Raw genomic sequence first — 144,179 nt, forward strand, 5'->3', positions numbered from 1 at the left:
TAACTGTATTACAACTCAAGCATTGATTAAAATGATGTGAATGTAAGTACCTATACTCTGAGCTCATTGCAAGCAGAGTGCAACAATGGGTTCGTCAGTGTCAGTGTTATTAATTAGTGCTTCATTTGTGAGAGAATGAATGCCGGTGCCCAAAGCTCTGCTTCGGAGTTTAAAAAAGAACGACGCGCCGAATACCACGCTGCGTAGTGTTGAATTCACCTCAGGCCTCTCTAGTCCACTGCCAGACACTGCTGCCCCTTTATCTCACTCTTGCCAGTCCCTGCTTCCTCCATTTGTCACCGGGTTTTGGGTCTGGCCTTAGACAGTGAACATGCGCTGCTTTCATGAATCGGCCCATTTGTAAATGAATAAAATTCTGAAAAGTGGGTGTTTATGAGGAAGTGCAAATGAAAAAAGGTGCAGGGTATGAAAACTATTCTTGAAAGGGGCTCTGCTAGGAGGGCTCATATAAAAGGTGGGCGTTTCCATTTGCAAAACAAATTGCAAATTCTTCAAAAAGTCCCCAGAACCATTTAGCGTAACAATGCAGTGCTCGTATGTGCAAATGACGAGACGGGTGTGTTTTACTGCACAAATCATGCCTCTTAACTACAGTCCACCAAAATGGAACAAAGTGCGGCTTTGAAGCACATTTGGTTCCCGCACAGCGCATCCTTTCCTTGCCTGCACCAGGGCCTGTGGAATCATTGCTGCACTAGTGACCCTACATTTTCAGATTTCGGACATTAGAAGGGATTTCTAGTGTTTTTGTCCAAACCGTGCATTAAATCTGGGCATTGCCTCAGCAAATGTAAAGAGGCCCAGAGTTCACCTTATGGTTTCAAGCTGCGTAGCCAGCAGGCTGCTGTATCTCATTTATTTTCTGTAGCTTTCAAATAATAAAATGTGCCCGATGTAGATCGGTATGTAATGCCAGTGCTCAATGATCCGTAATCAGTTATTTATTAATCTTTGTTATTCTTGGCGCTACGCAACAGTTTTGACGTAGTAAGTGGTGAATAGCATTCTTCGAAAGGCAGTATCGATGAAGCTCGTCATTAAATCAGCTAAAACAGTCTCCGAGGGCAAATATTCCTCTAAAGGGGTCTCGAGCTATGAATGTATTACATATTTTAAGTACAAAAGCTGTGTTTCGGCGCCCAAAGGAAGCCCGCATTCACTTTTTAAGGCATCTAACTCAATCAGCTAGACTCAGAAATGACATTAGCTAGATACATATCTCTGGCACGCGGCCATTTGCAAGCAGTACAAGATATCCAATCCCAGGAAGTGGATTTTACAGTCGTTAGTGAAAACATAAAAGGGATTATTTGGAGTAGCCCATTGTTGAGAATCAAATTTTTTTGCTAGGAATTGCTTTCACATACACACCATGACTCGGCCCCGAAACAAGGTTAGATTTTTTAGAGAGAGCTCGGAGACGAAGCAAAGCATCCGACGCCGCTGCTTGATGGTAAGGTGCTGTTCTCTTCTAGAGGCACAAAAGTCAACTAAAACTAAAGACAGCCCTCCTTCCACCGCCCCTGTTTTATATATATATTTATGTGGTATCACAACACAATGTAGTGGCCATCTTGAAAGTAGATAAAACAAGTTTGCATACTTTCTAGAAAGCTGTCACATTGTGTTAGTGTAGTATGGGACGGTAGAAGATAGGGGAAGCAGGGGAGAGGATTTGGCGTAAGGGCTGGAACTGCCAAATTTGAAGCAAGGGAATCGGGTCGAGTCTCCGCAGGAGGCTCAACATCCTGTGATTTTGGGCAAATCACTTAATAACTTCCATACCAGGGCACAAGTCCTAAAAAAAGAAGTGTGGGGGGGGGGGGGGGGAACTAACCAAGTTAAAAAGTATGCAAGTGACATCATGGTGTATTACATCACAGCGCGATATCAAGGTGAGACATCACAGGAAGTGACATCGCAGGGAGTGACCTTATCACAACACATGATCTCACAGGAAGTCACATTGCAAGAAGTGACATCAGTTCTTGAAACCTCACTCATATGTTTCCCAGGTCTATCATGAGTAGATTTGAGCACATTACAAGATTTAGCAAATTAGATTTTGCATAGGGGTTGAGTAAAAAAAGTGACGCATCTCTGACACAAAACGTGGGCCTCAACGTATACATTTATTTTGTAAAACACTCTGCCACAAAGAAATTGGCAACAAGGAGAAATGTGACAGTAAATCTAGTCTTCTTAATTGGTTCCAAAGTCTGCATTTTTAAATATCTTATGGGGTTGAGGCACCTGCTGCAGAGATCTCTGTATGCCCAGAAAATTAATGATGCTAAAATAACTTTGGAGGGTAACACATTTGTTGGAGAGATCTGTGCTTCCACTAGACTCAGTTTTGAATCAAATCATGGATTTTTCTTTTATGTAGTTAGGTAAATGGATTACTGCTTTTAACACAGTGATCATTTTGTTACCTGCAGTTCATGAATTATAATCCTTCTAATATAGCACAACAAGCTATGAAGCACGTGACTCCTACACCTTGTAACACATCCTGTACATTGATGCACACATTCGTATGATTTATTGTCAGTGTATAATGTGTATGTGTGATGTAAAGTGCTCTTCCACCCTGCATTGGGATGATTAGAGCAATAAAAAAAAAGGTATTTAAAATGCAATTTGTATAAATACTGGGACAGAGCAGCACATTGAACATTCTTACAGTGCATTTATATCTCTTTTATACAGAGATTTAACAACATAAAAATCATGCTTCGCTTAAGTATTTGTGAAGACATAACAAGCTGTGTGCGTTTGTTTTCCCTCACTTGCATCTAGGTGTGACGCTCAGATAGCTCCCAGCCAGGATAGTGGAACAAAAGGAGGCCTGATGGCCCCTTACATTTGGCCTTTGTTATGGGCCCAGCTGGAGTATGAAATAGGGAAGCCCACTGAAACCCCCAGTCCCCGCCGCCTGCACGTTGTTTCTCTGAAAGAAAGCATGCAAAGTGCAGGCTCGGCTGAATGTGTCCTGCTGTGTGAAAATGACACCGGTACAAGCTCAGCATATCTCAGTGGGGCCCATTCTTGCAGTGCGGATGGCATCCACCTTGTGAAAATAGTGGGTGGACGCCATGTACTCGTGTGTACCCCTGACTTGTGCCCTGCTCCGTGCCTAAAATAAAGCAGTGACTAAAAAAAAGCACTCCAATACCTTCGGGTCAAGTTTGCGCTATCTAAAACTGCAACAAATAAAAAGAATGCGAGCATGCTATCAAGCAGAGGAAGTAACAGAGCAGGACATGCACTCCCATGAAGTCCTGACAATTGAAACAAAAATAAACATAGGTCCTTGAGATAAGAAGTAGAAGGATACACCTTTTTCAATCAAAAGTAAGGGTGAAAAAAATGTGTCAGCTGCGAGACAAACACAACAATTGGAAGGAAAACCATCAAATAAAGAGCATGGAACTTAGATAGAAAAGAAAACCATCACATCATGAGCAAGCAGCTGACCCAAACCTATTCTACATAGTATAAGGCTGTCAGCAACAGACAACTGAAGCTGTCTGGAGCTGACTGAGTGAAAAAATCAATTCTAGCCAATGACCCCCATTTTGAGTTAGGTGTAGTTATTCCCGGTATTCCCCTTCTCTTTGAGTTACTGATGACTGGGGCATCGGTAAACCTACAGGGAAGGGGGTTAGAAATATGGGATGTTTGAGAATGACATTTGGAAATCAATATTTCCAAAATGATTACCACGCGCTTTTGCTGAAGTTTAAACCTGGAGATTGAAGTTTCTTTCTCCACTCAAACTCTATGGGTAAAATGCTCCATTTTGTATGGATGTATGACGTAACAACGCGTGTGTTTACAACGCGTGCAGTTACATCGCGGTTTTTACAACGAATGCGATGTAACCACGCAATGCCATTACAACGCAAGTCTTTACATCGACTTGCGCTAGATGGCATGCTAACATTAGAAAAGCGTAATTTACTATTCCAACTCCAGTCCACTTAACAGTAGGGAAGGTGTTGGGATAGTAAACTACACTATTTGTAATGTTAGCACGCCATCTAGCGCAAGTCGATGTAAAGACTTGCGTTGTAATGGCATCGCGTGGTTACATCGCGTTCGTTGTAAAATCCGCGATGTAACTGCACGCGTTGTCAAAGTTTCGTTGTAAAGGTTGTTTCCCTTTTGTATTCTTCATTTAAGGTGACTAGCTGGATCAACTTGGGCACTTGGAATGAGGACTTAGAGGCTGATTAGGCTGCTGATGAATTCCGTATACAACTTTTTCCACCAATGGAAACAGTAATATTATCTACTGGCGGTCACCAGTAGATAGTTCTAGTTAGGACCGTGTTTCCATAGGAAATCTGAAAATTCTATTTTGAATAACTTTGGCGCCGGTTGACGAATCTTCGCGAAATTTTCAAAACTAATGGGGCGCTCCGTTCAGCTCCTACCCTGAAAGTCTCGGGGGATTCGTCAAGCGGGGGCCGAGAAAAAAAGGGGGGTCCCAAAATGCGTTTACTTGAAATTTGGCAGAGAGGTAGTCCTCAGGTCAGGGATGTGCCTTTTGCATATATGGAGTCAATCTGTTCAGTAGTTCCTGAGAAAATTGCAGTTAAAAGCACATACATATCTATAGCCACGCACCGTGCGCGCACCGTGCGAGCACCCTAACGTGCGCGAGCGTAATTCTGATTGGTGGTTACATGTTAGTCAACGTTCGAATCGGTCGAAATCAGGAAGTGTCGGCCGCCATTTTGTTTGTTTTCAGTGCGAGAGTGAAAAAGGAAGGTGGCGAACGTGAAAAGGGGGCAGGGTAGAGAGTTCCTGACCCCCTAGCCTTTGTCAGGGGGTCCCTGAAGGACCCCGAAGGCAGAAAAAAACATTTTAATTAAAAAAAAAAAAGAAATCGCGGGGGTGCGCGCACCGTCCGCGCACGGTGAAAAACCCCCCAAAAAATAAATACATTTTAATACGTAGTTTATTGTAAGATAAATATATAAAAAAAAAATAATAAATACATAACTTAGCATTTAAAAAAACCTACAAATTCACTGAAAAAACCATAGGTTTCACACACGTTATAGTTAGGAATTAGCATTTAAAAAACCTTGCAAATTCACTTAAAAAACCATATGTATCACACATGTTATAGTTAGGTGGATATTTCACTCATAAAAAACCAATGAAATTCCCCCGTTATAGTTAGTTCAGATAACTATAACTCGCGCGACCGCCACTCTATCACAAGGATGATGTCAACAGTGATGTCATGAGTGATGCCACTGACCATGTCATGAGTGATGTAATATGTGACGTCATGAGCAGGATTGCGGGCGCGCGAGTTATAGTTATCTGAACTAACTATAACGGGGGAATTTCATTGTTTTTTTACGAGTGAAATATCCACCTAACTATAACATGTGTGAAACCTATGGTTTTTTAAGTGAATATATATATATATATATATATATTTCTTGGTTATTTGAACTTAATAAGAGTCAATGTAAATACCGTGCCAACTTCAAGTCGATTCAATAAACTTTGCCTGGTTAGAAGTGCCAATGGGTTGGCATGCTCTTTATTGCCATCCATATGATCTTTTTCACTTTTAAAAAATACGTTTATTTAAAACATAATGAGACATAGAGTTAAGGAACAATACATTATAGTAAAATAGTCATAAATTATCCTGTACCTAATAATACAATCATCGTATTACAAAAACAAAAGAATACGGTCAAATGAAAATTAGAGGACTTTGGTAATACAAGCTTGTGAAGGGAAACATATCATATATAAGTGGTATACAAAATTGGATTATCAATAATTAAAGTTGGTTATGTTAAATGAGAGGTAAATCAAGGGGGTTTAAGGACTTCCTGTTGGGGTGGGATGCGTGTCAATAGCTGTGTGCACTGTTATCTAAAAAGTCAGTAATGGCGGTCCACAAGATTTAACGTTTCAAAGCTAGAGACATAGGGGAGACGTAGTTAGTGTCCAGCCTGTTATTAAAGCAAACCACATTCCACCAGGCTTGAAATTATAGCTTAATGAAGTCCTTCCAATTTTTAGTGATTTGTTGAAAAGCTGCTGCTAACAGTAAGTCCAGAATACGAATATCACAAGATAATGGGGTCCAAGCTTTCAATATTCTACCCAAAAAGAGATTAAGAATAGAAAAAAGAAGTTCCGTATGAAAAATTTAATTAATTTGAGCCCATATCTGCACTCAAAAGCGAATCACAAAAGAACATGTAAAAAGAAAATGCTTTAAACCAGCTTGTGGTAAAGAGCAAGTCCAACAAGTGTCCGGTGTTTCTAGATGCAGTGCATGCAGAAGTGTAGGAGTCAATAATAGTCTTTTATATATGAAAAAAAGAGGTATTTGCTGTCCTAGAAGATTTTCTAATTTTAGTCTGGATTTTAGCCCAGAAAGTAATTGGCCACTCAACCTCAAAGTCAGACTCCCAGGCCAATTCCACCTTTGTTTTGGGTCTACTAGAGCCAGAAGCATACAAGTAGGAATACATAGTAGATGCTCTTGGAGAAGAGTGCAACAAAGTAGGCCAGAGTTTACCGTCAGATGACGCTGCAGATACGAAACATTGACTTTGTTCGTAAGCAACGCGATGGGCATTATACAACACTATGTGTTTATTCTCAAATGATGGGGTAGATGAAAATTGCAGAGAAGCTTGAGAAAATGACAAGAAGGTATTATGTTCAAAAAGTTGGTGCACCCAGATTAAACCTTTATTTCTCCAGGTTTTCCAATAGAAGGGTTTGTTGTTAACAAGTATAAATTTGTTGTGCCAAATGGTGGATTTAAGAAGTGTATCAATATCTTGGGAATTAATATATAGAGTAGAATCCAATTATGTACATGAATGCTTAAGAATAGGGGTAGAAAGAGAATGTGGCTTGTGAGTAAAAGATAAATATTCCTTGAAAGAGAAGGGAAGGAGAAAGGATTTCTCCACATCCATCCATAATGGACCAGGTAACGTGGGATCGGAGAGCCATCTAGATGACTGATGCAAAAGAAAGGCCTTATGGTAATTAGGAAAATCCGGGAACTTAACCCCACCCTATGACTTTGGATGAGTTAATTTGAGTAAGGACATACACGCTTTTTTCTGATTCCAAAGAAATGAGATGAGAATAGAATGAATCTTCTTAAAATGTTTAAGAGGTATGGATACCGGAAGATTAGATATAAAGAGCAATCTAATGGGACTTAACATAATTTTTATGGTGTCCAAGTGACCCCACCAAGAAAGGTGAAGAGGGTACCATCTATCAGTTAAAGTGGTTAGCTTGTGCACACATTTCTCTAGATTTAGCGAAACCGAAGAGGAAATAGAAGGGGTGAACCACAAACAGAGATATTTAATTTGTTGAGAGCTCCACTTGAGAAATTGGATATGGAGAACTCTTTTTTAAAGGTAAATTTAGTCAAGGGCAGTATTTTTCATTATTCAACTTATAACCTGAGACCTTGCTAAATGAGGGAAATGACAAGGTAGGTTGAGAGAGGAACAAAAGGACATCATCCGCAAATGCAGCAAATTTAATCTGTAGACCATTAAAGGGAATACCTTTAATATCCTGGTTCTGGCGCATATGGGAAAGAAAAGGTTTGAGTGCCAAATTAAAAAGAAATGGCAAAAGCAGACAACCTTGGCATACACCCCTCGCCAAAGGAAAATAAGTGGAGATAAGACCATTAGCACAAACAGCAGCCCCCGGGGCAGAATAAAGAAGAGAGATAAGGGAAATACTTTTTGGACCAAAGCCGAACCATTGAAGAGTATGAAAGAGAAAGGGCAAAAAAAACAGTCAAATGTTTTCTCAGCATCTAAGGCAATCACTGCAAACCACTCATTTTTAAAATGAGATTTGGAGAGTATGCCAAAGAAAAGATGTGTGTTATCTGAGAGATATCTTCCTTTGCCAAAACCAGATTGTTCCTTGCCAATCAAATCAGGAAGATAGGAATCAAGTCTGAGGGCTAGAGCTTTAGAAAAATGTTTATAATCAACATTGACCAATGATATTGACCTATAATTTTTGCAGAAATGAGGGTCTCTATCTTCCTTAGGGATAAGACAGATTATGGCATCTAAGGAGGAACCAGAAGAAGAGCCAGAAGAAAAGACAGAGGATACTAGAGTTAACAATTTGGGAAGAAGCAATTTAGCAAAGTGTGAGTAAAATTCAGTTGTGAAGCCATCAGTACCTGGGGCCTTATCCTTTTTTAATGTGTTTAGTGCAATGTGTAATTCTGAATGCAAACTATAATTTCCCAATAGTGAGAGGTCAATACATTTATCAGCAGGTCTGTGAATAGAGGAGAAAAATTGAGAAATATCCATATCGGAGGACTAATTTTCAGGTATATGGAAGGCCTTATGATATATAGCAAATTCATTCAAAATCATTTCGGTACTTGATCTACATCAACAATGGAATCAATATTAAATGTGTTATTTTTAACTTTAAGGTGATTCGCCAATAACTTACCCATCTTATTCTGACCACCATAAAACGTCTCATTAGATTTTAACAGGAACAATGAAGCATTTTCTGTGGACTCTATTAAACTGTAGTTTAGCATGAATACGTTCAGATAAGCATTCTTTTGATTTGGAGGTACAAAAGGAGTGTTCCAGTCTCTTTATCTGGGTTAAAAGATCGGATGTATGAGTGTGCGATGCTCTTTGCTTCTTAGCAACATATGAAATAATAAAGTCACATACTGTTGCTTTAAAAGCATCCCAAATAACATGGAAAGGCATGCCCTCGGTTTGGTTAAGAAGGAAATAATCATGAAAAAATACTTCAAATGAGGAAGTAAAATTATGGTCCAGGAGGAATGCCAACTGCAAGGAGGACGTGAATGTAGAGAGAGATCCAATTGAAGGGAAACAGGAGCATGATCTGAAATTAAAATTGATCCAATGTATGCAGATTGTAGAGATTGTGAAATATTATGGGAAACAAAGAACTAATCTTATACGTGGTTGGGTTTGATGGACAGGGGAAAAATAAGAATATTCTCTTAAGATTGGGTTGCAGATGGTCTCTTTTTTGTCTTTACAACAGCAATATGGTCTTCCCTATACAGAATTTTTCAAGTTTTTACAGATTCGTAGCTTTCTGGATAAAAAACGTATTGAGAACCAAATTGTGCTTCAAAAAATTAAAATCATCGAATTACTTCGGAAAAGGCCGAGAATTGGTACTATTTATCAATTAATGCTTGCTAATTATCAGGATGACTTACTAATAGTAGCTGACAAATGGCAAAAGAAACTTGATGTAGACGGAATTGACATGAACAGAGTCATTGAAATATCTAATAAAACGTTGCATAATGGATCATTAATAAGTCAACATTTTATGTCCATTTACGACCTATATTATACACCGGCTAAAATTGCTAGATGGTCACAGGTCAGAGTGAATAAATGTAATCGATGCGACTTAATCGCAGCAGATACTATACATATGTTTTTTTTGTGTCCAAAACTCAGTCATTTTATCCAAGACATCGAGAATTTTTTATCAACTTATTTAGGGGTTTCAACACAAATTACTGCTGAGTTAGTGATTTTGGGGATACAAACTAGCAGCAATAGTATAAGAACAGATGTGGAGGATAGATTTATATTCATTTGTATGTCAATTTTTCGATGGTGTATTACTACCCAATGGCTAGATATTGAACCACCGGTTTTTAATAATTGGCAAGCAAGATTAATCTCTGTTTATCACTTAGAAATGGCTGTTTATAAAACAAAGGGCAAGAAAAAGAGAGCTGTGGGTCTGAAACTCTGGTCTCCACTTATTAATTGGTTATGAAGTGATGTAGTATTCTTATGTATGTATTTTTTGGGACATGTCCTCCTATAACTAATGTCCTCTCTTTTTTGTTAATTTGTTGGTACATCTTGATGTTTGTCCTGACTGCCTGATGTTATAAAAAACTTAATAAAGATGATTAAAGAAGGTTAATTTGGAGTTACAATCAACAAAAGGATTAAGTACCTGATTGCAGTCACCAGCTAGGATAAAATTTTCGTCAGAATGATTAGCAAGAGTCTGATTCAGGTCAGCCCAATAATGGGAGTCACAAATCGTGGGGGCATATATATATTCAATAAAGTGACTGGAATTCCTCCAATCAACAATTAAGTGTATAGCCACCTTCCCTCCTCATCAGAAATTTGTGAAATCAACTTAACACACAATGATTTGTGACGTAGCGTGACAACACCATTTCTTTTGCCATCCCCAGGAGAAAAGAAAACATCACCTACCCACCCTCTTTAAGTTTTAAAGATTCATGGTCTGTGATGTGTGATTCCTAAATCAGAGCTATGTGAGCACCAAGATGCGCCAAAGGGGTTAAAACACCCTGCCTTTTAATTGGAGAGTTTAAACCCCTGACATTCCACAAAATTATTTTCAAAGACAAATACAACTTTAAAAAAATAAAAATAAAAAATTCAACTATTCATACCAAACAGGATAGAAGAGTGTTATATACCTTATCATGACATATGTGTACCAAAAACTCATGAGAGAGAGAGCAACACGAACTAAATATGAGAGAAAAAGAGCGATAGGAGATAAAAAAATAAAAAATTAGAGAGATAAAGGTAACAAGAGAGAAAGAAAGTTCCATAAAATAAAAGACAGTATAATGATGACAAGAAGGAAAATGAATGGGACATACTTATAAGAAGTATGATCCAAGGAAAGATTGGAGGGGAATGAGACCACATGGAAAGATAGTACATCGGGGATCCATGGGAAGAGCATGAGAGGAGCACAAACGTACAACATAATATGGGGAAGACCACAACACGAATGATGAACCTGCAAGGAAGCAAAGAAAGATTAGTAATCAATATTAAGTTACGATAATAACTATGAGAAGCGTGGGAGACAAAGCCCCTAAACCTTATATGGAAATAATAGAGAGTTTGAACATGTTATTTTCAAAAATCAAAGAAACTCCAATTTTCAAAGATAGAGATTAATGATAGTTAAAAGGTAACATGAAAAGAACACCACTCAAGGAGCAGAAGAGGGTTCTAAGGTATCCATGTTTTCGATTTTGCAAGCATTAATGAAGCTCTTCAGTTTAATCGGATCCTCTTATGTAGTAGTCTTATTCTTATAAGTGACCTTAAATTGGCAAGGATGCAGCAGTCCAAAACGAGCACCAAGTAGACGAAGATCAGGCCTTAAGTTGAGGAACTCTTTGTGTCTGTCAGAAGTTGACTTGGCATAGTCCTGGGAGAAAAAAAAGCATTACCTGACCAAGAAATACGCTTCAAAGATTAAACAGCTGCTAGAACGTTAAGCAGATCAGTCTATTCAAGAAAATACATAATGACTATTCGTGGCTTGTGTGCAAGAGAAACATATGCTGGCTGATGTCACAGTCTATGAGCCCTTTGAATGTTAAAATGGATGCCCTCAGACAAATGTAAAAGCTTACGAAAAAAAGGATACAGTATCCGAGCTTTCCGACCCCTTGCGCAAACCATAAAGGCGTAAGTTGTTCCTTCTGCTTCTATTTTCCAAATTTTCGACTTGTTGGTGGAGGAGACTTGGGTTTGAAGTGATTGAATCTTGCCTACTGCTACTGCTGAGCCAAGAAAGGTAATGCTCTTTTCTGCTGTATTCAGCCTTTCCTCCATTTGAGACCACTTATCAGTAAGAAATTGTAGTTTAGAATTATTTTCTTCCATAAAAGGCCTTAACAAACATATTTCCTCTAGCAAAAGTTCCATTTAAACAGGTGAAGCAGATTTTGTAGGAGAAGGAGGATCCTTTTTTAGGCGTGTAGTGGTAGCCTTCCCAGCAGTATATAAGGCAGGAGTACTGTTAGGCCCAGAGGAGGGGCTACCCTTATGCAGACCGACCAAAGAGTCCTCCATATTTGATATCTTTGAGAACAGTGTAGAATTCTTAATAAACTTATGAGTAGGTGTTGACAGTGGGTTATTTGGCCTTCTTAGGCGTCCCATATATATATATACAGAAACACAAATATAGGGTATTAACTTGTAAAACCAAAATGCCAACAGGGAACAGTACTTCAGCACCAGAGGGATAAATCCCACTTCCTAAGTATTTTTAAAAACAAGCATTGGCATAGCCAATAGGTCTCACTTTTGGGACCTTATAAGTATTTAGTTATGCAGCACAATATCCTTGGTGCAACAACATTATCTGTTGCATGGTTAAACACTTATAAGGCTCCAAAGGCGAGACCTATTGGCTATGCCAATGCTTGTCCTATTTTCCCCTATTTCCTGCGACAGGAAACTTCAGGGATTTAGGGATAATGCGGGTTCTCGGCCTGTCTGACCAGTTGGATCCTGACAAAGTGTTGCCACCCATATGTAGGTAATTTAAAAACTCCCCATTTCTTCTTAAGTATTATAGATTCAGATGGTGCTTATAGGAAGTATTAGTGTGAAATACCACCCTACCTGATGCTACCATGAAGGTTTTACCACTAAAAATGGGGATGACTCTGTGCGTATGTGACTAATTCCAATAGCCTGCGACCTGAAAGGAAAAATTGTGATTGAAACAATTATTTCTTAAACAATTCAATTACCTTACAATTATACTTAATGGTTGGTGTTATAACGAGAAGACAGAAGAGAGGCCATATTGTTCAATAAGCTCTACTGATTGTTGTCAGGAACGATGTCCTGTTTGGTTCTCAACTTATTGTGTGCACAGATGGGGAAATGTTTTTAAAATAAAAAGTTACTTTGGGGAGTGCGTGTGTGGAAGTCCATCCTGTTAGCGATCCCTTACAAGTCTGACGGACGAATGTTACTGCACCGCCCGATTACAGGTTTTAATGGGTGTAGGAACGCGCTTAGCAAAAGCAAATGTGTTTCCAAACACTAGAATGGAAACGGAAACGGAATCAGGGAAATCATGCAGAACCTGTAGTTACTGTGTCAAATTCTGCATGCGGTACCCAGTTTCCAGTCGATTACCAAGAGGAAGATACTGTCTACATATTTGTATTTCATCCATGTCAGTCGTAAACGTATGATTCAACATGCTTACCTAGTAGTTCTCTATGATAAGTAAGTCGGTGGTGTGGAAATGGGTTTTGTCTGAAGAGGGTGAGCTCTAATTGGCTGGTGTACTTGTGTTGAGATGACAAAGGAGCCAATGTGGAACGTTGAACTCCAGTCAGAAGGGGAAATCGAGCAGTTGACTTGTGGAGGTTTCTCTGAAAGCTGATGATGAAAGTAATATTTCAAGACGAGGTTTGCTTAAAAGAGCACTACCCTGGGAAGCCTCCTCTCGGTTCTTTACGGCTGCCATTAAGAGCCTCACAGTTATGCACAACACATCTAGACCTCAATTTATTTGACTTTTTTGCACAAAGTTTAGGCGATTGTTTCTGAGAGCAAGTAAAGTATTCTTTGGGGCAGCTATGACTGTTGGTATTGTCCTTGTGCAGGTTCTCACATGGCTGTCGCTCGGTTGTTACAATCTAAAGGTAAGCTTTTACAGAGAAATAGCCCTAAGAGCTCATAGTGCGCATAAGTACATTCAGTAAACAAGCGGCCGCGAAAGTGAAAGTAATCACGGTCAAGCTCGGTGCGCGCGCCCGCGCACATGCACTGTAGCTCTAGGCTGGCCTGGCAGCACTTTTTGGAGCCCTCTCAAAAAGTCTCGCCAGACCAGCGAATGCGCTGGGTCAAGGGAGACCTAAAGAGTCACAAAGAAGGAAAAAGTTCACCTCTGCAGCAAAAAAGCGAGGAAGATCTAATATGCAGCAGGCAAACAGCAGTATAAAATAGAGAATAGCCAATAAAACAGGAATTGCACACATAAAGAACTGTCACGAGCAAATGCATTGAAGAATAAATGGTGAAACTGTTGCTGCCAAAGAAAAACTCCCTCCCTCATGACTGGAAACATTGTTTGCGCATGACCACCAATTATGCAAAATGGCAGTTGGCTCTCTGAGGAAAACGGAGCCGTCAGCCAAAGTAGAGCTTCGTGTGTGGAGAAAGGGTAGGCAAACTTCAAAGGATGTTGTCGGGCTTCACCACAACATCATACACCTCTGCTGGGCATGAAGAACCAGCAAGGAGGGTCACATATGTGCCCACAGTCGTGCCGGGTCCCGGAGATCTACCCGGACGCCGCCATCCGCCGTGAGTCCCAAGCCACGCCCCGCCATCGATAAGATCTGATAATCAGGGCATCCGAGTTCACTGGGTGTGATAAACAGCACCAACCTGGACTCTTTCAAATGTTCTTTTTACATAAAAATTCATGCAATAGTTTATCTGGCCTTTTTCTCCTATAAAATGTTGGCAGGTTTAACAAGAGAAACTTCCAGCAGTGCACAGAGATATTTTAAGTCATGGGGCGAGTGGGCAGTTGTCCAGTCCCCCATCTTCCAAGGGGCAACCTGGGAAAGTAAACTTTCTCTCTACTTGACCTCTACCTATTTTATTTTGTTATTCAAACCTCTCTGGCTACCTTTCCTTTAGACTCAGGGCCTTATTTATGCAGCCTTGCAACACTTTTGCCCAGATGTTGCATCACTTTTTGTGACGCACTGGCAGCGTAAAAAATGTGCCTGTAGCGCCCTATTTACAAAGTGATGCATCTAGGCAGATGCGTTCCTTTGTAAACCCCTGTGATACATTATACCTGCACCAGGTATAATGTATGCACGGTGGGCATTACTCTGCAAAAAGCATCGTAGAAATGGCGCATTGAATCTATAAGATTTCAGTGTGCCACTTCTAGGACGCCATTGTGTCAATATCTTATGCCTGCCTCACAGCAGGTGTAAGACTGACGCAGGCCCTTTCACATGGGGCTTGCCCCATGTGAAGGGACACATTGCTGGAGTTGCATCTGTTTTCAGACACTCCTCAGCAATGCTCCACTTTTGCACCTACAGATAAGTCAGAAAAACTGACGTATCTGTAACTCCTTGCGACATAGAGTGCCGTACATTAAATACGGCACAGCCATTCTGTCGTTCGGATGGTGCCCTGAAAACTGTGGCATCGCTGTTCTCATGCAGCGATGCAACAATTTTCATAAATGAGGCCCTCTGTCTCTTTCTACCCAGTGTCATTTTAAGGATTTTTATAATTAAATGCTGTTGATATCATGTGGTCCAGAATTAGCAGAAATTGGTAGTAAAATGCAAAGTTTTTCCAAACAGGGGCCCCCAAGTATGTCTTGCCTTATGCCCCCAACTACTCCTCCTGTTACCTCCAGTAAGTCCCACACAGTGGATTTGCTAAGAGGTCTTCAGAAGCCACGCTCACATTTCTCCACCACTCTGCAAACGCACCTCCTGGCAGAGTAGTGGTTGGGGAATGATGACCACTTTACGCCTGAGGGACTTTGGGGGCCAAGTAACCCTCCTGGTACCTCCTGTAAGTCCTACGCTGTGGAGGTCCTGAGCGCAGGTCAAAGGCCCAGGCCCCTTTCTGCACCACTCTGCAAATGCGACTACTACGTTACAGTTAGAAATTAGCATTTAAAAACCTGAGAAATTCACTGAAAAAAACATAGGTTTCAGGGACGTTATAGTTAGAAATTAGCCTTTAAAAAACCTTAGAAATTCACTGAAAAAACCATGGGTTTCAGGGACGTTATAGTTAGAAATTAGCATTTAAAAAAACCTTAGAAATTTACTGAAAAGATAGTTAGTTGGACATTTCACTCGTATAAAACCAGAGAAATTTGGCCTTTATAGTTAGTTGAGCTAACTATAACTCGCGCCTCCGCAATGCACTGCTGATGACATCATTTATGACACGGTCAGTGACATCATTGATGACATCACAGATGACATCTCAAATGACATCACTGATGACATCATCCAAATGATAACCTGATGCACCTCCTCACAGCCTAAAATAACCTTTGCTACACCCACTCTAAAATACAGACTACCAGTCTCGAACCATAGACACACAATACCATTTACTACATACCCACTCACTGATTCCTAGGTCTACACACAGATCCACTCATTCACCCATACAGTCTCTCATACATGCAGTGACTCATCAATACAGCACTATCATATGCACTCCTACACCTATACAGACTCACAATCACTCACTCTCACATAGAGTCATTTATATACTCCAACACTCACATATACTGCCTTTCACATATGTAGTTACTCACACATGTACCACTGAGACATCCATTCGCTCACCAGCACACTCACCCACCCACACAGCCCTTCACAAATGCACTCTTAAACCCATTCACCCAGTTAATCACCCACTCACACATCTATGCACAGAGTCACCCACCCCCCACCCACCCATACAGATACTCAGGCACCCATACAGATACTCAGACAACCAATCAGTAACCCATATTGAACACTCATGTAGCTACTCACCAACCCATGCAGCCGCTTACATACCAACTGACAGACTGATACAGACATTCACACAGTTTAGTCACCAACCCATGCATTCATAAGACACTTTTAATCACTCACTTATACAGTCAGTCACACACCTACTAAATCATCCATTCAGACACTTACACACCCACTCATTCTTCAATACACCTTGGCATATATATATACAACATATTTAAACTTTGCGGAAACACACAGTCACTGGATGTTTTCATCAGTGATGTCATCAGTGATGTCACTGACCATGTCATGAATGGTGTAATATGTGACGTCATCAGCAGTGCATTGCGGGGGTGCGAGTTATAGTTAGCTCAACTAACTTACGGACGAATTTCTCTCCTATTACCTCCTGTAAGTCCCACACAGCAGAATTGCTAAATTCTCATAGCAGGCCACGCCCCCTTAGCCCACCACTCTGCAAACGAGCTCCCTGGTGCACTTTTGGATGGGGATTGAAGTCCCCATCGCTTCGGGGGGTCCTTTAGTGGCCAACTAGCCTAGTCTTACCTCAGTAAGCCCCACACAGTGGGATTGCTGAGAGGTGGACAAAGGCCACGCCACCTTTCTCCACCACTCTGCAAACGCGCCTCCTGGCACGTTCTAAGTTGGGGTATTAAGTCCCCTTCATTCCTGAGGGTCCCTGGGGACCAACTTCCTCACCAGATACCTCCAGTAAGTCCCACACAGTTGGATTGCTGAGAGTAGTCTGAGGCCATTCCTCCTTTTTACACCACTCTGCAAACGCTGCTCTTGGCGCACTACAGCTCAAGGGATGAAGTCCACTTGTGTCCTGAGGTCCTGAGGACACAAGTGGACCTCCTCGCCCCAACAGCAGTGTGCCAACAGGCTTGCAGAGTGGTGTAAAAAGGGGCATGGCCTCGGACCACTCTTAGCAATCCAGCTGTGTGGCGCTTACTGAAGGTACCTGGCTGGCTAGTTGGCCCCCCAGGGACCCTCAGTACACATGGGGACTTAATTCCCCAACTTAAAACGCACCAGAGGGTGCATTTGCAGAGTCATGTAGGGATGAGGCCGGGCCTCCGGAGAGTTGCTGGTTTCTATTTTCTTTTTCATTTTTTCCCTTTTTATGGGACCCTATCCCCCAGGGCCTGACAGACTTGTTTTTGTTTTTTTTTAATTGGGGAGGGGGGCTACGTGGCCCCCCTCCAGAGGCCAATTATGTCCCCGGAGACCCCATCCCCTGGGATTTGGCCAGCCTACTTTTTTTGATTTCTTTTTTTGGAGGCGGGCCACGTGGCCCCCCCTCCTGGGCTACTTCTGGCCCCGGGGACCCCATCCTACGGGGCCTGGCCTCTCCGTTGTGGACCGTGTTGGCAGCCCCAATGCCCCCACCGTCCCGCTGGCTCCCCACCTCGTGAGGGAGCCGGCATTGCTTTTGCACAAGGGGAGCTGCTGACATGCAGCTCCCCTTGTGCAAAGGCAATTCTGCTTTGGTTTTTGGAAGCGAGAGCAGGTTTCCTGCTCTCACTTCCAAAACCCAAAGCGGAGTTTGCTATGACAGGGTGGGAGCTGTGCTCCAGCCCTGCCATAGCAAACAGCAATGTTCCGGGGGTGGGGGATGTCGGTCCCCAGGGCCATCATGGGCTCCAGGAGGGGAGCCACACAGCCCCCCTTCCATAACTTTTAAAGCCCTGGGGAGGTGGTGGTCCCCGGGGCAGTGTGGGGGGGCTCGAGCCTTCCCATACTTTAATTTACAATATAGCCCCGGGGAGGTGGCAGTCCCCTGGGCTGCGGGGGGGACGCTTTGCCCCCTGCATTTAAATCAGGTAGCCCCGGGGAGGTGGTTGTCCCCAGGGCTTGGGGGGCCCACACGCCCCCCCCAAATATTTAAATGCCCCAGGGAGGTTGCGGTCGCTGGGAATTGGGGGGCCTGCAAGGCCCCCCACATAATTAGGATTGCCCCAGGGATGTGGCGGTCCCTGGGGCAGCATGGGGGCACAGGAGCCCCCCACGCATTTGTTTATGAAAAAGCCCCAGGGAGGTGGTGGTCCCCAGGGCTGCGGGGGGGCCGTGTGCCCCCGCATATGATAAACAAAGCCCCGGGGAGGTGGCGGTCCCCAGGGCTGTGGGCACCCCCTTGGGCCCCCACACCATAATTAACAATTGCAGGCCCAGGGGGTCAGGGTGTTTCTACCCTGCCCCCTTTTCTTGTTTTTCAGCTTTATTTTACTGTTTTCTTGTGACTCGGTTCTACCGAGTCACGAGATGGCTGCCAACGCTTCCTGATTTTGAGTGTTGGCAGTCAATCAGAACTCAGCTCTTGCTCGGGAGGAGTCGCGACTCCTCCTCGGTGCTCAGATATTGAAAGTTTTCTTTTTTAATTTCTCAGGAACTACTGAACGGATTGACACCATTTAAAAAGAGGGCCCTTTCTGAACCAAGAGCTACCTTGTTGCAAAATGTGGTGTAATTCTGTTCAGCAGTTCATGCTGTAGCTGTGTCTAAAGTTTCCTATGGAATTAACATTTATATATATATAATAATTTTTTTTTAAACATCACGCAGGCAAAAAACAGACATAAGTTGTGTAACGTCACAAAATGCAGAAGACGCGGTGAATGTGAGGTGCACACGTGATTATATACAGTTAAAAAGCGGTAGTTAAAGATTGATCCTCGTTCGTTGTATAGACAAGTAAAGTCCTGTTGCCAAACACACTTCTTCTAGACATTAATCTCATAAATGTATGATCTGGGGATCTAATGTAAAGGTTTTGACCCTTGGGCAATATGAAGGGTCTCATCAGGACAAGTCATCTTGGGAACTTGTAGCCTCGTAAAAAGGCTTTAGTCATAACTCATCGATTTAATCTAGAGTTCAACTATACAGAAATCAACGGAATCGCGATCGCGTCCGGACCAAACAAAGGTTACCTGTACCAAGGCCCGTAATCCTTTACAAAGCTGGAGCTCATCTCCATTCACCGCCATCACTTTGAGACAAACATACACTGTGGTCTCAAAAACCCAATATTGACAGACCTGTGTTTGAGGGGAAGGGCGCTGCCCCATGGAAAAGTGATGGATCACAAGAAAGGACTTTGGACCCCCATTGAATGACAACATAGTTGCAATACTGCAGGCTATAGAAAGCAAGAAGATGGTGTTGTAAACCTGCATCTGTGATATTGGATTGGACATTATGCTCATTAGACGACTTCTAAGAAACACCGTGGGGAGTGTTACAGAGAAAAAGGGTAGGATCTCTGAACTAGAAGACTCAATCCATGATTTGAAGACAGAGATGTGAGGGCTGTCGTCTGTATCTGGGTGCCAATTGAGCAGGGCAGAGGATGCGGAGGCCAGTGCCTGCCAGAACAACCTACTCCTAGTGGGCTTTCCAGAAGGCGTGAAGGAATCCAAACCTGAGCTTTTTCTGTATGACTGGTTACAGTCCTGAATCCTGGAATGAGAATTATCTATATTTTTTATTGTAGAACATGCCCATAGGGCTCTCTTGCAGAGGCCCCCGCGTGGTGCTCCACCGAGTCTTCTCCTTTCCCATATTTTTGTGGCTGGTCTGTATATTATACATCAGGCTGGTATCGTATTTCTTCAATTGCTCTCTAGAGTTTTTTCAGGATCATATGGAGCCATGAAGTAGAAGCTTCTGAAACACATAATGGATTTTGGGTAACATCACCATTTTCATTGCAGCAATCCTTCCGCACCACAACAAATTGAATGCCAGGCCTGTAGATCATGTCTTCTTAATTGTATAGTTTGAATTGTGTTTCAGTATTATTTACTTACTTGCAATATCCCTTGATATGGCACAGACTATGTTGCTTACTGGAAAGTCAAATTTGAGTAATTCTACCTGTTATTCAGGGGAAGCTGTATTCAGTATCTGGGATTTTTTCAAATTGATTTTAAATCCTGATACCTCCCTGTGTTTCTCCAGTGCCTCCATTAGTGCTGGAAGGGAGTATGATGGGTCTGTAAGCAGCACCAAGATGTGATTTGAATACATTGTAAAAGTGTGTATCTTCTCATTGCGATTAATCTTACTGCCATCACCTCCATTGCAAGAGTAGAGAGGAGAGGATAGAGGTGGAAATCTTGCCATGTGCTCTTCTGTAATGGGATTTGTGGGGGAACTCGACTGTAGATGCTTATTTTAGAAGTTGATCTTGCGTATCAGCACCTATGCCCTAAATCTGTCTCTCAGCCCAAAAGCTTCTTAGGGTGTTCATGAGGCACTTGCAGTGTACTCAGTCAAACACTCTCTCTGCATTCAGGGACGTGGAAAAATGTGTTTTGGGGTTTGCTTTACATTGTCTTTAATATGTAATATAATTTTCATGTTGTTCCCACTATTTTTGCTGGTATCCAACCCACACTGCTCTTGGCTATTCATGTCAGGCAGAACCACCTCTTATCAAGCTGCTGGAATCTCTGTAAACAGTTTTACGTCTGTATTTAGGAGTGATATCATCTTGTCTGAACTACACTTCATCGGATCTTAACACTTTATAAAATCTTGGAGCGAAAACATGTGGATGAGGCAACTTCCCAATCTTAAGCTTGGATATGCTTGAGATAACTTCTTCAGGTTTAAGGGACTGATAAATAACTCTGCCTGAGTTGCAGTGAGTCTTGGCAGCTTGACAGATCTTAAATAAGTGTCTATGTTGGTCAGGTAAATGTCTAAGAGAGATTACTGTAAAGTTGCATGAATTTTTGTGCTATGCCTGGTTCATCTTTCAGTGTTTTTATGTATTGCATTTATATGTCTTCTTGCTACCTGAGCATGACGTTTATAAGTTAGTAGTTTCCTAGCTTTGTTCCTCCATCATAATACTTCTGTCAGGTCCTGAATAAACTGCAAAAACTACAAGGTAATGGATGGAATGCTTGAATTAACCTTAGCCAATGGCAATCACTCAGGCTGCATCCCAATCCATCGGTTGTGTTCCGGTTCATGGAGGACCTGGCCTGGCAGTTCAGGCTGGAATGTTCCTACTGAAGTACAGTCAAGACTGATTTGCATGTAGCTGGGTCCACACTGAGGTGTTCAGAATAACAATGGATTGGGATGCACCTCGAGTGATACCAGTGGCTGAGATTAAATCAAGCTTTCTATCCATCACTTTTTTGTATACTTATTGTGTCATCCTAAGTGAATGGCTATATCCAGATGTAGGTCCTGTGCACACTGTGCCTCTGGAAACCAAGCCATAGCCAGCTGATGAGCCTATAATAAAGGAGAAACTGTGCCTAGTTTGCATGTGTTTCGGTCCAGGGAGGACTAGGTTTGGCAGTTCGGGTTTGACTGTTCTGTTTCTATTGGAGCAGGGTCTAGACTGATTTGCATATAGCTGGGTCCAAACTGAGGTGGCATTTTGTTCAGAATAACAATGGATTGGGATGCGGCCTGAGTGAGTACCAGTTGCTGGGATTAATTCAAGCATTCCATCCATCCCTGTTTTGTATGCTTATTGTGTCCCCTTAAGTGGGACGGCTATGCCCAGACATGGGTCCTGCGCACTATCTGTCACTGGAACCAAGCTGTACCCAGCTGATGAACACATAACTAGAGCAAAACCAGTCCTGGGTTGTTTGTGTTCCCTTCCCGGGAGGGCCTGACTTGGCAGTTCGAGCTGGGCTGTTCCTATTGGAGAAGGGTCAAGACTGATTTGCATATAGCTGGGTCCAAACTGAGGTGGCATGGTGTTCAGGATGGCAATGGATTGGGATGCACCCCTGAGTGATGCCAGAGATAAAATCAAGCTTTCTCTCCATCATGTTTTTGTATACTTATTGTGTCACCTTTGGTGGGATGGGTATATTCAGATGTGGGTCACGTGCACACTATGTCACTGGAACCAAGCTGTACCCAGGCTGATTAGCCCATAACTAGGGCAAAACTGGTCCTGGTTTGCTTGTGTTCCGGTTGAAGACGACCTGGCTTGGCAGTTCTGGCTGGACTGTTCCTTTTGGAGCAGGTTCGAGACTTATTTGCATATAGCTGACAATAGATTGGACATGCCTGAGTGATTACCAGTGACTGAAAATAAGCATTCCATCCATCACTGTTTTGAGTACTTACTAGGTCCTGAGTAAGGTATATTCAGCCTTATCGGGTGTTCAACAGCCTAGTGCTATCAGCGTCATCAATTTTTGCCATATCTTAGCCAATCCTGTCCATTTGTGTATAGATTCTAATTCACAAGCTGCAGCTCTAATTTCCTTCCATTTCTATTCCCTTATTTAATTTCACTTGGCAAATGTTGCTATGATATATCCCCTTTCAGGGCATCCCATAGACAATTGTCGCCCACGTCCCCAGTGTCGTTTTCCACTATTTATATTGTGTGATGCTTTACCTGATCCTATTTTTTACATCCTCTGCTTGTATCAGTTCCTCCCTTAGTCTCCACTGTCTTACCATTTTGGGATATGGGGTAGTCTTTATTGTAAAAGATACTGGAGTATACTCTGCGCCATTATTAGAAGTTTCCAAATGCGAGGAACAACAGCGTTTCCTTTGGTTAACTCTTCCAGTATTTTTCACAGTTTCATCAAACAACGCAAAATTGACAGTAAATGCAAATCAATATTTTGCACCATTGAAAAGATTATGATCATGCTTTATATTGACAGGGTGTATTCGCAGTGCTTTTACTGTGCTGCAACCATTGCTCAAAAAGTATTTATTTACATTCTGGTCCAAAATGCAATGCCCCCTTCTTTATTTGCTGCGTCTTCTAGCAGCTGGTTGGGACCTTTTCTCAGTTATAAACTCTCGTTCTAATCAAACCATAAACACAGCACAGATAGTTCATAGAACAGCACCTTTCCTAAACTCTTGAAAGGGAATTGCCTTAAGCAGGGCCCAATAAAAAGAAAACAACCCATTGTGTAAACCTGGACGGCTGAAAAGAAAGACAGAGGCAGAATTAACCAGATCAAAGAGAGAAGGTCTGAAAATCAAAGCAAGCCACTGGTGTGACATAGTGAAATGAACACAAAAGAGTTCACGTTAAGATGTAAGTATTAAAGTCTGGTGTTTGATCCAGAGTGACTCTGATATATAAAGAAAGGAAAATGCCCCTAAACCAGAGTATGGACCTCCAAGGAAGGATGAACTGCTTTTTTAATCAACTCCTGCTTGCCACGAGGTATGCGTGAAGGCAGTCGCACCGCATAGATCAATGCACAAACATACATCATCAGAGCACATAAGTAAATTAACTGAGGCAGAACAGGAGCATATAGATTAAAAGTCTCATATTCCTTAAAGTGCTTCCTGTTAGCGCCTTGCAGTCTAGGAGTACACTTACCAGCAGCGCCATTAAAGTCAAACTAAGTCAATGGGTCTAATCCAATTCGTTATACAGACATGAAAATTGGGGTAGATTTTGTCCAGATCCATAGGTCCCATTCAGATCTCGGAAGCAGTGGCTCAACCAACTGAGATAACAATACATTTCTGTAAGCCAGGGATTCACAGAAAAAGAGTATATAAGGAAACATTGTCACTCTTGGATATCCAAAATATTCTTGTCCCCTATGATTCTGGGGGCGAACAAGAATTTATAAAAGGAGGAGATATCACAAGGTCGCCCAGAACTGGACTGTTTGCTTGTGTGTTGACATACATGTATCCAGGGCCGGCTTTAGGGCAGTGCGACCGGTGTGGCCACGCTTGGTGCTGACCTTGTGGGGGGCGCTCTGTTTAGCTATATCTTATGATTGGAGAGATGAGGGTCTCTTTTGCCCAGTGTTAGTGAGAGAATCTGAAATTTGGTCATGGGGGCGCTAAAAGTGATTGTTGCACCGGGCACCACCAGCACTAAAGCCCGCCCTGCATGTATCTCCTTCTTTCTCAGGAGGGTGGCAATTATCTCTAAAGATTTTATACCGAAAGCTGAAAGCTCTCTTCAAATAATCGTCTCACAGTATAAAACAAAAGTGCAATTTATTAAGTAATGTATTTCAAAGAAAGCCTCATCTTTAGGATTACTGTGGCAGTAATACTCATCGTTACAGGTAGGTCTGGGCATAAATGCTGAGAATCATAGCCATTTAGCTCAGCGGTTCTTAATCTTTTGACTTCTGTGGACTGCCAATGAAACTCTATTGGAGGCTGGAGTCCCTGGCCTAAGCAATTTCTATAATTTGAACCTCAATACAATACACGGAAATACAGAAACACGTACTTATCAAATAGATACACAAATGATTAAATATTTATTTAACCCACAAACCCCAAAATTATAATAATCGAAATGTTTATTTTACTAATTTTATTAGGAAGGTTGCAGCTTTTCAAACTGTGATTTTTTTTCTAAATCACCAAACGATAGGTTAAACTCTACCATACCACTTTGTCTTTATTGCTCCTAAAGGATGCTCAGTTTTTTCTCTTGGCAGATAAGTACTTCAATTGAGGCCACAAAACGCCTAAACCAGCTTTTCCACAAATCAAGCTAAGGATACCAGCAACATTTGTAATTTCGTATTTCAAATTCCTTCACATTTACAGATAGTTTTGAATATTTTTTTTTATATAACAATATATTATTAATCTGCTCATGTGATTTAATGTTCTAGACAGCTGTAGACCCTTGAGTAGGCCTTGCGGAACATAGGTTAAGAACCGCTCAGCTCATTCCCATATTATATCACTAAGGAATTCACATTCTAGCAAATAACTCACAAACATAGCCTGTGAAAGTAGCCCTGCACTCCAATGAAGATGCAGTCCTTAGCCATAGGGTGCCTGAAGGTGCAGCCAGCATCCACCACAGCTCAGACTTTGAACACCCCCACCAATGGAATGATATAAGCAACAGTAGGTTACTCAGATCCCTAAGTGGGGTGTAGGTGAACGTTCAATGCAAGCTCTCTATTTCCCACATATACTCAGAGGGTTTCAGCAGCTGCAGCCCCGTAAACCTCCCCTTCCCCCCAAAAAACCAAAGAAACAAAGAAGTGATGGTAATAAAAAAATGTAATTTATCAGTAGCGGCTACTACCGAGGAGTAGTGGCGAGGAGGTGGTGAGGGGGGATGTTAAAAAAAGAAAAGGGGGGGTAAAGAAAAAATGCACTTACCTTCCCGGCGGCCGGCTCTCTTCCGTCCTCTTTGTCCACGACGCAGGAACAGGAAGCACCCAGGCTCCCCTAGCGAATCACAGTGCTGCCTTACAGCAGCTTTGTGATTGGTCTGAGCGCTGTGGTTTGGTGCTCACACGGGGACTGGGAGCCGGGCATGTTCCCCACCAGTCTGTGTAATGCAGTCTGGTGAGGAACATGCAAAGTGCGCATGACTGTTGGCCGGGCCATGACGGCCGGTCAAGCAGTCAAACACACTTTAGAGTGTGCTCTCCCCTCCTCTCCCTACTCTGCAGCCAGCACAGCCCCGCACCGCTCACTCGCACCTTTACAGAGCCAGAGAATAGTGAAAAATAAAATGGTAATAACATTGTTATTATCATTTTATTTTTCTTGTTGGGCGATGCTCCAACCCCTTAGCGGACGAGCCACCACTGCCCTTTGTGTAAAACAAAACCACAAACCCCTAGCTGTGCACACTGTGGAAGGTGCTTGGAGTACAGTTTCCCATGAAGCTAACCATCCCCTGTTTCAACACAAAATGGAAAAAGGTACCTTTTAGAGCAGGGTACTAAGGACATGGGACAGGTGCACAACTGTCCCCCATCACAGTACACCTAGATGAACCCCCGACTACGTGCTTGTGTGTGTCACTGTAAGCATGCCAAGGAAATGCCAATCCTGCTGGATGCTAACAAGTATAACTGAGGACATATTGATAAATAAAAAACAAAGGAAGCCAATTGGTTTCTGGATGTCAGCAAAAACACAAAAGAAGTAAAAACTCTCAACAGGACTTCTTGAGCAAAGCAGAAATATAAAGAAAGCATAGAAAGAACAAGAACTTGGCTAGATGCAGAGCAGCATTTAGCATCGGTTCTGCTTTAGGGAGAGAGACAAACTGGCCTTCTGGATAAAAGTCAGGGACTGATGTCACTATGGCAAAAGAAAGCAGATAGATTTCTTTTTATTATTATTAAAGGGCAGTCTCTGATGTCTGTTTCCTGTATATGGCTTCCCCGTATAATAAACAGGAGTTCATGGAGAATAGGGATAAAGTGGTAATATATACCTGCATAAAGGAGATCTCTGCAGTCTGGAGGCAAGGTTGGTGCTGTGGAAAATGCACCCCTGCTCTCTCTCAGCATGATGCGCCCCCAAATGAAGTGTGAAGAATGAGGCTCATTATAATGACCCATATAGGTAAAACATTCCCGTGCAATTTGTAGTAATGTCAAGATTGTTTTCTACATAAGATCTATTTTAACTTCAATTTTGATCTCCTGCAAATGTAAGCATCTGCATTACATTGGCTTCAGATTTGCAATTTATACCACAGTGCCAAACAACACAGAATAATATTTCAATTTTCTTAGCCCATTTTCCTCACACACGATCAGTCTGTTTATGCAGTTTAAACTATTGCTAAAGAAGATTCATAAAATACCGTCATTACGACTAATAACGGAAAATGGCCTCCACGCGCCATTTTCAGATAATATTTTCATTGAAACCTGATCTTTCCGCCTGCTTTGCGCCTTCAAATCTGAAACCTGCTTTGTAATCAGGCCTATTAACTCGAGGCATAGAAATGATTGACTGCGGCGTGATAATGGAGGGGACACAGACTGAGAGAAGGGATACATTGTCCTTTAGCAAAATGGCTCCTTTCTCTCACGAGGAGCCCTATCAGGCGAGCATGCGGGGACCATTGAGTGATTGTTTCCTGGGGTGAGTGATGGCAAAATTCGACAGAAAATCATCTCGCTGGCCACCACAGCCGAAGAGTGTCCCCAAATCTCACAGAGTTTGACAACCTGCAGACATATTTGATGAAGGGTATATTCTTCTGCTAGAGACAGCCTGTCTGGGAAGAGAAAAGAGGGCCTTTATCGCGAGATCTGCTGTTATTGTCCTGATCTTTTTATAAGTAATCTCTAATGCACGCGCGTATAATATCCTTTCACACGGGTGCCGGGCACAATGGAAACTTCGTTAGAGGGCCCTTTCCCCCACTTATAGAAATGTCCCAATAACATAATTAAAAAAAGATGTCTCGCGAATGATAGGACTCTTAAGAGGGTAATCGGAATGTGTAAGCACTATCTGTCTGCTCAGCAGGCTGAAACCCATGACAAATAGAGGCCTTGACAGACACGGGGCCAAGGGGCGGGGTGTGGGGGAGGGCAGGGAAGCCTTTGTCTAAAGGAAAACAGTTTGGAGTCTGATCTCGATTGGACTGGGTAATAGTGTTTGATTTTCATAAAACATGTAAAAGCCAGCTGGTACTAAGCCAGGAGTGATTAATGCACTGATACAACAGAACACAACACGGGCGGCTGACTCACAAAAATCCTTTAGGGCTGTAATGACATTACCAGCGAGGGGGGAATTGAATTGTCCGCTTGGACAATAGAGTCCTCCACTTGCGCTCTCCTTAAGTTCGAATAACATCTCCTGAAAAGCAATGTTCTATCCTGTTTACTGCTTTTGTGCACGTGGTGTGTTGTGTTCCGGTGACAGATGACTGCGGAAACCTGCTGCACACAATGGCGCATTGAGACGGGAGCAGTCAGGCACCTTTGTTGTGCACTGCGCGGCTCGCTCTACGTCAAGGTGTGCATTGTGCACATGGCGGTGGACGGCGCTACTCCAGTTTCAGGCCTGTTCCCTTTCCAAGAGCCTGTGGTAAACAGATAGCTTAAGTGGCAGCCATACGGCAGGCCTGCTCTGAACATGGGAAAGGACCGTGGGCACTGTCCTCGCCCGAATAATGCCTTTTCCATTTGCAAATTCAAAGTTTCAGACCGCGTGAACAGGCGCGCGTCTCTATTGGCCGGGACTGAACAGCTGCGCTACCCGACAATAAGGGGAAAGATGGGGAAACGTCTTAGCATGCCCAAAGCAATTGCTGAATAAAGGAAAAGTGCCCGTTGCCGAAATATTTCTGGACTTTGCAGGTATCAACAGGGGGTGTAGCTTGTTCATTTTGATTTCCCAACAATTACACTGGGACATCTTGTTAAAAAACATTATGTGAGAAGCAGGGTATGAAGGGAGCCTAAGTGGCAGTCTAAAAAGAGAGGAGGGCGGATTGCTAGGGGCACTTAAAACGCAATCTTTTTCACACTAAGCAACATTTTTTAAGGCCTTCAAAACATACATGAGAGAAAGTGTGTGTGTGTGTTTGTTTGTCACTGGGTTCATAAAAATCCCATGTGAAATGCGACAGACACTTCACATTACCCGATTGAAAGCACTTGTACCCAACTATATACCGCAGAATGCATTTTTTAGAGGGGTGCAACACCCCAACCCCCCACAGCTACGCCCCTGATGGCAACTGCCATTGGCAATTGCAGTTTCCACTTTGGGAGTCTTTGCGAATCACAAAGGTAAGAAAGTTTTGGGGGACCCTTGCTTTGAAATCTGTATCAATGCTGTAAGCATAAAACCCGTCCCCTGTGGTTGCCTGATGCCTGTCCCAGTGTGCACCGCTCATTGTGACATTCCGTCTCCTGTTCCTTTAAGTGACATGACACGTTGTGAAAGTACAGGCAGAGGTCTGCTGACCTTGCAGGCCTCCGTCCCAGCGTTCATTGTTATTATTTATGAGAATCTTCCTGAGTGCCTTGTTGTGTATATTTACTTTGGCCTGAACTTGATTAGTGCAGTGGATGCAGAGCAAAGGGCTCTCCCACTCTCAGCCATACATTGTGCAAAGAAAGGAGAGCGCTGCAAGAGACCTGGGCCCAGATTGAGCAACATTTCACGCAACAGAACGTAGCATCCGCATTTGTTTGCATGAGTTGTGTGAAGGGGAAACACATTTCTACACTACATCTACAAACATTGTCCCGCTGCTGGCACCATCACCATGCATGGTGCACTGGCTTGTGCCATGGTGCAGAGGAGAGTATGCACTATCTTGCATAGGAAACTGATAAAGCATGATAATACAATTGCTGCAACCAAGAGAAGGTGGATATATGTTATCAAATACACATATACACAACCATAGCTGTATGTGCCAGAGGACACATAAAGGAAATCTGACTTTCTGAGTTGTCACCCTGGATTTGTCACTTTTTGCTGGGCTGTATATTTTTTACTGTTATTAGAACTCTGTTTCTTTAGCCCTGGAAACCAGTAGCAAAATGTCAGTACACCCCCTTTAACCATGGTTACAGTGGCATATTCCTGATTGCCACATTTAACTTGTCTATAAGTCCCTAGTGTATGGTGTAAAAAGTGCACCCATGGCCTGGAAGTTAAATGCCACTTGTGGGCCACGCACCTGCTATTGTGCATTGCAACATAGTGGCAGTTCAAACTTGGCATTCAGGCATAACTTGTGTAATCTGACTGTTGCAATGTAAACCTGCGGTTAGAACTGTTAAAATAACCCCTTTTGACAGCTAAAAACCTCAGTTTTAAATGTTAGTAAGTCACACTTATTTAGGACATATAGACCAAAAAGCAGGGTAAATGTTACTTAAAACTGGGCAATGTAGAACATTTATTTTACCATGCCCTTAAAGTGACAAGGCCCTAAACGCTATTCTCAGTGTGCACAGCCTAGCTGTCCTATATAGCAACCCAGAATGCTGATATTAATGCTGATAACAGGGGAAAGGAAATAGCTAGAAAATTCAAAATCAATGATGAAGTTGGATTTTAATCCATTTTAAGGAAAAGTTACTTTTAGAAAGTTACCCTTTACCTGCCTGAACGGTCAGAAGGCTAATTAGCATAAGCCTCTGCCAGCTCTACGCCTATCCTCAGCCATAGGTGTGAAAAGTGTCAAATTCAACCAGGAGCAAACAATAGGTTGACCTAAATGGGCAGAGAACTACTCAGAGTTCAACAGAATATGCAGGATGGGAGATGCGGGCCTCCTTTTTCCAGTACTGTGTCACTGCATGGTAGGTCATGTAACACTTGGGGCACACTTGAAAGGGAAATAAGAGGCTGTCAAGACAATTCGTTTGGATCCCTTATCTGGTTAGTTAAGGACCCTGCTTTTGTCCTACCAGACTTCTGTCTCTGGGTTTGTTGTGTGTACAGTGACCACTTCAGAATTTAGTGTTATATGTGGGAGAACACTATAATAAACACAGTACACTCTCCACATACAGCCCCAGCCCTCAGAGTCCACGTTTGTTGTGATCGAAGAATTTTGTCATTATGAAAATGCCGTAGAACATGGCATTTTGGGCCTGTTTATAATAAGGCAAACAGGAACTCCTGAAAAAACGTAAGCAGGTCAGGGCCTGGGACCGTTTACCCCATTGGATAAGGAGAGACCAGGAGTTCCCCCACATACTATGTCGTGCCTGGCATAAATTGGCATCCCGAGGCAAACTCTTGAGAACACTTTCTTGACCTACCGAAGGTCATAGGAGGACTGTATCTGCTGTATGTGACCTGAGAGGAGCCCTGAAGGACTTAACCTACTCCCTCATTTACTTAGGACAAATAAGTATAGTTCAAGGGTGTTGGACCCGGCCTCGTGGCGTGGTCTTAAACCCCGTGGATTGTGCCCGTTCCCCGCACCAGCCTACCCGGGCCGCCCCTTCGGGCCGCCAGGTACCTCTCCCCTCTTCGAGGTCCCCCCTCGGATTGTACCTGTTTCACTACACCGGCCTACGCAGCCCCCTTGCCAGGCCGCACAGGGACCCCTCACCCCTTCGGGGTCCCCCCCCCTTTGGATCATGCGTGCTCCACACACCAGCCACGCGGCCCGGATCCCGGATCCCGCCGGCCTCGGCCCCAGCGAAGCCCCGACATCGAGGCACCAAGATCTGGCCAGGGGGCATCACCGGACCACTTCACCACTCCCGGAGGAGGGGAGTTTCGATGGGACCCCCAACGTCCCCCAACACCGAGGTGCGATCCCCCTCCGGCCTCCCGGGACCTGGCGCCTCTCCCGCTGGGCGTCTGGCCTCTCCCAGCCCGGCCTCTCCGCCCACCCCAGGCGCAAGGGTCCGGACATCAAAGGGCTCCAGACCTATATCTGGAGCAACCCCGCAATGGGACAGCAGTTGTATCCCGGAGTCGAGAGCCCTGCTGATTGAATCGCGGCCGACCCAACGGAGAAGAACTCTTGCTTGAGACTCTACCACGAGCCCTGCTGACTGCGTCGCGGCTCCACCTTATTGAGATCACGAAACCTCACGGAACATCGGGGCCCTGCTGACGCTGTCGCGGCCCAACCTCGCTGAAACCTCCCTCGGAGCCCTGCTGACGTCGTCGCGTCTCGAGCTGAACCAAGACACCGTAAGAGCCCAGCTGACCTGGTCGCGGCTCGAACTCCACTGACTGAACACCAGAGCCCTGCTGACGCCGTCGCGGCTCGACCCCTCCGAGATCCGGAGGCCCTCCAGCTTGGGGACAAGAACTGGGCCCCAGGTACCCTCGTACCAAGCTGCTGCTAAAGACTGTCCCGCTACCCCGTCCCTACCAAAGACTTTGAGACTCTTGTGGATCCCTCGATCCCCCCTTGTAAATATTGATAACCGTAACTTCATAAGTGCTGATTAAGAACTGCTCGTCTTGCTGAATCTCCTCGAGTCCTGTGTGGTGGTGTTACTGTGCTAGTACGTTATAGGAGAAGGACCTCTCCCGGAGGCTTCTCAGCAGCGCTCGGCTACTTCGTGTCGTGTGGGGGCCCCTCTGGGTGGTCTCTCCGACTCCCCCGAGGCCCGCCTTCCAACATTTGGTGGCCAGCGACGGGATCCGAGCCGAACGCAGTTCGTACAAGCAAGTAACCCACTCGCTATCCATCCAGACGAACAGAGACCATGAGCAACCAGGAAACCACCGCGACCATGGAGTTCCAACCAGAACGGTTGGAAGAGTATACTCACAAAGAGTTAAAACAGTTCTGCAAAGACAAGGGCATTGCAACCACCGGCCTAGGTACCAAGGAAGAGATGCAGAAAGCCCTGAGAACCTGGATAGAGTCCGAGGCGGGCCCCTCCCAGAACGAACAGCCTGGAAACCGGCCTCTCCGCGGAGGAAATACAAGAGCGGGAGAAGGTCCGGACCCACGAACTAGAGCTTGCACGACTTCGGCTGGACGGCGAACTCCGGCTGGCCGAAAAGAAAATGGCCATAGAACAGCTACGGCTGCAGGAAGAGATAGAGGAGAAAAAGCGGCATCGAGAATTAGAAGAAAAAAGGTTGACCCTTGAACACGAGCGGGGCCTCAAAGAACTCGAACTCAAGGCCCAGAAAGGGGAGACCGGCACCCCCAGTAATAGAGACGCTCCACCCCCCACCGAAGCCAAGGTGCATATTCCCAAAGATGTTGTCAAAGAATACTATAAAAACGACGACATCCAGCAGTGGTTCAAGGCGTACGAGGTGGCCATGACCTCCCATCGGGTGCCCCGGAAGGATTGGGGTGCTGGCCTGTGGAGTCGGTTCCTTAGCGAAGGCCGAGACACCCTGCTCCAGCTACCAGAAGATGTGGTGACCTCCTACGACCATATGAAGGAGGCCCTGCTCACCCGCTACGGACTAACCGCGGAAATGTACTGCCAGCGTTTCAGAGACTGCAAAAAAATCCCCGGTACCACGTGGGTAGAATATGTGGACTTCTTCAGCAGGGCCCTAGAAGGATGGATCAAGGGTAGCAAGGTCACCACCTACGGGCAGCTGGTCGACCTCATTATTTGGGAACACCTCTCCAACAACTGCTTCGTGGAGCTCAGACAACACCTCCTCGACAGCAAGCTGACCGAGCCGCGGAAGCTCGCCGCCGAGGCCGATCGATGGGTCAACACCCGAGTCCCCCGGAACTCGATGGGGGAGTACCAGAGAAACACCACCGGACCTCCCCGCCAGCGCGGCGGAGGAGGAGGGTCGAACCGGAATCGGGACATCCCTGCCGGGCCACCCCGAAGTCCGCCTCGAGGGCCGCCTCAGCAACACCTCTCCCCGAGCCTGGCCCGAAGAGGGACGGCGCCAGCCCGGACCGGACCCCGGCCCTCGATAACCTGCTACGGCTGCCAACAAACCAGACACTATGCCAGCGACCCGGCCTGCCCCATGAACCGAAGAAGTGGGGCCGGCGGGCCCCCGCCCTGAGAGCTGGCGGCTGCCGCCCTGGGGGAAGGGGAGGAAGAGGAAGAACCCCTCGACAGAGGAACCACTCAGTGGGAGCCGGCGGCCATGTCCCTGGTCTGCCTGGGCAGCCGAGAAACGGTGCCCCGAACACCCATCCCAAGCAACACCCAGAAGTACCAACAGTGAGTGGGTCACTATCAATGGACGACGGGCCGAGGCCCTCCGTGACACCGGAGCCGGTGTCACCGCTGTCCGCTGCCACCTGGTGACCCCCGAACAGATCCTGCCAAATGTGCTATGCCCCGTCCGGACGGCCGACAACAGCGAAAGCATGTGCCAGATGGCCCAGGTCCCCTTCGAATGGGGAGGGGTGACGGGCATACTAAAGGTGACTGTCCGCGACGACGCCCCGGTGGACTGCCTCCTGGGGAATGACCTAGAGAGTTCTCCCTGGGCTCAGGTGGAGCGGCGAGAGCCCCTCCGAATGTTGGGACTACCCGAATGGGCCTGCGCCACTACCCGGTCCATGGCCGCATAGGCCCCACGCTCGTCCATGGCATCCGACCCCACCAGGCCCGAGGGGCCCGCGCCACCACCCGCCTCCAGCGAGGGAGAAGCGGACACTGATCCCGGACCCACCGAACCCTCCCCAGACGCAATCGCCTCTCTCGACGCGCTCCCAGAGCTTTGCCCAATGGCGCCACGACGGGGGTCCCACCCGCGAACAGTTCCAGCAGGAACAGAAGACCTGCCCCTCCCTCGAAGGGGTCCGACAGCAGGCGTCCTCGCAGGCCAACGGTGACCAGACCGGAACGCACTGGGTCTATTGGGCCGAGGGCCTACTGTACAGCGAACAGAAGATTGCGGAACTGGGGGCCAGTCGAGTGCTGGTGGTCCCCCTCCGATTCCGGGAGTTCCTCCTTAACCTGGCACATGATGTGCCCCTCACCGGGCACCTGGGGCAGGACAAAACCTACAGCCGCCTGGTGACCCACTTCTACTGGCCCCGGATGCGGAGAGACGTGGACAACCACTGCCGGTCCTGCCAGACCTGCCAAGCCAGCGGGAAGGCGGGGGGACGGGTCAAAGCCCCCCTCCAGCCCTTCCCAACAGTCAACACCCCGTTCGAACGGGTCAGGATAGACATTGTAGGGCCCCTGGACCCCCGGACCGCCCTGGGTCACCGCTTCATCCTGGTCCTCGTGGACCACGCAACCACGTACCCTGAGGCTATCCCGCTTCGAACTGTGACGGCCCCCGTGGTGGGCCGGGCTTTAATGGGGATCTTCTCGAGAGTGGGATTCCCCCGAGAAGTTGTGAGCGACCGGGGTACGAACTTCATCTCTAAATACATGCGGTCCCTGTGGCAGCAGTGCGGGGTCACGTACAAATTCCATCCCATACCACCCTCAGGGGAACGGACTGGTTGAGCAGTTCAACAGAACCTTGAAGGGAATGATCCAGGGCCTGGAGGAGCCCCTAAGGCGGAGATGGGATGTCCTGCTGCCGTGCCTCCTGTTTGCCTATCGGGAGGTCCCGCAGAAGTCCCTGGGGTTCAGCCCTTTCGAACTGTTGTATGGGCATCCGGTCCGCGGACCCCTCAGCCTGGTCAAGGAGGGCTGGGAGACGAAGCCCCAAGATGCCCCTCCCGACGTCTACCGATACCTCCTGACCCTACGAAACCAGACCCGCAGGTTCCGAGCCCTGGCCGAAGCCAACCTCGAGGCCAGCCAGGAGGACATGAAGCGATGGTATGATCGGAACGCCTCTACCATGGAGTTTGAGCCTGGCCAGCAAGTCTGGGTCATGGCACCGGTTGACCCCTGCGCCCTCCAGGACAAATGGACCGGGCCCTTCAAGGTGGTGGAGAAGAAGAGCCCCGTCACCTACCTAATCGACCTAGAGTCCCCCCGGAACCCCCTCCGGGTCCTACATGCTAACCGGCTCAAACCCCACTTTGCCCGGACCGAACTGAGCCTGCTACTGGCAACCGACAATGGGGGCGAGGATGACTCCGAGCCCCTACCCGACCTCCTGCGGATCAGCGACCACGACGGGTCCATCAAAGGCGTTCAACTCGCCTCCTCCCTGACCCCGGAACAGAGCCACGACTGTCAGCAGCTGTTGCAGCCCTTTGCGGCCCTCATCTCCCTCACTCCGGGGGTGACCCCATGGTGCGTCCACGACGTCGACACTGGGGACAGTCCCCATCGTGCGACACCGAGCCTACAGAGTACCCGACCGGGTGCGGGCCTGCATCCAGGGCGAGGTGGCAAAGATGCTGGCCCTCGGGGTCATCGAGCCCTCCGACAGCCCGTGGGCCAGTCCCGTCGTCCTGGTGCCGAAGGCCGCCGCCCCAGGCAATCCCCCGGAGCTACGATTTTGTGTGGACTACCGGGGTCTGAATGCTGTTACCAAGACCGATGCCCATCCCCTTCCCCCGGCCGACGAGCTCATCGACCGTTTAGGAGCAGCCTGCTATCTGAGTACTTTTGACCTCACCGCCGGGTACTGGCAGATCCAGCTCACCCCCGGCGCCCGAGAGAGATCCGCTTTCTCCACCCCTGATGGGCACTACCACTTTCGGGTGATGCCCTTCGGCATGAAGAACGCCCCGGCCACCTTCCAGAGACTGGTGAACAAGGTTCTGGCCGGGCTAGAGGCCTTCAGCGCAGCTTATTTGGATGACATTGCCGTGTACAGCAACCACTGGGCGGAGCACCTGGGGCACCTCAAGGCGGTCCTGGCCGCCCTTCAAAGGGCCGGGCTCACGATCAAGGCCAGCAAGTGCCAGATAGGTCAAGGAACGGTGACCTATCTGGGCCATCAGGTGGGGAGCGGTCAGGTGGCTCCCCTCCAACCAAAAGTTGATGCCATCCAGGCCTGGGAACCCCCCACCACCCAGACAGCTGTCCGGGCCTTCCTGGGCCTCACCGGGTACTACCGGTAATTCATCAAAGACTATGGGAGCATTGTTGGCCCCCTCACAGAGCTCACGTCCAAGAAGCAGCCCAAGAAGGTGCACTGGACACCCCGCTGTCAGTCGGCCTTCGAGACTCTCAAGACGGCGATGTGCACTGCCCCTGTGCTACAGGCCCCTGACTACAGCAGGGAGTTCGTTGTGCAGACGGACGCCTCCGAATATGGAATTGGGGCCGTCCTGTCCCAGGCAGACGAGGAGGGACTCGACAGACCCGTGGCCTTCATCAGCCGACGGCTGTTGCCCCAGGAACAGTGGTGGAGCACCATCGAGCGAGAGGCCTTCGCTGTTGTGTGGGCCCTCAAGAAGCTCCGGCCCTATCTCTTCGGCACCCACTTCCGGGTTCAAACCGACCACAGGCCCTTGCGGTGGTTAATGCAAATGAGAGGCGAGAACCCCAAGCTGCTGCGGTGGTCCATCTCGCTGCAAGGGATGGACTTTTCCGTCGAACACCGGCCCGGCAATGACCACGCCAATGCCGACGGCCTATCCCGCTTCTTCCGCCTCACCGAGGAGAATCCCCAAGGAGATGGGTGACTCTCCCTGCCTTCGGCTGGGGGGGACGCCTGTTGGACCCGGCCTCGTGGCGTGGTCTTAAACCCCGTGGATTGTGCCCGTTCCCCGCACCAGCCTACCCCGGCCGCCCCTTCGGGCCGCCAGGTACCTCTCCCCTCTTTGAGGTCCCCCCTCGGATTGTACCCGTTTCACTACACCGGCCTACGCGGCCCCCTTGCCAGGCCGCACAGGGACCCCTCACCCCTTCGGGGTTCCCCCCCCTTAGGATCATGCGTGCTCCACACACCAGCCACGCGGCCCGGATCCCGCCGGCCTCGGCCCCAGCGAAGCCCCGACATCGAGGCACCAAGATCTGGCCAGGTGGCATCACCGGACCACTTCACCACTCCCGGAGGAGGGGAGTTTCGATGGGACCCCCACCATCCCCCAACACCGAGGTGCGATCCCCCTCCGGCCTCCTGGGACCTGGCGCCTCTCCCGCTGGGCGTCTGGCCTCTCCCAGCCCGGCCTCTCCGCCCCCCCCAGGCGCAAGGGTCCGGACATCAAAGGGCTCCAGACCTATATCTGGAGCAACCCCGCAATGGGACAGCAGTTGTATCCCGGAGTCGAGAGCCCTGCTGATTGAATCGCGGCCGACCCAACGGAGAAGAACTCTTGCTTGAGACTCTACCACGAGCCCTGCTGACTGCGTCGCGGCTCCACCTTATTGAGATCACGAAACCTCACGGAACATCGGGGCCCTGCTGACGCTGTCGCGGCCCAACCTCGCTGAAACCTCCCTCGGAGCCCTGTTGACGTCGTCGCGTCTCGAGCTGAACCAAGACACCGTAAGAGCCCAGCTGACCTGGTCGCGGCTCGAACTCCACGGACTGAACACCAGAGCCCTGCTGACGCCTTCGCGGCTCGACCCCTCCGAGATCCGGAGGCCCTCCAGCTTGGGGATAAGAACTGGGCCCCAGGTACCCTCGTACCAAGCTGCTGCTAAAGACTGTCCCGCTACCCCGTCCCTACCAAAGACTTTGAGACTCTTGTGGATCCCTCGATCCCCCCTTGTAAATATTGATAACCGTAACTTCATAAGTGCTGATAAAGAACTGCTCGTCTTGCTGAATCTCCTCGAGTCCTGTGTGGTGGTGTTACTGTGCTAGTACGTTATAGGAGAAGGACCTCTCCCGGAGGCTTCTCAGCAGCGCTCGGCTACTTCGTGTCATGTGCGGGCCTCTCTGGGTGGTCTCTCTGACTCCCTCGAGGCCCGCCTTCCAACAAAGGGTCAGTTGGCTGACCACCTGTGTGGCTACAGGGAGACAACAAGCTGCAAGAGGCCTTTTCCTGGAAGAACCCAGCTAACCTGTGGCCACTAGACCTGGACTGGACCCTACTGTTGGCCTCTGCCTTACACTCTGTGAGCCTCTAAGCGCCTCCCGTGAGGTCCTGTGGCTTTTTAATAGTTAACTCCTGTAGTTGATTGAGACATAAAAGACTAAGGGCCTGATTTAGATCTTGGTGAATGAGTTACTCTGTCACAACGGTTACTGATATCCTGTCTGTCAAAATATAAATCCCATAGGATATTTCAGTCGGCGGTATATCTTTCACCGTTGTGACAGAGTAACCGGTCCACCAAGATCTAAATCAGGCCCTAAGTCAGAAGGAAAAACTTGTGACCGTATCGAACTTGGTTGGTTTTTTACCATGACCAAAACTATGATTGACTATTTGAGCCTCTCGGTGCTATTTTCCCTTAAATCTCTAAAAACTCATTTCTCATGTTCTTCCTATTGCATTTTTGGCATTTTGGTGTCCTTTCATTAATTTAATTTCACTTTATTTTTGTATTCATTTTGGGATTTTAATTGTTTTGCATGTTGACTTTATTACTGTTTTGATACTGCAGAAATACAGAATACAGTGCTTTAAGTTAAGACTGTCTGTTGTGCGCCATAGCGATCAGAGGATTTAGCTCAGATTCATTTAGCGACTTTGATGGTTCACCCTGCTGAAGATTGTGAGTATTCCTTTAGATGGATAGTCACCCACCCCAAATAATAATCCAGTTTTTAGAACACAGAATCACAATTCCATTCCAAGGACTACAGGAATAACTAGAGAAATGTGTTGACTTGGAATACAGTAATTGGTACAATTAAAATCCTGTGTTTTCTGTATGCAACTCAGTAACTAATTCTGAACCCTGCAGTGCAATGGATGAAAGTGGCATTTTGTTCACATAAAATGAATTGAAAAACTCGAAATAGAAACACACAGCAAGCATAATTTACATGCAAAATAAAGATGACAATTTACTTGTTTCTGAGCTTCCAACTCTTCCACTTGAACTAAATTAATAAACAGTAATTAGAGAATGTTGTGTGAGCTCGCTGTTGATTTTGAGCAGACTCTAATCAACAATATCTTATTTTAAGGGCCAATTAGAGCTGAATGCATGAATGTATTCAACATAAACATCTCCTAGCTCTTAAACATGAACCACAGATACGTGAAAACACAGCCCCTGTCGGTTTCAAGTGTTCAAACTTGATTTTGTAAATTTATTTATACACTGTAAAAAGAGCTGACCTCATCAGAGGATTACGAGGTACTGTATGCAATCACTTGGAACACTTTCATATAAAAACAAATAAATATGATAACTATTTGAGAAATATGGAAAAAGCAGATTAACTATGCAATCTGGCCTTAGTATGAAGAACATGAAAGAAAGAAATGAAAAGAAATAGGGAGCGTATAATTCTCTTTTTCATACTTCTAATATGTTTACCCAGATGCCTAAGACTGGTTCCTCCATCAGCACATCTAGGGCTGACATCAGACTGAGAAAAACGTAGGTTTCGTGAATGTAACTCGTGATATTTAGGAAGCTCACGCTCCGTGAAATTTGTGCATTTTTTTTAAACATTTCGTATTATGCAATATTTCATGATTTTTGCTCGTGGTAGACGGATTCATACATCGAATGTTTCACCAAGAGGCATTTTCCTATAGGTATTATGTGTGACTGTTTTATGAGAGATATGCGTGTGCAAAAAAAAAGCCACACAAGATATCCGCAAACAACATTTTACACTATCTGCACACAAGTTTGCAAATTATTAAAGAGAAACGGAGCAATTTAGCATCACTAAGGCTTATCTCAGTGTAATGCATGCTTGACACACTCAGGTCTTCTGTGGCTGAGCAGCGACAGTCATGCATGAGGCATTGTCATGGCCGATCCACCAGGCCTGCAAACCTCTTTCAGGCTCATCCAGGCACAACATTGTTTAGAGTAGCTGAAAATGGAGCAGAGCAGTTCACAAAAACTATATAACACCACTACTGCTGCTAGACATATACTACTACTAGTAATAATAATAAGCCGGCACAACAGATGAGAACATTATGCTTTTAAGTGTGTGATCACTAAAGGCCTTCTTGAATTAAAGATGGGCAGGTAAAGGAAGGGTTTTCAAGTTTTTTTCTGAACAACAGGAAAACAGCAGTGGATCTGAATGAACTTCAAAGGGTATTCTTTAGGTGGGCACCAACATAGAGAAGGCGCAACACCCTTTTATGCAAAAGGAGCATACCGAAGTTTGAAGGGTCAACATAGATGGCCCTGTGAGTGACAGAGAGAAAGGTAAATTGTAGCCTCAAATTAATAAATCAAAAATGCGGCAAATCCACCTGGGGTGAGGGAGTTTTAAAATGATATGTACCATCCACGAATTGCACTTCAGTACAGTTGCTCGTATGCTGTGAACCAAAATACTTGGGTAGAGCGAGAGGAAGGTGTTGTTGTAATCCAGACCGGATTTTAATGTTGGGCCACAACCTGCAACTTCTCGACATGCGAGAAGGGAGGAGTTTGTTGATGAGTTTGATGTTGAAAAATAAGTCAGATGCGAGATCTTGGGTGTGGGGTTTTATGATGACCTTGGTATACATTTATGAACACTACATTTTCACCTCTGAAACAAAATGGGGAGAGCTTTGCATAGTCTTTGATTTAGTCATCGGAGCCCAGAGGTCGACTATGATGCCCTGGCCTACCACCATGCTCTTTTCTGAGTTTCATTGGAGCCAGTGGATATCTAACCGGTCCCCCATTTGAGCATTTTTCCATACATGCACAGAGGTGGAAATACCGACAAAGGACACATTCAAGCCAGGTTTGAAAAGGATCACCGGAGAGCTCAACGATAGACTGCAAAGAAACAGATGTTAAAGGGCTCATAAAAACAGCCTGCAAGAAAAGAATCAGACCAGCCCTATACTCCCCATGTGGTCCTGTCCATGGCCTAGACTTATTTTCCTTTCAAATCCCACAAAATTGCATCAGGGTGTACCAGCTGTTCTAAAGGCCATGTGTAGTACCCACAAAGTTGATAATACAAGTGCTTGCAACAGAAAATCTTTAGAAGGCATGTTGCTAGTGCGATACACTGTGTACCTGAACCAAATTATTTTCTTATAGATCGGAAGCTGCATTTCCACGGGATTTATCACTGCTTATTTAGCGGTATGGCAGTTCTCTATATGTGTGCTATTTTGCAAAAGGTTCCATTGCCAGCCAGAGATAAAACCTTCTGTGAAGTCTTCTTTGGAATATTTGAGGTGATGCTGGGGTGAAAGAGAATGTACGTGAGTCAGAAGTGAGAAGATGTGGAGGTCAGAATCTGGAGACTGATGCATGTACCCTGGAAATGCTGTTTTGGTAAAACTTAGATAGCTCATTATTTTAATAGTTATATGGGGCACCTCTCAGGTTTACCCTAAAAGAAGTGCCAGGTGTTTGAGAACACAGCCTTTGTTTCGGAGACCTGCCTTCCCTATTCCAATATGAAGACTGTAGGTTGTGAGGTGGACATTGTGGTATATAGAACCCAAGTGAAATGTCTTGTATTAATGTTCTGCATCACTCAAGTAGCAATGTTATTTCTCATTTTTTCCAATTACATATATAACAATCGGGTAGGGCTGAGGAAAGGAAACTGTAGAGTGCACTGTGAAACAGGTGGTTGAAAGAAATCATAGTGGTGAGAATTCCTTGCCATAAAGAGTAGGTAGGTGAGCTTCCACCCTTTGAGTCCATTCTCAGGCCCTCTGTATCACTTAGAGCCCAGGACGGGGTGCCACAAACCCTGGAGTCTCCCCTGCTTGGCCAGGTTAAGTAGCTCTGACTGGACCCCGGGTCAGAGCTCCAGCTGGCGTGGGGGTGGTAGCATCCGGCTCAGGGCTCCATGCTGTGGCTCACAGTGTTGTACAGAGTCTGGGATGGGGTCCTACAGGCACCGGGAGTGCTTCCCTGCTTGGCCAGCTTAATAAGCCTGACCGAGCCCAGAGCTCTGGTTACCCAGGGGTGGAAGGTCCACTTCTAGGGCTTCATTCCCCAGCCTGCATTGACACAAAGGGCCCAGGATGGGTTCCCCAACAGCCCAGGGAAGGCTCTCCTAGTGGGCTGGATCAAGAAGCTCTGACCTGGCCCCAGGTCAGAGGATCGGCTGCCACATGGGTGGAAGCCCCTGGCAGTGGGCTCCGTTCTCTGGCCCACCATGATGTAAAGTGTATGGGATAGGCTCCTGCAGGCACCAGGAGGGCTCCTCTGCTTGGCCAGGTTAAGAAGCTCTGACCTGGCCCGAGTCAAAGCTCTGGTTGACCCGAGGAGGAAGGGTCCCGCAGGCACCAGGGGAACTCCTCTGCTTCGCTGGGGTGAAAAGGTGTGTCTGCCGGGTATTTGTGCTCTGTGTGGCCCCCCTGATTCCCATGTCTGCGGCCCAGCCTGGGCTTTAATAATTCATTCTGCTTGGTCAATCCATTCCAAGCTGGCCCCTCCAATGGGAGTGGAATGTATTTTCAGAAGACACGGTGCAACCAGATGGCTATCCTTCAAGCCCGGCCATCTGTTTGCACGGCTTCTCTGCTTCGAAATCACGTTTTGTCAAAAATGTCACTAGTGACTATTTATTCTGAAGGCTGAACCAGCCAATTGATAAGTATGAGTATTTCAACTGAATTAACCATTTCACCATTCAAGCAGGCCTAATACAGATTTCGCACATCTCTAGAAACCATATGGACTCACTCTGTCACATTTCAGCGAAGTGAAGGCCCTATATATAAATAAGGATTACCCTCTGGTCATTTTATTCCATGATTTCCATTTATAGGTTATGGAGGGTGTCAGGAGTTCATGTCAACCTGGCCTCAAAGGGACAGAGTGTGATCTCTGCTCCTGTTCTTACCACAAAAAACTGATAAGAAAAATTAGAATAGCTCTTCATATCTGGAGTTGAAAGTAAGTTTAGAGGGCCAGTGATAGAGAACTAAGTGAGCTGGAAGTGCCCACAATGAGGCATTTATGAATGTACAGCAATTAAAATAGCTTTAGTCCCAGTGCACTAGAACAGTGAAATAAGTCACTGCATGTATACGATGAATTCACATCTAATAAGGTTGTCAAATCACTACCCGTATAGATTATTCCATATTATCTCTTCACAGTCATCATCCCTGATGACAGAAAGTCAAATCATCCTCGGAATGACACATCAAATGGGCATGTGAAGAGCTCTGACTATTGAAGCAAAATATTAGTTCCCTACAAAGGCACTCCTTAAAAGTGAGCCAGACAGCTACTAGAACAAAATGCTGAATCCATAATTAAGGGAACACAGCAGCCAGCCATACAAAGAGCTAAAATGTACTACTATCCATCCCAAATTTCTGTAGTCAATAATTCTTCCAAAGAACTCTTTCAGGTTTATCAAGAAATTGAGATTCATTACCCTGACAAACAAAGTGATGCTATGGTAGCATGCCAAAATATCTAGGACAGAAATATTGTTCTTCAAACATTTTGCCTTTGCCTCCTAAGTATCTAGAACCAAACTATTGCGGAGGAAAGGATGTATCACTAAGTATAGATTTACTATTGTTAGATCCAAAAATATTGAAGATTTATGTATCGCCAAGTACATTTATGTTGAGTTTAGTATTGGAAACTTGGACTTATGTACATAAGACCTTACCTTGACAGCGATTTGGTAGGTGATATTTTGCAGACAATATTTTTGTTAGACAATATTTCACCCACAATATTTCGGATGCCATCAGAAAATCTTTCCACCAATCTGGTGTCATTATTCAATGGCAGGTTCAGCGCAGAATTATCATCCACCTCACACTTTCACACTGTGACTAAGCATTCACCTTTATTCACTTTTGTTGAACACTTCTACTACTTCAGACTGATGACCAAATGTTAGAAATGGGGGTCTCTAGTTGGCAGAAGTAGGTACCTTTGTCCAAGTAGGGACCCTTGCTTCTAGTCAGGGTAAGACGGATACATGCATCAGATAATCCCTGCTCACCGCCTTGGTAGCTTGGCATGGGCAGACAGGCTTATCCCAAAGGCAATGTGTAAAGTATTTGTACTTCAAACACTCAGTAATACAGTGAAAACACGACAAATGAACACCACACCAGTTTAGAAAAATAAAGTAACTCAATGTAAAATCAACAAGACCAAAATGACATAAATCCAACATACATTTATCACATTACAGTATTAGAACAGTTATTGGAAAAATAGAACTTGTAGAAAACAAATAGCTCCACCTGGGGCTATTATGGAATCGTGACTTCAATAAATCCAAAGTACGGCTCCGACCGCGAGGTGCGTGGCGTCGGTCACGGAGTCATATGGACCGTCAAACAAACACTACCTCGGAAAATGGAGTCTATGATGATGTACGGCTTATGGAGGTGAGGCATTGGTGCCGAGGTCGAGGCTGGCTCCCTGGCTGCCACGGGTGTGGCGTTGCGTCCACAAGGAGGCAAAGTCTCGAATCCAGTACTGGGGAAGTCGGTTGATTCGGCAGTGAGGTGTCAGTTCCGGTGAGGTAATGCGAAGTTGGCGAGTTTGTGGAGTCACCCTCGGCGATTATAGGCACCACGATAATAAGATGCAGCCACTGGCGGAGACAGAGTCGGTGCGAGCACTGGCGTTGGGAGGACCGATCACTGCAGGCGTTGGCAGGCGTCGAAGGGCAACGGAGCTGTGGTGTAGGCAGGTACGTCATGCACTTCATGAGCTGTGCCCCTGCCTCGGTGCAGGTCGCGGCATCACTGACGGCATCGGAGATGGTTTTCTTTGCTCCGCAACCCCAACCACACAATTCTCAGGAAGTGGAATTGGCACACTTTTGAATGCAGGAGTTCACACAGGAGTCCCGGTGCTGGTCAGTGGATTGCAGGTGAAGTCTTTGTGTTCCTGAGACTTCAGAACAAGAGGCCAGCACACATAGGCCCTTTGAGATTCTTCTTCAAGCAGGTTTCTCAGCAAAGTTCCAGTCTTTGTCCTTTCTTTGGCAGAAGCAGCAACTACAGGCCAACCCTACACAGCACACAGCAAGGGAGCAGTGCTACTCCTCACAGCTCTCCAGCTCTTCTCCTTGGCTGTGGTTCCTCTTGAGTTCAGAAGTAATCTAAAGTTCGTGGGGTTTAAGGTCCACTACTTATACCCCATATTGTGTTTGTTTTCTTTGTGGCAAGGGTCTCTGAGCCCAGTCCAAACCAGTTCTGTCCTCTATGGTGCAGCATAACCACAGGAGGTGGAGACAGCATTGTTTAAGGGATACAGGCCCTATTCAGGTGCAAGGAAAACTCCTCCCACTACTCTAAATGCAGTCAAGGTCTATTAAGCTCTGCTCTGAGTCATCCAGGAAAGGCAGGGCACACCTCAATGCCCCCAGTGGAGCTCTACAGTGAATGCACATCCCCAGCTCCTGTCACTCCAAAGCAGTCAATCCACAAACAGGCAGAGGCACACAGAGTTTAAACAAGAAAATACCTACTTTCTAAGTAGGTATTTTCAAACACACAATTTAAAAACAATCTTCACTCAAAGATGTGTTAATAAATTCTGAGTTCAGAGAGCCTAAACTCTATTTCTCTATATTGTTCCAATGGGAATTTATATTTTTAGGATATTAGAAATTAACTCCCATGTCATCCTATCAAACATATACCTATAAACATATAATAAAATAAACATATACATAAACCTATAAAAAAGCCTTTCAATAGTGAAAAATGAAAAACACAGTGTTTTACTATCAGGGCATGTCACACACACACCAGTACATATCCTACCTTTCACATACACTGCACTCTGCCCAAGGTAGTACCTAGGGCTTACCTGAGGGGTGCCTTACATGTTAAAAAAGGGAAGGTTAGGGCCTGGCAAGTGGTTGCACTTGCCAGGTCTACATGGCAGTGTAAAACTGTGCGCAGGCGCTGCAGTGGCAGGTCTGAAATACACTTACAGGGCTACGTAGGTGGGTGGCACAATCAGTGCTGCAGGCCCACAAGTAGCATTTGATTTACAGGCCCTGGCATGCTCAGTGCAGTTTACTAGGGACTTACCAGTAAATCAAATATGCCAATCATGGATAACCAATTGCAATAACAATTTGTACAGGGAGCACTTGCATTTTGACACTGATTAGCAGTGGTAAAGTGCCCAAAGCATCTAAGCCAGCAAAAAACAAAATCCTGCACAGCATCAAAAATACAGGAGGTAGAGGCAAAAAGTCAGGGGAAACCGTGCCAAGGATGCCCAGCCTAACACCAAATCACTCTCATTCTTGTAGTGACCCGTTCACTCACTGACTACTTCAGGAGGGACTACAGTGGTCTTACAAGCAATATGGTATACCATGACATTAATTTGAATAAGTTACAAAGTGAAAGAAGTTAAAAGATGGTGATGAACAAATTAAAGGTATGGTTCAATGATACATCACATAGAACCTGCTCAGTCACCTCCCAGGTGAGTTCCTTGTATGATCTGTTAATCTTTAACAATATTTGAGCCTAGTTTAAGACCTTCCAAGTCACATGGTGCCAACATGTGTCACACGATACCACCTTCCTTCACACAGTTACCCAGTAAGGAGCCGTGTCATGTGGTATAACTCACAGTGAGTTGGAAACTCCTGCAGAAAGTGGGATTCCAGCTTGTGCTTGGACTCTAAATTAAGGGGTTTAAAACCTCTCCAGGACATCAGCAGTAGCCTTAGGAACGTTTGTTTTGGTGTAGGATATGGGTTAGGCAGAAGTGCCACAGGCTGTGTTCTGCGATCACCCATCTACTTTATTCATTTAGGAGTTTTTTAATATTTTACAAATAAACATTGGCTACTTCAGAGCTGGAATCAGGATAGAAACGCTATCAAATCAACATATGAAGTTGTGTAAGGGCAGAGTCTGTCCAATCAAATGCAGCAGATGCCTAGAGATCTTGTTCTGTGATCAAGGCCCATGAGAGGTTATAAGATCTGTTTAGAAAGCGTGTCTGAATAATTCCGTAGTCAGGAGTTTTCTGAAGTGTAGTTTATTGTGCTCAAATCTCAGTGATGGACTTAGTACATTCCACCAACTTGGACCTTGTACTCCCAGGATCTACCTTCATATTTCATCTGATTGGACGACCATTGTTGGATTATGTTAGCAGCCTATTTGCAGAGGGTTCTAGCTGTGTTGCAGGCAGTAGCTAAGTTTTGCAAGTATTTGGGGAGTTTATCCCAGTTGGCATTATGTACAGTGCATTGTACAATGAATTTGATCCTGGCTTTCACCATAACTCGTCAACACACTGCTTTAAAATAGACTTAATGTGGGTTATATAGGTTAAGGCACATTTTTTCAGCATGACAATGAACATTTTGGGAGGCCAAGCTAAATGATATTACTATAGTTCATGAATGGCATGACAAGGGATTTGGACATTTTCACATGATGGTCAGTTTGGACTAATGGAAGACTTTTGTGGAGTAGGGAAAGCTGGAGATTGATCACTGTGACTACTGCACTGTTTTGCCACATTAATGTAATCGATGGATGGTGAAAGGGGGTTCAAAACCTGAAGGCTAGGATTATAAGGGTCTGGTGGTTGGTGGAAAGTCAGGCGTTTTTGGATGTATGACAGCCCTTTGTTGTGAAGGGTCATGTACTCTTGGGTTAGCATCTTGAATTGGCATCTCTTCTGAACCGGAACCAGTGTATTTCCTTGAGATTGGGTGAGATGTGGGTTCTTCTGGGGAGGTTGAGGATGAGTTTTGTACTGTCTGGTGTGTCTTCAGGAGACGTGCAGTGATTCCTACTTAGAGTGTGTTTACATAGTCCAGTTTGCTGGTGATGAGGTCCTGCGTGACGGTCCTTCTAATCTTGACTGGGAGCCACCTGAAGATCTTGTGAAGCATGCAGAGGGTGTGGAAGCAAGCGGATGAGACTGTATTGACTTCTTTCTTCATGGATAAATTGCTATCCAGGATGATGACCAGGTTGCAGGCGTAGTCTGTTAGGGTAGGGTTGGTCCGAGGTCTGCGGCCCCCATGCATTGTTCCATGGCAAGGTGTTGTTCCCAAAGTTGAGGACTTCCATCTTGTTCTTGTTTAGTTTAAGGCAGTTGACCATCATCCATTATGAGACGTTTATTATGCATCTGTTGAACTTGGCTTTGGTGGTGGAGGGGTCTTCGGATAGTGAGAGGATGAGCTGGATGTCGTCAGACTAGCAGATGATGTTGAGTCCTTCCGATCTGACGATGTCATCCAGGGGGGTCATGTAGGTGTCGAAGAGGGTGAGGCTGAGTGATGAGCCATGGGTGACTCCGCAGATGATATCTTGGGCTCCGAAGTGAACAGTGCGAGATGGATCCTTTGAGTTCTGCCAGTGAGGTACAAGGAGATCCATCTAAGGGCGTCTCCCTGGATACCAATGTGGTGGAGTCTGTTGATCAGGATGTGGTGAGAAATGGTGTCAAATGCAGCTGACAGGTCCAGGTGGATAAGGGCTGCCATTTCTCTGCAGTCCACAAGGGATCTGATGTCATTTGAGGCTGCGATCTGTGTCAGGAATTCCATTTAGTTTATCCAGATATGTTTATAATAATTTTCCGGGCTATGAATACATCCCAGATTAGCAGGTTAAAGTTTTTGTATAATTTGGAAGATGGTGTTGCCAGTCACAGACTCACTACTATACTTCATTTGCTGTGTTTGTGCAGCATTTATTTGGCTCTAGCTGAGAGGTTGCTTTTAGCAAGTGCTGGTTGAACCTAAAGGAGGGGAACAGAGAGCAATAATGTTATTTATTTACATTTTAGAACCTCATTAAAAAAAAATCTACATTCAGGATAATGTTTTTTGTTAAATCTAGTATACACTCAGAAAGTCTAGGAGGCTTCCATTATAACATGCATATACACCGCTATGTAAAAACGCTGATCTCGTAGGACTGATTTCAACAGACTGAAGCCACTTGTGGAGTGGGATTGGCATAGTGTCTTTGGGGCAATCAATGCCGCAAAATTAATTTAAGTCTTTTTTCAACCTTGAGCAATAATAAAGGTTTGCAGCACAAATGTGTCTTTTTAAGGGCCTGATTACGTCTTTGGTGGTCCTACAGTGGACAGTGCAACGCGCTGTCCGCTGTAGGACCGCCAAAGCCATGGTGTGACCACCCGCCAGATTAGTAGTTAAATCCTGGTCTGGCAGACGGTCCTGTGGCGGTCGAACTGCAGCGATTTGCTAGGGTTATGGAAGAGATTATCATGCAGTCTGCCACAGTCAGAGCACTGATTGCACTGTCCTGCATGATGTGGCATATATGCCACACTGTCTCGGAAGTGGGAGTGCAAATCCAGGGGGGCACTACATGTGCCCCCCCATGCACCCCCAAGACCAAATCTGTCAGGGGACCCTGTAAGGGTTCCCTTTGTTGCCATTCGGCCACTCTTTTCATGGCGGGTTCACCGCCATAAAATGGATGGTGAAATGGCAACACGGAATATGCGTGGCAATGCTGGCTACGGCACTGCCAGCATATTCCTGCTGGTGAAAGACCACCTGCCCGTCGGGATCCTTGATCTCGGCGGTGCCAGTAGTCTTGTGGTGGTCTGACAGCCGCAGTCTTAATACTGCAGATGGTCTCACAATGTGGCGGTGGTCAGACCGGGATCGGTGGTCTCGTAATTGGGCCCTAAGTATTTACAACTTTGTGAGCACTGGGAAGAAGCAATGGCCCTCAAAGAAGTCGTCCCTTAGTCCAGCTCAGGCAGACTATATGAAAGATATACCGATGAATGATTGTGCTCCACTTACCAAGCTCTAACAACATTTTGATTATTTGACCATGCAAAGCAGCCTTAAATCTATCATTTGGATGATGGAAGCGTTCTTTATTAATTGATGCACAAAAAAGATAGTAATGCAATGCCCAATTTGGACCCTACCCTTGCAACAATCCAAAGATCTTTCCCCCAGTCTTGAGATAGGTGCCCTAGATGCCAAACCAATGACAAGATTAGCTAATGAAAGGAGGCAGCTGGGTCTCCTGTTTTCAGATTCCCACTCAAATCTCCAGCTCCTTCCTGTGCCATCATGCTTCTCCTTTCCCCCACCCTCTGGTCCTGTTATCACAGTCGCGGACCAGGAAGTGCCTTATCAAATTTTTGGGTGAGTGTTGTGGATGAATGGATGGGTGTGGGTGTGTGTGTGTGTGGATGGTGAAAGTGAGTGTATTAGTGTGTCCCCATCCCCCTACTCCACCAAGTTACCAGCAACCATGCCGAGGCTCAAACCAATTCTAAAGTAAATCAAAGCACACTAAGGGGCATATTATCAAGATACAGCGTTAAAATTATCGCCGCTTTAGCAGCAGAAAACTGCTGCTAAAGCGGCGCTAATGGGCTTGATAATATGCCCTTGAGAATTCCCATAGAAGCCCATGTTCTGGTGTCAACATGGGCTTCTATTGGAATTCTCTGCGGCATATTATCAAGCCCATTATCGCCGCTTTAGCGGCAGTTTTCTGCCGCCAAAGCGGCGATAATTTTAACGCCGTGCTTGATAATATGCCCCTAAAAAAGCTGTATGGGTACAAATGGACAGTAGAAAGCCTGCTGGTAAGCTGAGGGTATCCTTTATTCGACATACCTCTTCACAATGCCTTCTGTGCCCCCTGAAGTGCCACCTTTGAGCTACTGCACACGTATAGTCACACTTATGTGGAATTAGCTTCTGAGCTAACATCGCAGAGGCAGCTGCTCACCTTTATTACCAGAGCAATTCATTAACTGACAGACTCATGTCAAAAAGACATGTTTAAATTAGCAGCACTAATCAGACAAAATGAATCAGCATCACAATTTGCAATTCAACAAGCAGCAAGCAGAGAGAAATGCATTTTGAGGCTAACATTGCAAACACTGCGCATGGCATGCTGCACCCTCCCCGGCGCACAGCAGACAATAATATTGTACCTTTTTCAATAATTCTCAATTATGCTCCACGTATGATAAATAGCATAATTAAAGAGATCCCAGTTATGCAAGGACCACCACTTTATTCGATTAATACTGCATAGCTATACCTCAGATTGATTTCTGTACTTGAATCACTTAAATGCAATTTCAAGGAATACAGCAATATTACAGCAATATGCTAATATCAGGTTATGGTATCCTGCGGTAATATTATTATTAATCCTAGCACGAGGTCATTAAAGAACTGATAGTTTCCATAAACAGATGTCTGAAAAGAGTGGCTTTCCATACAACCAAATAAGGACTATAGAATGAATTCCAATAGACCAGAGTGAAGCCCGCTCCATTTCTCTATTTATATTTCATCTCTTGGGGACATGATCTAATTTTTTGACTTCTCTGATCACCTCTATACTGATGATATACAAATATTTTTTCAGTCCCGAAATTTTTCGGCCTGATCTGCAATTCAAGACATCTGATTGCCCCACATCTATCCAATCCTGCATGGCTACCTTTCTTGCTGTTCTTAACTCCATTAATAACAAAAGCCTCTGTCTAGTTTCCAGCATCTCCCAATTCTAATTCTATTTCTTCTAGACACTCCTTTCCAATCTTCCTGAAGGAAACCTTGGAATACTATTCAATACAGCCATGAGCTTTGAATCACTTATCACCTTCACAGTGACTGTGAGTATACACCAGATACTTAACATTTGTAAAATCTGTCTCAACATTCACTTCTACATAGTTTAAGCATTGCATCCAGGTTTTTTTTTTAGCAAATAATTCACAACAAAGTCTACTAATTGGTGCTCTGCAAAACTAATTTCTACTAATGGCAAAGTTCTAATTCTTGATACAGGAGATAATCTACAAACTTCCCAGGAGCACTCACGCATGTTTCCACCAGTGCTTAATGTGAGCCTGTGGTTGCACATGGGGCTTACTGGAACTCATTTTTGTGGGGTGTTAGACCTGGCACCTTGGCGTGAGTTTCCCTTCCACTTTTTGCTGATGTGCCTCATTGTGTTCTGTTGGTGTTAGCTGCTCAGGGCACTGTGCCACTGCTAATCAGTGCCACAGTACTCGTGCTCCCTTTGGAAAAGTGTATACATTGATTGGTGTCCATGTTTGGCCTTTTTGGTTTACTATCAGCCCCTAGTAAAGTGCACCAGGAGTGCCAGGGCTTGTAAATACAAATGCTGCTGGTGGGCTTCCAGCACTGGTTGTGCCACCCACAGAAGCGGCCTAATAAAATGTGTCTAGGGTCTGCCACTGCAGAACCTGCGCGCAGTCTGGTACTGTCGCGCTGATTGCGCAAGTGCACCTACGTGCCAGTCCCCAAACCTTCACTTAACTACATATTAGTCACCCCTCTGGTAGGCCCAAGGGCAGGGTGCATTGTAGGTATAAGGTAGGACAAGCCCTGATGTGTGTGGCATGTCCTAATAGTGAATTACAGCCATTTTCGTTTTTCACTATTGAAGGCTACCTGCTCTCCATAGGCCAGAATGGGCTGCTGGAATTACTACACGCTGTAATCCCAGTGGACTCAGAGAGCATGGTAGAAAGTCAAGTTTAGTATGCCTGAACTCAGAATAATAAAATACTTCTTTTAGTAAAGTTTATTTTAATATCCTGTGTTTGTAAATACTACTTTTAGAAAGTTAGTATTTAATGACCCGGCCATTTCAGTCCGCCTCTGCTGTGTGTGTGTGTTCTGCCTAGTAACAGTAAAGGAGCAGGGCTGGGGAATTCCAGGAGACAGGCTGGCTGCCAGGTGGTGGGTAGAGAGATTACACCAGGATGGGTGGGAGGAGTACACCTTTTACTCTGAATAGACCTGTGCTCTGTCACCACAATGCGGCTCCGCCCCCTGTGGAGCGGCTGATGTCTCTGCCCTGCTGCTGAAAGGAAAGAGCAGAGTCACCACAACAAAGTGCTCCAAAACTGGACTGAGCCAGGCCCAGGCCCCCTGGCGACAAAGAACAAAAGAATTGTGCTATAAAAGAAGGAGCCCTGCTCCTAAGAAATCAGATCCTGTTTGCGCCAAGAAGAAACTCTGCTTGAAGAGAAGGACCTGGGAAAGCTGCATGGAGGACTACTGTCTCTGACCTGTGAGACTGGCCTGTGGTGGGTGCCTTGCTGCAAGAAGGAGAGGAAGAAAAGACTTGAGAAGAAAAGACTTTTGATCAACTTGTGCTTCAAACAATCTCCAAGGGCTAGCTGGTGAACTTGCCCCCTGAACTGCGCCCCAGGAACAGTGGGCGCTACCTTTCCCCAAGAAGAAGAGAAGCTGCTGGAGGCGATCTTGTAACGCTGACCCCAGAGGACCTGTGTGCCCCTCATCTAAGCACCGCGACGTCTGCCACCGGGGCTACTGTAAGCACCGCAAGGGCCTGCCTGCCAGGCCCAAGCACCGCAAGCAACTGCCCCCGAGCCGTAGCTCGCACCGCAAAGAAGAGACTGATCAGGCTCCAAGCGCCGAGCCTCTGTGACCCTGCGCCTCCGAGGTCACCGCAAGGACCTGTGCACCGTTCGTCCCCTGAGTGAAGCCGACAGCGCGCCGCGCTGAAGAAATTGCCCCCGAGCTGCCCCCCCTGCTTCTGAAGTGGGTCGTGTGCCTGGGACCATCCGAAGCGCCCCACGAAGCATCGCCGCCCGCTGATCAGGAGGGACGACAACGCGACGTGGGACGCCCCTCTAAGGACCCCTGAGGCTGCTGTGACCCTCTTGCCCAAGACCAAAGGTATTGTGAACTGCCCGCCTTGGTGCGACACGTACTTAACTCCGTACGAGCCGTACCTGCACTGTTGTCCATGTACGGCGCGTCCCTGTCTCTGTGCGGCCCGTCGAGCATCAAATACATTGCCGGTGCTCACGCGGGAAGCGTGAGGTTTGGAGGGAGGTGTACCGAACGGGTACGACACGTACCTACGAGGGTACGGTCCGTACGGTTCACGTCCCGAGTACGCGTGCTCACGCGAGAAGCGTGAGGAAGGGCACGACACGACCAAACAGCGGTACGAAGCATACCGGAGGCGCTAGGAAGCGCACAATACCCCAAAGAAGCTTGTTTTGAGTAGAACATTGCCATTTTTACATCTGTGGACTGCCTAAAAGCATTGAAAGTAACTGGAACCTTATTTAAAGAGAGAAGACTGTATTTGAAGCCTGCATAAGAGAGTTCTATAAAGAACTTTATTTTCATAAATACAGCCTTGTGTCTCTGTGTTGGTGGGGTGGTGATTATTGTGTGGGATATCTTGAACGCTTAACCTAATGCCCTCTGGAATCTAGCCTGACTGCTCGCGCCACGTTACCTAGAGGGTGAGCAGGGGTTATTTTTAAAGAGGTAATCCTACGCCCTGACTTAGAGGAAAGGGTCCCTGCTTGTCGCAAGTGCATATCTGCGCCAACCAGAGACCCCGGATTCTAACATTGGTGGCAGCGGTGAGGATTTACGGATTTGCGTTCTTGGTGTCTGCGCAGTGATTACTAACCATTGCACAGTGAGGACAGTCCAGTAGCTTGAGCCACAGAACTTTTTATTTTCGCTAGCCAAGTAAAGAAGATCCCTTGTGTTGGAGTCATGCATGGCCCAAACAGCATTGAGAAGTCCGTCTCTGAAACCTCTGAGATAGCAGGATTGGAATGGGACGAAGCAAAACTGGGCGACTACACAAAAGAACAACTCAAGCATTTCTGCAAGAAGTTCAAGGTTCCACGCAAAGGATGCACAAACAAAGCACACTTCTACACGGCACTGAGAGCCTGGATGGAATCAAGGGGTGCAGCTGAGAATGTTGTACCTGAGGTTGACCTAGTGGAACCAGCGGAGAGCATCCGTAGTCTTGGCAGAGGCCTGTCACCAGAGGAGCTGGCAGACAGACAGGCCGCAAGAGATCATGAGATTACATTGGCAAAGTTGAAATTCAATGGCCAATTGGAGATAGAGAGCAAGAAAATGGCTCTTGAAGAAAGAAAGATTCAGATGGAGTACGACGCGAGAATGAGGGAGCTGGCGATAAAAGAGAAAAGTTTGGAAAACCCTATCTCTGGTGGCAGCGCAACGCCGGTGCAGGTAGAGTCAAGGGTGTACATGCCAAAAGATGTAGTTAAGGAATACTTTAAGAATGATGACATAGGGCAGTGGTTCAAGGCCTCTGAGGTAGCCATGTCTTCCCACCGGGTCCCTGAGAGAGATTGGGGAGCGGGGTTGTGGGGACGGTTCCTCAGTGAGGGGCGGGACACACTTTTAGATTTGCCCTCTGACATGTATAATTCTTACCCCCACATGAAGGAAGCTTTAATGACCAGATATGGGCTAACTCCTGAATTATATAGACAGAGGTTCAGGGGGTGTACCAAGATTGCGTGGAGTACGTATGTGGAGTATGTAACCTTTTTCTGCAGAGCACTGGATAGCTGGGTGAAGGGTAGCAAAGTTGATGATTACCAAGTTCTCTTTGATTTAATTGCATGGGAGCACTTGTCGCTTAATTGTTTTCCTGAGCTACGCCAACACCTGATAGATAGCAAGCTGACTAACCCTAGGAAGCTTGCTGAAGAGGCGGACCGCTGGGTCAGCACCAGGGTCCACAAGGGTCAAGTGGGAGACTCTGCCAAGGGTGGGCAGGGTCCCCAGCAGAAGAGTGGGGGGGACAAGGGAAAACAGAAAGGGTTCCAAAAAGGCCCCCAAAGTAATCCCCAAGGGAACTAGCAGAAAGGTTCTCAGCCTCCCCCACCCCCGAAGCCGACAGGGGCCCCGACAGGTAAACCTGTTCCCAAGGGGCCCCCTCAATGTTATAAATGTGGTGAACTAGGTCACTTTGCCAGTGATCCCAAGTGTCGCCAGTATGTGAAACCAGCACCCACTAGTGCTCTACCGAAGCAAGTGGCTACAGTAGCCTTTGGGGAGGAGGTAGAAGTCCCAGGTGGGTGGGACCCCGTCCAACTGACCTTAGTCTCACTAGGAGACAGTGAGATGGTCCCAAATGCTGACTTGCCCTCTAACACTAAGAAATATGGGCAAGTGGTGACCGTCAATGGGAAGAAGGTAGAGGCTCTTAGAGACACAGGAGGCAGCGTGACTGCAGTGCGGCAGCATCTGGTATCTCAAGAGCAGGTCGTACCCCATGCCTATTGTCGGGTTGTCAATGCTGACAATACAGAGAGTCATTGTCCAATGGCTCAAGTTCCCTTTGAGTGGGGGGGGGGGGTCTCTGGTACTCTGCAAGTCGCTGTGAGAACTGCCATGCCTGTAGACTGTCTCCTAGGGAATGATTTGGAGAGCTCCCCTTGGGAAAAGGTGGAGAAGACAGCTCACCTGCGGATGGTGGGTTTACCTGATTGGGCGTGCGTGACCACCTGGTCAATGGCAGCCAGTAGGGGTTTTGAAGGGACCCTGAAGCCTGAGGGAGAGGCCCAGGAACCGGCTTTAGGGAGAGGGCGCAGGAGGCACGGGAAACCGGCTCCTAAAGTTCCCACGGCCCAGGAGGAAGCAGACCTTGAGGGGGATGCCCTGGAGCCTACCGGGGAACAGATAGCCGAACTGGGGGCCCTGCCTGAGCTGACCCATTGGCAGCAAGAAGGAGGCCCCACCAGGGAGGAATTCTGCAGGGAGCAGAAAGAGTGCCCCTCTCTAGTGGGTATGCGGCAGCAGGCTGCAGCCCAAGCCCACCAACAAATTCACATCTGTTGGTGGAATTAGCACTAACAAACCCCCCCCCCAGGAACATCACTACCTTTGCCTACGCTCGCGCTAACTCCCAGAGGCTTCCAGCAGCCGACTAGGCGCTGCTCGAACAAAATTAAAGGCCGCCATTTTGGGTGAGTAAGAGGACGAGCAGAGCAATTGCTCGGCCCTCCCACCCTGACCAGTATAAAAGCGACTCTGTAACCCACAGCGCGTATTGCAGACTTACAGATCTAGTGTAAGGTCCTTGAGGCGAGTAGCCGGGGACATTTTTAACTTTTAAAACTTGTAAAAATTGTATTTCTTTGTGTTGAATTTTATTTTAAAATTCACATTTGTTCGTGGAATTAGCACTAACAAACCCCCCCAGGCACATCCCTACCTTTGCCTACGCTTGCGCTAACACCCAGAGGCTTCCAGCAGCCGACTAGGCGCTGCTCGAACAAAATTAAAGGCCGCCATTTTGGGTGAGTCAGAGGACGAGCAGAGCAATTGCTCGGCCCTCCCACCCTGACCAGTATAAAATGTGCTCCCAACCTCGGAAGCGCAGCGGACGAGCGCAGCGGGCGCGCCGGGAGCGCGCCGAAGGCGCGCCAAAGGTAAGCCCGTCTGCGCCCGTCCGCGCCACGACGGGCCAAGGGCCATGTCTCCCTGCTCAATCCATTCCTAATCCTATTGAATATTCAGGCAATGCACTTATGCAACTAAGGAGTTCCACAGCTGTCGCATGCCTGCACTCACTAACGCTTCAGGACCGCCAAACCGAATGCCGGACCTGTCATTTTAGTCTAACCCCACCACTACCTCCAAACACTTGCACTATTAAACTGGCCCTGCTCAACTGCAGATCACTTCCGAAACATAGTACGGAGATAAATCTTCTGCTACTAGAAACAAACACCGAGGTTCTGTTTCTGACCGAAACTTGGATCACCCCCTCATCAAACCCCGATATCGTTCAAACCCTACCCACAGGCTACCTTATCAAACATTATGACAGAACATCAGGAACAGGTGGAGGCATCACTGTCATCTTCAAGGCCCACCTGACCTGTCTATTCAAGGAAAGCCCAATTCAAGATTGCGAGAATATTCACTTCTCCATTTCCCTGTCCCCTGAAACAACCCTTTCTGGACTACTAATTTACCGACCCCCGGGCCCGTACGGACAATTCCCCAACTCACTGGTGGACTCAGTCACCTCGTTAGCTTGTCTCTCCCCCAACTTCACAGTACTGGGCGATTAGAATATCCACTTCGATGACCTCGAGAACAAACAAGTGGCAGATCTTATAGAAGACTTAGCAGCCATAAATCTAAAACTGATCAACAATTCCCCCACACACATTAAGGGCCACTTATTGGACCCAATTTTCTCAAACATCCCGGAACTCACAGTGGAAAGGCCCACCCCCATTCCCTGGTCAGACCATTATGTAATCACTATCAAGTATCTACTCACTGTCCAAGCCCGTCACCCCCCTGTACCCAAGGCTCCCACACGCCCTTGGTGCAAACTAGACACAACAGATTGGTCTAGCCGACTAGCGGCGTCTACCCCTACCATCGACCCGGACCCCTCCCTAGCGGACGCTCAAATCCGGTCCTGGATCGAAGCCTCTCTAGACGCTGTCCTCCCCGTCAAGCCACTTCCTAGCAAGAGAGGCCCACTCAATTCACCATGGTTTACCCCTGAACTACGCTCACTCCGGAAAACCTGCAAAAAACTAGAACGCCTCTGGAGGAAAGACTGGGGCACGACAAGTAGAGGAAGCTATAAAGCAGCATTAAAGCTCTACAAAAACTGCATAAAAAGCACTCAAGCCGCATATTATGAGGGAAAAATACTTGCGGCTGCCAACTCTTCTAAGGAGACATATCGGATAATCCGTTCATTAACTAAAATACCCGAACCAGAGCCCATCGCCGACCCTTCTGGCACCAGATGCTCCCAGCTAGCCGAGTTTTTCGCGTCCAAAATCCTGAAAATCGTGGAATTCTTCCCCACCCATCATCCCCTCTCTGGCACCCCCCCCCCTCCCCGCACGTCCGGATGTCCCTCTTCTTACCACTTTCTCCCCAGTACCCACTGAAAAGGTCACCAGCCTTTTGAATTTAATAAAAAGCGGGTCTCCCACTGATCCTGCTCCCATGAGCAAACTAAAATTGATCGCCTCCACCCTAACTCCCCTGCTTACCAGCTTGATCAATGCCTCACTCACGCAGGGGACGGTCCCCGCCACCTGGAAAAAAGCGGTGGTTCGAGCACTTCTAAAGAAACCACACCTCGACCCCACCGACCCCTCCAATTTCAGACCCATTTCACTACTCCCAGGATTCAGCAAAATGACCGAGAGAATCGTGAATGAACAGCTCTCCTGCTTCCTGGAGACCCATAACCTTCTCCGTCACTCCCAAACTGGGTTCAGACCAGGTCAGGGGACCGACACCGCACTCCTGGCCGTAGTCGAAGAGGCCAGATCAATTCTGGACGCAGGGGGATCAGTGGCAGTGATCCTCCTCGACCTAAGTGCTGCTTTCGACACGGTGGACCACACCATCCTCATCCACCATCTCCGACTAGCTGGCGTCACCGGCTCAGCCCTGGCATGGCTGAAATCCTTTCTGGACGATAGGTTCTTCAGGGTATCCGATGGCTACGGTCATTCCAAATCTTTCCCCCTGAAATGTGGGGTCCCTCAGGGTTCGTCCCTGAGCCCCACTCTATTCAATGTATACATGGCCCCTTTGGACGACATCGTCGAACCCTTCGGCAAAAAGTTGGTCATGTATGGAGACGACACACAGCTAGTCGTCTCCATTAACCAGTCGAACCACTGCATGGAGAACTTATCCTCATGCCTCCAAAAAAACTCAAAATGGATGGTCGACTCCCGTCTCAAGTTAAATGGGGAGAAGTCTGAGATCTTGCTGCTAGGCGACCCCCGGAAACTGCCTAGTGCACTCTCCTGGCCCCCCTGTATGGGCACCCCTCCCTCCCCAAAGAAAGAAATTAAGAGCCTGGGCATCTGGCTAGACCAAGACCTCAGCTTCAGAGCCCAGGCAAGAAAGACGGCTGGTACGTGCTTTGGCCTCCTGCGAGCCGCACGGAAGATCCTTCCCCTAATCCCCCCCAGTCCAGAAAAATCTTAATCCAAGGCCTCATCATTTCACGACTGGACTACGGCAACGTCCTATATCTAGGTGCCCCCATTGCCGTTTTGAACAAACTCCAGCACGTACAAAACGCCGCAGCAAGGCTACTCACAGGGACAAAACTCAGATGCTCAGCCAAACCCGCCCTTAAAGCTCTCCACTGGCTTCCAATAAAGGAGCAAATCGCCTTCAAAACCCTGTGTATCTCGCATAAGATCCTCCAGGGCAAAGGTCCTCCAATACTAAAATCATTCATTAAATGGCACAAACCTGCCAGACAGCTGAGATCAGTGGCCCTCTCCCTGGCTTCTGTCCCGAGAATTAAACGAGTACGCACAGGAGGTCGTCTCTTCGCTCACAACGCCCCCAAATTGTGGAACACCCTCCCCCTCGCCATCCGGGAGGAAACCAACTTGCTGCGATTCCGTAAGCAATTAAAAACCTGGCTTTTCCCTCAAGAAACCTCATCACGAACTCTGCAACAGTCCTCACAGCGCTGGGATGCCCACGGGTAGCTACGCGCTCTACAAATCCGATAATAAATAAATAAATAAATAAGCCAATGGTGATCAGTCCGGTACTCACTTAATCTACTGGGAGAACAACCTCCTGTACTCAGAGCCTAAGGTTACTGAACCTGGGTCAGCCCGTGCGCTGGTGGTACCCCAGAAGTTCAGAGCCTTCCTACTGGGCCTGGCTCACGACGTTCCGTTAGCAGGGCATTTGGGGCAGGACAAGACCTTCGAGAGGCTTGTCACTCACTTTTATTGGCCTCAAATGTGCAGGAGTTCTGACACTCACTGCAGGACATGCCAGACTTGCCAGGCAAGTGGCAAGAGTGGAACGAAGCTGAAGGCTCCACTCCAACCTTTCCCTGTGGTTAGTACCCCATTCCAGCGACAGCCATGGGCAACAGGTTTATCCTGGTCTTGGTGGACCTTGCCACCCGGTACCCTGAAGCCATCCCTCTGAGGACAGTGACGGCCCCCGTGGTGGGACGGGCACTGATGGGAATTTTCTCACGAGTAGGATTCCCTCTAGGGGTGGTGTCCGACAGGGGGACCAATATCATATCGAAATATATGAAATCCCTTTGGCAAGAGTGTGGTGTGACATACAAGTTCACCACGCCTTACCATCCCCAAGGAAACGGGTTGGTTGAGAGATTCAACCGAACCCTAAAGGGCATGATTATGGGTCTTGAGGAACCCATGAGGCGCAAGTGGGACGTCCTCTTACCATGCCTTCTCTTTGCGTACCGTGAGGTGCCACAGAAGTCTCTGGGGTTCAGTCCCTTTGAGCTTCTGTATGGCCACCCAGTACGAGGACCTCTTAGTCTGGTCAAGGAAGGCTGGGAGCAATCTCCCAGGAAACCTCCCCAGAATGTATATAGTTACATGCTGGCCTTTCGGAACCAGACTAGGCGTTTCAAGCAACTTGCTGAGGCAAATCTGGAAGCCAGCCAGGAGGAAATGAAGCGGTGGTACGACCAGAATGCCACTCTGGTTGAGCTTCAACCTGGTCAAAAGGTATGGGTCCTGGCCCCTGTGGAGCCTTGTGCACTCCAGGACAAGTGCACAGGACCCTTTGAGATTGTGGAGCGCAAGAGTTCTGTCACCTACTTGGTGGACTTGCAGTCTCCTAGGAACCCCTTGAGGGTCCTCCATGTCAATCGACTGAAGCCCCACTTGGAGAGGTCCGAAGTGGGCATGCTCTTGGCCACAGATGATGGGACGGAGGAGGACTCTGAGCCTCTTCCTGACCTCCTGGTAGCGTCATAGCAAGACGGGTCAGTGGATGGAGTTAACCTCTCACCCACCCTGACCCCTGAGCAACAGGATGACTGCCGCCAGCTGCTGGGCAGTTTGCTGACCTGTTCTCCCTGGTTCCTGGTATCACAGATTGGTGCGTCCATGATGTGGATACAGGAGACAGCTTACCTGTGAAGCACAAGGCTTACAGGGTAACTGACAGGGTCAGAGCCTGCATCAAAGAGGAGGTCTCAAAGATGCTTGCTCTTGGGGTGGTTGAGTCCTCCAGCAGTCCTTGGGCCAGCCCAGTGGTCTTGGTCCCAAAGGCTGCAGCGCCGGGTGCCACACCCGAACTCCGGTTCTATGTGGACTACAGAGGACTCAATTCAGTCACGAAGACTGACGCGCACCCCATCCCCAGAGCTGATGAGCTCATCGATCGGTTAGGGGCGGCACGGTACCTCAGCACGTTTGATTTAACGTCTGGGCACTGGCAGATCGCCTTGACTGATGGGGCCAAAGAGAGGTCCGCATTCTCCACACCAGATGGGCATTTCCAGTTCCGGGTTATGCCATTTGGGATGAAGAATGCCCCTGCCACCTTCCAGAGGTTGGTCAACCAGGTGTTGGCTGGGCTGACCGAGTTCAGCGCAGCATACCTGGATGATATCGCAGTGTTCAGTGGCACATGGAAAGAACACCTGCAACACCTCTGGGAAGTGTTGATGGCACTGCGCAAGGCAGGCCTCACGATCAAGGCAAGCAAGTGTCAGATCGGGCAGGGTTCCGTGGTGTACTTGGGACACCAAGTAGGGAGCGGCCAGGTGGCGCCCCTACAACCCAACATCGAAACCATCCTGGCTTGGGAGCCCCCAAAGACCCAGACGGAGGTGAGGGCCATTTTTAGGACTCACAGGGTACTACAGGAGGTTTGTCAAGGGATATGGCAGCATTGTTGCCCCCTTGACAGAGCTGACTTCGAAGAAGCAGCCCAGAAAAGTGATATGGACTGACACCTGTCAGAAGGCTTTTGACACCCTGAAAACTGCCATGTGCATGGCGCCCGTGCTCTTGGCTCCTGACTTCTCCAAAGAATTCCTAGTACAGACAGACGCATCAGAGCATGGTGTAGGGGCTGTTCTCTCACAGATGACTGAGGAGGGCTGGGACCAACCTGTAGCCTTTATTAGTAGTAGGTTACTTCCACGGGAACAAAGGTGGAGTGCGATAGAGCGAGAAGCATTTGCTGTGGTCTGGGCGCTGAAGAGGCTGAGGCCCTACTTGTTTGGGACTCACTTCCGGGTTCAGACCGACCACAGGCCCCTCAGATGGTTGGTGCAAATGAGGGGTGAGAACCCAAAACTGTTGAGGTGGTCCATCTCCGTACAGGGTATGGACTTTACGGTAGAGCATCGCCCTGGCACAGATCACGCCAATGCTGACGGTCTGTCCAGGTTTTTCCGCCTTAGTGAAGAGGAACTCCCTGGGGTAGGGTAGTTCCCCCCACATTTCAGCTGGAGGGGACACGTGTTAGACCTGGCACCTTGGCGTGAGTTTCCCTTCCACTTTTTGCTGATGTGCCTCATTGTGTTTTGTTGGTGTTAGCTGCTCAGGGCACTGTGCCACTGCTAATCAGTGCCACAGTGCAAGTGCTCCCTTTGGAAAAGTGTATACATTGATTGGTGTCCATGTTTGGCTTATTTGGTTTACTATCAGCCCCTAGTAAAGTGCACCAGGAGTGCCAGGGCTTGTAAATACAAATGCTGCTGGTGGGCTTGCAGCACTGGTTGTGCCACCCACAGAAGCGGCCTAATAAAATGTGTCTAGGGTCTGCCACTGCAGAACCTGCGCGCGGTCTGGTACTGTCGCGCTGATTGCGCAAGTGCACCTACTTGCCAGTCCCCAAACCTTCACTTAACTACATATTAGTCACCCCTCTGGTAGGCCCAAGGGCAGGGTGCATTGTAGGTATAAGGTAGGACAAGCCCTGATGTGTGTGGCATGTCCTAATAGTGAATTACAGCCATTTTCGTTTTTCACTATTGAAAGCTACCTGCTCTCCATAGGCCAGAATGGGCTGCTGGAATTACTACACGCTGTAATCCCAGTGGACTCAGAGAGCATGGTAGAAAGTCAAGTTTAGTATGCCTGAACTCAGAATAATAAAATACTTCTTTTAGTAAAGTTTATTTTAATATCCTGTGTTTGTAAATACTACTTTTAGAAAGTTAGTATTTAATGACCCGGCCATTTCAGTCCGCCTCTGCTGTGTGTGTGTTCTGCCTAGTAACAGTAAAGGAGCAGGGCTGGGGAATTCCAGGAGACAGGCTGGCTGCCAGGTGGTGGGTAGAGAGATTACACCAGGATGGGTGGGAAGAGTACACCTTTGACTCTGAATAGACCTGTGCTCTGCCACCACAATGCCGGCTCCACCCCCTGTGGAGCGGCTGATGTCTCTGCCCTGCTGCTGAAAGGAAAGAGCAGAGTCACCACAATAAAGTGCTCCAAAACTGGACTGAGCCAGGCCCAGGCCCCCTGGTGACAAAGAACAAAAGAATTGTGCTATAAAAGAAGGAGCCCTGCTCCTAAGAAATCAGATCCTGTTTGCGCCAAGAAGAAACTCTGCCCGAAGAGGACCTGGGAAAGCTGCATGGAGGACTACTGTCTCTGACCTGTGAGACTGGCCTGTGGTGGGTGCCTTGCTGCAAGAAGGAGAGGAAGAAAAGACTTGAGAAGAAAAGACTTTTGATCAACTTGTGCTTCAAACAATCTCCAAGGGCTAGCTGGTGAACTTGCCCCCTGAACTGTGCCCCAGGAACAGTGGGCGCTACCTTTCCCCAAGAAGAAGAGAAGCTGCTGGAGGCGATCTTGTAACTCTGACCCCAGAGGACCTGTGTGCCCCTCATCTGAGCACCGCGACGTCTGCCACTGGGGCTACTGTAAGCACCGCAAGGGCCTGCCTGCCTGGCCCAAGCACCGCAAGCAACTCCCCCCCGAGCCATAGCTCACACTGCAAAGAAGAGACTGATCAGGCTCCAAGCGCCGAGCCTCTGCGACCCTGCGCCGCCGAGATCACCGCAAGGACCTGTGCACCGTTCGTCACCTGAGTGAAGCCGACAGCGCGCCGTGCTCAAGAAATTGCCCCCGAGCTGCGCCTCCTGCTTCTGAAGTGGGTCGTGTGCCTGGGACCATCCGAAGCGCCCCACGAAGCATCGCTGCCCGCTGATCAGGAGGGACGACAACGCGACGTGGGACGCCCCTCTAAGGACCCCTGAGGCTGCTGTGACCCTCTTGCCCAAGACCAAAGGTATTGTGAACTGCCCGCCTTGGTGCGACACGTACTTAACTCCGTACGAGCCGTACCTGCACTGTCGTCCGTGTACGGCGCGTCCCTGTCTCTGTGTGGCCCGTCCAGCATCAAATACATTGCCGGTGCTCACGCGGGAAGCGTGAGGTTTGGAGAGAGGCGTACCGAACGTGTACGACACGTACCTACGAGGGTACGGTCTGCACGGTTCACGTCCCGAGTACGCGTGCTCACGCGAGAAGCGTGAGGACGGCATGACACGACCAAACAGTGGTATGAAGCGTACCGGAGGCGCTAGGAAGCGCACAATACCCCAAAGAAGCTTGTTTTGAGTAGAACATTGCCATTTTTACCTCTGTGGACTGCCTAAAAGCATTGAAAGTAACTGGAACCTTATTTAAAGAGAGAAGACTGTATTTGAAGCCTGCATAAGAGATTTCTATAAAGAACTTTATTTTCATAAATACAGCCTTGTGTCTCTGTGTTGGTGAGGTGGTGATTATTGTGTGGGATATCTTGAACGCTTAACCTAATGCCCTCTGGAATCTAGCCTGACTGCTCGCGCCACGTTACCTAGAGGGTGAGCAGGGGTTATTTTTAAAGAGGTAATCCTACGCCCTTACTTAGAGGAAAGGGTCCCTGCTTGTCGCAAGTGCATACCTGCACCAACCAGAGACCCCGGATTCTAACAGGGGGGCGGCCCTTCTTTTTCATCGATTGACTTTGATTCAGACAAAGAGGGAGGAGAACAGGAAAGGGGGAAAGAAGGAAGAAGAGACAAACAATGAAAAAGGTAGAAGGCAAAGATGAAAAATAACCTGCAAGAGTGAGATAAAATGTGCCTTGTGGTGGATTAAAGTGGCAGGAGGTAGAATCAAGGCAACATAGCCTTCGCGTCTGGCACACCACCCTTTGATAGCTCTGGTCACAGGCTTCTGAGCAAAATTGTGTTCCCTGGTGCGTATTCTTTCACTAATTAAAGAATGATTTCAAGCACCAACAAAGTTTCTGGTTATCGGCTGAAGATATAGCTACATATTGAATTCTTAATCTTGTTTACAATACTCTAAATAATCATCCCCCAGATACTTATGATAAATACCTATGTATGCTCCCTTACACAACCTTTGCTGAGCTAACCAGAGCCTCCTTGAAACTTGCCTGTGATGCCTCAAAACTCCATTCTTTCGAGTTTGTTACCCAAGCTTATGCTCTGCAGCAGACTCACGCCTGGATTACCCTTCATCTGCTTTTACCTTCCTCTTTCTCAGCAACAAAAAGTGGAAGGTGGGTGTAGTTAATCCAGGTTCATTCACCCATGCACACTCATATATCTCCTAAACATCCCGTAATGTAAAAATGTTTATACTCATTTTTATTATCAGTCTGTCTAGTAGTATTCCTTTGTTTGTCAACCATTTTATTGTTTATGACCTTATGTGCAGTGGTCCTATCCCTACTACAGCATTTTGTGTTGGAATACTTGAGGCCTGATATATATCTTGGCGGTAAGAATGCTCCGTTGCAACGTCAGAGTAAGAGCCAGCTGAGATCAGGCTAAACATGTGCCCACCTAAGTTAGATGGGCAGACATACAGCCATGTTTTACTGTACAACACTTGCATGCAAACCTTTGCATTAAGGGGCAACAAAAAACGAAAAATGTCCCTGTTGGACTTGCCCATTTTTGCAGGGTTCTCCGCCAAACCTTTTGCTTCTTCCTCCTATTTTTTCCTGACCTGTTGTTGTTGGTTTTAGGACTCTGGGCACTTTACCACTACTAATCAGTGCTAAAGTGCATATGCTCTCTGTGTAAATTGTTATTATTATTGGTTCTCCCTGATTGGCATATTTGATTTACTGGTCAGTCCCTAATAAGTGCACTGAGTGTGCCGGGGCTGGTAAATCAAATACTACTAGTGGGCCTGCAGCACTGATTGTGCCACCCACATAAGTAGGTCTGAAACTGCCACAGCAGTGTCTGTGCGCAGTTGTTAACTGCCATGTCGAAGTGGGTGCACTTGTCAGGCCTGAACCTTCCCTTTTCTTACATGTCAGTCACCGCTATGGTAGGCCCAAGCTACCCCATGGGCAGGGTGCAGTGTATGTGAAAGGTAGGACATGCCCTGATGTGTGTGGCATGTCCTGATAGTGAATTACTGCCAATTTTGTTTTTCACTATTGCAAGTCTACCTGTTCCTATAGGACATAATGGGGAGTTTGTTTGTAACAATTATAATCATAACTGCCCCTGGAACAAGGTAGGAAAATAAAGTTTAGTAGGCCTGAACTCAGAATGTTAAAATGCATGTTTTATTGAGGGTGATTTTTACATTATGTAATGAGTCTGGATGAGTCCGCGTTAGGCTACATAGGCCTGATCTGCATTTGGATTGGTGGAAGGAGTAACACCTGCGCCTGAATAGGGCTGTGTCTGCCTTCCACAATGTTGGCTCCGCCCCCTGTGGTGTGTCTGGAGCCAGGTCACACACTGACAATGGAGGTTGTTGTGCTCTTGCAAATTGCCCCCCAGAAATGGTTTTTGACTGGGCATAGGGCTTCTCTGCACAAAGAGAAAAAAATAAAATTTGGGGGTATAAGTATTCGACCTATAACCCCTGAACTTTAGACTATTTCTGGAATCAAGAGGAACCTTTGCTAAGGAGATGAGCTGGAGAAACTGAGGAGAAGTACTGTCCTTGCTGGGTGTCTGGGGTTGGCCTGCCGATGCTGTTTTTGCCAAGGAAAGGAGAAGGACTTTGTTGTGTGCTGTGTCCCCTGCTTGAGGAAAGTCTTTAAGGGCTTGACTAGAGCTTGCCTTCTGTTTTGAAGTCTCAGGAAAAGAAATACACCCCCACTTCCTTGCTGGGTGTTCTGACCTGTCAGGAATGCCTGTGACTGTGTGGGGCCTCTGGAGGTTGTTTCGGCTGCTGGGAGCTGAAAAGCAATGCAACAGACAAGGAAGTCGACGCATCTCTCTTCTGGTGACAGTTTTCCAATGCAACGCTGTGGTGCGAGAAGGATCTTCCCACACCGCCGCGCAGCTGCTGAAACCGATGCAGCACCTGTCATCACTGCAAGAATCGACGCATCGAGGGATCGCTGCTGACAAGTTTGACGCAGCACCGCTCGCCGCTGCATCGTTCTTAGACGCATCCCAGATTTCCACGCATCGTCCCTGTGCCGCAAGTTTTCCCTGCCGCATCACCCTCGGATCGGAGTCGTCTCAGAATCGATGCATCGATTCCCTCTACAGACCAGACCCGACACACCGATCCCATGTGTACAGAGGAACTGTCGCATCGCATCCATGAAGGTCTCAGGGATCGATGTATCACTTTATTTTTCGATGTTTCCCATCGCTGTGGCTGTTTGGCTTGGTGAATTTTGTCGCAACGACAGGTACTTTGCAAGAAATCACGCATCCATAGTTTTCTATGGACTCAGTTGCTAAAACATTTTGCAAGTCATTTTTCTTAATAATTGTATGTTGGATTTTTGTTGTCTTGGTCTTGTTAAGTTTAGATAAAGATGCTGTATTTTCTAAACCGGTGTGGTGGCTATTTGTGGTGTTATCACTATGTTACTGTGAGTGTTGGTACAAATACTTTACACATTGCCTTTGGGATAAGCCTGTCTGATCTTGCCAAGCTACAAAGGGGGTGAGTAGGGGGTTATCAAAAGTGTATAACCCCCTTACCCTGGCTAGAAGCATGGGTCCTGATTTGGACAAAGGTACCTACCTCTGCCATTTCTAACAGTCCCCCTCGCCATGAGAGATAACTCCGATGGCAAGGAGGGCATTTATTTGTTTTAACATAAACAAATATGTTTCACGGACAGCTCCACCATATTGATGGAGCCATGCATCAAACTTAAAAAAGCATTGACAGGAATCGCCGGCAGTTCCTGTCAATGATTTAAAAATGACCACTGGCTTGATGTCATTTCTAAACTTGGTGGGCTTGTACTCTGTCAGGGCAATGGAACAATATACTCAGTGCCCTGACGGAGTTGACCCCATCCACCAAATAATATAACGGGCCCTTAGTTTCTACTCAATAAATGGGTCTCATGCTCCTCATCCCACAAGATAATAAATGGGTTCAGAGATGGTGGTGTACTGAGTGACAAACAAGAAACACACTGAGTTGTGTAGTAAAAGAGGCACTGGAGGAACTACAAAAACATAAAACAAGAATATCATTTGCATTTTTATGATTGTTTTTATTCTACTTATCCTATGTGACTAGTGTTTTCTTCAAGTATGAAAAGCTTTCTTATAAATTGTACTTGTTTCTGACTTTGATAAAGTCTGAGGAAATAGAGCAAATCCAGTTTTGGACCATGTTTATGCATATTGTAAACCTCGCCTTATAAATTTTGTTACACACACTCACACACGCACATGCGCACATACACACACGCACACACTCCTTCCCCCCACATGAATACATTCAGTTGAATGAGCGTTATGGTATGTGTCCAAACTCTAAAATCTCAGACATTTACTAATAATTGCTAGCTGTGCAACTGTAGCATCCGTCTTTGCATGGACTGTCCTTTCACAAATGATGTCACAGAAGAAATCTCAAATTATATAATCCACAGCATCACCGGTCGGATCACATACAAAGTCAGCATTGACAACACTAATGGCATAATTTATGCAAGTACTCACCTATTCACAGCTGAGTTTAGAGGGTGCAACAGCTCGCACTGCCCAACAGGGTCTGCAATACCGAAAGTGGAACTTTGGTCAGGCCCAGCTTTTAATGCACCTTCTCTTAAATCGCACAGTGCTTGAACTAAGGGTTAGTTCAGTAAACTTTGCACACAGGGCCTACGCCTTGGCCAGGTCTGGCACATGGCACGATGTTCCTCTCAACTTGATTAGCCCAGCTTTCACCCAAGCCCTCCACACTCTTCATGCATGCTTCTCACTCACTACACCTGCCCCAAGGACTCCTAAGTATGTTGATTGGCTTAGGCCTTTCAACGTCTCGATGTCATTGTAAAAGATACAAAAATAAACAAGAATATCTCGCTCTAAAAGTCAACATGTCATGCTTTAACCAATGATGTGGAATCACTGAAAATTCCTGCCTTCCCTGATTCTCTCCAGAGGTATTGAACACTGGAATACCGTACAAGGGATAGAAAGAGGCACTGGAGAAAGGTATGAGAAAATGCAGAAGTCCTTGATTTGGTGTGATGCTGTTGGTAAGACCCAGTCTAGACTGGTGCCTGTTGATGAGCTTTTACTCTGGCTAACTCTCTGGCAGAAGCTGAAGCGACTTCTGAATGATGATGATAAGTGCCAGAAAGTCATTGAGCAAGCAAGTTCATCTATAATCATGTACAGCATAATGTCTGTCACTGTCAAGGTGAATATTGTACCCTGATTCAGGGCAGGAGCAATGGTGATGAACTCAGATATTACCCAGTATACCAGCGCTGATCCCCTGGTCACCAGTAAGAAGGGAACTTTCTGAACAGCAGCATCCTGATGGTAGATCAGCAACATATAAACGGGTAAAACTCCCCACTTATAGGGGCAGAATCTAACTTAAATAGAGGAACAAGGTAGGCGGAAAATAAGAAAGGGGCTAAGAAGCAAGGTAAGGTGGATAAACCAAGCAGGAGCTCAGAACCAATACATCTATATATCATTGCCAGGCAAGAAGCCATGAGTGCAGTGTGGTTAAATTTGCTCTACCACCAGTGACCCAGAATTGGAACTCTAAGCTAGGAAGTCCTCTCCCTCCGTGGATAGAAGCGTAACAGATCCCAGATGCCATTGCCCAATCTTCCACATTTTCAATTCCCTTCTCTGCCTAAATCGTGTGATTCTATGATCTACATGGTAGATGATGATGCACTAATATCGTTTTTGGCTAGTCCTAGCAAGTGAATACATGGCCCTTTTCCAAATTGCTTCTGTACTGATATCCTGACTCCGCATATATCTGAAAGAGCCTGTTCAGCATAGACAGTTCAGCGTAACTATATGCAGATGATTTAAAGATAAAACATCTGTGCTGCTCCTTCATGACCCATTTGGAGCAGGGGCATCTTAAGGATTTTTAGGGTCCTGGGCAAACGGATGTTGAGGGTCCCTCTTCGGATCATCTTTGAATTTATGATTCAGTTTCAGCTCTTTCATGCCCTCTTTGGCCAGGTCACTATCAGTGCACAGACACACTCATACAAATTATAAATATGTTTATATCTAATATTCAGGGATAGTGATGTGTTTTTTCAATATTGTGACACGGCAGCAGCTCAGTAATATTACTACAAACTCTGTGACACCTTTTCATTTCTCATATGTGAGATCCTGTTTGCATCTAAAATAAAAAAATGTATGGCTGTTGCATGAAACTTAAACACAACATTTGCAAAATGTCTGTAGTAGACTCTCACACATTAACTAGATTAAAAATAAATTATTGGAAAACGCTGTTTGCAACAATCTGTTTAAAAATGATTCAAGGCCATCAGGGCAAGACTCTGCAGGGGGGCCCTTGAAAGGCTGGGGCCCTGGGCCAGAGCCCACTTAGCCCCTGCCTTTAAACGTCTCTGATTTGGAGCATGATAGACAATATATGTCAATAGAATCAGAAATAGTGATCCAGATACCTACTACCATTGACCACCCCAGAAAATGATCAATGTATGCTGCTAGGAGGTGATGTGCCAGACAGCAGGTTTTGTCCTGAGGAGACCCTTGTAAATTGCATGTAGGGTCAAAAATTCAACAATTTTAGAAGGGATTGTTTGTTACTCGATTACATTGAAAACAGGAGCCTGTGAATACATTTCAGACTGTTTTGGGTCTATGAAATCTTGGAAATTTTAGACATCACACCTGTACATATGTATCATTGTAAATGTTGCACACCAATGCGCCTTTGAGCACTGTGCCTCCTGCACTTAATTTGACTTTTTCTATGTGATGAACTATACCTATCTTGGAGAATAAATGGAGTAACATGTTACTTGTATCAATAAAGAGAGTTATATTGATTACATAAGTAAAAAATCCCACAACCATTTTGTTTGTTCACACTTTGTTCCCTGGTTCCATTATTGGGCAAAGGGTTAGGTCCTATGAATTGTTATACAATGGTGTTCTGTGTATCGGTGCGGTTCCCAGTGTAGTAACACCCAAAACTTCAAGAACATCAAGTTCAAGGAACCATGCATACTCAGGGCAGCCAATGCAGCAGTGAAGGTATTTTCCCAATGACACTTATCAGCGCCATAGAGCCTTAATTACGTGACGTCAGACAACGTCCATAGAAAAGACGCCATGCAAGAATTACCAAACATAAACTACAGGAAACGCCATCTTGAACATGTACAAAAACATAAGAACTGAAAAGCACATCTAAGCATACCAACTTTTGAATTAAAATAAAGAAATACAAAGCCACATAATGATCAAAGCAATATGTATGTGTGTATAATAGTAGTTGTATTGGTTGGTTCAATTTATAATGTAGAATTAATGTTAGTTTTTTGTGTATGTAGTTTAATGTTACTTTCACATATAATTATATTTAGAAATATTGTATTTTGTGTTTATATTTTAAATAAACATGATCAAATAATTGAATGTGTTATTTGATATTTTACGCCATTTAAAGTGACTTGTTTAGTGCATTTAAATTATAGTATTTTATTTATTTATTGGTAATTATATTTTGTTTATTGATCATTTTATTTTTAATAAGTGGGTAATATTGTATATAATTAATGTGCTTAAAATATTGTGTATTTCGTTTGATATTTTTTGGCGATATTTCTGTATTTCGATATTGTAGTCCTCGATATTCTGTTGTATAACCAGCCACACATTAATTTTAATGAAAATCCCTATCTACTAAAAATTGAAAACAGGGATTTGCACCAAAACCTAATGCATCCTCGCGGCAAGGAGTAACTGCGGAGCAGGTTTTCAAACTCTGCCATGCTTCCAACCGTGCCTCTTTGTTGCACTCTACAGCCCATATACAAAGTAAGAAAGGTATTAAAGCATTTTTTTGTACTGGAAGAGTCCCCTTCGAGAATAAAACTTATGTTTGATAGAACAAACACACCCTTGCTCAATGGGGCAAGGGTGTATGCATTGTTGCGTAGAACTAAAAGTGCGCCAGCGCAGGGATAGGAGAATACAGTGCCATATCTAGTGGCGGCTCGCAGAGGGAGTGCTGCGGGGTGGTGTGACGGGGAGGGGCAGGATGTGGGGGTAGTGGAGTCGGATGTACTATGGCCAGGAGAACAGTAAGTAAATAAATTAATTAAACTATTTACCTTGCGCACGCTGCATCGCCAACTCGGAGATACAGTGAGAGCAAGGTAAATAGTTTTATTAATTTATTTACTTACTGTACTCCTGGCCGTCGTGAGTGTGACTCCCCTACCCCCCACCCTGCCACTCCCCTGCCCTGCCCTACCACCCCACAGCACTCCCTCTGCAAGCCGCCACTGGCCATATGTTAGTAGGTTTGGTGCTGTTCTGCTGTCTACCTTTTCATGCAGCGCAGCAACTTTGGTTGCTACACTTCATTGCTTGAAAAGTTAGTAATTCTGCCCATTGAGTCCTAGAACGAAGAGCAGCTTTTCATGTATATGTTAGACATGCTCCTTTTGCAGACTTCATTTTTGCTTAACTTTCAACTTTTTGATAAGCTTGGCTCATGTTAAATGCTAGCAAATTATGCACACCCGCAAGTTTCTGAACACTTTCCATACATCGACATAGCGAGTCTACCTTGCAGACTGATATCCTACACGTAGCCCAGCTGAAAGAAATAAAGCCTGGAAATGTATGCCTTTGAAATGCAACCAAGCCTGACCACAACAAGTGCTTGTTTAGTTAGTACCTATTGTTCTCTTAACAACCTGAAAGGATTCTGAAGCCTACATGTTCTACATTTTCTCTTCCTTTTATGTCTACCTTTTTGTCATGCTCCCTATGCCCCCAACTGTTTCTACTTGTTTGAATTTAAAAAAAGAAATATATCCTTCTGCCCTTTGATTTACAACACCTGCTAGGCTCCTACAAGGCTTCATCTATCCCACTTTACCACAGGGACACTTAAAAGCAATCAATCGCGCTCATGCAGCATTTAGAGATTCAACCCTTCTTTTCCATGATTGGCCATTGTTATTTCAAATATAGAATGAAACATAAGCGATCAAAGGTTGATTTTGGTTCTCTGCAGTCAACCAACCACAGACCTATTTGAACATGTAAGATACAATACCTTAGATAACATTTCTTTCCATTAGTTTGCAGTCCCTGGAAAGAGGTTGCATTTTGAATTGTGAAAGTTTTCAGTGGGTTCTGCTAGGTAGCTGGCATTGCACTAAAAAATCTGTGAAATGAGGCGATGTTGAGAAAAATGTCCTTCTCTTTAAAGGATCAGTTGTGGATGTCACATGATTTTTTTGTGTGAATTTAATGAAAGAGCTTCATGAAAAGTTTCCAGATTCCTCTGAAGTTTGGGTGCCCGAGGCATGCTCGAGGCATGCTGGCTGACTGGCATATTATATTGACAAGGGAACGGGTGTTCATTCCCTGCTTGGTAGTAATAAAGTAATTATAGACCAAAAACGAGTCCGACTGCAAGAGATAAACTCCTAGAGTTACGAAATGCAAAGTAGCAACACAGTAAACCGCTTGGTAAATATTTGTGGTTGGGATGTGTTATGCGCCTCACTCTGAAGCGCCACGTTATACTATAATGTGTTTTTTCTAAAGACGATAACTGAAAACTAGAACTGAGAAAGGAATGTATTTTCTGAAAATGTACCTAGTCCAAGATACTCTGGTCTATTTCAATCAATGTGGCTTCGTCCATTGTTGTGTAGAATACTTAAAACGCATAGTATTTGCTTTGTTGCAAATACTAGACTAGGGAACATTAACTGTAAAATAAATAACATTACAATTATTTAATTCTAGCAGGGGTATAACATTCATATCAGTTCCTTGAAAAACAAAGAGTTTGATGTACAAATTATTCTACGAGTCACAAACCCTGAATTACAAGTTATTATTTTTAGGTTGAGCGTTCAAGACCTCTTGTATATACTTAAGTATATACTTTAGTATATATACTTTAGTATATACTTTGGTATATACTTATATGTGTATGTACTTTGTGGGCTCTGGAGATCAGCCCTAGGACTTCTCTGCTCCACTTAGGGACTTTCTTTTCTATTCAACAACCTCTATTTAACAGTCTTGATAGAAAATGACCAGCAGAGGTCAGTAAAATAATAATAATCATAATAGACATTTATAAAGCGCACATCTACCCCGAATGGGGTGTCCCGGCGCTTACACAGACAGCAAAAAAGGTAGAGTTATGTATATATCTAGTCAGTCAGTCAGTCTAACTTTATTTCGCCGATAAGATGTCAGTATAAAAAGTATTCTACAAACATACATTCATCAATGATAAAAGCAACCAATAGAGATTTGGACTGACATGTAATTGAAACATAGTTTAAAATAACAACTATAGCATAAAAAGATAAGAATTTGTTTCGAACATTTGTAAGATAAAAACAATAATTCATATATGTGTGTACAAATTTCCAACGGAGCCGGTTTTTTAATTAAGTTTTGAAAACCGATTATATTCGACTTCTCTAGTTCAACTTCAACATATCTAGTCATTATACGTAAAGAGCCACGTCTTCAAGCCCTTTCTGAATTCCTGTTCGGAATGAATTGTGCGTAGTTGGCCAGGTAGGTTGTTCCAGCACTTGGTGGTACCCACCTCGAAAGTCCTACCCGCCATTCTTGCCTTCGCGAAACGGGAGGTGGTGAGGTATCGTTTGTGGTTGGACATTAGGGATCTATCCTGCTGGTAGGTACGAAGTCTCTTCCTCAGGTAGTTGGGCCCTTGATACGCTCGGAAGGAAAACTTAAGGGCCTTAAATTCGATGTGTTTGGCTATCGGGAGCCAATTAAGTTGTCTGAGATGAGGAGAGATGCGTCTGCGGAGCGGGACCTTGCAGACCAGTCAAGCTCTAGCTTTTTGAATTATCCAGAGTCTACGGATCAGGCCGATCAGTAGGCCCATGTAAAGACCATAAGCGTAATCGTGGTGGGAGGTGACTAAGCATAGACCACGGTTTTGCGAGCTGACTCTGGCAAGAAGTCAATACATTTTCTGATGGTTTTCATTTTGCCAAAGCAGGCCGCAGATACCAGTTGAGCATGGGTAGTGAGGGACAGGTCTTTGTCCCACCTGACTCCTAAGTTCTTGACTGAGTCCTTAGGTGTGGGGGCAAGAACTTGGGAGTCAGGTGGGACAAAGACCTGTCCTTCGCTACTCTGTCCCTCAGCAGAGTTGCTTTCTGCTGAGCGACTTTCTTTTTTACATTTTTCTGGCAACTGCCTCTATTTAACTTTACCAGCAGAGGTTAGTAAAATACCAGAATCACTTTAGCATACTATAGATTCCAGTCCATAGAAATTGTCTTCCACGAGCACCCGTAGACAATAATATTTTTTTCAAATCTTGTATTTTCAGTGATATGACTACTTCAGACCCTGCTTTTATATTAAAAAGAGAGCTTTGGACTATACCATTTCCCGCTGAGAGGCAATATTTCTCTCCAAGTGTTCCCATACCTGGAGTGTCACACAGTTTGGTGCTTACTTTCCCTCCATGTTAAAGAACAGTAGAGTTTTCAGCACCCAGGCTAATATGCTGCATAGCTAAATACATATAAGGTCCCAAAGGCGAGACCGAATGCATTGCAAATGCATGTTTTTTCCCCGCAGATTTATTTAGAGCAAAGTCGACCCGAAGGTATTGCAGCGCTTTACATGAGCACCAGTTACGTTACACAAGGACACATTAATTTCTTGGTTGGCACAGTGAGATTAAGTGATTTGCCCAGAAAAACAGGAAGTTAAGCCATCACCGAGGCTCGAACCTGGTTCCCCAGCTCCAAAGTCAGCAACTCTGGATGTAAGGCCACAACCTCTCCCCAAATGGTTCCTTTGGATGTCACGGTATATCTTTATCAGGGCAAATGTTTGTCCACTTATAGTCGATATGATCCAAGCCACATTTTTGATGAGAGTTCGGGGCAGGACTTGGTGGTGAAAGGCATAAAACGCTACATAGAGGACACTAGGTGGCAGGCATTTGTGAACTGGTGAGTGTCATCATCCCCCCGAATGTTTTCTTCCCCTGTTCTGCTCAGTGTCCCCAGTCTTACTGTAAGCTCTGGAGGGCACTGCTTCCCAAGAAATGCATAGTGGAGTTACGTATTTGCATGCCTATTTATTTTTAGAAAATATTTTTATGTGATGAAATATCTCCTACTACAGCACCTAAAATATACGGCAATAGGATTCTTTTGACATATAATTAGGTTTTTTATGTCAAAGGGTTTAGCCATAAACATGAGAATGAAACCTGGCTATCAACAACCAACGGAAAGGTTACAAAATTATGGGGCTGATTATAATGTTGGGCGGTTGGGCCATCGACGACTATTGCTGCGGTCAGGAGACCACCTGACAAGCAGTCGGTGGTCCGTTGGCCCAATTAGGATATGACTGCCATGGTGGCATTCAGAAAAGTACCCATTTACACTGCTGTTTATGTTGCAACCCAGGAAAAGGGTGCAGCACAAGCCGCAGTGTAAAGGGGCACTTTGTGCACATCCATGTACTGTTTGCCAGGCACCATGTGGTGCCTGTCACACAGTACATGATGTGTGTGGGGCACTACATGTGCCCCCAGGGCCCCTTTGCAGTGGCCCAGAGGGGACAGAGGCCCTGCTTGGGGCCCTCAACGTCTCTCTCAGGCTGCCTATTCATGGTGGTCAGACTGCCATGAAAAGGCAGTGGGAAAGGTACATCATACTCCCTACAACGGGGCCTATATATGCACCGCCTCCATGGTAGGGATAAGATTCTGCCCGCCGCCCGATGGGATCTTGGATCCTGTCAGAGGCAACAGTCTCCCCCCCCCCCCGGTCTCTGTGGTCTGACCACCTGCATTGTGCTGCGGCAGTCGGGCCAACAACATGTCTGTTAGGCAGACCGACACCGATGGCCTGACAGTGGCGGTCCCTCTGACATTGTAATCAGGCCCTAAGACTTAATGGATGTTCCCTATCTGACACCTTTTCCGGGAATAGCTATGATTCTACTTCTATGACCTTGAATGTGGAGAATCCCCAAAAAATGGATTTTCCAGAGTGTTTGTTTTTCACCTGTTAGTGGTAATGTCTGTGGATCCTGTTCTATCAGGATCTGTCATTTAGACTTACAAGTAACACTTTAAGCACCTACGTTTAAATTGGGTGCACATAACAAGTTGTCAGTCTGTCCCTGTATATCTTGATGTGGAATTTAAAATTAAAGGGCTGAATTTATACATTTACTAATTTACCCTCTATATTTTATGCAATAAATGTAGCGCTTTGAGTTCTAACATGCCACATTTTTCATACAATGGGCCTTTCCCATCAACTTCATGTCTGGATCCTTGTAATCCTTCAGATTGTAGCATCAAAATGGACCAAAGCTTAACTACTTTATCTATCAAACATGCATTGCTGTAAAATACATTTCTGTAGTGAGAGAACGCCTTTTGTATTTTTACTTAACACAAAGGGACTTGTCTTTCAGTGAATGTGCAACGAATTCACTAACTGGTGTAAACAGAGTGACTGGTGAGCATTATGAAGTGCCTAAAGCTATTACAAATTGCACTCCAATAGGCAATGAAAGCTATCTGAATTTAATATCCTACCCGAAAACAGAATTTCCCAATGAGCGTTGTGAATGCTTCCAGGGCAAAAAAGGCAAACAAGCATTTATCATGGCAGCAACACAGCATACCAGATGTTGTTATTAATTTGTGGACCACAGCACAGTAGACACAGTTCTTGTGCATTTTCAGTCTCAAATTACTCTCTTGTGTTCTTGAGTGTAGGAAGCTCACTCTCTATATAATATACCAAGATGAGGTATAGTGTGTAGAGTCTAGTGGATCCCCAGAGGCTTTACAGGGGCTAAAGTAGATAACACTAATGCTCTCTTTTGTGGTAGGGTGGGCGAGCAGTTAGGCTTATCTGAGGGTAGTGTTAAGCATGTGTTGTACACACAGTGGTAATAAATGATACACACTCAATGAATAAATCTGAAACCAATTTATAAAGATAATACTTCGTCATAGGTAAGTACGTTTTTCAGTTTCAATAATGGGCACACAGCAATTTTCTGACTTTGCAATGTTAACCTATTGGAGGAAAAAACATTCAGTATACATCGGAAGTTAGGAGCACAGGGGCGGACGGGTGTCGGTGCCAACACAACGTCGGGAACCCACAGCAAAGCAATGGAGACAGCCAAAATCGGAAACAGGCTGCAGGCTCAGGCCAGGAGGCCGGTCGAAAAACACCAAAAGCTGGGCAGGTAAGTTGCAATACTCTGGACGTAGGGACACCATTAATCCTCTTCACCAAGGCCCAGGGCGGATGGGTGAGGGGTGCCTTTTGGTTTCAGAAACGGCTCACCATAGCAGGTTTCAGTTGGGGGGCTCTGTGCACACCTTGCTGGAACCGGTGGGCCACTTGGAGTTAGGCCGGAGATGTCGGTTGCAGAGGTGGAACTGGGGGAAGGCTTCGTGATTCTTCAGATCACAAAGTCTTTACTTTGAAGATGGTTGCTTAGTGAACAGGTCCACTGTTTTCTGCAGTCTTTATGTTTGTTGAAGGCAGGCAGTCCTTCCAAGGCTTTGGAGGTTGCTAGGCTGCAGGGCGGGCCGTCTTTTGGCGCTGGATCATTGAGGGCTGCAGACAGGCCGGTAGGACTTGGACCAAGTTAGTTGGTGTCTGCAGTCTTCTCTGCTGGTGAGACTCTGTTGTGCCCGAATCCTTCTTAGGTCATCAGGAACTGTAGTTTAAGGCTCAAGGGGGACACCTAAATACTACATTTAGGGGCCTTTAAAGGGAGTGCCAGGTAGCAGCCAATAGGCTACTTACCTTAAGGGTGACTACACCCTCTAAATGCTCACCCCACGTGGGGGGTGGACATAGCCCTGATTAGAGGAGTCCCACCATCTTCAAGATAGAGGGCACTGAAAAGTGTACTTCACCTAACCTCCCGCACATGAGGGATGGAGTTGGCAGAGGAGGGCACACCTCCTATTCTTTCTATGTTTTCCAGCCTGTCCTCCCCCCAAAAAGGGGGCTGGCTCCCTCTAACAGGAGATGATGGGGTTGCATTACAAAGGCAGCAAGGCCTTTGAAGTGCCCAGCCACGGATGTTTTTTATGACTAGAGGGAGGTGTGAACACTTCTACCCAGGAAAGACATTTTTCTCAGACTCAGAATGTTCAGGCACTCTCCCCATGAGGTCAGAACACTGTCTAGTGATAGCAGGCTGGCTGAGGCCAGTCAGTGGCCACACTAAGGATTGGTAGGTTTCAGGGGACCTCTCTAAAGGGTCCTCTGTATGTATGTGTTAACAAATCTGACACTGGAATCACTGCAGGTTTATTGTGCTGAGATGTTTTGTACCAAACATCCCATATTTCAGTGAAGCCATCATGGAGTTGGAGAACTTGCAATGACAAGTGTCCAGCCCTTGTACTTACTATGGCTTCCCTTGTCACGTACAATATCGAGAAATCGACAAGGAAAGTGCAGGGGTGTATCTGCCAATGCATATATGCCCTCACAGGACATATAGTGCACCCTGCATTAGGGCTAAGGCCTGCCAGCGAGGTGTCTCACCCATATCTCATGCAGTGTCAATGGGCATGGCACACAGGGATCTGTGCCATGTGGACTCTTCAGTTTTGTCTGCACCAAGACATGCAGGCTGCAGTGCCAGGGTGCATGTGCTTATTGAGTGGACCCTTTTGGTGGCATAATTCATGCTGCAGCCCTTAGGAACCCTCCTTAACCACAAGTCCCTTGGTACAGGGGAACCTTTTGCTAGGGACATATATGTAAGCTTCAGGGGTGCCAATTGTGGTATAGTTTTAGGGAAAGATCACTGGTACTGGGAACCTGGTTAGCAGAGACCCAGCACTCTACAATCAACGTTGCATTTAAAGCCAGATAAAACATGGTGGTGGGAGGGGTACTGCAATAGAAACCCAATTTCCTATACTGAGCTACAGAACTCTCATTCTGTTTTAGGGAGGTGTGTAACGCCCTGAACGTCTCAGGATCGTTTAACAGACACGACAATGAGGACGCAACCACTTGTGAAGGGTTAGTTCTTTTAATGAAGGCAAATAAAATACAAAGAACAAACAAAAGTTATAGTCACTGGAATCCTCCAGGCTAAGTACGTTACCAGCCCACAGCACGGATGGTCCTAACCGTCCTCTGCATATACGCCGATCCCGGCGTATGCCAACAGAGGGCAGAAATGAAATGGCCGACAATGCCAATCGGTAGGCTGTGAGGGGCACGAAGAGTGTTGGGGAGAATCGAGGAGTCAGGGAAACACCCAGCCGGGGTCTCTACCTGAAGGGAGCAGCCGCTCAACCTCTTCCTCAGACTGCACCGGGACGCGGAGTCACCTCCTGGTGATGCGTCACCGATACCCCAATCACAAGCAAGAAGACTGAACCGAGAGCAGCCGCTCGATCGATCCTGTGGACTTCCGAGTCTGTAACGCGGCAAACACCTCCTGGTGTGCGTTACAGCTGGCAGTCCCTGTGTCTCTGGTCGGGCTGGGAGTTACGACTCCAACCAGCAAAAGCGCCACTGCGCTTGGACTCAGCCGAGTCAAAAAGCGAAGCTCAATGGTTGACCGGTAGAGCTTCCGGGTCCTTCACAGGTGACGATGGGGCAAGACACGGCCCAGGGAGTAACGACTCGACCTACCTCCGTTCTTGCCTTACTGGAGCACCACTCCGGAACACTGCTCTTCACGAAGCAGGTACGTCGGTGTAAACACAATATCCGACAGCCTTGTACCTCCCGGTTCCTCCCTTTATAGGGCGTGTTTTCCTTGAGTTATGTAACAGCTCTCCTGTTTACATAAGGGCGTGTTTCCCTTGAGTTATGTAACAGCTCTCCTGTTTACATAAGGGCGTGTTTCCCTTGAGTTATGTAACAGCTCTCCTGTTTACATAAGGGCGTGTTTCCCTTGTATGACAGGAATTCTTGACAGTACATCCTCCCTCTCAGCGGCTCCCCACGGGTCCAGCGCTGGCAGGAAAACGCCGATGGAACAAGGAGACCAAGCGCGGAGCATGAACCCCTTCAGCCGGTTCCCATGAATGCTCCTCCGGGCCATAGCCTTTCCACGCAACCAGGTACCACAGCTTCCCCCTGCGCCATTTGGACGCCCGTATGCCCGACACTTCATACTCCACCTCCGACTCCACGCATACCGGCCTAGGTGTCCCAGACGGCTTGGAGGGTGCTGGTTTGAGCAATGATACATGAAAGACAGGGTGTATCCGCAATGACTGGGGCAAGTACACCTTCACGTTCATGGGACCCATACACTTGGTAATTCGATAGGGGCCCATGTACTTGGGATGGAACACACTGTTCTTTCGAAACCTCATGTTTCTTGTGGATATCCAGACGTAGTCTCCAGTGCGGTACAGTGGCCCGGGCCTTCTCTTCCTATCTGCCGCAGCCTTGTATCTTCTCTTGGCCTCTATTAGGACAGCCCTTGAGCGCATCAACGTGTCTTTTATGTGTGCCACCCTGTCCGCTGTGGCGGGAATCCTGTCCTCTCTGAACGGATGTAGAAATGGCAAGAACCTGGGATGTTGGCCATAGTTGCTATAGAACGGAGATGACTGTGTGGAGCTGTGAGTGGCGTTGTTATAGGCTATCTCTGCAACCCATAGCAAGTCGACCCATTCTTCCCTGCCCTGGTCCACAAAACATCGCAGATACTGTTTGAGCGTTTGGTTCAGGCGCTCGGTTTGGCCGTCCGTTTGAGGGTGGTAGCTGGTGGACAGGGCGGTCTTAACATGCAGCGCAGTGCACCAAGTCTTCCAGAATTGCGCAGTAAACTGCGACCCCCGGTCCGACACGATCACCCCAGGTAATCCATGCAGTCGTACCACATTCTTTAGGAGTAGTGACGCCAATTCCCCGGCCGTAGGGACTCTCTTGCAGGGGATGAAGTGCCCCATTTTCGTCAAGTAATCCACCACCACCAGTATTGCCGTCATCCCCTGGTCTACCGGTAGGCCCACCACGAAGTCCAGTGATATGCTATCCCATGGTCTATCCGGGGTCGGAAGTGGATGTAAGAGCCCTTGGGTTCGGCCATGGTCGGCCTTCATGGTAGCACACGTAGGACACTCCTGTCCCCACCTCCTGACATCCACTCTCATGGTTGGCCACCAGAAATGCCGTCCCATGCTAGCCACCGTTTTTTCAAAGCCCAAATGACCTGCGCATGGAGAGTCATGGCACCAGATGAATGCTTGTTTCCTTAGCCTAGGCGTGGGTATCAATAGGCACCTGCTCTTCAGGGGTATCCCGTCCTTCAGCTGCCATTCTCTGTGACTGAGGAGCCACCTCCGCCATGCGAATGACCTGATCCCTCTCTTTATTCCCCTCAGGAAAGTATCCGGTTGGATAACCCCCAATACCATCCTCGGGGAAATGATGGAACGCTCGGTTGCAGGCAATGGTTCCTTAACTGCAGATTGACGGGACAGGGCGTCCGCCTTCCGGTTTTCCGTCCCCGGCCGATATGTGATGCGGAAGTTGAACCCCGCAAAGAAGATCATCCACCGCAGCTGCCTGGGAGAAAGGTGTCTAGTGGCCGTCATGAACTGTAGGTTCCGATGGTCCGTGTACACCGATACCACATGTCTTGCCCCCATCAACCAATGCCTCCATTCGGTGAAGGCGTCCTTGATTGCGAGAAGCTCCTTCTCCGCAATATGGTAGTTGCGTTCGGCGTCGTTGAGTTTGCGGGACATGTACGCAACGGGATGAAGCACCCCTGTGTCGTGGTTGCGTTGGGACAAGATAGCCCCCAGCGCCACATCCGACGCGTCCGCTTCCACCACGTAGGGGAGATCCGGATTGGGGTGAGCCAACACCGGCGCCTTACCAAAGGCGCTTTTCAGGGCCTCAAAGGCTTTGTTCGCTTCAGGGGACCAGACAAACTCCTTGGACTTCCTCAGTAGCTGTGTGATTGGGGCCACCACTCCTGAAAATCCATCTATAAACCGCCTGTAAAAGTTGGCGAAGCCAATGAAACTTTGGACGTCCTTCACGCTTTGGGGCACCGGCCATTCTTTCACCGCCTTGATCTTTCGTTCTGCCATCTCCTGTCCCTCTGGACTCAGCATCACTCCGAGGAATTCCACGGATGTGACGTGGAAGTCACACTTGCTGAGTTTACAAAACAGCATGTTTTCCCTCAGCTTTTGGAGCACAGCTTTGACGTGGTGTACGTGCTCCTCCACACTGGACGAATAGATGAGGATGTCGTCGATATATACGACCACGTAGATATCCAACTCCTCTCTGAATACCTCATTCAAAAAGTACTGAAAGGCTGCCGGGGCGTTGCACAGACCGAACGGCATGACGAGGTACTCAAAAAGGCCGAACCTGGTCTTAAAGGCGGTCTTCCACTCGTCTCCGTCCCTCATGCGCACCAGATGGTATGCCCCTTTCAAATCCAACTTGGTGTAGATACGAGCTTTCTTGACCTGTTCCAGAAGTACACTGATGAGAGGCAAGGGGTACCGATTTTTTATGGTTATCGCATTCAATGCCCTAAAGTCCACACAGGCTCTCAGCTCCCCATTAGCCTTCGGGATGAAGAAGAGTGGCGAGGCGGCCGGAGACTTGGACGCGCGGATGAATCCTAGCTTGAGGAGTTTATCCAGGTACCCCCGGAGATGCACGTTTTCAGGCTCCGTCAGGGCATACAGCCTGCCGCTGGGAACGCTGGCCCCTGGCACCAGGTCGATCTGGCAGTCAAACTGTCTATGTGGTGGTAGCACTTCCGCCTTCACCTCATCAAATACATCCTCAAAACTGTGATAAGCCTGGGGGAGAGCCACATCTTTTTCTGCCGCTGTAGCCACCGTCTGACTCCCGCTCTCATCTGCGTCAAGGGATTCCGTTCTTATTCCACAATGCAGGATGCAATACGGTGACGTCATTTCGATGCGATGTGTTGGCCAATCCACAAAGGGGTTGTGTTTCTGTAGCCACGGCAATCCCAATATGACGCCATATTGGGGCGCTCGGATGATGTTAAAATCGATTTGTTCCAAATGGTTCCTCCCATATCTCATCGGAAGGACCCCCGTGTGCTGTCCGATGGGCCCCGTCACCAATCGCCTTCCGTCTACCGCATAGACGTCTTCGGGTACTGCTTTGGGAAGAAGCACTAGCCCTAGCCTGCATGCCTCGTTGTGGTCCATAAACATGCCAGTGGCCCCTGAATCCACCATGGCCACAACGGGTATCCACTGGTCATGCACTCCCACGTGCACCGTGATAAACAGGTGTCGTTGTCCCTTAGTGACCGAGTTGGAAAGTGAAGGGATGGATGAGTGACTCCGAGATGCCCCTTCTCTGGTCTTGGAGTCCTCTAGTTTTCCGCCGGTATGTCCACCACGGCTGTTACCGACCGGTTGGCCCGATAACGTGACGTCTTCGGTTTGGCAGGGCATTCACGTACGTAGTGGCCTTTTTTGCCACAATATAGGCACAATCCTTGTTTACGGCGTGACTCTTTCTCCGTGGCTGTGAGGCTCGCTCGTATTGCGCTGATGTCCATGGGTTCTCCCTTGGATGCGGTGGAAGTTTCAGGACTTCCCACCGTCACATAGGATGGAAGGGATTTTCCTTTTCTCCCATGATCCCCCTTTCTTTCACTTAGCCTATGTTCCAGCCGTAATACCAGGTTGATAAGGCCCTCACATGTCTTGGGTTGAGGGTCAATATGAGCCACGGCGTCCTTGAGCTCATCGCACAGCCCTTGATGGAAGAGCGCCGTCTGTTTAGCAACAGGCCACTTGGTTTCCGCAACCAGCCTTCGGAACGCGTTGAGATACTGCACCAGGTCGTTGGATCCCTGTCTCAACTCAAGCATTTCACGGTCCGCCGTGTACGAGTCAGCCCTTCTGTCGAATACCTTCAGGAATTCCTCGCGAAAAGCACCCCAATCACATAAGAGGGGATCGTCCCTTCTCACCAGAGGTACGGCCCATTGTGCCGCGTTTCCAGCCAAATAGGATATAAGGAAAGCCACACGAGCCTGACTCGTGGGGAACGCCTTTGGTTTGCACGATAAATGTAGCGCCACTTGTGTGAGGAATACCTGCACTGTGTTAGGATCCCCACTGTACCTCTCTGGTGTTGCCAAGGGGATGGCTACCGGCATTTCCACTACTACCGCAGGGGTCTGGTTCGTGAGGGAGGTGCTGGGCGTGAGCGGGTCCAATTGGATAGCATCCAGTCTGGCTTTTACATCAGCTGTTTCTTGCCTAGAGGCAGCCACTTCAACTTGCATGGCCGCTAAAGCAGCCAGCACATCATCAAGTGTTGCCATGTCTGTTATCGACCGGGAGACAGTTAGTGTTATTAAGGTCGGATATTTTGTAACGCCCTGAACGTCTCAGGATCGTTTAACAGACACGACAATGAGGACGCAACCACTTGTGAAGGGTTAGTTCTTTTAATGAAGGCAAATAAAATACAAAGAACAAACAAAAGTTATAGTCACTGGAATCCTCCAGGCTAAGTACGTTACCAGCCCACAGCACGGATGGTCCTAACCGTCCTCTGCATATACGCCGATCCCGGCGTATGCCAACAGAGGGCAGAAATGAAATGGCCGACAATGCCAATCGGTAGGCTGTGAGGGGCACGAAGAGTGTTGGGGAGAATCGAGGAGTCAGGAAAACACCCAGCCGGGGTCTCTACCTGAAGGGAGCAGCCGCTCAACCTCTTCCTCAGACTGCACCGGGACGCGGAGTCACCTCCTGGTGATGCGTCACCGATACCCCAATCACAAGCAAGAAGACTGAACCGAGAGCAGCCGCTCGATCGATCCTGTGGACTTCCGAGTCTGTAACGCGGCAAACACCTCCTGGTGTGCGTTACAGCTGGCAGTCCCTGTGTCTCTGGTCGGGCTGGGAGTTACGACTCCAACCAGCAAAAGCGCCACTGCGCTTGGACTCAGCCGAGTCAAAAAGCGAAGCTCAATGGTTGACCGGTAGAGCTTCCGGGTCCTTCACAGGTGACGATGGGGCAAGACACGGCCCAGGGAGTAACGACTCGACCTACCTCCGTTCTTGCCTTACTGGAGCACCACTCCGGAACACTGCTCTTCACGAAGCAGGTACGTCAGTGTAAACACAATATCCGACAGCCTTGTACCTCCCGGTTCCTCCCTTTATAGGGCGTGTTTTCCTTGAGTTATGTAACAGCTCTCCTGTTTACATAAGGGCGTGTTTCCCTTGAGTTATGTAACAGCTCTCCTGTTTACATAAGGGCGTGTTTCCCTTGAGTTATGTAACAGCTCTCCTGTTTACAGAAGGGCGTGTTTCCCTTGTATGACAGGAATTCTTGACAAGGTGTATGTACTCTGCTCTTGTCCTGTATTTCCTATGCACAAACACAGTGGTGTAACGCAAGATGATGGGCCCCCTGCAAAATGTAGAGTGGCCCCCAGTACCCCATATTTAACAGATAATCATTGGCCCTTGTCTGACTGGGGGTTCCATTTGAGGGTTGGGAGCACCCTGGAGGGTTGAGGCCCTCCCGCGCCTCAACCACTGTAAGGGCCTATATTACGCCCCTGCACAAATGCACACAAGTGGCAAACGCCTTTGTGCTAAAACCACTTTTGAAGTTCACCAAAGTAGTTTTACATACGTAAATAATTTACAAACACGATGCATTTTGGGTGAGTAAATCAAAACCCAAAGTAGGAGAGTGGTTGTTCGAGGGACCCTGAAATGCCCCAAACGTTTCTGCACTTCCACAAACATACTTATTTGTGACCCATTTCCTGACCAAATCCCATCCTCGAGTCAGTCAGAGATGTATTCCTGTCAAAGCCAACCGTATGCAGACTACTTTTTTTACATCAACCCCAGAGTCTTGAAAAGGCGATTAATTCCAAATGTTGAGTGTTGAAACCACCTCAATCGCTCCATCTCGTCCCCCATGCCCTGTGAGTTAAAGGGCTTCTTGTATTTACATCTGCTGTAATTGTGTGCATAGTAAAGTGGGAAGTTCCCGTGGAAAGGTACCGGAATGCCACTCTGCTTTGATGGGTATAATGTGGTGGCCACACTCCTTTGTCCTGTATGTTGATAGACATGCTGAATATGAAACATCAATTGCCCCAAATTTCGAGACTATCTAGCACATTATTTATGCATATTTTGAATTTGTATAATATGTGCTTTGTGCAACAAGAACTGCCACAATAAATAAAATATAATAATAAAGATAAGTAATAAAGATACAGAATTTTCAGGAGCAGTCGCCAAGGAAAATGACTGTAAAAAACACAATTTGAGTACACAAGTTATTAATTTTCATTTCTTTGTCACAATGCTGATGCAGCAACTTTAGTCTTGCCCCACCCTTTCTTTAGGCATGTAGTTTAAGAACTAGTATGACTCCCAGCTTAGGTCGGTAAGAGATTTGCTAATTTGAGAATCCATGGATTTCATTCAAGTTAATTAAACATTTAAACAGCAATATGATGTTGTCTGATGTTGTGTGTATGAAGTTAGCTGATTTATGGTAAATACAGTTTCATTTTTATACGTTTCGCATGTAGGCTGCTTTAAGTATTTCACAAACCTGTTGTAATCATAAAACGTTATAATTTAAATTCTATAACATATTCCTATTAATAATACATATGGAAAGGCGATTACGGCAGTGGCAGCTGGCCCGTCTCGCGGGGGCAGGACGGGGCGGGGGGGGGGGGAGCGGCACGGGTTGCAATGGAAAACAACATTTGCAATGCAATAGGTCTCGCATTTGGGAGAGTTACAGCTATTGGCATTGTAAATGATAATGCATTTTATCTATGTGTTTACCTTTGGAACCTTATAAGTGTTTAGATATGCAGCATATTATACATTACTTCTGCACATATACACTGATCGGGGGGTGCACTGCAGAATGAGTATTTCTTAATATAATGGATTAGACTAAGCGTGCTTAGTATACAAAGAAGTCCTTTTAAAGAGGCTGCAATGGCACCAATCCACCGATAGATGTCCCTTGTGAAAGCTGCAAAGGAGACACTTTGCCGCTAGGTGTCCTTTCTTGATGAAGTAAAACACACTGGAATACCAATTCACAAAAGAACTGAAAACAAAATAAAACAAAATACCATATTGATGTCTTTTCATGACATAGTCCGTAGGTATTAAATCATATTAAATCACAAAAATTGCATGTAAAGTAATACTGTGTTTTCTAATGCAAAAATGCCCCAAAATATTGTCTTGCAAAAGACCTTGATGTATTTAGCTGTTTAAATGAAAGGACACGTAAGTAAAAGGAATGCTGCGGCAAACAGGCGTGTGTATTTTATTCTGAAGATGGTGACACCCGGCTGAGGGTCACTGCCACTTAAGCTCTTATGTATTGGCATGCTGCTTACACCTTAACCAAGAGCCAATCTAGTGTATACAAAACATACCAAAGTGGGTTCATTCTTTCCCCAGACAGCAATGTACCTCCAGACTGCTGAGTGTCGGACGGCAAACGGATGAATTCTGACCTGCGACCTGTACAGCCCGGTTAGTGCTTTGACTGCAGTGCATTCTTTCTTGTGAGGGCTTAAGAGGAGGATTCTATTGATCTTGCACAAAGTTCCCGTTCATGTGTCAAGCAAGACACCCATGTTGGAAGTGCAACATTTGCACCTCAGTGGGAGCGAGTTACAAGACGTCATTTGAGTTGGACGCCAGCATTGCCTATTGTCACCAATCCACCGATAGATGCCCCTTGTGAAAGCTGCAAAGGAGACACTTTGCCGCTAGGTGTCCCTTCTTGATTAAGTAAAACACACTGAAATACCAATTCACAAAAGAACTGAAAACAAAATAAAACAAAATACCCTACTGATGTCTTTATATGGCAGTACAGAACACATGCGTGCAACTTCAAAATATAGAAAGAACATGGGAAAAAGCAAAAACAGGCAGAGGGAACAAGAGCTTGTAATCGATGCAACATGCTAGCTAGTGACAGGCACTAGTAGCACTGACTCTGCTCTAGCTATTAATTTGCCGGCTTGCCCACCTCTAGTCTCTGGAGCCAGACGCCAGCACTGACTGCACTGAGTTGCAGTGCCACACGCAATCACTAGAGGTCCACAGCACCATACACTATCACTGACTGCACTACAGCAGGTCATCACTAAAGGTCCACTGCCTGAAGCCAGCATTGGCTGCAATAGATTGTAAGACAACTGACCGCTCCTAGAGGTCCCTGAAGCCAATCGCCAGCACTGCATGGGCAGCACCCAAGCTTTAAACATCCTAAGCTAAAGCGCGGATGCTGCAATTGCTTCAAAAGTGAAGAAATAGAAAAAAATGCTTTTCTATTTCTTTACTTTTGCAGTAATTGTGGTGCCCGTGGTTTAGCTTAAAATGTTTCAAGCTACTAGCCTGTGTGCTGCCATTGTTATCAAAGGACGTAAGCAGAAATAAACAGCGATGTCGGACGGGGCGTGGGGAGAGACAAATAAAAAAAGTGGGAGGGATACAGCGCTGTTTTCCATCAACAGCCGGTTTCAATATTAATAGCGGCTCTCAGGCAGCAGCAGGAAAAACAAGGAGCGATGGGCGGGTGGTGGTGGAGGGTGAAAACACAGAGGAAAGCGACTGTGCATATTAAACATATGCGCGGACCAGGCACCATTGCAAAAAACAACGAAGTAGTTCCTACATTAAAAGATACCGCCCTGCAGTGTAAGTTAACTGTAGTTGGTCGATGCTGCTTCCTCCAGACACGGAAGAAAACGGAAGTGACGTATGGGACCACTAGCCAACAATCAGTGAAATAAGAAGAGCAATGCCAGATTTCACCAATGGCAAGCAACAAAACAAAGAGAAACGCAATGGGTGGAGTCTCGCTTGTAATACTGATTACTTGATGCCTCGAAGAGGCAGCACATTGCGCTGCCTATGCGAGACCTAAAAACAATTAAAACCTACCTCGCCGCTGGGTCCCATGTCTCTATCCCTGCTCTCATGCGACCGACTCCAGGAACAGGAAGCACAGCCAGACTCCCCTAACCAAGGAGTAGCAGCAGGAGCACTGAAGCCTCACCCAGCACTGAAAGACTGGTGGTTGGGATAGATGGGGAGCCAACATGACTGTGCGGCTCAGGAGCAACTGCCTGATCACTGTAGCCTATTTGCAGGGGTACCAGCTGGAGGGTCATTGAGTGGATCTAACAGTTTGGAATTATAACAGAAAAGAGATGCTTTGAAGGAACAGTTGTGTGAGTAAAGTAGCGTCCCATATGCATCTGCACGGTCTGAGAAAATCTGCATATTTGTTCTGGTGATGTCCCCAGAAAGGCTGGGGCACTGAAGGAAGTTTAAAGGTGTAGTCTAGGGACTAGCATGAGTGTGAGATACCCTTATAAGAGCCCTACCACATTTTCAGATGTTGGCCCTTAAGTGTCTCTCGTCAAAACATTAGTGACCGCTGGATACTTTTTTCCCCCGAGTTTAAAGTGTTTCTGTGCTTACCATTTAGGTCTACCCAAGTGTGCATTGACCCATGAAGTTTGTGGGTTATAAGTTACTGATAGGTAACCGGATTCAATATTAGAAAAAAAGGCCATGATTGAAATGTTCACTGTTTTTTCTCCTTTACAATTGAAGGATAAGCAAAGGTTTAAAGTAAGATTTTCAATATTGCAAGTCAAAATATGTGCATGTTTATGGTAAAACGCTGAGCAGATAATAGGTCACTCGTTCCTGTTGGCACTTTGAAGTTTTATGCAGTTCCTTGTAGGCTGTGTGAATTTAATACATTTAATGTTTGTCCAATTCAAAGATTTTAGTTTAATATTTGCATGTTTTAGTCTCAAATGATGTATTTAATTGAATTCTTATGATTATGAATTTGTATGGATATATATTTTTTTGTAGTTTGTACATGTGAATTTAATGTATTGTGAAGTGCTTTTTTGTGATCATTTCTATTAATCAGACAATCAATTACTTACTGAGCTCTTTAGTAAACCGAAAATGCTTATATTTGAATTTTCAATGTATGTTGACACTCTCTGCCAAAGCCAGTAGGCCTTACTTATTAGGTTATTCGGATATTACCACTGCCACCACGATTCCCATCACACTACTGTGACCACTACCACTATTACCACCCCATCTTTACCAGCACCCCCACAGTTACCACTAACCACCATTATCTTCACTACCATTACCACCTTCACTATTGTCACTGCTGCCACACCACCATTACCATCACCACCAGTTACACCAACACCATTATCACCACTATTAACACCATCAATACCACCATAACCAAGAACACCATTACAACTTCTATAATGGTTGTTATTAGCACCAACACCACTGTTACCTCCACATCATTATGACTATCACCATTATCACCACTACATCTCCACTGCCACTGATACCACCATCATCACAGACACTAGCATTACCAGCACCAGCACACCACCACTAATACCACCAACACCTTCACCACGACCACCACCATTACCACTGCAAGCAGCACCATTAATATGACCATTACCGCAACCATTGTGACTGCTAGAAGCACCACCACAGCTAACAAGTTTAACAATACCTCCACTTCCACAACCACTACATCACCACCAATTCAAACATGCCACCATTAGCATCACAACCTTTAGCTTCATAAACATTACCACCACCACAATTACCCCACCCATCACCACTACTACCATCTTTACCATCCCCATTGCCAGAACCACAAATGCCAACCCCACCACAATTGTTGCCACCCCACCACCACCATAATTGCCGTAACCATTACTTTATTATCACCACCACAACAGCATTTACCAATCCCACCAACTCTATTTCCACTACCACCATTCTAGCCACCACAATTATCAGCACCACCATTATTACAACCACCACTGGTAAAACTAGCACTACTAACACCACCATTACAACCATTGTCACCACCACCACTTTTACCACTAATACCTCCACTACCATCACCACCACCACCATCTCCACAATCACCATCAACATCACAACTATGACCACGATTATCACGCTACTGCAGCCACCTTTACAACTACCATCACCTATCATAAGCACTATTTATGCAACCAATACTATCACTGCATTGCCACCATCACTATAATTACCACTGGCATCAACATCACTGCTTTAACCACCATAACTACCATTGCCATTATCTCCATCACATCACCACTGCTACCACTATCCTCACCACTATTACCACCATCAACACTGTTACCACCACTATCACCATTACTGCCACCATCACCACACTCACTAGTATTACCACTACAAACACTACTATCCTCATTTCTACAATTATCACAATGATCTAGTGTGTAGGAAAATTGTATCTGGCTAGACTCCTCTCTCCTGCTACATGCTATGCATTCTATCAATATGCTCATGCCCGCCCCTGTGCTTCGCTTTGCTTTCCTCCTCACTCCCTCAAGCCTCCGGCTCTGACCTGTTATGAAGCCAAATTTGTTAGATTGGTGCAGGGACCGATGATGGAGGCACTTGTTGGAGGGAGCATTGGATCAGCAGAGGGGAGTGTGCTCGGCTTGCTATGCTTCCGGACTTTGTTCCTGCAGACCTCATTGTTTTTTCCTGGTGCTCTTTGGCATGGTGCCTTAGTCACCAGACTGATGTCCCCATTGTGAGGGGTCAAAATGTGGGCCCCTCTACTCTACCAGTCTCATCCTCTCCTCAGCCCCTACTGAGTGTCGGCTGGTCATTTTAAGAGGGAGGGGTGGACGCATGGGACACAAATGCACACGCACACATTCACACTCAAAGCCATGTATTCATACATGCGCACACACAAACACATGCATTCACAACACTCATTACTAAACATTCATACATACTTGCACGCAAGCACCAAACTTTAATTAAAAAAAACATACACTTACCTGCAGCTCTGCCTCAGAGGTCCCAGGAGGCTTGGGACTGCTGCCTTCCCTCATTGGTTGACCTATGGTCAGCCAATGAGGAAAGGCAGCAGTTCCAACGTCATCACAGAGTGGGAAGGGGTCAGTGAGATTGCTGACTCCACCCCACTCTGTGATGAAGTGTCACAGACTGACACTTGACTCTGGACGCTTCAGGGTTTAAAAATGAAGCGCCCAGGTGCAAGGCAATCAGTGACACTGTATGCACGCTGCATGCTTGCAGACATAGTTCTCCAGGATTGCTAACTGTAAGTCTGGGCAGGACTCATCATTCATCCAAGTGTCTGTCAGAGATAGCACATCCAATTTATTCTCATCAAGCAAACTGAAAATATCTAATGTATGCTTATGTAGAGAAAGAGTATTAATCAGGGCAGCCTCAAAACCTGGTAAATTCAATGTCTGTGCAGCTGTGCGCAAAATGTTCCCCCTGATAGGGAAGAGACTATGCATACAATGTGTACAAGAGATGGGTCCCATACAATCCAGAAGAAATGGGGAACAAACCTTGGGCCCCTTCACCCTGGGGAACAAACCTATGGCCCCTCCACCCTCATACCTTTCAGAGTGCCAGCCAAGTAGACAATTCTATCATGTCCATTTATGGCTGAACCAGCATCGTGGCTGGCGCTGGCCACAGTCCCGACTGTGCTGCAGCCATACTGAAAAAGGAGTATCAAGCTCCCCCTCCTCAATTTCTCACAGACTAACGAGCTACCTTGGCAATCGCTAAAGGTACTGTTTCTCCCCTTACGTCTTCCCAAGTTAAAACTAATGCAGCACAAAGTTAACCCCTTCGATGCGCATGACGGAGCTGTTCCTTCATGCGCGTCGGTTGCACAGTGCGCATGACGGAACCGCTCCGTCATGGCCCCGCCCGCGCACAGAACCTTCAGCACAGTGCGGAAATCTGCGCCGCGCTGAAGGGGTTAAAAGAAATGCTAAAAATAATAAAAATGCTGCATGCAACAATATTACTCGGACAAAGATGGACACCAAACTAAAGGTGGTGTGTGGAATGCAAACTCTTCATACTAGACAAGAGCGACAAAACAGCTAATGTGGAAATGCATGCCTACTGGTGCTGAGAGGATTGATATGTGTAAAAACAAGTTCCTTCACAGTATAACTTATTAATACAGGCAATTAAACAACTCAAAGATAGTGGAAATCTTATACAATTAGGGCACACATTTTGACACACAATTCTTGAAAGAGATCTTGCTTTATACAATTTTTTGTTTTTAAATATATCAACATACAATTATATAAAGCATACTTAGTCCAACAATTAATTACATACAAACAGGTCTACAATTTTCAGTGCTCTATGTGATGAGTGATCACGCAGCGCAAGTGAGTGCGAAACCAAAGTAAAAAAGGCCCTGATTGTGATCAGTGAGAATGGCAATAGACCCACAGTTGTAAATGCAAAATAATTCAATTATGGAATAACCGGAGCAGAACAATAGCAATCCATAAATGACTAAAACAATTCACCAAGATCCTCACTGGTCATCATCATTCCATAAATAGTCTTTTTGCCAGTAATTGTCAACGGCGTTTCAACCCAAAAGTGGCAGTTCCATGGTCATTATTAGGACAAATTTACTTAAAAGGAACATAGTCGTTCCTATGAGGTAGAAACATATATGCTAGTAAAATAAAGGAAACATGGCCAGCTAGAAAGAGATGTATAGGTCTCCATAGGTCAAAAATGTATTGCTTGCGATTCCAATGTAGCGATATCACTGTAAAATAATCTTATAAAATAACAGTAGACACGAAGGGACAAAAAAAAAAACCAAGGTGCTTTGGATGTGAAATTATACATTCATGCAACTTATGGAGCAACTGTTCACTGGTATACTCAAAGGAATCAAACTAAGATATAATAATACACATTGAGAACCCAAAACTCCTGAATTAGTGTATCAAGACACTCTTGAACTGACTAAAAAGATGACTTTTAAGCTTCATAAAAACTTGCTTTGCTTCTCTAGGAGTATTAGATTACACATCTTTTTTGCCAATAAATCAGAGCACAATATCATGAGAAATGTGAGTGGATTGCACCCTCCCTCTACTTTTAAGCATCTGAGTACAGCCATGCCTAGCAAAGTACTAACCTTTGAAAAACTTGTTCTCAATGAGGTGTCCGAACGTAGGATTCATTCAATTATGCCCCTTGTAATATCACCAAAACAGAAAGAATGGCCCTTAACTCCTTTAAACACTGACATAATCATTAATCTGGTGGACAAAGGTGAAGGTACTGTGATTATGGACTACTCTGACTACAGAAATTAGATCCTCTACCAGTTGACCAATGTAGTGCATTATCTACCTCTTAAATGTGATCCTATTAGGAATAGTGAAAAAAAGCATCTTAGAAAATAATAAGTCTGGGGATGAAGCTGGGTTACTTAGTCACAATGAACTTTTTTTCGGAAATAGCAAAACTCCGAAGACTCGTGTGATATATGTATTACCAAAAGTCCACAAAAATATTACACACCCAGCAGGCAGATTCATTATTTCAAAGTGTGCTTCTACATTGGAACCCATAGGGAAATACCTTTATCTATTCATCAAGGACTTTGTCCCTTGGACCAAAATATACATACATGACAGTATCAATTTCATTAATCAAATTGAGGACTTACAGGCACATGCATCAACCATTTTTGCGAGCGCAAACGGTGCGATTCGCAAAAATTGGCAGTTTGTGCCCACAAAAAGGGCATTTGCGATGCATCAAGGTTCAAGGCACTCGCAATTTGAGAATTCGCAATTATTTGCAATTTCTCAAATTGCGATTGCATTTAAGGAATTGCAATTTGCGATTCCTTAAATGCAAAAATGCAATGCACGAACCACTTTAGAATAGTGATTTCGCTAATAGGGGGCGCAAATTACCATGAAGTTGAACTTTTTTTATTTTATATATTTTTTATTGAGCATAGGGAACAGACATAGTACAGACAAATTTGCAGACTCACCAATCAAATATAATAAATAGACATTAAGTTTAACAAATGTCATAAATATGATCCACAATGAATACTAAGAGGCAGAAAAGATAAAACCTACTGCATATTAAGTCTAATATTTAAAATACATGGTAAAAGAAAACATAAATTCATGCTCCATTTTACAAGATGTATAAAACCAGAATTCTAGACGTCAAATCTATGATGACGTGTGACCCCTAACTTAAAAACCTTTATAATTACACTCTACACCTAAAAATACCACAGTACTAAATCACATAGTATCATTTATTTGTGTAATTGTGACATAGCCCTTCCATATGTTCCCGAATTTCCGCACTGCCCCTATCCTCTTTGCGTAGGCCTCCTCGAATTGTTAAGTCCTCTCCATCTTTTGTAGCCACAGAGTCAGTATAGGTAGTTTCTGAGATCTCCAATTTTGTAAAATTAAAGATCTGGCTACTATGAAGTTGAACTTGATGGTAATTTGCAAAAACTTTGAAAAATGCACTTTAGTGCATTTTTCAAGGTTTCATGTTGCGCATACACATGCCCTTGGGGCATGTGTGTGCGCAACATGGGTGCATATCACTATTTTAGGGGTGCAACAGGGTGTCATTTTGACACCCTCGCACCCTTGAAATTGCATGCACAATTTGCAAGTACCTATTGGTACTCGCAAATTGCGCATACAATCTCCCATTCATTCCTATCGGCCTCTAGGCCCATAGGAATGAATGTGGAGCCATTGCTTAATTGTGACTCGCAATTTGCGAGTCGCAATTAAGGAATTTGTAGGAATCGCAGTTTTCTCAGCGTTTCCTACATGCATAGGCATTTGCGCTTCCTTATTAGCGAATCCTTATTTTTCGCTAATTAGGAATCGCAAATGGCATGTTTGATGCATGTGCCTGTTAGATTTTGACACCCACAGGATCTTTTGGTAAGCCTGGACATTAGGTCTCTCTATAGTTATATCCCCCAGATTGAAGGACTCACTTTGTGAATCTAGACCAACCCTTCACCGAGTAACTCAATTTTTGCGGTGTCACTTTAGGGAATTGCTTTTAGAAATATTTTTTTCTTTTTTGATGATACTTTTTATTTCCAACAGAAAGGAGTATCCACGGAAGTATTCTTTTCTCCCAACTTTTCTATAGTTTTGAGCAACAAACAGTGCTCAACGATGTTAATCCTCCCTTGCAGAGAATTTGCCTATGAAAATGTTACATAGATGATATTCTCATACTTTGGAGAGGAAAAGTACCTTTTCATAACCACTTCATGAGGTGGTTTAATAACGGCCACACATATTTGCATTTTACCCATACATATGAAACCTCATTACCATTTTTAGACCTTACGCTCAAAGTCTATGATAGGAAACTTGCCACCATTTTGTACAGGAAGCCTATGGAGCATAACACTCTTTAAGCCTACATAGGCCACCACCCTTGTGGTTTGCAAGATAGCCTCCCATATGGCCAGTTCCTGCATATTCACAGAAACTGCTAATGGAGATCTGTCCAAAAGAAACTCTCCTGACCCTGAGACCACATAAGGAGTTTCAAGCATTATAAAGGAACACATGCATATTCTTACTACCAAGGGTCTGATCAATGAATCCACTTTCTCCTCATTTCGTTATTGAAAATATTTAGATGACCATCTGGTGAAGGCCATGTTTCGGACTTCCACCTACTTCCTCACTCGTGGGTCTACCTCTACCCATAGATCATTTCAAATTCAGTGAATTGTACTGTATGCACACAAACTACGGATACTAATCCTTCCAAATTGGTAATGTGGCAGACACATTTACAGTATTTACAAACTGTAATTCAACAGATGTACTTTATGCAATCCTTTGCCCTTATATCCTATTATATGTAGATTAAACCACACAAAGGGCAACGTTTTATGTTATTAAGGACAAAAGTCGTATTAGACGACAAGTTGGGAATGCACCTTTGGTGACTCATTTCATGTGTATGCCCCATTCTGAAAATTCCTTCACATGGCAAGTGATTGATAAGGTCAGACTACCATCTAAGGGAGGAAACATACAGACACTATTAAAACATTGTGAGACCCAATTGATCATAAAGTGTTCTGCTACCACTTTTGGACTGGATTCACTTGATGAATGGTACTGGTTGATTTGATCATGCTTTATATCTGTTTTTTTCATTCAATATTAGTTGTATTGTGTTATGTTTCTCTGTATGAGTCATGTTTGTTATACTTGTTGCACTGTACTTCCTACCCATCCATTCATCTGTGGTCACCCAGGCCCTCGTCACCAGCCGCCTGGACTAAGGGAACACCCTCTACGCCGGAACCACTGCCAAACTCCAGAAAAGACTCCAGCGCATTCAGAACGCCTCAGCATGACTCATCCTAGACATCCCGCGCTGAAGCCAAATCTCCGGCAACCTGAAAGACCTGCACTGGCTCCCCGTCAACAAAAGGATCACGTTCAGACTCCTCACCCACGCACACAAGGCTCTCCACGACACGGGCCCGAAGTACCTCAACAGCCGCCTCACATTGTACACACCCAACCGCCAGCTCCGTTCCGCCAGCCTCGCCCTCGCCTCCGTCCCACGATTTCGGAAATCCACCATCGGAGGAAGATCCTTCTTCTACCTGGCAGCCAAGACATGGAACTCCCTTCCCACCCACCTTCGGCAGACCCAGGACCATCTCTCCTTCAGGAAACAACTCAAGACCTAGCTATTCGAGCTGTAGCTTACCCCCCCCCCCCTCCCCCTCAGCGCCTTGAGACCCTTACGGGTGAGTAGCGTGCTATACAAATTTCTCACTGTATCATACTTTGGGATCTAGTGGGTATGGTTGTTTTTGTATATTCTTTCTGCACTGTAATTCATTTTGCTGATTGCCCCTTTTGATTTTACGCATATAAATGATGTTATATTACCTTTATGATGTTTAATATTTATCCTCTTTTCTGAAAACAGCACTTATATATTGTAAAAAAACACATTGGTTTATATGGTTGTGTCAAACATAAGATCAGTTTTTGTTGTAATTGATCTTCCAATTCATTCATAACAAACCTTTTATCTTGTTACTATGCGTTGCCTGTACTCACATCTCCAGTATGTTACTGTTTTTCTTGAATTCTACCTGCTAGTCCAAGATGGCTGCCTTTTCTAATTTCTAGCAGTACACTTTCCCTTTCCATGGGTGAGCTGTGCTTCATGCCTAACCTTTTAACTTCTGCTTTGCTCAGACAGTGTTGCCAGATTGGGCTAGATCACACACAATTCGGCTAACATTTTCCTGGTTGTGGGCCAAAATATTGGTTTATGCAAGTTGCCAAATATTGGGCTCTTTTATAAATGACTTTGTGCTATTTTTAGTGCACTGGGCTATGGATTTGTGTTGAAAAAAGGCTCAGTCTTTTTGCTGTTCCTACCAATATGGCTTATGTCGGAGCCGCCCTTTAGGAAGTGTAACAGAAGCACTTTAAAAAGTGATTTACAAATGGGTAGTTCTCAAAAACAGAAGAATAATCCAGAATTACCCATTTTTGATACTCAGACACACCAGTATATTTGCGAGTATTACATTCTGGTCATTCTTTCTTGATACACCAATTCAAGGTTTGGATTCTCATGTGTATTATCATATCTTAAGTTTTAAAAACGATATCATATCTTAGGTAATAGATGCCCCTATGGTATTGTTAGGTGATTCATCCTTGGACTGCTCCAAACATTTGGTTGACTTTATCACTGCCAGTAGTCAATCAGCACCGGAGGGGCGAAACCCTAGCACAACTTCACTGCAGTGACAAAAGGTTTGAAGAATTAGTGGACATCTCATTTATTACACTCTTGTCATAATCTTCTTTCTTTTGTACCCTGGTAAATGAAAAGGAAAACAATACTGTTAGTTTTGCCTTAAATAACACTGATGTAATACTCCTAGACAACATTGCACATACACAACCAGAGGGGCATAGTACAGCCACTATTATTAAACTTGTTCACTCTACTCACCAGCATTAATTCAACTCTACCACTGACAGACACAAATGCACTGATTTGGCAAACACATAAATTATAATAATAATAATAATGATGATAATAATCTTTATTCAGCATATAAATATATGGACCATAAAAGAGACAATATGAAATGCACATGCATCCAATGTAAATATTTTCATAAAAACTACCAAGTGTGCCAATTAAAAAGAAAAAGAAGCGCGAGATATGTGATATATTGTAATTTCCATTGGTCTATTAAATTCATAATACTTCCAATAACCCTAATTTCAATTAAAAGTATGATCAAGTAAAATCCAAATTTGATATTAATTGAGCATTTAAAAAACTGTACATTGGACTGAATAGTGACCCACATTTCCAGACTTTTCGTCAACGATATTTTTATTGAATTTTTCAGCAAACAATCTGAAACAGTACCAGGACAGTATCCCTTGCAGGGGAGTAGCATAATTCAACAGGATTACACATGCTTGACAAGGTGCGTTGCCCAGCAAGGGTCTAACTTCTTTCTCAAAGAGTAGCTGCAATGAAGGATACAGTTTCTGATGATAACGGAGCTTGAAGTGGATTTTTTCAAGCGTAAAGTGCGGGCAACAGATCTACATGTATTGCATCTTTTTTCTGCGATGGTAACTGCCTACGCCTTACAGCCGGAAGGTGCTACATGAAGTGAACCACAAATCATATACAAACATTTCCCAAACGAGGGATAATGTAAATAGAAACAACAACAACAAAAAAGGAACCGCACGCTATTCCCACCCACCACCCCTACCATGGTGGTGGCAGTATTCATACAGTTGAATTATTTTATGATACTGGAGCTCAACTCAAAGTAGAAAGAGATGAAGGGCTCTAATGGTGGAAGGGCAAACAACCGATGGAAGTCCCTGTGAAAGAAAAGTGACTAGTGGGCCCCACCTGAATTCAAAGTTCTTATAGTTATCTCTGAAAATGTCTGCCATGTGTTCCATGCTAATCAGTTTCCATAAACGAGAGTGCCAAAGGGAGCTAGCTGGCGCTTCTTTCCTCTTCCAGGCAGCTGCCAGGGTAATCTTAGCTGCTCCTATACAAAGCCACGTAATCATTTTATCAGCTCGGGTCTGGTGTTCTAGGGCGGGGTCACGAAGCCCCAAAAGGACAGCTGCCATGGTAGAGGGGATGGGGTATCCCAACATGTCCTTTATATGTGCCAGAATTTCTTCCCAGAAAGGGCGGATAGTTGGGCAATTCCACCATATATGTTGAAAGTCCCTGAGTAGTCCGCACCCTCTCTAGCATCTATCGGAGGTGTTGGGGAAGATCTGCCTATGCTTGGACGGATGTAGGTACCAGTCCATCATAGTCTTCAGGTGAGCTTCACGAAGCTCTGTGGAATGATTGAATCTTATGACGTCGGACCATAAATGCGTCCATTCGTCATCAGAAATAGCATGCTGTAGTATATCTTCCCACATGGACATATACAGTGTAAAAATTTATATATGAAAGAAATCACCCCTTTCATAGAAGTAGTCTTGGTGAGGAAGGCCTCAGATTTTGTGAGGGGACGAGTGGCTGCCTCTCGAACTTGAGGTGTAAGGGCCCAGTGCATTAATTGTGCATAGTGGTACCTTTCTGTGTTCCCTATTCCATAGTCCCACTTACAATTATCAAAAGTTAGAGGTTCAAAATTATGAAACAGATGTGTCAAGGCAAGGCATCCTCCCTCCCTCCATGTGTCAAAGGGCCGGGGGAAATACCGGGTTAAAGTGGAGTGGTGTAAATGGAGAGGGGAACGAAGTCCACCTGTCGTCACCTGTGACTGAGTCCCATACTCCTAAAGTGGTGCGCGTGGGAGTGCTGATATACGTATTATTAGGCCTGTCTTTTTTGGGGCACCAAACCAGGACCCATATGGTCCTCCCCGTCACACTGCGGTCCATATGTAACCATTGTTTATCGGATTCCTTCTTCGACCACTCAACCAAGACTCTCAACTGTGCCGCTTTGTAGTATAAGTGAATGTCTGGGAGAGCGACGCAATAGAGAGAAAGAGAATCGAGCGCGCCCCCCTGCCAGATGAAGCGTAGGATCATAGCCTTCACTCATCGAAAGAAGTCCCCCTCCAGTTCTATGGGCAAGGCCTGAAATAGATAAAGACGTTTAGGAAGAAGTGTCATTTTCACAGTGTGGATTCGGCCTAACCAGGACAGGAAAACAGGTTTCCACTTTGTGAGTTTGGCTTGGATTCGAGTAAGGATTGAGGGAAAATTGGCAGCATATAACTTCTCTACTGTTGGTGTTAGCTGGACTCCCAAATATTGAATAGAGGAAGTAGCCCACAGCAGAGGTGTAAGCGACTGGAGTCTGCGGACTTCCGCTTGCAGGAGGGTAAGGTTGAGAATGTACGATTTGTTTAAATTAATTTTAAAGCCTGTTACTGCTTCAAAGCGTTCAAGCTCCGACTGCAAGTGTGGAAGGGACGTGGCAGGTTCAGAAAGGGGCAAGAGGACATCGTCCGCGAATAGGGAAATTTTATGTGACTCCCCCGTGAATGGTAACCCCTGGATTCCAGGATTAGCCCTAACAGCTAGCGCTAATGGCTCGATACTGAGAGCAAAGAGTAAGGGTGAGAGGGGGCACCCCTGCCTAGTGCCTCTAGAGTGGATAAAGGAGGCTGATTGTACCCCGTTGACCACCACTTTAGAGCAGGGGTGAAGATTATTAGCTCAAATCATATTTAGGAACTGAGGCGAAAATCTGAATGCTGTAAGTGTGTGGAATAGAAACATCCAATCAACCCTGTTGAATGCCTTCTCGGCGTCCAATCCTACTAAAACCGCAGGGATTTGGCGTCTGTTGGCTTTCTCTATCAAGTGTATAATTCGACGGGTGTTATCGTGTGTTTGGAGGCCCTTAATAAATCCCGACTGGTCAGGGTGTATGAGGTCAGGCATGAGGTCATTTAGTCGTTTGGCTATAATAGAGGAGTACAATTTCGCGTTAAGATTTAATAAGGCAATAGGCCTATAAGAGGCGCAGTGATGAGGGTCCTTCCCTGATTTGGGTATCACTGAGATTATAGCCTCGAAAATGGTGCCAGAGGTCTCGCCCTCCTCTGCCATCTTTTTAAAAAGGCGTGCAAGGTGGGAGCTGATGTCGGGGAAAATGTCTTATAGAAGAGAGCGGTATATCCGTCCGGTCCAGGAGCTTTGTGGGGCTTTAGGGCTTTAATAGCAGTGGCAACATCATCTATGGTAATAGGAGCGGTGAGTAATTCATTCCATTCATTAGACACCTGGGGCAGGGGCAATGTCTGTAGATACTCCCGTTGGGTATCCGAATCTAGGGCCTCCCCAGTGTATAGGTTTTCGTAAAAGGAGCCAAAGATCTCAGCTTTGTCGTTGTCTGTATGAGTAATGTCCCCAGAGGGCCTCTGGATGCCACCAATGTACTTTCTCTCCCATTTATCTTTTAGCTGTCTAGCAAGGTGTTTACCAAATTTGTTGCCCTGGGTATAAGATAAATGCCGTAGTTTGAGAAGTGTGAACTCCGCCCTATTGTTATAAATAGCCCATAGTTTACCTCGGAGTGCTGCTAGATTGCACAGAGTTTGCCTTGTGGGATTCAATTTCTGAGTGTGTTCAAGAGAAGACAGCTCAGTCTCCAGTTGCTCCCTTTCTCTAGTGCGCTGCTTGTTTAGTGCTGCATTAAGAGCGATACATTTCCCTCTGAAGACAGCCTTAAACGTGTCCCAGGTGGTATACTCCGACGTATCCTCCGGCTTATTGACAGCAAAGAAATCAGTAATAGTTTCTCCTAATTTGGTACAGGATTCCTTGTCCTGAGCAAGCGACGATGGGAAGTACCACCTGGGAGTAGTCGAGGCGTTCCCACACCAAGTGAGACAGATAGAAAGTAGGCTATGATCTGATACTGAAAGGGGGAATATCTTGGCCTCTTGCAGGGCACCCTGCAGGGATTGACTAATAAAAATGTAATCAAGTCGAGAGTATGTACGATGAACATGTGAATAAAATGTGTAGTCTCTGGTCTGCAGGTAGAGAGTGCGCCAAGCATCTAGGAGGCCCATGTCATGCATGCGCTGTTGTGTGTCAATGGAAAAGGAGCCTATGTCCGAGCATTGTGTGTGCGTACTGTCCAGCTGTTTCTGCCATATCAGATTGAAGTCACCCATAAGAAACATTGGACCCTCTATAAAGTCCGTTAGCTTCCCCAATAGAGTGTGTAAGAAAACCGTCTGACCAGTATTGGGGGCATACACTGCTACGAAAGTGCATATTTTCCCTCTCAAACGTCCCTTGACCATAACCCAGCAGCCATCTTTATCACTATGGACTCCCAATGGTTGGAATTGTATGCAAGAACGAAACATAATTGCCACTCCCCTGTGTTTCGTGTGAGCCGAGGACCTATAAACTAGCGGAAAGTGTTTGTGTCTAAGGCGCGTGTCCTCGGCCCTAGCTAAGTGAGTCTCTTGCAAGGCTACTATGTCCAGGTGGTGGTCGATAATGTATTTCCATACATTTTGGCGCTTTTGGGGAGAATTAAGACCCTTAACGTTCTAAGTTCCAATAGTGATCGGCATTGTGTTATAGGAAAAAACGACATCTCTCTAAGAGCTCCAGCAGCCCCATCATCTCCCTGATCTTAGCCTGTCCCCAAGGGGGTGTATAGTGCCATTCCGCACCATCAGTGCATTTACAGATATCAGATTCAAGCGTTAAAAAGCCGCCACCATGTCCCTCCCGCTCCCTCCCCAAAACCCCCAAAAGGATGGAAACAAACATGAACATATGAATAGTACAAAAACTACTTCTAGGTCCCCTAGGTGGGGCTAAAACACCCCTTCAAGGACCAGGGGGGACAACAGGTCGGAGGACCCCGTCTACGCCCATCCCGGTAAATTCCTCAGATGAAAATCATCTTTGTGCTGCTGGAAAGCGGGCCGTACTACAGACCCATGTCCAGGAAAGCAACAAAGGTAAGTCGACTGCAATGGAGAGTAGAACATTTAGCCGGGACCCAGATACCAATAGAGGACTAAAAGCATACATAGTGCTAGGCCCCAAACCCTCCTTATTTTAGAAAAAAGGAGACAGCACTTTTCTTACGTCTAGAGCCGTCTTAGTTCGCGAAGTCTCCACACCGTGCACAGAAGATTGGAGCCCCAGAGGCAGAGCCCGGAGAGGAGTCCGAAGGCAGAGGTTCGTGGTCAAGGCAGGTCTGTAGCTCTGTAGCTGCTGTCACCGGAGGTGTCCAGAGACATTGGCCTCAATGCCGACTGTTCGTTGGTCCGTGAAGCTCAGGCCTGGTTTAGGCGATAGGTCGCATAACTGCCACGGTACAGTCTGTCATTGTTCATCGGCGTCCTCTGTGCGAACCCATCATCCAAGTGGAAGCTGAATGTGAGCCCTGGGAGGGATCTCCAGTTTTGCCTAGAGTGGAGCCATCTTCCTCGGAGGGGAGGCCCAGAAGATCCAAACCTTCCTTTAATTCAGTAATGTGGCGTCGTTTGTTCTGGAAATCAAAACTGAGTCCAAATGGGTAAGTCCACCGGTACCCAATTTTGTCATTTCGCAGTTTAGCGGTGATAGGTCTGAACCATTGTCTCCGTGCTACTGTAGATGGCGCGACATCCTGATAGATGGCGCAAGAGTGACCCTGGAATGAGACGGAGTCTTTCGCCCTGGCCGCCTGGAGTACCGCATCCTTGACTTTGTATGAGTGGAACTTCGCCAAAATTTCACGGGGTCTCTTCTCACCATTCTGTACGGTGCCAACCCGATGAACTCTGTCCAGTTTTATCTTGAGGGTCTGGGGGCTCAGAATCTCAGCAAAGAGTCCCTCCATGAAGGCATCTAAGTCCGTCCCCTCCGCTCCCTCCTCCAGGTCTCTGACACGTATGTTCTCCCTCCGTGCTCTATTTTCAAGATCCTCTGCCTTAAGCTGCATCTGCTGCAACTGCTACTTAAGCTCACGGACATCTTCGCTGAATGCGGTAGAGAGTTGTTCTTGCCCCTGGTGCTGCGCTTCCAGATCCAGCACTCTAGTACCCACAGAGTCCACATCGTGTTTGAGGGAGGTCAGATGGTCTGTTAGGTCTGTTCGCAGCTGGTCCATTGAGGATTTGATGTCTTGACTAAGTTTGTTACGTAGTTCAGTTTTAAAGTCCTTAAACATATTTAATAGGTCTGCTTTCATGAGGGCCATGGCCACCCCTCCTGTATCTCCTCGCAGCGTCGGGCGTTTGTCTATAGTCGAGGAGAAGTCCGACAGTTTACTGGACGTCTTGCTCGTCCCCTTCTTTGGCAGCATAAGGATGAGACCTCACGAGTCCCCAAAGCTCTGTCAAGGGTGTTAGAGGCACTCCAGGTCCGGCCTCAAGTGGACCGCAAAGGGTGGAGTGAGAGAAGGCCACATAGCACCAAGGAGCAACTCCATCAGGGCAGTGGTGGTGCCACCTCAGGTCACCAGCGAGGTGTGTTGTTCAGTATCCCAATGGTGTTGGCAGCGCAGTGTAGGAAGGAGGGTGCCATGCCAGAAATTCGTAGACTGGGTATGATGAAAATCGTGTGCTCTATCCAGCCCATTCAAGGGGAGCAGGGAAGGAGAAGCCTCCAGGAGGAGAGGAGTAGGTGCACATCAATGCAGAGTAGTTAGCCGCTAACGACGGTGGCAGGCGAAGGAGCAGCTGTCGTGAGTTGTCATTATACCGATGACCCCTTTACCATGTAAGTTGGGCGTCCACGCAGGAGGATAGGTGTTCAATGGAGTGGGGTACTATTCACATGCCCCCAGGTAATGCTGTTGTCGGTCCTGCGGCAATCGTAAACGGGGAGCCACAACTCGCCTTCCCAGACGTGCCCTCTGTTACAAGAAATGCAGGGGTCTGCATGTCCAGGGTTTCAGATGTCTGCGCTCGCCGCCATTTTGCGGAGTGCGGCCACCATCTTACAGTCAGGCAGCCGAGGCTGATAGAGTCGCGCTCTCTCCCGCTCCCATAAACATGCCTCCGCAAGCGTCTCCAGGCCTACCGCTGTGAAGGTCAAGTCGTCGATACGCCCGGTGGGAGCCCGCTGTCAGGACGTCTAGCAGACGGACTGGGACGCCTCCCACCTCAGCAGGGCTCCGCCACCATCTTTGCTCCCGCAGATCTTCCCTCACAGAGCAGACCGAGGCAGAATAGAGCCGGTATAGGCACTCCGGGGGCAGTAGCACGAATCTCGCTGGTGCCTCACATCTTCCGCCGCAGATAGGGTCCGTGTGCAGCGATCTTAGCCTTAGGTAGCCACCAGAATCTGCACCGGGATAGCGCGTGGACCGGGAGCCGAGATGGTTCACGTCCGATCGGCCATCTTGCCCGGTCACGCCCCCATTTCCAGACTTTTATAGCAACCTCACACAGTGCAAAATTGACAGATACTGTTATGGCCTTTATACACCTCTAGTGGTTCTTAACTTTAAAGCTGATCTTAAAAAGTTAGAAACACAAAAAAGTGTAAAAACATCAGACAAAAGTTGGTGAAACAATAGGGCAACTCGTGCTTGCCTAAATCTAAGCTTTCTTAAAAGCCCCTGAAGGAACACTAGTCTCAGGTGTGAATGATAAGGAGAAAGGAGGACAAAATGTAAGGTATCCTGTGTAGACCTATTGTCGCAGCCACAGAGTCCTCTATGTTCTGCGTGTACCGTGAAGCCGGAGGTTAAGGCCAGTAAGTGATGAAACAAGTTCAATCTAAAACGTGTGATGAAAAATCTCTCATTTGCACTTGTTTTGAGGGATAAATAGGGTTCCATGCCCTGCACTGACTTCATTAAAACATGTTCTCTAACCGTGGATATCCTGAGCTCCCTGTCCTCACGGTGTGCAGTGACATGTTCAAAATACTAATCTTTAATAATCGCTTTTTCCTGAGATCCCACCTTGTCATAATTGTGAACAGATCTTCACGTCCTAGTGAGGTGAGAGTGTCCTTTACATATTTAAGCCACAGAATCTTTGATGCATAATCAAGAGAAAGGCAGTCCTGGATTACCAGCCTGTTAAAACCTGCATCCTCGTTGGACCAAACTTTTACCCAACACAGGAGGGTTTTCACAGCTACCATATCAGATATATACTTAGACCCCAATTCCTCATGTACCGAGTATGCAGGTGTACTTTGAGGGACTTTCAACATCCACCTAAAACATCTGTTTTCTTCAGTTTGTAATTTATTAACCAACCTATATCCCCATACCTCACTACCATATAAAACTTTAGAAATACCGAAGGAGTTATATAACTTTAAAATTGTCCCAGGTGACCAGTTCCCTAATCGATGAGTATAGTTTGCTATTGCTCCAGTGGACCTTGTCATTCCTAGACACTTCTTCTCTAGTAAGTATTTAAAACTCAACCTCTCGTCAAATAAAATACCCAAATATGAAAAGGCTGGTACTTTCCCTAGACTATATGTGCCTACTACGTATGTATTAAGCTTCCTGCTCTGCTTCCCAATTTCCATTATATAGGATTTAGTTAGATTAGGTGACAAGACTATCGTATCCATAAAAGACACAAACCCATCTAATAAAAGCTGCAGGCCCTTTGGGGTACATGCAAGGAGCACCGCATTGTCCGCATATAACAAAACAGAGACCGGTCTTGTGCCTATCCTAGGGGTGTCAGCATGTAAGGCCATCAGGGCAGAGTCAAGGCCATTAATATAGTGTAAATAAGAACGGCACTAAAATACAACCCTGTCTGACCCCGCTAGAGCTGTTAAAATGATCCATGGTTTTCCCCTCCTGTGTGTATCTAACTGCTGAGGTAGTGTTAAAATGAAGGGCCATTAAGGTGTTAGTTATTGCCGGATCCACCCCTAGCTCTCCAAGGAGTTTCCAGAGTTTGCAGCAGTTCACTCGATCAAAAGCCACAGTAAGATCCATAAAAGCTAGATACAACCCCCTGATTTATCTATTGTGTATTTTGCAATTATGTGATAAAGGTTGAGGCATTGGTCTGTGGTGGATTTAATGGTTCGGAACCCATATTGTACATCCAATATTATTTAGTTGGACTCTGCTCAGTCAGACAACCTATTCAGTAGCACCCGACGCCGAATCTACACTGTCACATCAATAAGGGATATGGGGCGATAACAATGTGGGCTATCCCTATCTCCCTTCTTAAAAATCGGTACAATGGTGGCAGTAGACCATGAAACTGGCATTGCTGATAACACTGCCGCATTTAAAACCCTCACTAGGAGAGGGGCTCATATCTCTGTATTACTTTGGAAAAGGTCTGGTGGGATCCCATCTGGTCCCGGTGCCTTATTCCGCGAAAGTCCCTCAATGCCTAATCTCACCTCATCCAAAGTAAAGGAAATGGGAACAGATCTCTGGTCAGGGTTTAGTACCTGTAGTTGCTCCTCTCTGTGTGGGTTGTTATACAGTCTCTCAAAGTGAGCCTGCCATTGCTCTGGTAAAATGTTATGGCTTAGCCCTGGTTTATTCAACTCTTTGAAGCATGGGTTATTAAGAACCTTCCAGAAACTAGTGGAGTACTTTAGTACAGATGCCTTTGTTAGGTCCTCCCAAGCTTTCTTTTGCAGTTGGTGCTTCCGTCCCTTGACAGCTTGCTTATATATTGTATGGCAGACCGCCACCTGACCCCTGTCTCTCGGTGTCTGTTTAAGGGCCATCTTCAGATCTCTGAGGGCGTGAGAGCACTGCCCATCAAACCATTTTGGGACATTGATGCTAGGGTACTTTACCGACACTGTTAATAAACCGTCTACAAATTGTGTAATAGCAATAAGTGCCTGGACTAGTTCTTCCCCTGCACTTGTGGGTCAAAACATTTCGAAATCTCCTGTTTACCTATGCTAAGAAGTGAGTTATTAAAAGCAACACTGTCGACCTGTGCCCAACCTAACCATCTACCTTAGTCAGTTACAGAGATCGTTACCCCAGTTATCTTATGGGGGGAGATCAACAATTGACATGGTCACAGGATTATGGTCACTGAATATAATATGATTAATATTAAAACAGGATAGAAACCTCCTCAGTGTAAGAGACACAAATATGAAATCAATAAATGATGAGCAGCCTTTGCCTTTACACGTTGGGAGCACAGGTGAATCATCGTGGGTAGCGATCAGGTCCAGAGTGTGAGTTAGACCATAAGTGTTTAGGAGGACACTCAAATCCTGCCCTTCTGGGGTATGTTCCATGTGTGGCCCCTCACTTACTGTGCAGGTCAACCAGTCTCGATGAGTCACACTTAAATTAGGACACAGATGACAATTAAAGTCTCCGGCTAGAATTATTTGAGACTGTCACAGGCCTTCCCCCTGTGTCTGCTCCATCCGTCTACTTAATTTGTCAAGGCTAACCGATCCCTGTAAGTGTGATCTCATGTTATAAAAATTAATTAAAACCAAACTATATGTATTACTCAAAAATGTGAGCCCTTGTACTACGTCAGAGTTCCACAGCAGGGTCTTCCACCTTCTGTGAATCCTTAGATCTTTAAACACAATTAAACCCCCCATGCTCTCCCTGCACTCGATCTTATTGCGGGGCAAAAAAAGAGTTTTGTAATCCTATATAAAAAAATTATTAACAGGTTCCCACATTTCCTGAATACATATTATATGAAAATCTCTGATGTATTGGAGCCACTGCCCATCCAGAAACTTGCTGGCTAAACCTGCCACATTCCACGAAACTATTTTTAGTCACCCACAATGCACCTGTCCTGAATGAGGGAGGGGGCGGTGGTAGCCATATCTGCACTACATAGTCCCAACTGACTGGTCTCTGATCACGGGGGAGATTCTTGTTATTTCCCCAGGAATGATCTCCTCCATCACACACAATTCACTAGGGGGTTCGACCCAAATGTCAGTATCTCTACCCTCCTCCTCATGTAGTCAGTGCATAGATCCCTCAGAGGGGCAAATGCATTACGTAATGTCGAGAGTTCCTTGGCCAGAGTAGGATCCTCTTCATGGGCTACAAAGCAATGGGGTGGTGTAGGTCTGAAAGGTGGCCTATAAAAAAAGCCCAAAAGTAGTGATTTAATCCCTGAATCTATGGAAAATGATTGCAGAGAGTGAGACAGGATCTTGTGGGCCAATTCTGGATGCCTAAGCGTGACAATCACACTGTCTCCTGAAAATGTTTTCTTGGTCCTGCTAATCGAAGCTACCCTCCTGGCCATCAAAATGTGCTTGTGCTCAGCTGTGTTAAACCTTGCATGTTTGCTTAACCAATGTGTTACTTTATTAAGCAGCTGGTCGGTGGACTCGTCTTTAGCACTATTTAGACCTGGTACCCCTACCAGGACCACAGTGTAATGTCAGCTTGCTGGTGGGAGATCTATGTTTGGTAAATCTGGTATATTAGGGGGAATCAGACTATCCCTCCTGGGAGACCAGTGTAGTGCCAGGTGACCCCTTTGATTCGGCCCACTGTTATGGGTTACCAGCGGTCCGGGTAGGCTTACCCCCAGTTTCGGGGCCTGGGTCACAAGCCCTGTTACACTAGGGATTACTTGGGGGATCTGGGTCTCAGTGTGTGTCATTACAGGGGGAGTTACTTGTTGGGCGTCCTTATTATTTGAGACTGCGCTCTTGGTGACCTGGGTAAGGGAAGGCAATGCTTCATCGATTTTGCCCAGTTTGGCTCTAGTGTCATCCAAAACGTTTGAGAATTAATTATAAATGTATTGAGTAAACCAGTCACTGCTTTCACAGTTATTTGTTTCAAGGGCACCCATAAATCTTCAAAGTGCTTAATGACCTTAATGTCCAAGCCCGTAGTGCCTTCCATTTTCTTTGCAGGAAATGTTTTCTTATTATCTTTCTGTTGTTTCTTCGGAGCGGGGGACACTTAAATCCACACCCTGGGTAATAGTCAACATAGCCCTATTCCGTGTATTTTGCCCAACAGCAGTGTTAGTTAGGCTAGTACCAGTTTTAGGAGCCCCTGGGACCTCTTCTTCCTGACCTTGTCCAAGGGCACCCTCTATAGACTTTTCAGCCGCCTGGCCGATGGCTCCCCCATGAGCAATGCTACTGCCCCTACCTTTTTCAGCGAGAGTCGCCTCTCTGCCTTATCTACTTCTTTGGTAATTGCCCCCACGGCTTCTAACAAGAATGAGTCAATGGTTCCCTATTTGAGTCATGTGGGGAGCACGGGGGACCGCCTTTCCTCTTCATCATGGTGCTCGGGGGACAATATTTAGGGCCATCCAGAGGAATAAAAGGGGAGGGGACGAGTACTTACACGGGCTGAGTCTATGATCAATATCCTGCGGTAAGCAGTCAGAAGTCAGCATTCAGCCGCTTGTCATTTTCTTGCCGATGTTCAAAAATACAAAGCCACTCCAACCGTTGATATCAGCTACTGTCCCGCTGCCATCCCGCTAGCATAAAGCCAAGAGAATAAGCCTGGCCCGCACCCAGTCAGCTGCGGACGGGGGTAGACGGGCCCACTCTTGGCCTGGGCGCGCCCACGCGCTTCCTGCAGCCTGGGAGTCCCGAGCAGCCTTTATGCACTTCCTGGCACGTGTAGCAAACTTTGGTGGGTGTCTGCTGCTAAGCCCGGTGGGGTATGAAGTCCCCAGGAAGTTCAGAGTGTGATGACGGGCTTGCGCACTGCGGGAGCCCCGAGCAGCATCTATGCGGTTCCTGGTGCATGTAGCAAAGGTTGTTGGCGCATCTGCGGTTAAGCCCGGTGGGGGATGGAGTTCCCAGGAAGTGCCGAGTGCGATGACGAGCTCCACATAAATTAGAGTTACAGGTGGACTTGATGCAATCACTTGCGAATACTATTGCTTACATGGACAATAAAATCAACAAGTTTGAATCTAATTTATATTCCCTCACTGAAATAAACATGTCTAAGGGCTGTGCGTGTGACCCAATCATAGATAAACTGTACACTCTGCGAGATCTTCTTATACTTTTTATAAACAATTTAGAGACAACCTCCACCTTAAAACAACCAACACCTCTCTCCAGGCTCACCAAGGCTCAACAAGTCTCCGCTTTACAAGTTTGCATCAGAGTCGAACCTCTACTATAAAAAAAACTTACAGAGGAAAAGGCTGAGAAATCCGAGAACAAAATAGCCCTAATTACGTCCCTCAACACAGATATTATTACAAACACCAATACAGACCCTCTGGAGACACCAGAACCCACCCCACCACACTACCAGACAATTGCTTTCCATCAGAAGGTATCTTTTGTACTGGCTCCTGGCTGAGTAGAAGAGAAAAAAGAAGATTGGAGAAAAACAGGAATAAACTTACAAGAACAATGAATAGTTGGCCAGTGCCCAGAGAGGCCCCTTCAGTGGTGGAGGGTGACTCAAATCAGCCTGGTCCATACCCTATAATTACTAGCAGGGGCATAAACCACTCACAGATAAAGTCCACTTTTCATTTTTATTTTACAGAGGTTTTATATAGCGCAAACTTGACTCGAATCGGGTATCAGAGGCTTTACATAGCACCAGTTGCATCACATAAGGACACATTCATTTTTTTGTTAGGGACAGGGAGATTAAGTGATTTGCCCAGAATCACAGGATGTTCAGTGTCATTGCAGAGACTCAAACCCAGTTCCCCAGATTCGAGGTCGACTGCTCTAGCCGTTAGGCCAACTCCTCTCCCTACTAACACAATTCTGCCAGTGCAAAACACTAAACTTCTCCGTCCATGAATTATCATCAATGAAAGAGATTAATCTTAACATCTCAATACACTCACTAGATTTACAAGGCAATACCTCGCGTGAGCAGCATAACTCATTGGTCCATCAATGTATGACAATACCCAATAAGGATCAAGCCACCCAAATAGATGAGGTACAGGTCACTGGTTGCTCTAGAGGTGCAACAACTCCGACAGATACCTCAAACAATACAAGACATTACATGTGAGTATAAGGTCATCACTAGAAGTGACCACATTTTGCGTGGCAACAATACAGACTCAACCACTGATTTATTGAATTCATATCACTCTGCAGTGTCCCAGAGTCAAGCAGGACAAAGCAAAACAAGCTCTTGGTGTCTCCTGGCTCACCACAGCCAGGTCTCCATCCACATAGCTCCATAGGATCGTGTGCCAAAGTATGAAAATGGTAATACACACTCGGAAGCATCTGGGGAATCCAAAGAGCTATACACCTCACACAACCCATATACTCACATAGCAGATACTCACATAGCAGAGGAGACACTCTAAACAGATCTAATATCTTATGACTGTTGCAGCACATGTCTTCACTTAGGCACCTGCGTTTGGGGGACTTTATCAGAGTGCAGTTTAGTGCCTCTCCACTTGCCTCAGGAAAAGAGTCAACCATTGTATCATGCAACCTTCCATGTTTGTGCAGTGGGGCATGCCAGCTCAGTGAGCAAAATAAATGCTCTTTTGTTCTATTTACCTTAGAGATAGTCATCACAGCAGACTGAGTACAAATAGCAAACTCAGAGCTCCAAACCATATGACAGAACAACCAATTCACATGGATACACTGATCCGTGCAGAAGTAAACTCGGTGAATCATAGAAACTGTACCGTAATCACTCCTGCTAGCTCAGCGGCAGGTCAGGACTGGAAATGGTTGCCCGCCACACTAATTGTCAGGCCCACCATCAATCCCTAACATTATCAAGGACATGAAGACAGTGGCCCTAACCAGGTGTACGGAGCTTATTATTTTATAGAATATGGCAATTCTGAGCCAATTCTTGATCAGCTGGCCGCTTTATTATTTTTAAAGACAGGAGATATTATTTGCTCTCAAGAGACATGGGTGACCAACCACCTCTAGATCGAAGGGTACTACGGGTCTCACAAATTGGCCATTAAAACTAATAACTATCAGCCTCATGCATCAACCCAAAATCCAGTCGGTAAAATACCGATTCGCTAATAGCTCCCGGTATTAAGTTAAAAATACCCAATCCCAATGCATCAACCCAAAAGCAGAAATCGCTATTTAAGGAATCCTTAAATAGCGATTCTTTAAATAGGGATTCCTTAAATAGCGATTCTTTAAATAGGGATTCCTTAAATACCGATTCCTTAAATAGGGATTCCTTAAATACCGATTCCTTAAATAGCGATTGCATTTAAGGAATCCCAAAGTGAGATTCCTTAAATGCAATGCATCAAAGTTAAAAAAATTAGCGATTTCGCTAATAGGGGGAGCAAATTACCATGAAGATGAACTGCATGGTAATTTGCAAAAACTTTGAAAAATGCACTTTTGTGCATTTTTCAAAGTTTCATGTTGCGCACACACATGCCCTTAGAGCATGTGTGTGTGCAACATTTGTGCACATATCATTTTCAGGGGTGCTATAGGGTGTCATTTTGACACCCTTGCACCCTTGAAATTGCATGAGCAATTAGCGAGAACCTACTGGTACTCGCTATTTGCTCATGCAATCTCCGATTCATTCCTATGGGCCTGGAGGCCCATAGGAATGATTGGGACGGCATTCCTTAATTGCTACTCGCTATTTGCTAGTAGCAATTAAGGAAAGTTAAGGAATCGCTATTTGAATAGCGATTCCTACATGCATAGCCTTTTGCTATTCCTTATTAGCGAATCCTTATTTTTCGCTAATAAGGAATCGCAAATGCTAATGTTGATGCATATGCCCCTAAGGTAGGACACTGGGGGAGTATCAATTTACGTCTCTATTGTATTCAATGTAAAATAAGTGGTTCCTGATACTCAAAACCCCTTAATACAAGCCATAACAATCCAGCATTTAATGATAGGGGTGTCATCAAATTCTATAATAATTATCAATGTGTATTTGAAATTACAATGGGAAAACAGGAAGCAAATAATATTGGATGTGAAACTCTAGATAACCTAATTTGCAAACATGCTACTCATGACATCATATTGACAGGAGATTTCACTTTAAATGATAAGTAGATACTAAAGATGACACCATTTTCCAGAAAACTCAATGATCTATTATTAGATTCCAACTTTAAGCCTCTGCAAATGTCTTATAAAACCCGGGGCTCTTTTCAAACATTTCCAAGCTCTTTCAGGGGCATCTCAACTCTAGACTACACCTTCACAACAGAACTTCCAATTTATGTCTGTGAGTATTTTAACATTACTCAACACAGTGATAGCAATCATTTCCCCCTAATCTCATGCTTTCAGTTAGCACTTCAAATTGTGCCAGCCTTACACATTGTGGGGACATCTGAAGGTAGTGAATCCACCTCACTTGTAAAGAGGTTGAAATGGAATAGGATGTTGTGAGTGTTATTTCTTAAAGGGCAAAACTATGCAACAGAAAGTAATTTACTAGGCAATCTATTAGGTGGCAACCAGCCACTGTTAAAATGGCCAAAGGTAAGAGACTCACTACATACATATTTAAAAACCGCAGGTAAAATCCCCATGGACGTCAGAAGAGGTAACAAATCAAAGCCAAACTGCTGGTATAACTGCGCAGTGCAGAAATGTAAAAAGTTACTTAGATAAGTAGAGAAAGAAAAAAAAAAGGATAGGTGAAACAAAGAGGCAGTGCTCTACTTACAGCAAGCCAGGACGGTGTACCGTAAAATGCTGTGGGCGGAAAGGACAATGGCTTCTAGTACACACTTTATTTGGTCATAACAATGAGGCAACACTTTCGGCCTATATTAACTGTCTAAATAAATCCAATAACCAAGGGAATGGTCACTGAATTTCAGTGGATAGTTCAAGTGCAGGGCCTCTATGTGTATGGAACAATCCAGGATACAATAACTAAATAATCTGAAGACATCCACCAAGAGCAAAACAAGGAGGTAACTGTGATTACGAAAGCTTCTGTCAGGAGGGTCATACAATCAGTCAGGGAAAATGGTGCCCCTGGCCCTTAAGGCTTACCCGTCTCTCTGTTTAAAGCTGATATAGAGACGCACTGATTAACTCTTCTCTAGCAATCAGCCTTTCATAATGTGCAAGTGCCCCAATCATGGCAAGGTTCAATCCTCTTCCAATTCACAAGAAAGGCAATAACACAGATCCAGCAAATTAGAGGCTAATTGCATTGCTGGGTGTTGATGCAAAAGCATATGCCAAGATTCTGTTAAAAGAAGTAGACGACTGGACAGACGCTGCAAAATATATTCCCTTCTATCAGCCAGGGTACAGACAGAAATGATCAACAACAGATAACATTGTAGCACTGTTTTAGCTGGCACACCCCAAATTTCACAATTCGTACTCACCTCTGTGTTTATGCTTTGTTGATAACTCAGCTGCCTTTGAGAGAGAAGATCGCAAAAAGAACAGTTGTGGACAGAATGCTGGCAATGTCATCCATTCACCCCAGTACAGAGATCTGGGCCTAAATCCAATGTTTTTTTGCTCCCCATGCCATTCCAGATTAGACACAGCCCTATGCAAATCAGTCTTCACCCTGTTTCCCAAGGGAACAGTCCAGCCCGAACTGCCTAGCCAGGTCCTCCCAGGACTGGAAACAAGCATCCTAGGATTGGTTTCCGGGTTTCACCCCTCATCAGGCAGGCTAGCTTAAATCCAGTGGGATGGAGAAAACGGGACCCACTTGTGGGCATACCCGTCCCACTCGGGGTGACAAATGCAAAAAGAACAATTCATGGACAGCTCTATCTTCCATTTTGGAAGACCCTTTCCCTAAATGAAGAATTCCAACCTACACTCCACATTTGACTTTATTTCATTACCACAGGAACAGATACCCCCTTCTGTGTTGATACGTTACCTCGATGGGAGCATGGGTTCTGGACCTTTATCTCGCTTCAAGTCCCCCCACCTTTTTTTGATTGATAGTTTGGCCTACTTAGACAGGATTTAGAATGCAAGTCACCAATTATTAAATATTATCACCAAATGACAAAGGCAAATCCTGACACACTGAAAATGGTGATCCAAGAAATTTATAATTCAGTGAACAATCTGTGGTCACCTCATTTAACAGCAGCCATTAAAGACCTAAAACTATTCAGACCAATCTGAATGTATCTCTCTCCTACAGGTGATTAAAATCCATACCGGACAAGCAAGTCCTGGCTTTTTCGAGGGAAGCAGATGTAAGCAAACTAAAATCAGCTGCCATTTTCGACCCAATTTGCAAATCGGACGAAACAGACAGTAGGCAACCTTATTGAAGATGGCTCTAAGTCAGTCATGTATAACCAATATCCTGCTTGCAAGATTTCTGGTTCTCCCTATTGAAGAGTACAGAGGATCCTGGAGGAATAGACCAACCCTCACAAGGTTTGAATCTTTTGTGCACCCTCTGTGTTGATGTCTTGAATTTATACTGGCCCGTTACACTTTACTCAAACCAAACTTTCCCAAAAAGTGGAAGACCTGATTCACAAAGAGCCTCCACACTCGTGGTGGATGCACCGCAGCCGTGGAGAAGTCTCTGCCCCCCCCCCCCCCCCCCCAGTGCGGATGCCCTATGTGATCAGGCCCAGAGTTTTTACCTACAGGGAAGTTTTGGTTCTGTGCTTTAACATCAGTGACGTAACATAATTAGCCTGGTTTGGCAAATATATAAACATAGTATCCTATAAAACGAATTCTTAAAACAAAAACTTCACCTACTGGAACCCATTCGCAAGACGCCTTTAATCGTCTGCCCACTTTGAAGCAGGACATCAGCATGTTGACCCCATTATAGGCTGCAATTTTATTGTTTTAATATTTCAGTAATCTTGTGTCACTTTTTGATTGCTTTACTTTAACTGTATTTATTGTAACTGTTTTGATTTACTGAATCAATTATCATTGTTTACTTACTTACTGGTCATATGTTTGTGCATGTCAAAGCATAGTGTACTTCCCAATGCTCTGAGTTTGAAAGAGAAAAACTGATGAAGGCATGTACATGAGGAAAATTGAGTTTGCTATCAGTAACAAAAAGGACAGAACTATTGGCTTTGAAAATACTTATTGATACAACAATGGTATTTCTTGCTTCATCAATTTAGACCTCTGCCCGAAAGGAGAAGCTGTATCTGACTCCATTCCTATTCAAAGTGTTTGGTTTTCCTGCGGGGATCTTGTTCCATACATTTCAGGTGACATGCTGCGTCACACGTCACGTAAAGGGCTGTCTCAGCAGATTGTGCCAGTAAGTGGTGCCAATGCCATAGTCTAAGCTTTTTTATGAGGTCTCGAGGAGGAGTTCGCATTTTTTAACTCGTTTCATTAATCCAAAGAACTGGAACATAATCATGAAGAGACACCCCGTTTTACCTCGAGGACTGCCTGACATAACAAAAAGGGGCAATTAACCGGCTCAAAGACTTTTATATTAACCTATTTAAATACGTTTCTGCATGCCACATTTTCTGCACCAGCTCTAAACTGCTGATACACTGCAATGCACCCTTTATTAATCAAACTGTAATTTTCTTAATGTAACTCTTGTCCCCTTAACAATTAATTCTTTTGTGACTGATGTCATTAGGCCTCCTGCACAGATGCCTCACTATTTTGGGTCTGGTCTTTAAGTCAGGTTTTGTTGTCTCTCAAGACTACAGCTTTAAAAAAAAAAAAAAAAACTCTTACAGAATATGCATGGAGAAAGATTCGATTATTAGCAAGATCTATTGGTGAGTTGAATTGAAATTCACATTTTGTTACCGCCCACCACTGCCTCCACCATGGGACAGCGGGCCAGCCCACTTTTCCCGCTGGCTCTTTTTATTTTGAGTGACTGTACAAAGCATGTGCACATTGTTCGCATACACCTAAAGGAATTCCTTTCTTTTTAGTGATAAAGATAGTTCAAAATATGCTCTTTATTGTATGTATTTTATATCACCTTGAAATATAAGGTATTTATTTTGCCTGCAGTTAAATGCCGGTTTATCTTCTGTTTCTTCAAAGTTGTAATAACGTCTTTAAGTGATATGGGAACATTGTAGCTGCCTGCGATTTGACCGCGCGGTGAGGTAGTAATTTATTAGTATTTAGTATTGTCTCGTTGACAATAATAAAGTTCATGGCACAACAGAAAGGTTTGTTGTTTAAAAAATAAAACGGTTAGTAAAAATGTGTCTTTATTTTTGTGACACATTCTTGCAATAGAACATGAAACAATATAACCATGGCAACAATTTGCAAAGCAAGGCCAGACCTTTTAGCTTGCCAATGCTTATTATGTAATTATTTTCAAGCTGACATTTGTTAAAATATATTATTAAAAGACATTTGCTAAAACACCTCATTCATTTAAGGAATTCACGGTTGATTTTTAATATCAACTGCAAAACAATTTACTAAAAAAATTGAAAATTCCCTGAAACAAACTTCAGGTACCAGTGAAAGTTCCTAACTATGATTTATTTATTTATGAAGCCAAAACCCCAATGTACTACTTGTCAACTCACACCTTATAATCACTGGTGCTATTTTGGTCCATTCCCCACGTTTCAGTGGTTTAGGTTTTGACATTTTTGTCAATTAGAGCCTAATTGCAAGTGGCCAGTAAAAGTACCATCCCTGCTCAGACACCCAATAACTACCAAGTGCAATGAAGTTTTTCACCACATGTTTAATTTTGGCAAGTTAAACCTGCAGGTGTTTAAAGGGGGAAAAAATCTAATCCTAAATTTAATAAGATTTTGTGTTGAGGTTGTATCACATTTTTAGTGCAACCTCAACGCAAATTCAATTTTGGGATTTGCAAAGCCCAACTTGGGTGGAAAGCATTACGCTGCCTTTCATTACCTACTACCAGGTATGTGACACATGGGTAGAGCATGGGTGTTCTCGTGCATCCACCCATGCATTTATTTTTGATGCTATTCACAAAAATATCTAAGCATGGGTTTGCTCCAAAATAGCGCGCCTATCTGAGTGGTGGACCGAGGAGAAATATCATTATTTCTCGTTATTACTTCCTCTTTGCATCAGCTTTCCAGCACCAAAGCTATCCTAACCATAATGCAAGCAACCTTGTGCCATGATTCAAGGGTGGCTGCATTGGCGATAGGCAGCAACAAGTGTGCCACCACTAGAAAGAGCAGAACAATGCCACATCTTCTAAAATATGCAGCTGTTCTGCTATCTTTCACACAACTCAGAGAAGCAACTTCACTTGCTGTGCTGCATTGAGTGAAATATTTGTAAATATGTTCCCCAGTATTTACCTAGACATTTGTATTTTGGTGCAGCAGGCACACAAATCAGGGTGTTATTCACCATAATGTCTGCGTAGGCAATAATTACCACATACACAATCATTTCTGAACTTCTTGGTATCAGATTTATCACATACAATAATTTTTGAACTGGCAAAGGGCACCATAATCAGGCCCTTAGGCAAGAAACATAATCTGATAGTGACCAGAAAAAGTTTTTAAAAATCAGCTTACAGATCATTGTCATTGATGGGCGACAGGGATAAACGATGACATTCAAATTACCATAAGCAATTATGAAAGCCAAATCGTTTCATATCTTGTTGGATGTTAAAGTGCTACTTTAATGAATTTGATTATTCAGTACTCATATGGCGCAAAGAATGGCAAATCCTTCAGAAACAGTAAAATTGTGCCGTCACCCAACAAGGATGTTATTTATGGGTCCAGTTAAAAAAAATCGCGATAATAAAACTTTCATTTAATGAGGCACACTATTTTGAAATCACCGAAAAGGTAAAAAAGCCCACAACTATACACATTTCATTGGCGGTTTATTAGAAAAGACTTGCCTGCTTTCACACACACATTTTAGGCCTTAACTTGCTTTTGTGAATCATTATTGGCTAAAGGAGATGAATCCTTTATCCCTGACAAACATTTCCCTTAATCAATTGGCCTTCATATGCAGCTTTTGTAGTTGTAATGGGGTTGAAGGGCTAGGATTAGTCTTTCAAACAAGGAATCACTCCAAATATATGTAAGATTATTGGAGAAAGGAATATCTTTGGACACAGAATACTTTTGCAAGACTGTAACCACATAAAGTGTGCTATATCTCTAATGGCTGACGTGTTTTCAGTAAATAACTTGTTCTCAGTGAAGATTGTCCCATTTTTCTGGCAGGATAACAAACATTTCCAAAGGGAAGTTGAAAGCCAGCTGGTCAGAGGCAGAGACTTATGTACACACTCCCAAGGTGCCTACCCTACAGCCTAAGGGCCGCATCTGGCCACATGCCATCTGACGTGCAGATCTCACGTGCAGATCTCACAGTACCGAGCTCCTTCCAATCCCCTTCATTTTACGTGCTTTCTGATGGCTTTCCTGTTGGTTTTAACTGATTTGATTGATTGTGCTTCTCTTTCTATTCAAATCCTTATATGTTTAGACTGATGTGTAGCTCTGGTTAAATAAATCAAAATTGGGGGAAACAGAGGTCAGGAAAAAGAGGACTTGGACTCCTGTGCGTACTGTAACAAAAAGAGTCGGGTCCCTGCTGTTTGAACTATCTTTCCACTCTTCTTTTCATGTTAGAAAAAAATATTTGTTCTTAAAATAACCCTCCCTTGAAGATTTTCCTTGGTGGCCTGCTTCATCATAGGGTTCTTCTCGTCCCGCTGCGGAACGGGCATGCTGCGACCTACTATAAAGAGGTGGGTGGTATAAGAGTGGGAGGGTCTTATCTAGAGTTCAAAAAATACCTTGCTAAGTAGGAACAAATGTTTTATTGAGACCTCTTGCTGGTATGGTTAAAAAAAGGAGAAGATTGAAAGGCATACGCTTATGTGTGTGCATCTCAAGGTCTACATGTTTCAAGCCACTACCACAAGGCTTTTCATCAGGACCACGAACATGATCCTTGGTGTAGTGTTTAGATAGGCTTGCGGTCTAGTCTGCAAGCTGGAACTGGGCACACGGCCTCCGCAGGCCAGGCGTGGCCAGCGGGGTAACAATAAAAGGGGTGAACCCGCATGTGGTGTCATCTCCCAAACCCACTAGTGAGTAAGCGTCTAGTCATTTGCATTGCTGTGCCCTTATAGCCTTTTGCCTGCGGCCTACCTGCATTGGGCCAGCACATTGGCGACGAGGACGGGCCATGACCCTCGCCCTGGTGCGGCCACTCTTTGTGTCACGACTGCAACGGTGCGCGCCTGTGGCTTTGTGGAAGCACAGAAGACCGCCGCGGCGCCAGGATCATTCCCGGAGTGTGAAGAGGCTTCCCCTCTCGTCGTGCAACTCCCGCCCTGCCTTCCCTGGCCAAAGCCACCCTGCTGATCTGCTGCTGAAGGAGCGTGTGCTGCATCCGCAGGGGTGGCGTACCAAACTGAGCCGGCTGCCACGCCCCGCCCAGAGCGGAGATCAGTCTTCCAGTACATGCGCATGAGGAGCACATTTCCAGGCTGCCAAGACTCGCGAGGTGAGTGCATCAGCCCCGCAGAGAGTGCTGGACCATGTTTGTCTGTGCCCAGGGAGCCTGCATAGTGCCCCAGTGCCCCCAAATGCAAGGACAAAGGTCATGGTCCAGTGAAGGCTGATCAGGAGAGAGGAAGAGGGGGAAATAAGGCTGCACACAAAAAAATTAAAAAAAAGGGAAATAACACATGAAAGAAGGAAACAACACTGCCTACCATAAAGAAGGAAAATACAAACAGAACTCAAACAGATTTAAGGAGGTACAGCCCCACCAGGGCACAGACTATGACACAGGAGTGGGACAGCTCATGGAGGGGAGGGCCATCAAAGAGCACCAAGGCCGCAGGAAGACAGTCAGTGCACCTGGTGCACCACACACATCTGAGGGAAACAGTAACGAGTCGATCAAAGGTACCCACCCCCTACAAACATTGGTGACGAAGACCAAGCGCGAGCACCGCAGGCACTCCCAGTCCAACATGCACTTACCGGGGTATTGCCACCCTTCAGTGAGCTTGAAGATCCGGCCACAGCGTCCCTGAAGTGGAAGATATGGATAGAACGCCTGAATAACTATTTCATGGCCACCAGGGAGACTGACGGAGCGGTGAGAAGGTCACTATTCCTAAATTACGCTGGAGATGAAATATTCAAGTTGTTCAAACACCTGCCGAACACAGGCCCAGGCACGGATTACGACGCCACAGTGGCTGCGTTAGACGCACACTTTGACCCCCAGCTCAACCCGGATTTCGAACGCTTCAAGTTGCGCCAAGCCCGCCAGAAGGAAGGGGAGTCGATTGATGTGTTCTAGGTGCGACTACGTGAGCTGGCCAGCACGTGCATGGAGGATGATCAGCCAAAGGAGATCAGAGCCCAGATCATCCAAGGGTGCCGGGACAAGATTTTACGAGTCCTCACCCTGCGCCAGCGAAGATTGCTCTAGAAAACATACTCATACTGGCAAGGACCCATGATCTTTCAGCAGCTAGGGCCAACGAGATGGACCAAGCCCTGGCTAAACCCCAAGGACGACAGGAGACCATCAAAACGGAACGGGTTGATGCCATCCGAATGAGACAGAGGAGTGACATGCCCAGGAAGCCAAAACCTGACACACCCAAGGCACAGTGTGGGTACTGTGGGCATGAACCACATGCAGCGAAAGACTGCCCCGTGCAAGGAAAACCTGAGCCAATTTTGGGATCCCCAATCATTTTGCAGCAGTGTGCAGGAGGAGAAATCGAGGCCGCGACACACGAGGGCAGAAACCGCCATCCCGAGGTGTGCTTCAACTGTCCCTAACAGACCCCGGACAGAGAGTGGAACCACCCAAGATGAGCTGAAGATATCAAGGGCCAGAAGATTCATCCACAGAGGAGGAGGATGTAGAAACGTACCTGATTTTGTTCACTTGAGAGCTCAAACGCCGCCGACCACCCCAGCCCACCTGCATGGTGCACATTGCAAGGTCAGAAGGCAATCATCGACACCAGGACATCAGTAAATGTGATGGGTCTCCAGCAGTATAGGTACCTCCAACCCTGACCTCCGATCACCCCGTCCTGGACCAGGATATTCACCTATTGAAGCCACACCCCTCTGCCACTGAAGGGCAAAATAGCTGTCCCGATCAGATCAAACGATCAGGAAGTCACATCCACAATACATGTGATAGATCGCGAAGCAGACACACTAATCAGCAGGAGGACCTAGGCCTAGTGTCTTTCGCCAGGAGCGTCCAAGCACACCATGTCGACGATATCCTCGACCAGTTCCCGGAGCTCTTTCAAGGGCTCGGAAGAATCAAATGTGATCCTATCAATCTACACATCGACAAGTCCATTGCACCGGTCACCCTGTGATACCGCTGAGTCCCCTTTCACTTAAGACCGTTGGTGGAACAGGCACAAGAACATCTTGAGCAGCAAGGAGTAATCGAGAATGTCTCAGAACCAATGCCCTGGGTGTCCCCGATGGTGATAGCAGAAAGCCCAAGCAGCCAGGTGCCATACACATCTGTAGCGACATGAGGTTGCCTAACCGAGCCATCAAAAGAGAGCTCCATATCACGCCAACGATGGATGACATCATTGCGGATGTCAATGGGTCAAGGTGGTCCTGAACGCATGGTACCACCAGCTGCCGTTAGCAGAAGAAACAACATTTAGTACCCACCTAGGGCTTCGTCGGTACAAGAGGCTAAACTTCGGGATATCCTCGGTGGCAGAGGTATTCCAGAACACGATTCGAGAAATGCTGTTGGGGTTGCCAGGAGTGATAAACATCAGCGATGACATCTTGATCCACTCTGCCACTGCAGCGGACCAACACCGACATCTGAAGAGCACATTGCGTCGCCTCAGTGAACATGGCACGACACTACACCGAGAGAAGTGCCAATTCTTCGAACCATCCCTGGAGTTCTTTGGGTACATGTTCGATCATGAGGGCATCCAAGTAGACCCCAAGAAGTCGCAAGCCATCCGAAGTGCCCCAGCCCTGACCACAACGGAAGTGAGGAGCTTCCTTGGTATGGCCACTTACTGCGGGAGATTCATCCCCGACCTTGACACCCGCACCGAACCATTGAGAGCACTTGTGAAAACAGACGGGAAGAAGAGACTTTTCAGAGCATCAAAGATGCGTTACTGGGAGAATCTACCCTCACATATTTCGATCCTCCCAAGCAGACAGAACTCTTGGTGGATGCCAGTCCCGTAGGACTAGGGGTGGTGCATGCCAAAGAGCAAGAGCCCGGTCGGTGAGCCGCCCTATCATTTGCCAGCAAGTCGCTGACCCCCACTGAAGCAAGGTATAGCCAGATCAAGCGGAAGGTGCTTGCGAAAAAATGGGCCTGCAATCATTTCCACTTATACCTGACAGGCCAGCTGTTCACCGTAGCCCCCGACCACCAGCCTCGGGTCCCCCTTTTCAAGGGGACAGCCCCTCATCCACCTCCCCTGATTGAGCGGTGGGTGGTACAACTCTAACCGTACCAGATGGACATGGTGTATCGGCCGGGGGCGAAGAACCCAGCGGACTTTCTGTCCCGACACCCAGCACCGAAGAAAGAAGGAAACGACCCCGAAGGGTATGAACAATATATACATATGATCTCAGCGGCAGCGTGCCCATAAGCAATGATGCTCGAAGAAATCAAAGAAGCCTCCAAACAAGACACAATATATACACAGACTCTTCAAGCAGTCCAGAAAGTGTCGTGAAGGAACTACCTCCAACTGGCTAGCACATGGGCGCCAGTTAACAGATCAGAGCTGTCGAAGATCTGGGGAGCGAGGAGTGAACTGAGCGCCACAGCCGATGGAATTCTCCTGAGAGGATCAAGATTGGTGATACCGAAAGCTCTGAGACACCAAGCAACCCAGTTGGCTCACGGGGTCCATCAAGGCGAGACCAAGATGAACGTGAGGATGAAGGAGAAGGTCTGGTTTCCGGAGCTCGAAGCAATGGTCGAAGACCTAGTACGTCGTTGCCATGCCTGCCAGTTAACCAGCACCCATGAGAGACCAACCCCTGTGATCAGTGAAGAGGCCTGCACCATGCCGTGGTCGAAAGTAAGCATGGATTTCGGGAGATTTCCTGGAGGTAAACACATGCTCGTCCTCATCGATGCCTTCTCTAAATATCCCATAGTGGAACCGGTCATGTCGACCACCTACGCACATGTGGCCCCAGTCCTGGAGAAAGTGTTTGCCACTTCCGGGTTTCCCCTAGAGATCCGGAGCGACAATGGGCCCCCGTTTCAAGGGGCAGAATTTGCCGTCTTCCTCCACCAGCGTGGGATTCACCACCGCTGCGCCACGCCTTAGGGGCCTCAGGCTAATGGAGACGTAGAGCGTTTCATGCGGACCCTGAACAAAATGCTGTGCATTGCAAGTGTGGAACAAGCTGATCCGGAGCGGCGGCTTCATGAGTTCCTCAGGGAATACAGGAGCACCCCGCACTGCACCATGCTAAGGAGTCCATGGTCCCTCATGTTCAACAAGCCCCGAAGAGACCTAATCCCAATGTGTCCAGGGTGGGCACCTCCTCCGTTGAATGTCCAGGAAGTCCAAGCGAGGCGTGAGCGACAGAACCATCGAGCCAGTATTCGGCGCCACGTAGCACCTAGGTCGCTCCTGCCTTGCGCCACTATCATACTCAAGGACCGTCTGCCTGGGGGAAAGTTCCGGACTGCCCATGAGCCAGGAACATGGACAGTTGTTGCTAACAATGGAATTATGGTGATGGCGAGAAAAGCTAGCGAGGAAATCTCGCGGAATGTCTCATGGTTCAAGGAAGTCCCAACCGAGTCCGCAGAATCAAGTCTTCCCATCCTGCTGAGACCGAGCAGGAATGTACAGAACGAGAACGAAGGTAGGGGCAATGCACTGGAACCGACCCCCACTACCCGCTACCCCCTGGTTTGCCTTCTGTTGGGTCTCGGCCTGTGAACCACCCCTACGAAGTCAACCTCATCGATATGGCCTACGACCCAACCCTCGCCCTAATGGACATCTTCAAGATTTTGCATGTTAAGATTCCCAGACTGTTACAACTGAACTGTGTGTGCCACCTGGACCTTTAGAAGTTTTAGTTTTCAAGTAAAAGAAAAAAAACAGGTTAGAGAGGGATGTAGTGTTTAGATAGGCTTGCGGTCTAGTCCGCAAGCGGGAACTGGACACACGTCATCCGCAGGCCAGGCGATAAAAAGGGGGAACCCGCACGTGGGGTCATCTCCCAAACCCACTATTGAGTAAGCATCTAGTCATTTGCATTGCTATGTCCCTATACCCTTTTGCCTGCGGCCTACCTGCATTGGGAAAGCACACCTGGTACCACTCCTACTAGTGAGCAACTCAAAATAGGTCTCCTTAGTAAATGTCAAGGATCAATATTTATGTAGAAACAATACAATACCCAATGGGTAGTGATTTCTTTTTAGAACTAGAAAGATATGAGAGAAAAGTTAATTTGTCATAAAATCTTTTTAGATATATTTTTTTCTTACTACCGTACTATTTATCTTTATCATATTTGAAAAGACTTTGTTTGTGCTACCCAAGATCAGGAGAGTGAATTATGAGCGAGACAAACAGAACAATACACAACATTTAACATAGAACACACTCAGTCGCATCCAGTTTCATTATGCCTGCAGCGATGTGCTATGGTGCAGATTAGTGCTTTCCTTGTCTGCAGTTGCTATGAGCCCAAAATAAAACACTCATCCACACACAGACAAAGTTCTGCTCGGTGTCGGACTTTGCATTCACGGTGTTATTAAATAACGACGGTGCGATTGTCAGCTATCGATTCTAGTAGGATTACCTAGCGATAATCAAAATAATTTGGTGAAATCACAAAATACGAACATACATGTGTTAAGTCATAATAACGCCTCATGAGCTCAAACTGGGAAAGGGACGCTTATAGTCGGACTCTGGAAAGTAAGAGAGAACAGACATCAGTGGTAAAAAAAGAGGAAAATAGGTTCATGCCTGCATCATGCTTGAGAGGGTGTCAGCTGTGTCGTACTTACTTCCTCAAAGCAACTCTCTTGCCAGTGGAAATTATCCTGCCCCTGGCTTTGATGATGTCATGGAGTATGCGGGGAAGACCTGTACTTGACAGGGAGGTGGATCGTGGCGTGGACGTCCTTGTGCTGGAAAAGACTAGAGCGCTTATTTGCCAAAATGGCCACCTGTAATGAAACTACTTCCTGGCTATTTGGTCAACCTTTTGGTTGAGTATATGGAATAAGCAAAAGGAAGGGGTTTGAGTGTGCTGCTTCACACAGTTAATGTACGAGTAATCAAAGAAAGAATGAAAAACAACTTTGAAAAAAATTCCATTTGATCCAGAAATTCAAAGTAGATATTGTGAGTTCATACTTCAAAACATTTTCTTATTCAGTGTTTACCACCCTTAGTCCAACTTCCCCCACAAAAGGGGGAGTATGGTGATATGGAGAGGCGGCACCAGATGTTCATTTGCCGCTTTATATTAGGAAACAAAGAAAAAGCCTGTGCTTGTCAGCTAACCGACACTGATCCGAGGGGATTGCTCTCTATCAGGCTGGGTGGTTGGAAACCTATATGGACACTGTGAGGGGTAAATGTTTTATTTTATTGTCTATTGGAAATAGTGAAAGAAAAAAGTTCAAAGAAAAAAGTTCAAGAAAAATGGTTTCAGGGTAAATTATCCTTCAACCCATTAGTATGAGTTTGTAATCTGAAAACCCAACGTTGTTTCTCTTCAAACAGTAGGGAATCAGTGCAGATTTGTTCAAGAACGGTCCAGTGAAAATCATGCACTGTGTGCCCTTTCTCCATGTAGTGTGCTGACATTTTTGTAGTGGCACGGTCGCATCTCAGGATGTTGAAGTGCTCGCAATTCTTGACTTGATCATTTGTTTAATCATATCAATATAGTGGAGATGACAAGGGCAAGTGATCATGTATATAACACATTTCGAGTTACAGTTAGTGAATTGCCTCCATTCTCAGGTGGTGCTGTTGTTAAATGTCAGCTGTTTCATTGTTGTGGTCGAAATGCAGACACTGCAATAGCCACAGGGTGGTGGCCTGTGAGGGGGAAATTAATCTTTGGGTTATACAAGAGTAGTCCCAAGTGCGTGGTCTGGTGTGAACTATCATGTCTCTGAGGCTCCTCCCACGCTTATGTGAAAACATTGGTTTGGGGAAATTCAGAGATCCACTGTTTAAGATGCGCCAATGCTTGTTGACTATTTTGCTGACTTGGTTGGATGCTATGTTGTAGGTAGTGATGTAGATTGGTCTTTCTTCCCTCAGTTTGTGTGGTTTTAATTCAAGGAGACCTTCTCTATTGTTGTTTCTAGCCCTTTCTTTTCATTGCTCTGGAAATAATGTTAGAAGTGTAGAGTCTCTACTGCAATTTGGAGAACAAACCAGCTGTCTGATTTTTGTAGTCATTTACTTCTGAACAGTTCCGTCTCAGTCTAAGAAATTGTCTAAAAGAGAGATTCTCCCTAAGATGTCTTGGATGAAAGCTGTCAAAAATAAGAAAGCACAGTTTTTATGTGTGTGATCGTTTTTAACAGGCCTTTGTCTGGGATAATATTTAGATCCAAGAACACCAGCTTCTTGTTAGATAGGGTATACGTAAATTTCAGGAACTCGTTCTGTCTGTTTAACCACACTATAAAACGGTGGGCCGTTTCTTCGTTTCATTGCCAGATGATCAGAATATCATCGATGCACCATTTCCACATTTGTATGTGGGTCAGGTACGCGTTTGTAGGGCTTAGGATCCTGTGTTTTTCAAGATGATGTACATAAAGTCCTGCTGCACTTAGGGCAAAAGTGTTTCCTATACTGATCCCGTGTTTTTGGAGGTAAAGAGTGTCCTCAAACTGGAAAAAGTTCTCAGTTAATGTCCATTTACAGCATTCCATCTCTACGTTTCGTGGGGCTTGGTATTCCCAGTCTTCTTTGAATAATATGTCTTCAATGATGTTTAATGTTTCGCCGTGTGGGAGGCTGAGGTTTAGACTTTCAATGTCCAGGCCCACTATGAGTTCTGTATCTGGGTTGAAAGGTCTTTCATGTAGGAGTCTCTGTACATCTTTTGTGTCCTTGAGGTAGGTGTCTGTATTTTGGATAATTGGTTTCAGAAAAGTATCTGCGAATTTGGATAGGGGTTCCAGTATCGAGCCAATTCCAGACATGATGGGTGGTCTGGTTGGGTGAGTTACATTCTTATGTATTTTAGGAATTGTGTAGAAGTAAGGAGTTACAGGTGATTTGTTAATCAGGAATTCAGCCTCCTTCTGAGAAATCCAATTTTGTGCAAGTGCCTCTTCAGTTATGCTTGTAATATGGGATTCTGTGGGTTCCCGGGTAAGTGGCTCATCATTTCTGGAGTCTTGAGGTAATCGTAGGCATTCCATCCTGTATGCTTCTGTGGTTTGTATCACTATTGTTCCTCCTTGTTCGGCGGGTTTTATGACCTTGTTGTCTGCTTGATCTTTTATTGCCAGTTTCTTTTTTTTTCGTTGTATTTTGACATACTTTCATATTTCCAGGGTCAATTTCACCAATATCTTTGAGGACCGCATTCTCGAAAGCCAAAAGTTCCACCGGCACTGATGTTTTATGTGGGAGAAGGTGGTTTTTACCCTCAAACCAGTGTCATACTGGGTATCTATTTCAGGCTGTTTGTTTGCAAAAAAGGCTTTTTAGTTTGAGTTTTCAGATTAAGACATTGATCTCGCAGTTCAGTCTGAATTTTTCCAATCTCTCATTTTGGACAAACCCCAGTCGCTTTTCCAGAACCTCTACTTGGGGGAGGTCTGAGAGTATAGTCAGTGAGATTCACCACTTGCCTGGTCACCTGCTCATTCCTGGTTGGTTGTGTATATTCATCATGCTCCTGGTTGTTACCCCGATCTGTTCCTGATCTGTGACCATTGCACCTGGGTCCCCTTCCACATTCTTCCTCTTCGAGGCCCCGACATGTCCCAAAAAAAAAGATTTAGGGGCATATTATCAAGAAATGGCGTTAAAATTATCTCCGCTTAAGCGGCAGAAAACTGCCGCTAAAGCGGCAATAATGGGCTTGATAGTATGCCGCAGAGAATTCCCATAGAAGCCCATGTTCTGGTGTCAACATGGGCTTCTATGGGAACTCTCTGTGGCATATTATCAAGCCCATTATCGCCGCTTTACCGGCAGTTTTCTGCCGCTAAAGCGGCAATAATTTTAACGCCGTGCTTGATAATATGCCCCTCAATTGGTTGTGTGAGTATGCCATTGGAGGGGCTGTGTTCCAAGAGTTGAAAAGTAACGGGGACCCTGTGCTGTCGGTGGTCTATAGAAGTATGGTATTGGGTACCTAGGAGGGCCTTGTTGTGGTCACCAGTTCCTGGGGGTTCTATAACCCGCTCTTCTTCTAAAACCCCATTTGTCTTGATAGTTGATGCCGCTGCCCATGCTTGACCCAGAGTTGATAGAACCTGTGTCAGATGTATCACTGTATGTGTTGTACCCTGGATTCCTCCCCGATGGAACATAATGTTCTCTGATATATGGATACACCCGTTTATGGCTGAATCTGCTTGTGTCTTTTTTCAGTTTGGTGGATATACTTTGCTTTAATGATGTCTCAAATTCGTTGAATGTCTATTTCAGTTTTTCCAGTCTGTTTTTTAAGAGAACTGACCGACTGGTAGGTCTCCAAGCGTACTTCAATAGTTTGGATTTCTGTTTTCAGTTCTTGGGAAGTGGATGTGGCTGTTTTATAATCAGAATGAGCCAATCCCTGGTACAATGCCAGGAGATTAATGACCAATCTTTATTGAAAGTTTTATTGTGTTGGAAGATGAACTGTTTATTTTTCACAATGTGGCCCTGTGGGGCCGCATTAGCCCTTAAATACCCAGTCATCATGTAGTAACGTTTTTATCTGGATTTGCCTCAATGTGTTCAGTTTATCCCAGTCTGTGTTGTCTGTACTCGGTTCTTGATTACTCAACCCCCCTCCACAAGGGGGAAACAGTTGCTAGAATCCTTTCTACTTCCTCAGTTGAAAAAGTGAGGCCTGTGATGTTTGTCATGTTCGTAAGCGTCTGAGTGTGTGGATCTTTCAAGTGAAGAAAAAAAGGGGGGAAATTTCCCTTGAATGGAATAAACAAACTCCTACAGCTGTGCGCCGTCTATATTATAAATCAAGATTGGGGAAGACAGGGGTCAGGAAACAGAGGACTCAGCCTCCTGTGTGTATTGTAACAAACAAAACGAAACCGTCCATGCTGCTTGAACAATCTTTCCACTCTTCTTTTCATGTTAGAAAACAAAAAGTTTTCTTAAAATATCCCTCACCCACTAAGATTTCCCTTGGCATGCTTCATCATAGGGTTCTTACCCTCCTGCTGCGGAACGGAACATACTGCGACCAACTAAAATGTGGGGGCACTTTTTGTCATATACTATCCAGTGTTGTGTGGTATAAGAGTGGGAGGGTCTTATCTAGAGTTAAAAATACCTGGCTATGTAGGAACAAATGTGTTATTCAGACCTCTTGCTGGTATGGTTAAAAAAGAGGTAGATTGAAAGGCACATGTTTATGTGTGTGCATCTCAAGGTCTGCATCTCTCAAGCCCTTACCCCAAGGCTTTTCATCAGGACCACGAAAATTATCCTTGGTACCACACCTACAAGTGAGCGACTCAAACTAGGTGCCCTTAATAAATGTCAAGAAACAATATATATACAAACAATACAATACCAAATCAGCAGTGTTTTTTTTTTAGATCTCAAAAGATATGGGAGAAAAGTCAATCAGGCATAAAAAAAAATTCTAAAACACATCACCAATTGTGGAAACTCGTGATATATTTTTCTCTTACTACCGTGCTATTCATCTCTAGCTTTATCATATTTGAAGAGACTTTGTTTGTGCTACCCAAGATCAGGGGAGTGAATTATGAGTGAGACAAACAGAACAATACACAACATTAAACATGGAACACACTCAGTCGTATCCAGTTTCATTATGCCTACAGCGATGTCCTATGGTACAGATTAGTGCTTTCCTTGTCTGTAGTTGCAATGAGCTTGAAATAAAACAGTCATCCACACACGTACAAAGTTCTGCACGGTGTCGGGCTTTGCTTTCACGAAGTTAATAAATAACGATTTTGTAATTGTTAGCCATCGATTCTGATAGGATTAACTGGTGATAATCTAAATTGTTTGGTGAAATTAGGGAAGTGCAGTAAAGAAAAAATGAAACATACATGTGTAAAGCCATAATAGGGCCTCATGAGCTCAAACGGGGGAAGTGACACTAATAGTCAGACTCTGGAAAGTAAGAGAGAACAGTCATTGGTTGTAAAAAAAGAGGAAAATAGGTTAATGCCTGGATCACGGTCGAGAGGGTATCAGCTATGCCGTACTTACTTCCTCAAAGCTACTCCCTTTCCAGTGGGAATTGACCTGCCTGCAGCTCCAACGATGTCGGCGAGTATGCGAAGATGACCTGTACTTCACAGCGAGGTGGATTGTGGTATGGGTGTCCTCGTGCTGGAAAAGACTAGATACGTGGGGGTGCTGGTCATGATGGCTTTGTGAATGCTGCGGCTAGTTTTGAAAATAATGAAAGCTGGTAAGGAGAGCCAATGGAGTTCCATTTGGATGAGGATGATGCGATCATATTTTTTCAAGCCCTGGAAGAGACGTGCTGTGGCATGTAGTAAAGTCTTAAAGGGTGGAGTCGAAGAGGTTACAGAACAGGGCTTTACCAACATGCAGATGCAAAAGTACAAGGGCTTGAACCTCAGTTCTGAAGTCACTTTCTGGATGAAACAGTTTCACTTTCTTTAGAAGAGAGAGTTGGTACAAAGCTATCTTTTAGGAACCCCGGTTTCGTGATTGAAAATCCAGCTATAATCACACAGGCCTGTATTCAGCTCATGAGCCCCTCCCCTATTTAGATACACTCTCCTCCGACAAAACACAGGCAAAACTGGTTTTCCTTCCTATTGTGATTGGAACCCGTCTGTCTGGGAGGTTCCTAGGAATGAATAAGAGAAGTACTCCTTGGCATTTCCAAATTGAAGTAATTAGTGCTAAAGCTACCCTTCGTCTACCACCTGTTCTAATCCCAAATAGCACATCTAGGCATACCCGCCCCACTCGGGATGCTTGTTTCCGGTCCAGAGAGGACCTGGCTTGGCAGTTCGGGCTGGACTGTTCACACAAGGAACAGGGTCAAGACTGATTTGCATATGGATGGGTCCAAACTGGGGTGGTGTGGTGAGCGAAAGAATGATGGGATAAACCCAGAGCCTTGTGACTGGGGGGTGAATGTTTGCATTGTCCAGCATTTCGTCCATCAATTCTTTCTTTTGCATGTGTCACCCTAAGTGTGAAGGGTATACCCAGACGTGGGTCCCGTGCCTACTACACCACTGTATTCAAGCTAGCATAGCTGATGAAGGGTGATGCCCTGAAACTGGTCCCAGGATGCTTATTTCTGGTCCAGGGAGGACCTGGCTTGGCAGTTCGGGCGGTACTGTTTCCACAAGGAACAGGGTCAAGACCGATTTACATTTGGCTGGGTCCAAACTGGGGTGGTGAGAAAAAGAATGATGGATTAAACTCAGATCCTTGTGACTGGGGGTGAATGTTTGCATTGTCCAGCATTCTGTCCATCATTTGTATCTTGTGCATATGTCACCCTCCCCAAATTATGCAGCAGTATTGCCTCCAGGGTTTTAACAATAGCAATACCCAGAAACTTAATCTCTACCTGTATTTCCCTGTCCAATCTACTAAATTCCAACACATCACCTCTGACTTAAAGTTATTAACTAGATACCCCGATAAGGCTCCAAACTCTTCTGCCAACCTTTCTACCATAGGGATAGTCCATACAGGGTCCGAAGTGTAGATGGTCAGATCATCTGCATAAAGAGCAATCTTACTGCTGTAAAGCGATGGACAAAAGGGGATTACCTGTGTGTCTCTTCTTAGTAGCTGGGCGAATGGTTCAATATAACTATCAAAAAGAAGTGGAGACTGTGAGCACCCCTGCCGCATACCTCTGTGAATATCAAATCTTCTAGTCAATGACCCATTGAGCGGAAGTTTGGCCGAGGAATTCTCATACAGCCTCTAAATGGCTAGAATAAAATGATGACTGAAGCCCAGTACTGCCAAAACCTCCCGTAGCTAAACCCAACATACTTGATCGAATGCCTTGGCAACATCAGTTGTGACCACTGCCAAGGGGATTGCTCGAGCAGTGGCCAAGTCGATAGATCCCATCAACTGGTGGGTAAGCATGTGGATCTGTCGCTTTGACACAAAGCCCTTCTGATCTGAATGTATTAATTGAGGGACTAACTTGGCCAATCTTCCAGCCAGAAAACTGATAAAAACCTTGTAGTCTCTGGTTAATCGCTAGTAATCTGCCTTCCTAGGGTACTTGGCAGGCTTTAAAATGAGTGTAATTATTGCTTCCTTCCGTGAATCGGGAATCTGTACCTTACCCTGATATATTGAGTTAAATTGTACATCCCAAACTGGTTAATCTCTTCCTTTAAAAGCTTCGAAAGCTCCGGGGGGATGGAGGTGGTGGCCTTTCTGTTTTTAATAGATGACAGATGTCCCCTAAGTTCCTCCTGAGTAATTTGTGCCTCTACAAACTATTTTCCCTCCACCATAAGCCCAGGAAGATCAACACTCCTCAACCATTCCCTAAGTCCATCCAAATCTGGAAACACTTCTTCTGTATACAGTGTAGAGAATAGAAAAACCATGTGCCCCTGCATGTCCTCAGCCTTATTTGAGCCATCTCCCTGGGGTTAATGACCAGTTCCTTAATAATATTGGTGGAACTCTTAATCCTCGCCTTGGTATGAGATGGAACAACACGGTCGTAACGACCGCATTGTAATGGCATGCGATATATATCGCATGCATTGTACCGTGGCCTATTCTTCCCTACATATTGTATCCAACTTGATTTTAGAATTTAGCTGTGCCACCTCCAACTGCTTCAATACCATTCGGTATCCACTACCCTATTTTGCGCCTGCAAAGCAGTCTCCAGATCCCCACTTCTTGCTCTAATCTGGCCAATTCTGCCTTTTCAGATTTATTTTTAAAGTTCTCCTGACTTAACAGATACGCCTGATTAAAGTCTTTAAAAGCATCCCAGACTATCCCAAGGGGAGATGAGCCAGCAATATTAGGAAAGAAGTCAGCACTAACTTTTTTCAAAGCAGATGCCACCCCAGCATCAAGGAAGAGAGCTCATTTTAATGTCCACCTTGAATTCTGACTGATTCCTGGACAATGAAGCAGTTTTGAGACTGTGGAGTGGTCTGAGATATGCCTAGAAAGATGGTTGACCTCTTTAATTTGGGCCAAAGGGTCTCTATCCACAAAAAAGTGTAATTCAGCCTAGAATTCTGGCAATACTTTTTACTATTGAAGGTACAGACTCTCATTGTGCCCTTTTGATGTCTCCATTCGGCCACCAACCCTATATCCTGTAGCATCTTTCTAGTCCTAGGTGTTTGGGCACAATTTCTCTGAGTAGATCTGTCTGAGGTGGGGTCTAGCAATGTGTTGAAATGCCCCCAAGAACCACAGAGGTTGTTAACTCAACCAGATTCTACTCCAAGTTGGCTACATGCAGAGGGTAATCCGAGTGTGGGCCATAAAATGCCACACAACTGAACTCAAAGCTGGCTCATCTCACGCCCACCAAGGCCCACCTACCAAAACTTTCTGTTTTTGTGAATGTGATCTCTATCCCAATGTCCTTCCTTTCTAAAATTGCTACCCCCTTACAATACTCTATTTTATCAGAGACCATGCAGCCTTCTAACCTAGCTTTAGAGAAAAGGTCTATACTCTCATTCACAACCAAGTGAGTCCCCTGAAGAATAAAGATGTGGGTATAACTCTATTTGAGATACCCCATCACCAGTCTCTGCCTGCCCCACTCGTAAGACCATTGACGTTCCAGGTTAAAGAACAAATCTCCATACTGCCTCTCATTATCTACAAGCAAGTTCAACCCTCTGCTCCAATGGATTATCTGGGGCTTACGTACAGAAAAACTATTACTTGGAGATACAGAGGACAATTTATTTTTCATTTTTCACTACTACTCCCCACCCTGTGCCCACTCCCACATCCAATGATTCCTCTGGCAGCGCCCTACTTATTTAATCTCCATCCTTCTCATGCGGCCCCCTTGTCAATGCTCACCAGTTTGACTTGGCACCACTAATGCAGCTAGAGCTTCTAACCTGCTTCTAGTTATGATCTGGTTTATATTACAAAGATCTTCACCCTCCTCTGCTCTTCTTTCATCTTCAAGGAGTCTAACTGGCTCAACGGGGCAGTCTGGGACGTCAGTTATGGGGTACACATCCATTCTCAAGCCCTACCCACCTGTATCCTTTCCAAGCCACCCTCTGTACTTTGTAGGGCTGGCAAGGTCGAGACTTTAAACAAGGATTTGAGCTAGGGCATTATCTTAAACTGCAGAGCTGGCCTCTTCCTGCTCCTTTCTCTGATGCTCTTACTGGGTGATTTAGCAGGCCTCCCCAATTTAGTTTTAATTACGACTCCAGCAACCCCACCAGGCATCCACTGTTGACCAATTGCTGCATCTTTATTGATACAAGGAGTAAATTCTGGTGCAGGACACACCCTACTAGCCACTATAGCATGAGTGCACAGCGTGTATCTGGAGGCCTTACCACCAGCCTTATGAACAGTTTGACCACTCTTATCCATATAGATGGGGCGTCAGGCCCTCTTATCTTCTTCTATGACTTCTCAGCCCCTCTGCCGAACCTACCACTCCCCAAAAGCAAATCACTATTGTACTCTTTTGTGCGTGCTTGTGTATCAGTCAGAGAACTTTTCCTGCTTGTGCTCTGACATGTGCTGATGCTGCCATCGCTGCTACAAGCCTGTGCTCGAGCTGCCCTGCTACGGTGTAGCTCCCATGCAGACACCTCCCAAAGTAGAATCCCTGCGCTGGCAGATGAGTTGGGAGAGTACATTCAAAATCTCCACAGAGGACATTTCATCTGTTACAATCAAGGAATGTACCCAGATCCAGGGGAGCATACATCAACCTTTGCCAGGAATGCACCAGGTGGGGACGGCTAGGGCATGCACCTTGCGGTGCAAACCATTCTTCTCCTAGGGAGCTTGCACCTGCTCTGTGTCTGGCCACCATGTTCCCCCCCTCTGATCTACTCCCAAGAGATCTTCTGTTGTGTGAGAAAGGAACTTAAAATGTTGTACCAACGTGGTTGTTAACAGGCCCTTCCTTATCATTGACTTGTGCTCCAGGATCCTAATCCTTATTGTCCTTGTTGTTATTCCGAACTACCCAAGTCCGCAAGGGCATCATCATAAGAAATAAGTAAACCACCTGGTCACAGTTGCTATTTGTAAAGGATCTCTGCTCCCAAAGTGTTTTCATACCCAACTCTAAAGTTGTATTGATCTGACATGTTTGTAAAGGTTGTATTTAACACACAAATGGTGTTCTTGTATGGGAGGGAGTCTTCATAGGGTTTGTTGCTCACTTCTGCGTAAAATGAGAGATCATGTGGTACCAATCTATCTCTTACACTTATTCCTCCTATCTACACAAAGTGAGTTGTTTTCAGACCCTTACCCATAGATATCAAAATTCTATGATGTTTAGCAGTTTAAGTCAGTTGGATGGTATGGAAAAAGTAATCACACACATAATGCTGTGTGATTACTTTTTCTCCAGACTGTCCCCATTGTTTTAATGAGTTCTTTTTGTACCATTTTTCAATATCTTTTGTGGCTAGCTTCTATTGAGAAGTCATCTGCTCCATTGTCTGTGTATCTCTTGAAGGTCCTTATGCTTTTTCTAAAAGGATTTCAATCACCGAACACTTTGGTTTCTTTGAAGTTGTGGACATAAGGTTTTGCCAAACATGTGATGCCCCCACAGCCTCTTCTAGAACCCCCTATCTGGAGGTAATACTTTTTTCATACTTGAAAACATTCTGTGACACTTTCTTTGTCATAATTAGCCAGATACATACTATGATGAACCATCTGGTAGTGTTGTAGTTCTAAAATAATCTCGTAAGATTTTCTTCTATTTTCCTTATCATATCCTTTATGAAACATCTATATCCATTGTTATAAGAAATTGTTTCACTGGGTAATAATCTATGCTGAAAGTAATTTTCGTATCTTTAAAAAATGTAAGCATATTTTGAATAAATGCTTGTAGAAAGAAGTCTCCAAACCGTGCCTTTGGGTTTAAGGGTGTATCCCTGCTGATATTGGTATTGCTGGAGGTGAAGTATTATTTTTATGAATTTTTGGAAAGCAGTAGAGTAAGATACAAAGGGCTTTTCGAATGTGAGGAAATTCCCTTCTTCCTTGGAAATGGAGCCCTTAGTCACACCTTCTTCTAGGAGAACTCTGATTTCTTTTGGTGTCTGCTAGTAGTCACATTATTCTAGTCTCTATTTTGTATGACTATGGCATTGCCCTTATCAGTGGGTTTGATTACTGTTTTCATCTGTTGTGGGTCTATGTTCTTTAAATCTGCTAGAACCGGTTGTTCAAAAGTAATTATTTTGTGTAGTAACATGTGACTTGCTGGGTCAAAGAAAGAGTTGCCACAGACAAATGTTTCATATATGTTAGCTTCCTTCTCTCAGCTTTTGAAAAAGTAATGTAGACGTCTTTTTGAAATATTGTTGCAAATCAATCCTATATTGAAAGGGATTATGATTATTTGTGGGAACACAAATCAAACCCTTATTAGGGACATCTGGTTCTGCCTTTTTATGGAGAGTGCTTGGATAAATTGACAATTATTTTAAGTTAGATTCAATAGTTGGGCTCGGACATTGCTCCTCCATTTCATTTGGGAAGTCTTGTTTTTGTTTGTGCACCTTCCTCTGCATCTTTGTTAGCAAGTGTCTCTTTTTGGGTGGTCACCCCTATTTTTTGTGTACGGATGGTGCTGGTATTGCACCAGTGCATGTACTGTTACCCCTAAAACGAGTCAAAATTGGATAACACCTAATTTGTATATTGAACTTTCCTGTACGTCTATGTTATATGATGCCCAATATGGGACCATGGCAAGAACAGTTAAATGTCACCATTAAAGTACAGCACCATTATGCCATCCACAAGTGTGACGAGGCAAACATGACTCCTGCCAATTTAGATTTTTACTATTAAGGAAAAGTAACTTTTAGAAAGTTACCTTTTCCTTGCATGAAGCTTCTAGGGCTAATTGGCATTAGCTCCCCAACTGTAGCTCAGACTGGGAATAGCCCCTGATGAGGTGCAAAAACTGCTCCCAGCCTAGAGACTAAGGATTAGTTGTGGGTACGTGTTTTCTCTTCCCCTGGCTGGAAGACCAGTTGGAGTGTACCCAGGATCTTAGTTTACTGCAAATAGGCCTTCCCTGTCACAAGCAAATCTTAGATGACACTTGGAAAGGGCCCAGAGTTTGTTCTTCCAGTCAGGCAGGCACCAATCCCAGTGGGAAGAAAGCTGCCCCAGAACTGGTTTAAGTGACTAAAGAGGAAAGTGATGCTCTTTGCCCTGGCTACTCCTCTGGGTGGTCATACAGGCTCTGCACAAATTCAGTTGAGTTTCTTGATCTTGGGTTTTGAGATTGAGGGGCACTGTGGAATTACTTTTAGTAGAGCAAACAGGAACTGATGCAATATTGGCGGGGTTACCCCTGGGGACTTTTACCCCATTTTTTAAGGAGGGGCCAATAGTCACCCCTTCTCACTAGCTCATGCCAGGCATAAATGTGGCTTTTCCAGGCACCCTCTTCAGAACAGTTTCTGGACCTAGGGAAGAACAGAAGAGCACTGCACCTCCTGTATGTGACATGATAGGAGCCCTGCAGGACTGGACCAGCTCCATCTTGTACCCAGGACAAAGAAGGGAACTCCAAAGTCCCAGTCTACAGCAACCACGGAAGATCGGTTAGCTGACCTCCTGTCTGGCTAGAGAGCTACCAAGAGTACAAGAGGCCTTTTCCTGAAGTTCCAGCAGATCAGTATTGTTATACCTGACATCTTTTCAGTAGTTTTCCCCCAAACATTTTGCCTTCTCTCCTTTTTTTGCTGAATTAATTTCTGTTGTCTTTCAGACTCTGCACAATTTAGCAGTGCTAACCAGTACTAAAGTGCTTGTGCTCACCCCTTTAAACATGGTAAAATTGGCTTACGCTCAATTGGCAAATTTTATTTCCTTGTAAGTCCCTAGCAAAGTGGTACTGCATGAACACAAGACCTGAAACAATTAACTGCTACTAGTGGGTGTGAAGCGTACATTGTACCACCCACCAAAGTAGCCTTCAAAAACATCTCAGGACTGGCATTTCATTTCGTGTAGCGTTTATTTTTTTTATAAAAGAACTTTATCAGTTTTACAGTTTTTATGGCAAACAACCCTACGAAAGTGTTGGGTGTAAACAAGATTAATTCAGCAAAAACACTTAGGCAACCAGTTGTTCATAACAGTCTGCTATTCCACCAGTCCATGGCGTATCCACCATTTGCCCCAGTTATTATTTTGGGTACAACCTCTTGCTTCGTACAAGGACACCT

The sequence above is a fragment of the Triturus cristatus genome, chromosome 4_2, assembly GCF_964204655.1.
Source record: "Triturus cristatus chromosome 4_2, aTriCri1.1, whole genome shotgun sequence".
In the NCBI taxonomy this organism is placed as follows: domain Eukaryota; kingdom Metazoa; phylum Chordata; class Amphibia; order Caudata; family Salamandridae; genus Triturus; species Triturus cristatus.